The sequence below is a fragment of the Triturus cristatus genome, chromosome 10 (assembly GCF_964204655.1).
Source record: "Triturus cristatus chromosome 10, aTriCri1.1, whole genome shotgun sequence".
NCBI classification, from domain to species: domain Eukaryota; kingdom Metazoa; phylum Chordata; class Amphibia; order Caudata; family Salamandridae; genus Triturus; species Triturus cristatus.
This window is the reverse complement of record NC_140593.1, coordinates 1160833395-1160977573: the sequence shown is the minus strand read 5'-3', so window position 1 is coordinate 1160977573 and position 144179 is coordinate 1160833395. Positions and strand designations below refer to the sequence as shown.

At 43.8% G+C, this 144179-nt stretch overlaps 1 pseudogene; it reads right to left on the bottom strand.

The window, feature by feature from the left end:
* Window positions 1-61002: 61002 nt before the first annotated feature.
* Window positions 61003-108782, bottom strand: LOC146796830 (metalloproteinase inhibitor 1-like; annotated as a pseudogene).
* Window positions 108783-144179: the final 35397 nt, after the last annotated feature.

The window sequence follows — 144179 nt, the reverse complement described above, 5'->3', positions numbered from 1 at the left end:
AAAAGAAGCACACACTACTAAACTACCACCACAAAATTGCCACAAGCCACATGGGCACTCACAGTCACAACAGGCCATGGAAAACAATAAACTGAAGCAGGCCTATAATATATGACCTGACAAAGGGGGCCTGCTAAACAACACAGCTTTAATACAAAAATGAAAATCAACAAGACTACGAAAGGATTGGAAAGAAGTTACACATCAAGCACACACATCCAACAAAGGTATTTCACACACACACAGCCACATTTAGCATTTCAATCCTATGCCATCCATGCCCTACATGATGTTGAAATTCTACAGACACCATAAAGCATGGACCCATGGGTACCCTACTGGCTGAAATTGCAGAGAAAAACAACTAGGCCCCTATTGAAAGTACAGGCCACCCGCAACAACAATAATTTTTAAAAACAATGAAAATCTCAGAATAATGTAGGTACAAACAAGCCCCAAAGAAACAAACACACCAATTCTCCAACTTAATTGTAGTAAATTAAATCTCAAATCAAAAAGTCCTCAAATAAATCCAATCCAATGGTATGATGCAGCAGACAGACACAAAAAGTGATCCTTCCAGCTCCAAATCCAAATGAAAGTGAACAGCACATGCACAAAGCACTGGGAGGAGCCTGCTGGACAGGAACAGGAAGTTGTAGACTCAGGGGCACTTCCTTCCTCTTGAGAAAAAGAGTTAAAAAAATTAAAGGACTCCCCTTACACAAAAGACTACAGCAAAATCACAATCTGAGGAGTTTTTCTGAGGAAAATGATCATTTTGGAGAAGGTTTTATGAAGCTCGAGTGATATTCTTCCCCAGATTGTAGTTTTTGCATGTTCAGGATCGCGATCTTACCAAGATAGCTGCCGGAAGTCAGCTCGCGAGCCCGAATGACGTATTCGCGTTTGCACACTCTCGAGGGCTTGGACAGCCATATTACGAATCTCGTGGCGCTCGCGAACGGACAGAAAAGCAAGTTGGCGATCGCAGGATCACAGTAAGACGTTACCGCGCACGCGAGAATGAATATTGAGCGTGCGAGGAAGAAAAACTATGTGCTAGATTGCGTAGCAATCTGCAACTTCGCGCTCTACGCGAATCGCGAAGTTACCTAAACTTCGCAAGCTCCGCGAACGGAGCGTAGTTCAACGCCCAGGCTTAATTACAACCTGCCTTTCCACTGAGTTTTTCATGGCCCGGACACTGCCATAAAACAGTTGGTGGAAAGGAAGATTTTGGGGGGCAATTCATGTCTGCAGGGATAGTGTGCCCTGGAGATATGTTATGCACACATAGGTGTCACCATGCCATCAGCACGTTTCCGCGCACTGTTTCTCCTGCAGACCGTGCTGCAGGAAAACAGTGCGCCCAAACGCCCAGAGGCATTGCAGCATGGTTGGCATTGGCTGCATCTCTTTCATAGAGCCACAGCTTGCTGCCACCATGACTGTGCGGATGCAAAACCACCAGCCCTGCATTTTACTTTCAATGCGGTGGACGGGCCGCCGCCAGCTTGGTGGCATTTTTCCGACTGCCACAGCTGCGGGCTGGCGGTCGGACCGCCAACGTCATAATCACGGTTTAAGTCTGACATTTACCCACAAAATAGGGCATACCCTGCAGTAAAATATGAATGTCTCAGTATTTACTGGGCCTTCACTCAGATTTGTTTCCTTATTTCAGCAGGCCAGGTTTTAACTGCCAAAGATATTCAGGGGCTGTAAACTTTGCTGCACCAAGTAATTACTGGGAATTAACAGGTGTGGTAAAACTTGCATAACTAGTTATTGTGATCTCTGTTGAAACAGTGTCTGCATGGGATCCTAAATAATTCATGGCATTTACAATGCAGGCCTATGTGTCTAGAGACTCTGCTCTAGGCTTCCAATAGGTTGTACAAAAATTGTCTCTTAGAAGTTATGAGGAGGTGTCCACTGAGTTTCTGAACTGTCAAGGCAACTCTGCAAGTTATTTTATTGATCTATATTAGGCACACTAATATGGGTTTTCCCAATGAGAAATTTCTCTTGTTGCTTCATCCTTAAATTTGGTAGAACATATATCTGTTAATTGTTCCCTGATACCTTGAATAAAACATTAATATTAATACAGTTAGTTGCTGAGATTTGTTCCAGCCAATGGTGATAACCACAAATGCCTCCAGACCCCCTACATCCCTAAATTGGCTTGTAAACCATCCCTTTTCTGCCTGCCCTGAAGTCTTGAAACCTTCTCCTGCCATACAAACTACCCTGACCCCCTCTTGAGTCCTTAAAACTACCTCCACCCTGAAAAACTACCCCCACACCACCAGGACAAAGCCCCAGCCCCTCTAATGTCCCTGTGTCCTCTCCCGATTCCCAAAATTCCTTCCTCTTCCTGTCTTCCCTTTCCTTTGCCTGCGCTCAGCAACTAGACGGCGCATTTCCTTAACCATGCATATGCGTTGCTAAGGCATATGTGTGCTTAAGACATATGTGTGGTTAAGGTAAGCGTGGTATGGCTTGCTGGGAAAAGGCACGTGTGGCTCTGCCCGCATTGTTAAGGCCGTTTCCCATTCAATAAAGCTTAGCATAAGTTGCAGGCACACACTTGTGTGTACATATGCATGCAAACATGCACACCATCACACACATAGGTTCTAATCTAATGAGGAATAGGACCAAGGGAGAACAGAAGAATGATCATTTAAAGAGAGAGGAAAAGGCGCCTCAGTATGTAGGTCCTCAGGATGAAGTGAGAGTTACTGGAAGCCCAGTCAGACCTCAATTAAAAAATATTCAATGATTTATTCCACAAGAAGTTGATGAAAACTATGTAAATGATTAGAGTGAGTAGTGTAGTGTCCTGCCTTGAATAAGACTACACACACCACCAGCAAATTGGTTGTGGGTGCCCTACTAGTGAGATGCTTGTCCTAGGGAGACACTAAGATTAATTAGAGGGTGAAACATCAACACAAGGTTTGGACTATTTATAAAGAGGAATATTGATATTTGTTGACAAACCTTTATTGTTAAAATTGAGGCCAGGGGCCTCCTTAAGGAGTTGTTTTTATTTTGTACTTAGACACATTTCGCACCTTGTTCATGCACTGCACCGCCTGGACTAGTATCAATATGAAACAATATATGTCACACCTATGTGATAATTCATGATGAAATAAGTGAATACATAGAACTGATTGCAGAAACAAGGCTTTTATTTCCTGTCATTGAGTATAATTATCAAAAAACTAGGAATGGTTATATATTGCCATTAATACATACATGAAGGGTTTCATAGAAAAGAATCCCAATGGACCAATGTTTTAGAGAAATGCACTGACACTACAAAAGCAGCTCAGAAATGAATGCTGTTGTAAGAAGAGGCTTTGCTGCTATTAACTGTTTACCTTTCCTGTCTACACTGCTTTCATCTTGATGTGATTGCAATACCAATTTGTTGAAGGGATTTTTACCACTTGGCTGGTTGAGCCAATCTCAATAATGCTCCCATGTCCATCCCACTGCCAGCCCGCCATCAATACAAAAGCTGCTCAGCGTGGTGGAGCGTGGATGCTACTGTAAGAAGAGACTTTGGTAATATTAACTGTAAACTTTTCTTTGAGCACTGCTGTTATGTCAATGTGATGACACTTGCCTGCGAGGGATCCTCTACAGCTGAGATCATTGAACCAATCCCAGTGATGCTCACCTGTCAATCAACCCAGCCTCTCACACTCAGTAAAAAATTCATCTGGGTGACATGGGTGTCAGTAACACGTCAGCTCACTATGCACGCTGATGATGGGTCAAGATGATTATGGACAAGGCCCAAGAACGTTGCAGTTAAAGGTTCTTGCAGTTTTTGCAGCTTTCGGGTTATAGTGGGTAGATTGTTTGAGTTTTTTGAGTGGTTAAGTGCAGTAGAAATATGACAGTAAAGAAATCTAACTTTAGGCCACAAGGTAAAAAAGGCTAATTCTCCTCTCCTCAAAGTTTTATCAGCAATGTCAAAAAGGTTAATCCAGCCATCTGCATTTACTGAAGTGGCAGTACCTGCAATTAACCCAACTCCCCTTAGCCAAAGAACTGTACCAATATTATTTGCCATACTAAGACTATATATCTGTTTAGGCTGACATACGCATTAGGTAAAACGGAAACATTGACAGATTTTGAAGTGATCTCTTTTGAGGGTTTTGATAAGTTAAATCAAGAGCCGACAATCATCACTCAAGGTGCTATTAGACACTTGTTTCAGAAACTATTCTAGTTGTTTCTTTGCATGCTATGCATATTCCAATTTTTGATCACTATTCTTTGATAAAATGGATATCAGTGTGTTGGGTATATAAATTAGAGTACAAAGGTATAATAGTCCAATGGACCCCTTTAAGTAGAGTGGCTAAGATATAATCAATTTGCATTCAGAGGCACGGTTATTAAAATTTACCCTTTTGTATAAAAGGCTATCCTTCCTCTCACAAATGGCTATTAGAAGTCAATAACAATGTTACATATATATATTTCTTAGACATAATTAGATAGTACCCCAACTACTTCTTCAAACATCAGAAAGTTTATTTAGGGCTACATTTTTGTGGCTTCCCATTTTTACCCATGTCACAAATCTCACACACCTGGCAAACATTAACCCCACAATCACATAAATACAACCTATGTGTCCGGATTTGTTCTCTTCCTCTTGGACTGCCCCATTAACAGGATGCCACACAACAGCCACAGAAGGAAGAGTAATGTCATTGTAGTGGAGACAGATCTTATAGTTACCATTTTAGCTGAACTTTATAGTTTAGTAGATCTGACAGTTACCATTTTAGTTGATCAGTGCAAAGAGTGACTTACGCTGCCTCTATACACGCTTGGTCGGTGGGTTGTAAAAGATGACCATGTGGCAGGAGTTAACAGGCTATGTCAGTGCATTAGTGGTGGAGGCAAACACAAGGTGCGCCCTAAAGAAAAAGTAGTAGGATGAGAGGAGGCAAGTAAACAAGATATTCTCCAGGATAAATGTGGCAAATGCTCTTTCTGCTGCTGGATGTAGATCTATGTCTCAATCTGATCTCAACAAAGAGCATGTCCTCATCACCATGCACCCCTAGCTGCTACATGGCCTATCTGTTCGAGGGAATCCAAAAATGGAAGAATTCTAAATACTTCTCTCTGAGCTAGCTGCTCTAGCACCCATCACACCACTCTGTCATCCCCTACCCATCACATATAAGTAGACATGAAGTACGTATTCTTTGTATAGTCTCTAACTGCCCCCATTTCAGACAGTAACTTATTAAAGTTGTTCATTAAAGTTGTTCCTTATGCACTCTACCTATCTATCACATAGGGCCAGAACTACGTAGGTTTTTTGATGTTGCAAATGGCCCTATTTCGGAATTGGGGCATTTGCGACCACCAAAAAGCCTTTTCACATGCACCAAACCCTATTTTACATGTACCAACAACCTATTACCAAATCGCAAAATGGGTTAGCGATTTGATAGTCGGAAGGGGTGTGTTCAGGGTGTCCCTTCCTAATAGCGACTCACAGTGGCATGTATGTGTTAATGTTTTGTGACCGAAATCGGGTCACCAAACTTTTGCATTCTACCACCTGCTTCAAGTAGGTGGTAACCCATTCATAAACTGCAAGGGGTCCCCAAGGGACCCCCTCCCGTCCGTGAATATATGCAAAAACTTTTTTTAAGAGCAGGCAGTGGTCCTATGGACCACTACCTACTCTTAAAAAAGAAAAGAACATTTTTAATTTTTCATTTTTATTTCTGAAACGCATTCTGTTTTTGGCTGCATTTAAAAGAAAACATTGCTTTATTTAAAAGCAAACACAGACATGGTGGTCTGGTGTCCTCTGCAGGGAATAATGTTTTAGCGATTTCCAATGGATAGCAAACTGCGACCTACCTCATGAATATTAATGAGGTAGGTTAATTTGTCCCCCACTAAGAATCACAAACAGAGTAAAGCACTCTGTTGTGCACAGTTGTTTGCAGTTTCCTAATAGCGAATCGTAAAAATTCACTATTAGATAATCGCAAATGTATATATATGTACATTTGGCCCACAGTCCCCATATACAGTGTTTTGTTACGAACCACTGAGGTTAATGATAAGAATATTGTTTGAAAAATATTCAATAGCAAAAATATCATATCAACAATATTAAGCCAAAACTATAAAGGAATAAAATATAAAGGGTAGGAATACCATTTTTTAAAGTATATTTTATTGTTTTTCTTAAAAAATATTGCTGTATATGCTATTATTTACTTTAATTCAATTGGTATAAATTGTGTTTATTAATGATGAGAATGAGATATCTTTTTTCAATTATTAAGTAAGAATCATGAAAAAAGTAAAAAATTAAAAGCATAAACAGAAACATCCAAATATCACAAAGAGAGATAAAAGTTATTACACAAACCGTTATAGCTATTTAAAACCCAAACAAAATGTGTATTGACACAGTATGGTTCAAATTCGTACAACCGTTATTTACATTATAGCACAAAGTACACAATCATTCAGTGCAAGGGTCAGGTACAGAAGTTATAATGGCAGGATCAGCAAGCATCTGAAGATAAGGAAAAGTAGGCATATATTGATAAAAGCAAAACCAAAGGAAATGATGGACGGAGTGTTGAACATTGCAAGCACTCACCCCCAGTCAACTGAACTGGGTTTAATCCATCACCGTTCTTTAGCCCACTCTGCCACCCCAGTTCAGACATGGCCATATGCAAATCAGTCTGATCCTGTGCCTCATGGGAACAGTCCAGCCTGAACAGCCGAGCCATGTCTTCCCTGGACCGGAAACAAGCTTCCTAGGACCGGTTATTGGCATTCCAGCCATCTGGGTATGCTCAGACGTGAGTCCCTTGCTCACATTGCCACTGGATTCAAGCAAGCCTGGCTGAAGACGGCTGAAATGCCAGAAACCGGTCCTAGGAAGCTTGTTTCCGGTCCAGGGAAGACATGGCTTGGCAGTTTGGGCTGGACTGTTCCCATGAGGCACAGGGTCAGACTGATTTGCATATGGCCATGTCTGAACTGGGGTGGCCGAGTGGGCTAAAGAACGGTGGTGGATTAAACCCAGATCAGTTGACTGGGGGTGAGTGCTTGCAATGTTCAACACTCCGTCCATCATTGCCTTTGGTTTTGCTTTGTTCGCCATAAGTTGGCAGGGTATGCTCAGACGTGAGTCCTTTGCTCACTTTGCCACTGGATTCAAGCAAGCCTGGCTGAAGACGGCTGAAATGCCAGAAACCAGTCCTAGGAAGCTTGTTTCCGGTCCAGGGAAGACATGGCTTGGCAGTTCAGGCTGGACTGTTCCCATGAGGCACAGCGTCAGACTGATTTCCATATGGCCATGTCTGAACTGGGGTGGCAGAGTGGGCTAAAGAACGGTGGTGGATTAAACCCAGATCAGTTGACTGGGGGTGAGTGCTTGCAATGTTCAACACTCCATCCATCATTTCCTTTGGTTTTGCATATATTGATAAAAACCTTTTGACGTTAAAATGGACAACAGATATCTTCTTCAAGATAAATTCATACCTTTTACAAAATAAGATTAAATTTACCAAAGTCAGTAATGAAATATCGTCACTGCGGCAGAAAAAGATGGACTTGGGATCATTTTGCCCAGGAGGAAAACATAATATGTGTCGCATTGCACCCAGTCTAATTTTAGAGAGTAGTGATCTCTCCAAAGGATTTCTGACTAGAGCAAGGTAAGACTCAAGCCCATCACTAGTTTGGAAGATCTTACTAGATTTCATGGTCAACTTTTCCAAAGGTGCTGTTTCTCTTCTCTCAACGGGCTGTTTTATAAACAGCTCTGTGATCTTCCTACCATCACTTTTAGTAATGATCTTGGGGATGGGGGGGGGTAATACAATTCAGGACATCTCAACGTACTAGCTGAAATTTTAATATAAGACAGTCACTGGATTTTGTGCCTGTAGTCACAATTCAGACAGTCCTGAATCACATGATAACTGCAATCCTTAGTACACGCATGCATCAACAAAAAATTACAATCTTGATTGTTGTACAAAAAAGAGTAATTCATTATTTTCTGTTCTTTGTCTTTAGTTCTCTACACCCAGCCAACAAGTGTTTTGTTGATATGGGTGTACCCCGCGACTTCTTCAGGGCTGTCTGGCTCGCCAGTTTACTCAATTCCTCTCACCTCTCGACCAGATCTACTTCTGGCCCAGCTGGTCATGTATTGATCTATTTTCCTTCAAGTGTGTATATAGCTCCAGTGTTGTTATCCCCTAATATAAGGATTATGATCCCAATGACTTCCATCCAGTCTAGAATAAATCGCTATGAGGTTCCAGTTTTCCCTGTCATTTCCTGTAAGCGAGTACGCTTCAGTGTTGGATTTCTCCTGCGACCGTGTCCTCTTCTGTAAACTGGAAGCTTCCGGTTTACAGAAGTAAACATGTGTTGACTGGGCATAGAGAATTAAAGACAAAGAACTGTAAATAACGAATTACTCTTTTTTGTACAATTATTCAGATTGTAATGTTTTGTTGATGCATGCCTGTGCAAAGGATTGCAGATATCTTGGGAAAGGTTTGGAGGACTTAGGGTGATTCCCCTCCCTTTGAGCACGGCTAGTAAGTGGGTCCTATGTCACAGAAGCAATATGTAAATATTTGAGTGCCAGGATTATCCTAGTATAAATTCAACCTAGTAGGACATTAAGTCCCGAATCACATCCCTGTTAAACGTTGTATGTTCCCCACTGCATACTGATACCCAGAGAAGCAGTGGGGTCTAATTGTATATGATCTTCAACATAACCCAGACCCAGTTCATCATGGAGAAAAGAACTTGGGCTAGCTGGGCCCACCCTAAGTTTGCTACATAACTGATTCTGCTTCTGCTTCTGCTTTAATCTTAGATTTTTAGAATAGCCCCATATAGCAGCACCACATGTAAGAACTGACAAACATTTCATTCTGTAGATTTGGGGCAATGTACTATAGGTTTCCTTCCTATTGATAGCAAACACTTAAAAAAAAGGGCAACACACACTTTATTAAATTGCTGGTTTCCAACAGCCAGACGGGGAGACCAATCAATATGTTGGTCGGAGGTAACCCTCAAGTATGGAAAGGCACTGCACCTTGAGATAATCTTCCCTTTGGTAGTAAGGGGCCTCATTTTAGAGGACTACCTCCCACAAACCATGTGCTGGGTTTTAGCAATATTAGTTTCTAAGTCAATATCATCCTTAAATTTAACTAACAGGTCCACCAAATCCCTAAGACCGTTCAAAGTACGAGATAACAAAACTGCATCCTCGGCATATAGCAGGTAGAGAACAAATACAGTGATTACCTTAAGCATATCTTTCCTATTTAACAATGGAAAATTATTGAAGCAGTTGATATAAAAAATAAAATAAAAGAGGTGCCAATATGCCCCCCTGCCTGACTCATCTGGGAAGATTTTAAGCATTCTGTGCATTCCACCTTCTGTCCATATCCAATGGCAGCAGTAACATCTGTGTATAGAACTCATATAAAATCTAGCATGGTTTATGCATTACAAAATCAGCCAGTAGAATCCAAATCTTTCACCGGTTCACCCAGTTGAAGGCACTAGCTCAGTCGATAAACGCTAAATAAACAGTACCTTGCTTGGCAACAACATATTTAAAAAATCATCTGATTTAGGTTTACACTTTGCTCCAGACTTTGCTCCAATGTGCCCCTGCCTTCTTTAACCCCTTGTGTGCCCTTGACGGAACCACGCCGTCATGAGCCATGGGCGCCGTGTGCTCATGACGGCGTGATTCCGTCATGGAGCGGCCGTTGGCAGCCGCTCCTCCCACGCAGCTCTAATTCCCCGCCTGTGCGGGCGAATTAGAGAGTGGGCGGAGTCGTGACGGAACCACGCCGTCATGAGCACAGCTCGCCCGTGACTCATGACGGCGTGGTTCCGTCATAAGCACCGCGCCACCGTGCTGCCCCCAAACCACCCCCCCAGCGCTGCGGCGGAATTCGCGCCGCAGCGAAGGGGTTAATCCCATACTGGACAGGGCAAGGATAAGATAATTTTTTATTGCATAGTTAATTTAAATAATTGCAATCAGGCCGTGTTAAAATTAGTACAAGGTGCATAATTTCCAATGTTATAAAAGAATATGTGAGGGTTTGTCATCCTGTTATTCTGGAGATTAAACTGTTTAGACCCCATTTAGGCAACTGTAATAAAATGGGAATTTAAGAGAATTGGCACAACATTATGGATTATAGTTCTATATGATTATCGGAATCCAGGACGGTTTTTACTGAACACAGGTATTTCATGAAGCGTGCCGCCAGCTGCGCTGATTCGCCTTTCATGCACTCTATCAGTGCAACTTGACATGTTAGTATATTTAAGAGTTTAAGATACGCCAGATGGGGTGAAGCCAGTATATTCTCAAAGTGTGTAGTTTCTCACAGATGCACAATATGTGACTTAGAGATTCCTCTTCACCCCCACATGCTCTTCACTGAGTGGCTGCAGTCAGGACTAAGGATATTGTTGAACATGGCCTCCTCATCTATTCAGTTCAGAATAATTCTGCCCACCACTTTAACAATTGACTTTAACAAAGAGATAGGCCAATAACAGCTTGGGTCCTACCTAGTTAGTTTTTTTGAAAATGGGTACGATTGTAACAACTTTCCATGCCTTGGGAATGCCTTAAATAGCTGCTGTATTAAGGATGTTCACAATTAGTGGGCCCCAAAAAGGAATGTTCAACTTATATAGATTTTGTTGGAAGGGCTGACTCAGATTGCAGAGCTTATCCAGCTCAAACCAAATATCCAATGGGAACGTGGGTGATACTTCAACACTGTCAGTTGCCCACTATAGTCAGTTGAATAGATTTTACTAAAATAGGTCATCCACTGTTCTGAGGATATATGGGTACCTAAGTTCTCAGTAGTACCTGTGGACAATTGTTTCTCCTTAACTACCTCCCAGAACCTTTTAGTGTCTACCGTTTTACAGATGTGCATCAGACGGTCCAAGGCCCTTCTTTCAAAGTGTGTTTCCTCTCCTTAATGGCTAGCCTATTTTGGGCTCTAGAAATGGAAATATCCTCTTGAATCCTTGTCTGGACATTAAGAGCCTCTCTCAATCGCAAGTTAGCTGCTCTACAGTTATTGTCAAACCACTGGATTTTGTCCGGTCTTCTGGTGCCTGAAAGATGGTACATGATCTGCTTACCTGAATTATTTAAGGAGTGAAATGCTTCTAAGACCCCGCCTGGGGGGAATCTACTATGAGTAGAGAAGCCATAAGCATACTCTGGGCTGCCTCAATATGGGAATGTTACAGGTAGGAAATCAAGACACTGCACCATTTAATTCTGAGCCCTTTATCCTTGGTGCTCAGTCAAGTTTAGCCCAATTCATTTATATTCAAATCATGTATGTGCATTAACATATCAAAATAAAATGGATTATAGTCACTATAGCAGGTATCCATGACTCCACCTGCTTTCACTACTTTCCCCAAGAGCCTCAACATAGATAAATATTCAATTACTGACCCTTTTACCATCCCACAAAAGATGGCTTTTGGTCAAACTGTTGCTCCTCCATAGACCCCAAATTAGGAAGATCAGTCTACCCCAGACCTTTAATCAATTTCTGACTCCTCTCATCAGTCTCAAGAAAACAGAGGGGGCATCATCTCTCCCAAAAGTATCAGTATCATCAAGTATCTGACTTATCTTGGCACTAAAATCCCCATCCAACCCAAGTTAAAATGTTGCAGTATAGAGAAGGTTCTAGCCTCTAATACAGATATCACCTTGAACAGTGACTCAATTTGGCAATGTTGTTGTACAAAGACGTATAAAGAATAATTTTTAAAAAAACTAAAATTGCAAAATACACAACCCCAGGAACCTGGATCCCCCCAAGCCTCAAAGAGACAGCAGCAACTTTAAGCATGTTTTAGATACAAATCAAGGTAGCTAGCTCTCCGTGGGCTCTCTGCCCTCTAACAGCTTTGGCTTGTACACAAAAACACTCATAGCCATCTAAAAAAATACAACTCGAGCAGATTAGATTTAATTCCTGCAATATTCCAACTAACAAATCTTAGAACAGAATCCTGTTTTGAGCTCTCTTTGATTACAATTTGGAACACAGGCGAAGATTGTTCCCCAATTACATAGTTGGAGGAATGTGAGAAAGGTCCGGGAGTCAATTTTATTTTCCCGACTCATCAAAGGGAGGAGCCTATTAAAGGTAGGGGGAAAAGGGCTTTTCAAGAGTTCTTAAAAATTGGGTTGGCCTGTCCCTGAAGGTGAACTGCAAGCACTGCCTTTGCCCTCTTCCAGTGAGTGCTGCATGTTATAATTTTGGAGCAATTGCCTAGCCAGTGCAGGCTATCACTTATGATATTAAATTTAGCAAACAGTATTATTATAATTATTTTAATATTATTTATAACAATGTGTACATTTTTAATTTGATTAGTAATTCATAAGTTGCATTTGTAGAGGAATAAAATGGGGCATGTTTTAAATGCTACATTTTTGCAATGATAAATTATTGTTTATGTTAATTAAATAGTTACTTTAAATTAACTATAGGAATTACATTAATGACTAATTATTATTTTAATGATTTAAGTGTACTTTGTGATTTTTAATGTATAATTTTAATTTGTAATTCTTGTAATACATTTTTTTAAATTCATTATTGTAGGGGCTTAGAGCGGGAAGATATTTTAATTATAAATGAAGGCTTTTCATTTCAAATTAATTTTAAATGTATATTTAATATAATAGACATATAATTATGTTAATTATCTAGGTTTATTTTGTGATTTTTAATGTGTATTATTGTTTTGATTAGTAATTCAGAATTTAGTACTGTATTTGTAATGTCCAATAGTTGTTGTATATTATAACAAATTGTTAATTCATTGATACGTGCATTTTATAATAAATGCGTTAAAATGAATGTTCTATTTATTATTTGTTTTCAATTTATTTGTTTTATTTATGTACTATTTTGATATTTTGTTGTCGTTTTTTTTGAGTAGTGGGTAGGAAAGTGTATTTACTTTGTTTTATATTTGTTCAAAACATTTTGTATTGCTTTTTTAATTGAATTTATGTGTATTTAGTAATAATGCATTTTTTTCTTTTGAATAGGTTTTAATTATTTTATTTTTGTTAGGTATTTAAATGTTTTTGAATAATGATTAGGATTAGAATGTTGTACCTAATCCTTCCTAATCCAAAACGTTCCTTACGTTTAAATACAGTGGAGTGGGAATAGTAACTCCTCCAAGGAATAAATGATGATTAGATTGGATCTCAAATAGGAAAACTAGCTCCTCCAATGTCAAACAATTTCCTTGGGGCTGCTATGACTGGAGTGGAAATAATAGAGCTAACCCCTCTAGTGTGCAACACTGTCCCTACTGTTACTTAATTTGGAATAGGAATAGTAAACCTCACCTCTCCACGTCTAGCACTTTCGCTGATATTCTCCAAAGTCCAACAATTTTCCTGATTTTGATAATGGAGGAGTGGCAAAGTACATCTAATATCTCCAGAGTTCAACAATTTCCCCACTATTGCTTGATTTGGAGTAGGATTAGTAATCTAACATTTACAAATACATACAGAACCTCACACACCAACGGAATCACTTACATACCCATTCACATGTCCACACAACCACTAACATACCCATTCACTCACTCATCCTTACAGCCACTCACACAGACATTCACTCTCTAACACAGCCACTCCCACCCATTATCATACCTATACACCCACTCAAACAGCTGCTCACTCACCCCTACAGCCACTCACACTCCCTTACCCATATAGCTACTCACACAGCTACTAACTCACCATACAGGCAGTCACACACCCTCTCATACACCTATGCAGCGACTCACACAGCCACTCACTCACACTTACAACTACTCACATGCCCACTAACACATTTCTACAGCCACTCACATGCCCATACAACCACTCAAACATCCACTCATACACTGATGAATAGAGTCACACACCTACTCAGTATGACAAATTGCTACAACAGAAGAAGATTAATTTTTCTTATGCTGTAGCTTAGTATATATATTTAAATCTCAGAAATCTTTTCGAATCACTTACACTCTTTGGATGATGTCATCAGTGATGTGACTGACCATGTAATGAATGATGTAATATGTGAGGTCAGGAGCAGTGCATTGGTGGGGCGTAAGTTATAGTCAGGTCAAATAACTACAACTCCTGAATTTCACTAGTTTTGTACAAGGTAAATGTGAGCCTAACTATAAAGTTGTTATAGTTAGAATTTATCATTTAAAAAACCTTTGAAATTCACTGAAAAAACCACAGATTTCAGGGACGTTATAGTTAGTTGGACATTTCACTCATACAAAACCAGAGAAATTCGGCTGTTATAGTTAGTTGAGCTAATTATAACTCATGCCCCCGCAATGCACTGCTGATGACGTCACATATTACATCATTCTTGACATGGTCAGTGACATCACTGATGGCATCACTGATGACATCTCAAATAACAGCACTGATGACATCTTCCAGTGACTGTGTGTTTCTGTAAAGTTTAAATATGTTTTCTATTTATATATGCCAAGGTGAATTGAAGTATGAGTGTGTGTGTATGTCTTTATAGATGATTTAGTAGGTGTGTGGCTGACTGTATAAGTGAGTGATTAAACTTGTCTTACTGAATGCATGGGTTATTGAGTAAACTGTGTAAATGTCTGTGTCATTCTGTCAGTTCTGTATAACTGCTTAGATGAGTAAATTGGAGTGTGAAATATTCTGGGAATGATTGACTAGGTGTGTGAGTAACTCTATGGATGAGTGGTGATGTGTGAGTGTCTGTATAGGTGTATGAGTGCAAATGATAGTGCTGTATTGATAAGTGAGTGCAAGTATGAGTGACTGTATGGGTGAATGAGTGGGCATGTGTATATAGACCTAGGAATCAGTAGGTATGTAGTAACTGGTATTGGTGTGTCTATGGTTTTGAAAATGGTAGAATGGGTGTATCAAAGGTTATATTAAGGTGTGAGGAGGTGCATCAGATTATCACATGGATAATGTCATCAGTGATATAATTTGATATGTCATCAGTGATGTCATCAGTGATGTCACTGACCATGTCACGAATGATATAATATGTGATGTCATGAGCAGTGCATTGCGGGTGCACGAGTTATAGTTAGCTCAACTAATTATAACTGCCAAATTTCTCTGGTTTTGTACGAGTGAAATGTCCAACTAGCTATAATGTCACTGAAAACTGTGTTTTTTTCAGTGAATTTCTAAGGTTTTTTAAATGCTAATTTCTAACTATAACATCCCTGAAACCTATGTTTTTTTCAGTGAATTTCAAAGGTTTTTTAAATGATAAATTCTAACTAACAGAAAGCAGAAAGAGGCAAGTAAGGTGCAGAAAGAGGCAAGAGCAGTGCAGAAAGAACCAACAGAGGTGCAAAAAGAGGAAAGAGGTGTTTAGAAAAAAGTAGGAGGGGTGCACGAAGAGGGAAGAGAGGAACAGAAAGAGGCAGGAGTGGTACAGAAAGAAGGAAAGAAGTACAGAAATAACCAACAGAGGTTAAAAAAGAGGCAAGAGGTATGCAGAAAAAGGAAAGCGAGGTACAGAAAGAGGCAGGAGAGTTGCACGAAGAGGGTATACGAATGCAGAAAGAGGCAATAAGGTTGCAGATAAAAGCAAGACAGGTGTAGAAAGAAGCATGGGAAGTGCAGAATGAAGCAACAGTGGTGTAGAAAGAGGCAAGAGAAGTGCAGAAAGAAGCAACAGAGGTGCAGAAGGGGGCAAGAGAACTGCATAAAGAGACAAGAGAGTTATGGAAACAGGCAAAAGAGGTATAGAACGAGGGAACAGAGGTGCAGACAGAGGCAAGAAAGGTGCAAAACAGGTAAAAGGGGTACAGAAAGAGGCAAGAGGGGTGCAGAAATGTGCAAGAGAGGTGCAGAAAGAAGCAATAGCAGTGTAAAAGAACCAACAGGGGTGCAAAAAGACTAAAGTGAGGTGCAGAAGGAGGCAAGAGAACTGCAGAAAGATACAAGACAGTTACAGAAACAGGCAAACGGGGTGCAGAAAGAGGGAACAGGTGGGCAGACTGAGACAAGAGAAGTGTAGAAAGAGGGAAGAGGGGTGCAGGAAAAGGCAAGAGGGATACACCAATCTGGAACAGAGGTGCAGGAAAAAGCGAGAGCAGTGCAGAAAGAACCACCAGAGGTGCAGAAAATGTCAATAGGGGTACAGAAAGAGGCAAGTGAAGTGCAGAATGAAGAAAAAGAGGTGCAGAAAGAACCAGCAGAGGTGGAAAAAGATGAAAGAGGGGTGCAGAAAGGGGTAGGAGAGGTGCACAAAGTGGCAAGAGGGGTACAGAGAGAGGGAGGAGCAGTGCAGAGAGGAAGAGAACTGCCGAAAGAAGCAACAGAGGTGCTGAAAGAGGCACAAAGGTTGCCGAAAGAGACAAGACAGGTGAAGAAGGATGGAACAGAGGTACAGAAAGAGGCAAGAGTGGTGCTGAAAGAGGGAAGAGAGGTGTAGAAAGAGGAAGTGAGGTGCAGAAAGAGGCAGAAAGAGGCTAGAGAGGTGCACAATGTTAGGCAAGAGAGTTACAGAAAGAGGCAAGTGAAGTGCAGAAGGAGACAAAAGAACTGCAGAAAGAGGCAATAGAGGTGCAGAAAGAGGCAAGTGAGGTGCAGAAAGAAGCAAGATAAGTGCAGAAAGAAGCAACAGAAGTGCAGAAAGAGGGAAGAGGGGTGGAGAGAGAGGTAAGAGGGGTACAGAAAGTAGCAAGACAGGAGCTGAAAGAAACAAAAGAAGTGCAGAAAGAAGGAACAGAGGTGCAGAGAAAGGCAAAAAAGATGCAGAAAGATATAAGAGGGCTACAGAAAAAGGCAAAAGAGGTGCAGAAAGAGGGAAGAAGGATGCAGAAAGAAGCAAATGCAGATAAAGAAGGAAATATGCAGAAAGATGCAACAGAAATGCAGAAAGAGGCAAGAGAGGTGCAGACAGAGGCGCAGAAGGAAGCAAGAGTGGCTTTGTTAGGTTTGAAACTCCCCTTCCCGTTGTGCACTTACACATGCTATGTTAAGTTAGCAATATGTGGCTAAATAGATGCTATTTGTGTTCATGGTATTGTCAGAGCTGTATCTAAAACTTGCGTATGACTGCACAGGAGCAGAATGATGCTAAGTACCAATGCCCCTCTCAGAACTCCCCGCTAGGTATTAGTACTCCATTGCAGGTAAGTTCCACGGGGGGAAAAGGGGTTGGGACGAGAAGAGACAGCTCCAAAACTCTGCCAAGTCTGCTTCGTCTTCTATCGGTCTTCTTCTTCTGGCTAAAACATTTATGCATATCATAAACTATCCTTTCACTATACTTACTGTGTTTTAAAACTATAGATAACTTATCTTACCAGATTGGTGTTTTGGGGCTTGCTACTCTTCGTACTTCTCTTGTGTGTAATTTTACACTAAGTGATGTCTTCACACTGTTCTCTTTCTTTTTCTTTTACAGGCTTCTCTCTGTTCCTGATTCTGCACTGCAGTGGGAAAAAATCAAGGTGAGTATATCTATACTTATGCACAGTATATGTGATTCTATACGTCTCTCTCTCTTTTCACTCACGAGATGAGAACTGGTGAAGCCTTGCATGGAAGTCTCAGGATGATTGATTCTTTTGTCTGCCTAATTCTGCAGAGCACAGGAGAAATGCTTCTCCGTTATTTATTATATTAATGAACTGAGGTACGAAGTTCTTTTCTTTTTACTGTTTTTTAACTGAGCTAAATAGGCACCAACTGTATATAATGCGCCTGCTTGCTCTATTGAGTTTTAGTATTATGTGCTTTTCATTTGCCAAAGGGACGCGTTTAATTTGCCATAGGTACGCGTTTAAAATATTCTCTCCTCAACTCCGGGAACAGGATAAATGAGCTGCAGTTAAATGCCTCATGTTATTCTTCTAACACCTTTTTATTTATGCAAGCCTGTCTCCCTTACTAATCGCGCTATGGCTGAGGTTTCAGTTTTAACGCTGCTCAAAGAAATGCAAGCGTTAGGATTTATTTATTCAGGTTTATTTCCTAGAAGAAGCCCTCAACGGAAGCCTCCGTCTGACGAGTTCAAAGTCTGTGGATTCAGCCCTTAATATCGACTCGACAATGGGCTTTCACTTTGTACCGGCATTCAAGGTTCAGTGTGGGTTAACCTTCGAATGCTCTTCAGAAAATTCTCCTGTCAAGAGCAGCGTTCAAACGAAAGAAACGCTCGCTCTTGACTCACGAAGTCAGATTAAATTGAACGCTGTTAGGTAAATGAATGGCTAATGGAATTACAGTTTCTTTATTTACCTTGGCTCTAATTAAATATTGCAAACAACTTTTAAATTGTCAAATTTAATCGGACATTTATTTCTCTCAGGATTATTTTTTGACTGATAATTTATTCAAGCTGACCTGGTTATTGAAGTGTATGTTGACCGGCGAATTCTAACCCCGAGATATCGCTTCTACCCTGACTATCTTCCACGACGTCTTGAAAGCAGGTGTTCTTCTTGTAAATTCTTCAGTGAAGTGCACTGAGGAATGTTGAAGAACATTCCTCAGGCAGTTGATACTAAAAACACTAGACTGCTAAACAGCGGTATGCTGTTGCAGTATCGGAATATTGGCAGCCATGTTGGAATTTCTGCGATGCCAACAATTGCTCCAGCGGAAAAGGTCATTTGCTCTCAAATGGGTTTGTAACGTGAAAATAGTAGCCACTGTGGAGGTAGAGGGAGGAAACCTCCTGTGATTCCTGACAGGTATGCAACCCACTGAGTTATCCTCACAACATGTAAGCTTAGTTAGCTTGTGTGACTCCATTTTTTATTTCGCAATCACTAGAAGACTGCTTGGGCTGTGCTCGTATTAGGCCTTATTTCTCTTCTCGCTTGCCGCAGCAAAACACTGTACTTCATTATTATTTTCTCTCCTGTTCAAAGCTGTAACCCGACTTGCTAATTAACCGATATTCTTTCTCTGCATTCCAATCTCGACATGTAGCTCTGCTCCCATGTCAGGAGACGTCGAGACACCACAGTGGCCTTAGATTACTGATAGCACACCCATCTGGCAGGAGTTAGCTCATCTCTCTGTACCTCTCTGTACCTGTACCAAGCCGGTAACTTTCCATTAGAGGCGTGGCCGAAGTCTCCAGAAGGGTTTAATATGTATTAGCATACCCTGGGGCGTCAGTTCTCACTGGCAGACATCTTAGGGTGAAGGCCTAACTGGACTCCTCTGCAGAGTATATAAGGAATAAAGTAAGTTTGTATTCTCTACTGTCTGACTCACTCTTCATTTTGGGGAAGGCATAGCAGGTGGTTGTAAAGGACCCGCGTGGCCCTGGAGGGCCCCGTCCTTCAGTTGGTGCCCAAACGGAGACCCCACGAAATGATCTCCTCACCCGTTATTGGGTTGTAGGGGCCAGCGTGGTGTCTGGCAGATCGGGCCCCAAATACAAAAGACCGAGCTTGGTTCTAGCAGCTGCCCCACCCTTCCTATGGGGCGGATTCCCGGTTAGTGGTCACCGGCTGGGGTCCTGAGAAGGCGAAACCTTGGAGCTGACCATTTGGTCTGAAGAGTCGGCAGTGGAGAATAATTTGAGTGCACCAGGTGAGTGACTTGGTTCTTGGGAAAATGGCGCCATTCTTGGTCGGCACAAGCTTTTGGGCTGTGTCCTGATGCAGTCCTTGGTCTGGCTTGTCTGCAGTTTCTGAACTGCCTTGCTTGAATGACACAAGTCGATGGGCTGTGTCTTGGTACGGTTTAATTCCATCTTGGTTTGTACTTGGTGGGTTTGCGGACCCTTGTAAAGGACACAGAGTGTTTGCGAGCAGTCTTACGGACCAATCAGTAATTCGGCTTGCATTTTGAAAAAGGTCTGGGGCTGAAGCCTGTCCTCTTGAACTTGGTACAGTCTTCAGACTGTTGTCTTTGAATGTGATGCAGCCCCTGGGCTGATGTGTGTTTTGTTTGCGTGTCTGGATTCTGTGTGATCTGTGGAAATGCTTGGTTGAGTGAGTAGCGACTATGCTCTCGGGACAGTTGGTTTTGATGTTTTGAGCGACTCTATTTTTCTTATTTGCATTTGCTGGTGTTGCTGTCCTTTAGGGACAGTGTGTGTGTCTTATATAATGATGCCTTGTTTAAGTAAGTTTGGATATTTCGGATGTCGATGTTGTTCTATCGATGCTCGGTTGGAAGAGAGCGAGCCCGCACCTCCGGAGGGTACCCCAAATTTTGACATATATGTCAAGTATGGTATTGGCCCTATTATGTTTATCACATTGTGGAATAAATATACGAGGGACAATGCTGCGCTGCAATGGCCACTTACTGGCTCGTTTGATGAACACATTTTTTTCCTGCAGGACAAATTGTTTGCTAAAAGGAGTAGGCAGTCCATGTTTGACTCTTTGAGAGTGTGGCAGAAAGAAGCAAAACAGCGAGCAGAGAAAGAAGTTCAAAGGAAGCAGACACAAACTATTACGCAAAAGGCAGTAGCCTATGAAAGAGAAAAGACGGAGAAAGGCATAGAGTGCGCTGATAGGAAATTACGACTTCAGACTGTAAAGTGTTATGTTACTAGGGAGGAGGATGAGCTAGTTGAGAAACTCTTGGATTCTCGCCCTCCACCGCCCTATGCTCCACGGCGGATATACCCTATGGTCCTCACATCCCAGGCCTCGATCCTTGGGGTTGTTCCCTCTGATGCAGCTGTATCCAGTATTACTGCCTTATTCCCAGCCCCACTTGCCTCGCTTCTATTCCCGCCAGCCACAGGAGCAGACACTGCTACTTCCCCTGTTCTGTCTCTTCACTCTCCTGCCCTGTCTCTTGGCTCTGTCTCATCCACTATGCCCCCTTTCATCCCTACAATTCTGTCTCCCTACATGATGGTATCTGTCTCTGCATCCGTCCCTTCCCCTGTGAGTGTAACACCCCAAACACCATTGAATACTGAAACGCCTGCATGTGGAATTCCCGGTGCCAACTTGGCAGCAGAGCGAGATCGCATGGAAAAAATATTAGTGCGCTCTGCTGTCAGTACTGAGGAGAAACAGATGGTGGCAAATCAGGTAGCCCAATGAGCCCAACACCTGATCTATAGTGCGGAGGATGTGTAGAGTGTTATGAAAGATTATGAGCCCTTCATACAGCAGCATGCCCTTAAGCACATGTCCGCCATGCTGATAGAATTGTGGGAACAGTTTTTCCAGGGTACCGCACCACAGATTATCTATGACATACGAGATGGAGTATATGTTACGGACATGGCTCCGAATTAGGCTTTTAGCAATGTGACTACACTAGTGGGTAGCGTACCCTGGGGCGTCAGTCCCCTCGGCAGACATCTTAGGGTGAAGGCCTGACTGGGCTCCTCTGCAGATTATATACTGAATAAAGTAAGTTTGTATTCTCTACTGTCTGACCAACTATTCATTTTGGGGAAGGCATAGCAGGTGGTTGTAAATGACCCGCATGGCCCTAGAGGGCACCATCCTTCAGTTTGCACACCATTAGTACCAATTTAACACTCCCATTTAGCAATAAGTAACAGGGGACCATTCTAGGTGTGCAAACGGCCTTCCACCACGCTGTAACACTTATCGCTGCATTTTGTATAACGTTTGAGCCGTTTGAGCTAGAAACAAGGCCTTTTTTGTTCAAATCTGCAGATTAGGGAGCAGATGATGAATTATGTGGCTAATGTGGCTAATGTATATTTGTGCGAAAGTCGGTGTAGCCAAACAGTTGCATAATTCCAGTGGCCCTGCTCATACCTCTGACTAGGTCCAGAAGTGCTCCTCAGTGATTCCTTCTTTTTTTTGTCTCATTGAGTTCATAGTTGAGCTTCTATGGAAACGAGGAAGACCAAACCTGACATTACCACTCCACAACACAGACTACCATACCACATGATTACTCTCCATAACACATAATCCCACTCTACATAAATCCTATTAAAATAAATCCCACATACTTTCTATCCACATAATTTCACTGCACAACTTACCACATAATTACACTACACACAACGTAAAGCCACTCCACTCTGAAAAACATTAAAAAACTTTTACATTTACATTGACAATAGCTCTAACTCTCGCAAATGTGAAACCTATAACATTGCAAACACTTCTTTAACCAGTAGTCGTGTTTGCAGAGTGGTAGAGAAAGAGTGCTGGGCCTCTGACCAGCACTCAGGAATAAGGCTGTGCAGCACTTACAGGAGGTATCAGGAGGGCTTCTTGGCCCCCAAAATCCCTCAGGAGTAAATTGGCACTTCCCCACCAACAACAGCATCTTGAATTCTCCCGCGCAGCGGACGCAAGCACTGCCCCGGGTTGGGAAATCCTTCGCCGCCATCAACCCTTAGGCCACGCCCACTGATGTGAGGCCACGCACCTTTCTCCTGGCCTATAAATATGCGTATCTTCCAGACGCACAGCGGGCGCGCCGGCAACGCGCCAAAGGCGCGCCTAAGGCAAGCCCGTCTGCGACCGGACGGGGCCAGGGGCACAGCTCCATGCCTATTATATTTCCTATCTCCCTGAAACACTGTGCGCTCACCAAGGCCCTTGGGACTTGAATCAAGCAGTGAAGGATCATATTACAGAGGTCGGGATCCTTAGCGCCCATCCCCCACCCTCTTTACCATCCAACCTACCTTCAGCAACTCGACTCTCGATCTGCACCAGTTCCACCTCTGCTCAAGTGAGTGACTTACCGATTATCTCTGCCCTCCTATTCAACACTCGGTCGGCAGTAAAACACCACCTCGACCTGTTCATCCTCCTAGACACTCAGAAACCTAACCTACTGTTCCTCACGGAAACCTGGTTTCACCAGGACTCCCTGCCCAACTTGCTTGCGGCTCTGCCCTCCTCCTACTATGCCCTTCGGGCAGATCGACCCCCTGGCAAAACAGGGGGGGAGTGGCTCTGATTATTCACTCTGAGCTGCACTTCCATCTACTACCTCACACCCCTATCCCAGAAGTGGACAACTTAGTTGCACGTTCGAACTCCTTCCAGATCCCCATCACATGTGTTCTGATGTATCGGCCCCCCAAAAATATGCAGCACTTCCTTCCAGCCTTCCAGTATCTGCTAGCCACATTAGCCGTGAACAACTCGGCAGTCCAGGTACTGGGGGACTTCAATTTTTGGCCATCAGACCTAGCAGAAGATGCCCCCTCCAGAGATTTCACAGAATCACTTCAAAACCTGAATTTTATATCCCATATTCACACTCCCACTCATGCTCAGGGCCACATATTAGACCAAGTTTGGTCCCTTAACATCCCTATCCTTGAGCCTACTGTTACCCCTTGCTTGTGGTCAGACCACCACTTGATCTCCTGTTCCCTGGACTCAAGTTTGACCTAAAAAAAAACCCCGTCCCAAAAACACCTGGGCTCGTAACTGGAGCAAAGTTGACATCCCATTGCTGTGTTCTTCTCTATTATCCTCCAGTTCAGCCATAGAGGAACAATCCCCCCCCTTCAGGCAGCAATACTAACTAACTGGCTGTCCAACGCCTGCGATCAGGTGGCACCCCTAAGACGCATTAGGGTAAGACGCGCCCATGACGTCAACAAATGGTTCACCCCAGAACTTAAGGAGAAAAAACTGTCCGCCCGCCGTGCAGAACGTGCGTGGAGACGCACTTACTGCACAGCCTCGAAGTCACTATACTCCTCCTTCCAGGCCGAGTACAAGAAAGCCATCCTTAATTCCAAAACCTGCTACTTTTCTAACAAGATCCTCCGGGCAGAGAACCAACCCAGAGAAATCTTTGCTACAGTCTTTGAATTAGCGTCTTCGGACAGGACTTCATCTAAGCCGGTACCTTCCCAGCATTTATGTGACTCACTGAACAACTTCTTTATCAATAAAATTGCAGACATTAAGGCCAATATACCTCCACCCTCCCAAGCTTTCCTAAACCCCGACCCACAACCCAATGCCCGCCACCTCGATTTCATAGTTCCACTGTCTAAAGAAACCTTCCTCTCCTTGCTTCCGTGCGTCAAGTCGGGATCCCCCGCTGACATCTGCCCGGCTCACATCTTGCGCGAAATCTTCCTTACCTGTCAATCTCCCCCCCTCACCTTTCTTAATGGGACCATCAGATCAGGCACTGTCGCTCCATGTCAAAAATCAGCCACCAACATCCCTATCTTGAAAAAACCAGGCGCAGACCCCACAGCGCTAGTAAACTATCGGCCCATTTCTCTTCTTCCCTATCTGGCTAAAGTCCTTGAACGCCACGTAACCAAAGTCCTTAGCTCTTTTATAGAGGACACTGGCTATCTCTCACCATGCCAAGCAGGGTTCCGCCCTCTCCATTCCACCGAAAAAGTGGTGCTCTTTGTCATCGACAGAGCGGGGCAAGATGTTAATCTCCCTCAGGCATTGGTTCTCCTCGATCTGTCGGCCGCCTTCGACATGGTCGATCACACCATTCTTCTTTCCCGTGTTGAGGCGGCAGGCATTGGAGGTTCTGCCCTGGCCTGGATCAGCTCGTTCCTGAGCGACCGCTCACAGGCAGTTCATCTGGCAAATTTTTCCTCCCAGGTTCGTAAAGTACTATGTGGCGTCCCTCAGGGCTCCTCTCTCTCCCCCCTTCTTTTTAATTTGTACGTTTGCCTGCTCATTTGTGCTCTGCAGAGGATGGAGGTCACTGTGTTTAACTACGCTGATGACCTCCAACTCATCTTTCACCTTTCTAACTCCTCCGATTCTATCTCCAATTTCCAGTCGGTGATGGTCTTTATCAGGGATTGGATGTGCTTTAACCACCTCAAGCTCAACCCTGATAAGACCGAGCTTCTTCTCACTGGCGGCAAACTCAACCCTTGGTCCCCCTTATTCTGGCCCTCCTCCTTTGGTCCCCCTCCTTCTCCCTCTCCCGCTGTTAAGACACTGGGAATCACCCTCATCCAACAACTGACTCTACACTCTCAGATCAGCACAGTGGTCTCTTCCTGTTTTTTTACTTTGCGCACCATTCGCAAGATCTCACGGGTTTTCTCCTTTTCAGCCCTCAAATTGATCTTGATGGCTATGGTCCTCTCTCGGGTGGATTATGGGAATGCCCTATACAACGGCGCCCCCGCTTATGCCATCCAGAGGCTCCAATTGGTGCAAAACCAAGCTGCCCGCTTGGCCTATGGTCTACCCAAGTCTTACCGTACCACTCCCCTTCTCAGATCCCTCCATTGGCTCCCAATTAGAGAAAGGGCCCTCTTTAAGATGGGTTGCATCACGTTCCAGGCCCTTGCGGGAACAGCCCCATCTTTCATTATGTCAAAAATTGTCCCTTACATCCCCACTAGACAACTTCGTTCCTCCTCTTTGTCCCTACTGGTGGTGCCCAGATTTAAGAAGAGCAGAATGGGAGGCTTAATGTTCTCCATTCTGGCTCCACAATTTTGGAATTCTCTTCCTTTCCAAATGAGATCATCCCGCTCGTACCTGGAGTTCCGGGGCACCCTGAAAACCAATCTGTTTGCACAGGCTTTTAAAATTTAAGCCACATCACCTTCTCACTCAGGTATCATTTCCTCTACAGCGCGATGAAGCCGCCTGGTGTCCGAGCGCTCAATAAATACTTTTAAATTAAAAAAAAATTCAAAATTCAAATTCAAATTGGACTTCTTCCCCCATCCCGTACTCTGCCAGGAGGCGCATTTGCAGAGTGGTGGAGAAAGGCGGGCAGGGCCGCCGAAGACGTCTTAACAATCCCACTGTGTGGGACTTACTGGAGGTAACAAGAGGGGTAGTTGGCCCTCAAGGACATCCTTGGGGGCCAACTACTCCTCCTATTACCTCCAGTAAGTCCCTCACAGCAGGATTGCTAGGTTGTCATAGCAGGCCACGCCCACTTTCCCCACCACTCTGCAAACGCACTTCCTGGCGCACTCTTGGTTGGGGATTGAAGTCCCCTTCACTGCTGGGGGTCCTTAGGGGCCAACTAGCTTACCAGATACCTCCAGTATGTCCCAGATAGTCGGATTGCTGAAAGCTGGACACAGGCCATGCCCCCTTTCTCCACCAATCTTCAAATGCCCCTCCTGGCGTGTCCTAAATTGGGGGATTAAGTCCCCTTGAATAGTGAGGGTCCCTGGGAGCCAACGAGTCCACCTGTTACCTGCAGTAAGCCCCTTACAGCTAGATTGCTGAGTGTGCTCAAAGGCCACGCCCCCTTTTTCTGCAAACGCGACTCATGTTGCACTGCTGCTCAGGTGAAGTTCACTTGTGTCCTGAGGTCCTCAGGAGAAAAGAGGACCTCATCGCCCCACCAGCAGTGCACCAAGAGGCGCGTTTCCAGAGTGGTGTAAAAAGGGGTGTGGCGTCAGACCCCCTCACAGCAATACAGCTGTGTGGTACTTACTGAAGGTACCTGCTAGGCTAGTTGGCCCCCAGGGACCCTCAGTATTGAAGGGTAATTAACTCCCCATCTTACAACGCGCTAGGGGGCGCGTTTGCACAGTGGTGCAGGAAGGGGGCAGGGCCTCCGTGAGATGCCAGCTTTTTTTGAATGGTTTTTTAGAAGGGGGGCTGTGTGGTCCCCCTTCTATTAGCATTTTTGTGGCCCTGGGGAACCCGTACCCCGCCAGTAGATAACATATATATATATATATATATATATATATATATATATATATATATTACCTACTGGCGGTCGCCAGTAGGTAGTTATAGTTAGGACCACGTTTCCATAGGAAAACCGCAACATTCTATTTTGAATAACTTTGGCGCCGGTCAACGAATCCTCGCGAATTTTTCAAAATAGGTGGGGCGCTACACTCCGCTCCTACCCTGAAAGTCACGGGGGGATTCGTCAAGCGGGGGCTGAGATAAAAGGGCGGTCCCAAAACGTGTTTTTCCCATGCATTTTTCCATAGGACATTTAGACACAGCTACAGCCCGAACGGCTGAACAGAATTACTTGAAATTTGGCAGAGAGGTAGTCCTCAGGTCAAGGAAGTGCCTTTTGTAGGTTTGGTGTAAATCTGTTCAGTAGATTCTGAGAAAATAGCCTTTAAATCAATATATATATCTGAGCCAGCTTACGGTGCGCTTACGGTGCGCTTACCGTACGCGTACGGTGACGTGCGCGAGAGCGATTCTGATTGGCTCTTAGATCTTAGTAAACATTCGAATCGGTCGAAACCAGGAAGCGGCGGCCACCATTTTCTCTCTCGCTCTGAGAGTTGGGCAGCAAAAATGAAGCCCAAAAATGTCTAAAGGGGCAGTTTCTTCAGATCCTAACCACCCATCAATGATATAGGGGTCCCCCAAAAGCCCCCAAGCCCCAAAAATAATTTTTTTTTTTTTTGGAAAATCGGCGATTACGCTTACCGTACGCGTACGGTAAACAATTCTTTTAAAAAAAATTATCCACACTCTCCCCCCCCCCCGTGTGCAAATAGTCCCCGAAGGGCACCATTTGTGCATGGCTTATCACAATTATGAAATTAATAAGAATACATTTCTCAAAGATGCGCATAATATGTCCCCCATGTGCGTACAGTGCGCAAAGCGCATCGTGCGTACATGGCCCATCCCGCATAACGTGGGCACGCGGTGCGCGCAGCGCACCGCGTGACCACCGTGCGTGCACGGCACTAACTGCGTAAAGTGGGCGCGCGGTGCGCGAAGTGCACCGCGTGCTCACCGTGCGCGCATGCAACGAACTGCGTTAACTGGGCGCGCACGCCACGAATGGCGTAAAGTAACTTAGCATTTAAAAAAACGTACAAATTCACTGAAAAAACCATAGGTTTCACACACGTTATAGTTAGGAATTAGCATTTAAAAAACCTTGCAAATTCACTGAAAAAACCATAGGTTTCACACATGTTATAGTTAGCTGTACATTTCACTCGTAAAAAACCAATGAAATTCCCCCGTTATAGTTAGTGCAGGCAACTATAACTCACGCGACCGCAATCTTCTGCTGATGACATATGTGTCTTTATGAAAAAAAAATATTTGTTATATATGTATAGCTAAAATTTAATGGAAGAAGACATGGGCAAATAAGTGTCTAAATACAGTATTAGCATCAGCAGAGAATTGCGGTCGCGTGAGTTATAGTTGCCTGCACTAACTATAACGGGGGAATTTCATTGGTTTTTTACGAGTGAAATGTACAGCTAACTATAACATGTGTGAAACCTATGGTTTTTTCAGTGAATATATATATATATATATATATATATATATATATATATATATATTCACTAAAAAAACCATAGGTTTCACACATGTTATGGTTAGCTGGCCATTTCACTCGTTCAAAACCATTGAAATTCCACCGTTATAGTTAGTTGAGCTAACTATAACTCGCGCGCCCGCAATCCACTGCTGATGACGTCACATATTACATCACTCATGACATGGTCAGTGACATCACTGATGACATCACTGATGACATCTCAAATGACATCACTGATGACATCACTGATGACGTCATTCATTGACTATGTGTTTCTGAACTGTTTTCATTTGTTTAATATTTAAAGGAAAAGGCCTGTTGAAGAATAAGTGGGTGTAAAAGTGAGTGAATGGATGATTTTCTAGGTGTGTAACTGACTCTATAAGTGAGTCATTAAAAGTATCTTACTGCAGACTAGTGACACCGTGCGCGCACGCAACGAACTGCGTTAACTGGGCGCGCACGCCACGAATGGCGTAAAGTAACTTAGCATTTAAAAAAACGTACAAATTCACTGAAAAAACCATAGGTTTCACACACGTTATAGTTAGGAATTAGCATTTAAAAAACCTTGCAAATTCACTGAAAAAACCATAGGTTTCACACATGTTATAGTTAGCTGTACATTTCACTCGTAAAAAACCAATGAAATTCCCCCGTTATAGTTAGTGCAGGCAACTATAACTCACGCGACCGCAATCTTCTGCTGATGACATATGTGTCTTTATGAAAAAAAAATATTTGTAATATATGTATAGCTAAAATTTAATGGAAGAAGACATGGGCAAATAAGTGTCTAAATACAGTATTAGCATCAGCAGAGAATTGCGGTCGCGTGAGTTATAGTTGCCTGCACTAACTATAACGGGGGAATTTCATTGGTTTTTTACGAGTGAAATGTACAGCTAACTATAACATGTGTGAAACCTATGGTTTTTTCAGTGAATATATATATATATATATATATATATATATATATTCACTAAAAAAACCATAGGTTTCACACATGTTATGGTTAGCTGGCCATTTCACTCGTACAAAACCATTGAAATTCCACCGTTATAGTTAGTTGAGCTAACTATAACTCGCGCGCCCGCAATCCACTGCTGATGACGTCACATATTACATCACTCATGACATGGTCAGTGACATCACTGATGACATCACTGGTGACATCTCAAATGACATCACTGATGACATCACTGATGACGTCATTCATTGACTATGTGTTTCTGAACTGTTTTCATGTGTTTAATATTTAAAGGAAAAGGCCTGTTGAAGAATAAGTGGGTGTAAAAGTGAGTGAATGGATGATTTTCTAGGTGTGTAACTGACTCTATAAGTGAGTCATTAAAAGTATCTTACTGCAGACTAGTGACTAAACTGTGTGAATGTCTGTATCTGTCTGTCTGTTGGTGTATAAGTGGCTGCATGGTTTTGTGAATAGCTATATGAGTGTCTATATAAGTTATTGATTGGTTGTCTGAGTATCTGTATGGGTGCCTGAGTGTATGAGTGGGTGAGGTGTGTGTGACTTTGTGCATAGATGTATGAGTGGGTGATTCTATGGGTACATGGTTTTAAGAGTGCAACTGTGATCGACTGTATGGTTGGGTGCGTGTATGTAAGGGTGTGTTAGTGATTGAATGTATATCTCAGTTGTACATGTGACAGTAACTACATATATAAACACAGTGAATATGTGTATAAGAGTATATAACTATCTATATCTGAGAGTGTGTGATTGTGGGACTGGCTGTATGGATGAGTCTGTGCTTGTACTAGAAATTGAATAAGAGTGTCAAAATGTTTTTGTATTTTTATGAGTAAGTGAACTTGAGTGTGTTTAACTGTATAGGTGAGTTAATTGGACTGTGTTTATTTATTAGCACAACTGACTAGGTGTGTAAGTACCTCAATGGATGATTAGTAGTGTGTGAGTGTCTACATAGGTGTATAAATGCATATGATAGTCTTGTACGGAGTGACTGTAAGTATAAGTGACTGTACAGGTGAGTGAGTGGAGGTGCATGTAGATCTAAGAGTCAATGAGTAAGTATGTATTTATTGGTATTAGAGTATCTATGGTTTTCAAAATAGCCGTCTGAAATTTTGAGTTGGTGTTTCTAAATTTCTATTAGGGTGGGAGAAGGTGTACTAATTCATCACATATATGACATCATCAGTGATGTCATCAGTGATGTCACTGACCATGTCATGAGTGATGTAATATGTGACGTCATCAGCAGTGGATTGCGGGCGCGCGAGTTATAGTTAGCTGAACTAACTATAACGGTGGAATTTCAATGGTTTTGTTCAAGTGAAATGGCCAGCTAACTATAACATGTGTGAAACCTATGGTTTTTTTAGTGAATTTGCAAGGTTTTTTAAATGCTAATTCCTAACTATAACGTGTGTGAAACCTATGGTTTTTTCAGTGAATTTCAAAGGTTTTTTAAATGCTAATTTATGAATGTATTATTATATTTTTTATATATTTATTTTACAAAAAGTTACCTATGTATATATTTATAGATTATCTGTATCCTTTAATTTGGTGTGGCTCTTTTTTTTAAAATTTGAATTTGGATAAAGTTGAACAGCATAGTTAATATCTTCTATTAACTTATTTACAGTTTAATTCAATCTTTTTTTTTTTCCAAAAATTTTAGGGTGAGCGCTCTGAGCGCGCACCCAGTACGCATGCGTACGTTTTTCATGTACGCATGCGTACGTTATCTACGTACGCATACGTACGTTTTAGTGCGCGCTCGCAGCGCGTACCCAGTATACATGCGTACTTTTTTCATGTACGCATGCGTACGTTATCTACGTACGCATACGTACGTTTTAGTGCGTGCTCGCAGTGCGCAGCGTGGTGTGCGCATGCATACGTTCTCCACATACGCATGCGTGCGTCGTACGTGCTCCGCGCGCTAAACTCGCGCATGCGCGCGGAGTACGCGCGCTAAATCTGCGCATACGCGCGGATTACGCACGCTGACGTTCGCGCATGCGCGTGTGTTGCGTATGCGCGCTACATACACGCGTAAAACTTATGCGCATGCGCGCATACATGTTCGCGCATGCGTAATTGCACCGTGCACGCTCTGAGCTTGGTCCGTGCATGCACCTCGAGTTATGTGATTAATAAAACAACACTTTTAATTGGTTTTCAGTACTTTCAGTTTCAGATTCTTCCAACACCACACCCAATCCCCTCATGGCAAGTCATGTGATCAAGAAACATCACTTTTCATTGGTTTAAAGTACTTTCAGTTCCAAATTCTTCCAACACCACACCCACTCCCCTCATTATTAGTTTTGATTCCCTGGGAGAAGGAGCTAATCTGTTTTTGTGAGACAATGGCAGAGCAGAAGCCATCTTCTGAGAGTGAACAGGACACTCTTGAGAGACAGAGCCAGAGGAAGCAGAAAGACTCCTTGATATGGCAGTTTTTTTCTTTTCCTGAGGGGCAAAAGAAGGTGAATGCACCGATAGTCACCTGCACAGTTTGTCACCGGACCTTATCTCGTGGGAATCTTTTAGTATTCACACAATGTTAAGGCACGTTGAAAAAGTGCATCCAGCGACTTTCCGTCGAGCTTCTGGAGCAAACCCTCCACCTGCTCAGCCGACCACATCTTCAGCAGCTCAGCCGAGCACATCTTCGGCAGCTCAGCCGAGCACTTCTTCTGCGATTGTGCCTTCACCTTCTTACACACCTCTGGATATACGTCCTTGTTTTGCGAGGATGTCTACACGGTGCATGGATTGCGGTACTCTTATTTCTATGGGTGAGGCCAGTATTGATCTCATTCAGAGAAGATTTGAGCAGCACTCTTGCACTAGGTCATAGTTGTTTTTTCTTTTTTTTCGTTTTTCTCTTCCTCTGTCCCTACATTAACTCAAGGGCTCTTTTTAGAGCAACCTAAAATCTAAACACAAAAACTTGTTTTTTAAATCTATTTTTTATTTATTTATTTAGGGTGCGCGCACGCTGCGCGCACCTTATGATGTTTTTTAAAAAAACAAACTTTTTTTTCAACTTTAGTGAACCTTCAGGGACTCCCTGACAAAGACTAGGTGATCAGAAAGTCTCTACCCTGCCCCTGTTCCATGTTCTTGACCATTTTTTAAAATGGAAACACATTTCTATTGCTTGAAAATTTCAACCCTTTCCAAATGATTCCTACTTCTAACATGACTTCTTCCTGTTAGCATAGCGACAGATCATGGAATACTGGTGTGAGCAGAGAGGTCAGAACTTCAGCACACAATGGGGCAGATTTACAAGCCTCTTGCACCACCTTTGCATCACTTTTTACATGGAAAATCAGACACAAAAGTGGCTTAAGGGGCTTGTAAATCTGATTTATAATTCTTTTTTTTAAAATGGCATGAGGATTAGAAAAGAGGCTAAGGAAAAATGAGAAATGGAGAGTGAGGAGATGGAGGAATTTAGGAAACTGCACTGAGAGAAAGGTGAGTCAGGATGTCAATGAACAAAACAGAGTGAGGGAGATTAAAGGAAAGAATGTGAAAAGGTGAAGGTGTGTGAGATACAGGCAGGAGGAAGTGAAATAGGAGAATAGGAGTGACTATGAGTAAAGGATAGTGACAGTTAGGGAAGGTGAGGGAAGAAGAATGACGGAGAAGGTTAAAAAATTAACATAGATGGAAAATGAGTGATGGAGAGAGGAGGAGTGGTAAAAACAGAGGGGCAGATTTATAACAAACTAACGCAGCACGGTGCAGCAAGTAATTTTGCTGCGCCGTGCTGCGTTAGTTTCGAAGCACAGAGATGCGACATATTTACAAGAATATGTCGCATCTCTATACTTCTCCTACGCTGGCACACAAACTGCAGTCATGCGCCGGCTCCCTTGCACCATGCTGCAAGGATGCCTGCGTGGTGGGGAGATTGTACACCTTCCTGCACAAAAACAATCACAAGAGGCTTTTTCCTCTTTCAATGCGTGCTGTAGAATGCAGCATGCACTGAAAGAGGAAAAAACAAGGAGAAATGAAAACATTTCTCCTCGTTGTGCCTCGCTCTGCCACCTCTAGGGTGGCATAGCATTCACACACAACTTCAGAGTTATGATTTCTCGTAAATCAGGAGATTGGTGTAGTTCTATAAGTGTTGTGTGGGAACCCAAACAACAACACCCATAGTTTTCCCCTTCAACACACAGTGCTGCGTTTTAATTGGCTGTATTTACGAGGAGAGGAAAAGTCGCACAGAGTGGCTTAACCTCTCCTTGTAAATATGGAGGAGCACCCTGCGCCACTAGAACGTCAAGAAAAGTGACGTAGTAGTGGCGCAGGGGGCTTAAAAATCTGTCCCAGAGATGTTAAGGAAATTAAGAGTAAGACAGACAAAGGGAGAGTGACAGATACAGACACAGAGAGCAAACAACTGAGAAGGAGTAAGGCAGTTAAAAAGACTAAGACATATGGATACAGAGAAAGAAACATGGATGAAAAATTTGTGATGGAGGAGTTACGAAAAAGTAGTAAAGCAGGAAGAGAGAGAGGGAAGAGAAATAGGAAAAGCAGAGTGAGGAGAGGTGAAGAAAAGGAAGCATGAAACGGAAGGAGTGAGAAATACAGATATTTTAAACTTACCTGACTATCAAAATAACTTATTTAGAAATAAATGTGTTTTTTTTTAATTGCAAGGAAACTGAATTACATTTTTTTAATTTTCTTTCTAGTTCTGAAAAAAAGAAAAAAAGTATTAATATTCAACAATACATTTTATTAAACAGTACATGTTTTTTCATATTTAACAAAGCAATTTTTTGCCCTTTTTTTGCTGTTTTCAGAATGTTTTGATTTTCACTGAAAATAGTGAACACAATTGTATTCATCATTTAACAGCGGACAAAAAAAAAACAATCTGAAAGATTGTTTAAAAAAAACCCAAATATATCCTCACTAAAACATACCTTGATAGAAATGTCACATATATATTAACAATACCTTTTAAGAACAATAACAATTTTCAAGAAATTACGTCTGTAAACCTTGTTGCAAAAGAACATATGCCAAAATAATATCTGTCAAAGAAGTCCACAATTGTTTCTATTACCTTTCCTTGAGGCCAAATAGTAATTTTAAAATCCTTTTTTAGTTAAATCTTCAATTTTAATCCTTTAAAATTTAAATAATGCTTTCTTCAGATGCAGATTTTAGTATTTAAAATTTGGGTTTCAGAAAAATTAAGTAACAATTGGGTAAATCATAAGGCAAACGTTGCTTGAAAATCAATTGAGAATCATTACACAGTGTCCATCCTTTTTCACATTCAAGATAAACTGTGCAATGACCAGAAGTTATAGAAGAACCGTCATGAAAAACTTATTGCAAGTGCTACAAAAGTTTTTCCAGATATAGATAATTGATTAGCAACAAACTTCTTTAGTAAAGTTTCCAATTTTGTTCCATCAGCTCTACAACGTTGTACCATTAAAATTACATACTGTCCATATTTCTTTAAAAATAACGTTGACAACATTTCTGATTTACATTCAGAACATTCCATGTTGTGATTACCCTCTCTAACTAATTTACTAAAAGACACTGATTTACTTTCTGGTAATGGTAAATATATGAACTTTTCAGAATCAACATTACTACTGCATGTGTTCATACAGTTTTCACAACAATGTTCCCATTTATAAGAGACACCAAATAAATGTTCTACTTCTACCCCTTCATCTTCCAGTACCATCAGCATATACATTAAGAATTCCTGTGCATCTTGCTGGACATTGTCTTTAAGCTGTGTACATCCGGAACATACATCTAAAAGATTTATAGCATCAGAAGCACTTTCTATTTTAGTTTTATCATTACTCAGCTTCTCATAAAGGAGACTCAGCAGAGAACAGAATCTTTTTCCATGATTTAGTATTATCTGCTCTTGCAACATTTCAAGATAAAATACAACATTCAGCACTACATTTGTGTAGCAGTTGACACCAGAGCTATTTTCAAAATGACAACCAACAACCTCTTCAACACTGTCCTTTTTCTTTTTGCTTGCAATCACATCACTCTCCTTTTGTTTTCTCTTCTGTACATCCTCATTACAGATATTCTCAATTCTCCTTTTCCGAGAAACAACACATTTTTCAATCACAGGATACTGACCTAAATGAGGAGCATAGGTTCTTCTTAATCTATTATACTCCTTTACACAATTTGCATCAGCACTAACTTTTGAGTCATCAAAGTCTATCATGAATAAACCAGATAATGTTTTCACTTGTGACAAAGCAACATATGCCATACCTTCTTTGAACACAGTAGAACCAATGTTTACAAAAGCACTATCTACAGTTAATCCTTGAGATTTGTGAATAGTTACAGCATATGCTAGAGAAACGGAAACTGCTTCCTACGTACATATAAGTCTTTTACAAGCAAAAAACGGACTGAACAACGACTAATCTCTTTAACCTCTTCAATCTGATCAAATTTTATTTTTAAAAATTCAATTCCATCTTTTTTCTGGTACTTCACAAAACCCACAACTTTACCCATAGCTCCATTCACTAAACCTTTTTCTACATCCAAATTTCTCCTTAAAAATACTCGACAGTTCATGCAAACATATAGATTTTTTTCTAATCCAGCTGTTTTTGAAATGTTCTTTTCTAGAGAATCCAATTTATTTTTCAGTTTGCCTGTTAATGTAATAGTAATTCCTTCATGCTGAATTTTGTCCACTGCTTCCATTTTCTTAATCTCTTCCTTTTCCAATTTCAAAAGTTCCTCATTGAATATCGAGCATTCACGTAGTGTTGGCATTAAGCAGATTACAGTATTTTTTTCTGCAATGTTCTTGTATATTTTCTCTGCAACTATTTCTTCCTTTGGAAATAAATTATGTAGCAACCGACTCTGTAATGCTTTTCTGCCAACTTCTGTGAGTAGTCCAATTCTGATAACTTTCAGAATACTTGCATAATCTTCATCGTTCGCTTGCCTCATATTGGTAGTGAGTTCTTTGTACTCAAAGAATGACCAAATATTCGCATTACCAATACTTCCTAATGACTTCTTCGTGTCTTCATGTGTCACAGTATTAAACACTGGTTGTCCTTTAACTGGAGTGAGCTGCAGAAGATCCCCAAAAACTATAACATGTTTTCCACCAAATAACACATCATAGTCTCTCTTTAGAATTTGCTGCATTCTTAAATGCACAAAGGCAAGCATTAAGTTTGATACCTTGCTTACCTCATCAATAATGAGAACTTGCATCTTCTTCAACACTCTTGAAACTTCGAAGCATGCTTCTCCTGTTAGCTTGTGATATTCTAATTTGTTCTCATGCTCCACTGGTAACATTAGCAACCGATGTAAGGTAATTCCTTTTTGTTATATGCTGCTAACCCAGTTGGAGCAGTAACAACACAAGACAAAGTTGAATCTGTTTTTTTCTGTAGGTAGCTTCTGATGACTTTAATTAAGAAACTTTTTGAAGTTCCAGCTTGTCCACTCACATACATCCTGATTGGTTCAAATGATGTGCATGAGCACTCTTTATTTTCATGTAGTTATCCATGATCATTTTATTTTCTGACTTCTTCATAAATTTGTTGTTGTTCTTCATTCAGTTGTTGTTCCAAATTTGGTAAGTCTATTAAATCTTCCTGAGCTTGATTCATAGCCGTTTCCACTTCAGTCATGGCTTTTGCAGATTCATTTTCTACGATTGGTTGTCCTAGGGGATCTTGACTGAGCGTTCCAGAACTTTGGCTGTCTTGAGAACTGTCTCTAGCTACTTCAGCTGCAATTGTAGCTTCCTGTTCAATTTCTTCATTTAACATTTGTACATAATTTGTGAAAGTACTGCATTCATTGGTATCTTTACATGCATTAAAGGAATCTTCATAGCTGTGAAATTCTCCAAGTAGTTCGTAATCTGAACGCCATGGTTTAAACAGCTGTAAAAGTGCCAAGTAGTAAAATTCCTTTTTGTCAGTAGTGTCGCAACTCAGCTTCCTGTGATTAATCAAACTTCCTTTTGTTTGCTTCACCAAACATCCTTCCTCACCAATGACTTTATATTTTCCATTGTTGATGTCTTCTGTGTCTTTTCGTGTAAAAATGTAGTTCTGCAGCACTTTATAGAGACACATGTTCTCAAGATGACGACTTCTTTTTGGGTAATATGTGTCCAACATGTTTGATTTCAAAATATCTGTACTTTCCGGGTCGTTCTCTGCCAAATATTCAATTTCTCCAACAGATTTCAGTACCGGATTTCGCATTCCTGCAAGGCCTAAACTTACCCAAATTATTCTTCTCGATTTCGAGTACAGACTTGCAGATGATAACCTATCTGAGCATTCGTAGGATCCAATTTCTCGATGCGATAACATCTTTAACCCCTTCTGTGCCACGTCCTTTCCCCCTCCTGTGCCGGGCGTTTCCCACGCGGGTGGGGTTCATGACGAGATAGTCTCGTCATGGGCACAGCGCGACTGTGCTCCATGACGAGACTATCTCGTCATGGGCACAGAAGAGGTTAAACTAAAACTGTATAGCTTCTTACTGACAGGCTTCTCGTGAGAAATCTCTTCCCACATTTCCTTCAATTCCGTTTTCTCAGATTTAGTGATGTACGATGTGACATACCGAGCAACAGCAATAGAATTGTCAGCCACATACTGAATATCCATGTTAGCATTCCACATGGATAAAATGACTGGGTTGTAGTCATTTATATATTTTGACTCTTCTTTTCTTCTTAGGTTGTACGTATTTGTGGGAGATTTTCTTGTAATAGTATGTCGCACAGCTGACATAAAACTATTGACTCTTCCTTTTGAAAGAACAGGTCTTGGAAATCCAAATCGACATTTTGTGTAGAATTTATCTTTGCTCTTGTACTTTCGCCGACAGTATTTTCCACACCGATGATTTTGGAAATGTAAAACTTGCTCTTTTAACTTTTTCTCTTCTGTGCTTTTAGGTATAGCACATGTTGCATATTCTTCAATGAAACTTAAAACTGCATCATCAGAATCTGTTCCAAATTTTGGGGCATCCTTGATCCACAACAGCATATGAATTGCTTGGTACTCTTTTCTCCAAAAGAAATCCACAACTTCTCCAAGAGGTGGATTTTTTTTATTGCAGATGAAGGACATCATAGCCTCAAATCTATGATTGAAATATCTGCAAACATTAACCGGATCCAATGAGCAAAAATTCTCCTGCTGTCTTGTATTGGATGTTTTTAATGTTGGAATTTGCCTATCTCAGAAAATCCAGTAAATCATCCCAAGCGTACTCAGCACAGCTTAGGGTAAGGAACCATGTTGGAGTTCCTAAATTCCGTAACATACATTTCAATTCTCCATGGCGTCGGTACCAATATTCATTTGTCCCACGCTGACAAGCCATCAGATTGATCAATTGTGATTCCAAATGATCATCTCGCTGTTGCACTTTGTTCATAAAATCCTTTGCAGACACATTATGTTGATGTACTCCACTTTTTAAAATGTGATTTACTGCATAAGATAGTGCAGACAAGTCACTTTCAAATGAAAGATGGAACAAATAAGGAATACTTTGACGAAATCTTGAATCTTCTGCATATAATCTTGTAGTCCGATACTCAGAAGCAGGAATCTGTACTGGGCGTTCATCGTATCGTCCACCTTTTCCTGTAGGAAACAGCTGGGGAAAACATCGAGCTTCCAAGCTCTCCTCCCATACACTCACGGGAGTTCCTTTTGCTTTTTTCATCTGAAACAGATCAATAGTGTTTGCCATAACTTCTTTTGAATGAAGAGGATGCGGAAATGTTCATACATTTCTTCTTCTTTTGACTTGTCCACTTTTTCAATTTGCCCAGTTGGTATTTCTGTGTCTCCTAGTAAAACTTCTTCATCTTCATCCATATAAATTGATTCATACCATTTATTATTCCTTTTCAAATATACATTTGCTCTTTGTACTTTTCGTACATCAACCAGCTCCTGCCAAATTTTCTTATTCTTGGTAGGTACACCATTAACCAGAATAACTAATGGTTCAGTTTCCAAAGTATCTGCATCAATAGTTTCCATATTTTTTTTCAAATCCAATGGCAAATACACAACTCTTCCTTTTAAACCTCTTAATAAATCTGAAGGAGGTAATTTACCTGTTTTGGGCTCCATACGCACTTTTGTCTGAAACGGATGGACACATTGAATGAGTATAGACTCATACGTATTTAAATCAGAAAGTTCTGGAGGAATATCAACAAATTCTAAATTATCATGTACAGCTCTAGCCGGCAATCTATTTTCTTCTAACTTGTTATAACAGTATTTACAAATACGCTGATCTTCACCCAATTCAAAACAATTTTCCAAAAATATATATATTGCAAAATCTTTCCACTTATAATTATCTTCATTTTCACTTTTTTTATACAGATCAACATTCCTTGTTTAAATTTTATAAAGGCTTCTCCGGCAAATATTGTAAGTAATATTTGGTGTTTCATTAGAGATGATAGTAAATTTTGTCATTTCATCTTCAAAATTTTTACTAACAGTGGGTTCTACATTCTCTTCCACATTTTCCTCAATAACTGTGTCATTTTCTGCACTTTCTTGTTCTGGACCAAAATAACAAAACTGAATCTCATCAGTAACCTTCACTACATCTGATACAGATCCACGGAAAAGAGCATTATTCAACTCATTTAACTTTAGTGCAGGACTTTTAGCAAAATACAATGTTCTCACAAACTTTCTCATTTCAGTATGATGTACTGCCAGCATCCTAAAATGGTGAAAAACACTTTGACAAACTTTCCTAGATAGACAAGCCAGAGAATGTCCTTGCAAGCCTGTATTCTCTCTCACTCTGCATGGATCTAGTCTTTGAAGCACCTTAATCTTCTGTTTAACACTCTTTTTACTATATTCTCTTAGAAAGTCACGTAATTTATCAATAGATTCCTGACGCACAGTACAAATACTACTACAATTCCAAGTGTACACTGGGGCTTTAGGACGTCTCGCCATAACCTCAGCAGCCATCACTTCTTCCTCATTTCTAGGGAAAACATTTTCTCCTTTTCCATTACACAACCATCTTTAACTTCATATGCTCTACCATTGTTGTCAACTGCATGCAACAAACTATTACTTTGAAGATAACTCTCTTCATTAAAAAATGGTTCAGTACTTGAACTATGCTTCCATTCTCCTAAGAACACTTTACAAAAGTTATTTTTTTTCACTACTCTTTTCCTTTTGCTTTGTGACTTCATTGCATTGACTAATTTATCTAATCTACGCATCCTGTTCAAAATTAAAATGAATAGTTTTCTTTTTATTTCCAAAGCCTTAGTAACAATGGTTTCAATAAATTTCTTTTTCTTTTAAAATTTGGTTTTCTTCTTATATTTTTTCACATCCTTAGCAAATTTAACATCACTCTTCTCTGAAACATTTTTCGACGAATGTTTTTAAAATCTATTTTTCGTGTTAAGTCACTCTTTCTTACTTCTGATTGTACATTAGATTTTTGTTTTTGCTGTCGACTCTGTTGTTGCTTTGTACTTGAAACACTGTTTGAAGTGCATATATTGTTAACATATTTTGTTTTTTTGAAGATATTTTTTTAAAAATCCTTAGTTTGCTTACCAGAAGACTTTTTCTTTTTTCCAACACGAGCGTCTCCTTCTATTTTTTTTTTTACCAGTTGTGTTCAAATATAGTTGTTGTTGCTTTTCTTTTCTCTTTCTTGACTTTAAAGGCATCTTTAAATTTTGTCACTGTTACTCAGCAATACCTGCAAGAAACTAAAAAAAATACCTTTATGTAATTTTAATTCATTACAATTTTTTTTTGAGCTTTTCAAATTCTACCATATGAGCTGACCCTTTCCTACGAGTGCAAGTCTTACAAAACAAAAGAAACATTAATTAAATCCCTGACAACAATTCCTGTGTGCACACAGACTCATGGTGTGATTCTAGGCAGAAATCGATTTTTTCTTTGACAATTTCAATGCACATTTACTACTGTGGTGGAGCAAGTGATAATTACTGTGACAGCCTGACACTTTTTCCTTATCATTTAGACAGGCAGAAAAGAGCATATGTCCTAACAGCTTCTTGAGACCATGAGCATGTGGAACCTGGGTGAGTGATTAGACTAGAGCAAAGGAAATTAGCCTTGGTGATGTTGAATGTGTTTGCCTTACACACTGCTATCTGAAACACCACACAGAGCTGAGTAGTACGCATGGGAGTGTAGGAGAAGCTGCTGCGTGTGTGCAAAAAGTATGTAACTGGAGACTGTGTATTGTCAGGTGCAAGAGAGATCTTCATGGAGACTTGCACAACTGCATGAAGACTGCAGAGATGTGTGTAAGAGTACATGTGTGGTAAGGGTTAATTGGAGTTTTGAACATGTAAGAACTACCCCACCCATCGCAAGATTGGAAGGAAAATCTACCCTGTTGATTTCAAATGTGTTAGCATTTGCCTCTCATTTGTGAGATAGTGATTTCTGCTGAGTGCTAACCATCACAGTTGAAGAAAACAAGCTGCCCCTTTCCTGCAAGTGCAAGTTTTACAGAACAACAGCAACACAAATTAAATCTCTGACAACAATTCCTGTGTGCACACAGACTCATGGTGTGATTCTAGGCAGAAAGTGATATTTTCTTTGGCAATTTCAGTGCACATTTACTACTGTGGTGCAGCAAGTGATAATTACTGAGACAGCCTGACACATTTTCCTTAGATTTTAGAGAAGCAGAAAAGAGCACATATCCTTACAGCTTCTTGAGACTATGAGCATGTGTTACAGGGTGAGTGATTAGACTAGAGCAAAGGAAATGAACCTTGGTGACGTTCAATATGTTTGCGTTATACACTGCTATCTGAAACACCACACAGAGCTGAGTAGTATGCATGGGAGTGTAGGAGAAGCTGCTGTGTGTGTGCAAAAAGTGTGCTTCTGGAGACTGTGTATTGTCAGGTGCAAGAGAGATCTGCATGGAGACTTGCAGAACTGCATAAAGACTGCAGAGATGTGTGTAAGAGTACATGTGTGGTAAGGGTTAATTGGAGTTTTGAACATGTAAGAACTACCTCACCCATTGCAAGATTGGAAGGAAAATCTACCCTGTTTATTTTAAATGTGTTAGCATTTGCCTCTCATTTCTTAGATAGTGATTTCTGCTGAGTGCTAACCATCACAGTTGAAGAAAACAAGCTGCCCCTTTCCTGCAAGTGCAAGTTTTACAGAACAACAGCAACACAAATTAAATCTCTGACAACAATTCCTGTGTGCACACAGACTCATGGTGTGATTCTAGGCAGAAAGCGATATTTTCTTTAGCAATTTCAGTGCACATTTACTACTGTGGTGCAGCAAGTGATAATTACTGTGACAGCCTGACACATTTTCCTTAGATTTTAGAGAAGCAGAAAAGAGCACATATCCTTACAGCTTCTTGAGACTATGAGCATGTGTTACAGGGTGAGTGATTAGACTAGAGCAAAGGAAATGAGCCTTGGTGACGTTCAATATGTTTGCGTTATACACTGCTATCTGAAACACCACACAGAGCTGAGTAGTACGCATGGGAGTGTAGGAGAAGCTGCTGTGTGTGTGCAAAAAGTGTGCTTCTGGAGACTGTGTATTGTCAGGTGCAAGAGAGATCTGAATGGAGACTTGCACAACTGCATGAAGACTGCAGAGATGTGTGTAAGAGTACATGTGTGGTAAGGGTTAATTGGAGTTTTGAACATGTAAGAACTACCTCACCCATTGCAAGTTTGGAAGGAAAATCTACCCTGTTGATTTCAAATGTGTTAGCATTTGCCTCACATTTGTGAGATAGTGATTACTGCTGAGTGCTAACCATCACAGTTGAAGAAAACAAGCTGCCCCTTTCCTGCAAGTGCAAGTTTTAAAGAACAACAGCAACACAAATTAAATCTCTGACAACAAATCCTGTGTGCACACAGACTCATGGTGTGATTCTAGGCAGAAAGCGATATTTTCTTTGGCAATTTCAATGCACATTTACTACTGTGGTGGAGCAAGTGTTAATTATTGTGACAGCCTGACACATTTTCCTTATCATTTAGAGAGGCAGAAAAGATCACATGTCCTAACAGCTACTTGAGACCATGAGCATGTGTTACAGGGTGAGTGATTAGACTAGAGCAAAGGAAATGAGCCTTGGTGACGTTCAATATGTTTGCGTTACACACTGCTATCTGAAACACAACACAGAGCTGAGTAGTACACATGGGAGTGTAGGAGAAGCTGCTGCGTGTGTGCAAAGAGTGTGTTTCTGGAGACTGTGTATTGTCTGGTGCAAGAGAGATCTGCTTGGAGACTTCCACAACTGCATGAAGACTGCAGAGATGTGTGTAAGAGTACATGTGTGGTAAGGGTTAATTGTAGTTTTGAACATGTAAGAACTACCTCACCCATTGCAAGTTTGGAAGGAAAATCTACCCTGGTGATTTCAAATGTGTTAGCATTTGCCTCTCATTTGTGAGATAGTGATTTCTGCTGAGTGCTAACCATCACAGTTGAAGAAAACAAGCTGCCCCTTTCCTGCAAGTGCAAGTTTTACAGAACAACAGCAACACAAATTAAATCTCTGACAACAATTCCTGTGTGCACACAGACTCATGGTGTGATTCTAGGCAGAAAGCGATATTTTCTTTGGCAATTTCAATGCACATTTACTACTGTGGTGGAGCAAGTGATAATTACTGTGACAGCCTGACACATTTTCCTTATCATTTAGAGAGGCAGAAAATTGCACATGTCCTAACAGATTCTTGAGACTATGAGCATGTGTTACAGGGTGAGTGATTAGACTAGAGCAAAGGAAATCAGCCTTAGTGACGTTCAATATGTTTGCGTTACACACTGCTATCTGAAACACAACACAGAGCTGAGTAGTACACATGGGAGTGTAGGAGAAGCTGCTGCGTGTGTGCAAAGAGTGTGTTTCTGGAGACTGTGTATTGTCTGGTGCAAGAGAGATCTGCATGGAGACTTCCACAACTGCATGAAGACTGCAGAGATGTGTGTAACAGTGCATGTGTGGTAAGGGTTATTTGGAGTTTTGAACATGTAACAACTACCTCATCAATTGCAAGATTGGAATGAAAATCTACCCTGTTGATTTCAAACGTGTTAGCATTTGCCTCTCATTTGTGAAATACTGATTTGTGCTGAGTGCTATCCATCACAGTTGAAGAAAACAGGCTGCCCCTTTCCTGGGAGTGCAAGTCTTACAGAACAACAACTTCACAAATAAAATCTCAGACAACAATTCCTGTGAACACACAGACTCATGGTGTGATTTTAGGCACAAAACAGTGTTCCTGGTTAATACCAGTACACCTTAAAGTATGGGGAAGACATACTCCAGAATATCTTACAAGTTCAAGGCAGATACATATGTTCCACAACATAAAATGTAATACACAACTTTTAAAGTAGAATGAAAATCTACCATGATAATTTCAAATGTGTTTGCATTTGCCTCTCATTTCTGAGATAGTGATTTCTACTGAATGCTAACCATCACAGTTAAAAAGAAGCTGTCCTTTTCCTACAACTGCAAGTCTTACAGATCAACAGCAACACAAATTAAAACTCTGACAACAATTTCTGTGTGTACACAGACTCATGGTTTGATTCTAGGCACAAAACTGTATTCCTGGGTGATACCAGTACACCTTAACTTATGGTGAAGACATACTCCATAATATCTTACAAGTTCAAGACAGTTAAATATCTCCCAAAACATAAATTGTAAAACACAACTTTAAAAGAAGAATCACAATCCTATTATTTATATCAAAATTCACCACATAATCCCCTCTCAAACTCTTAACTCACCTTTAAAATTAGTTAGTTGAGAACGAAATGTGGCAGTCACACAGCAGTTTATCAGCGCCAGAATCTCTGAGCTGTACACCTCTCTCCTCTCACCAGAACCAGTAAATGGCACAGCTTCCCTCTCTCTTTTCACACATATACATGTTAACTTCAAATCACATTCCTTCCCACATTTTTTCAAATGGAAACACACATTTTTATTGGTTGAAAAAATCAAGCCTTTCCAAATGATCCCTACCCCCAACATGACTTCTACCTCCTAGCATAGCAACAGGTCATGGAACACTGGTGTGAGCAGAGAGGTCAGAAGTTCAGCACACAATGTTTCAAATCCAAAGAGCAAGAGTGCTTGACTTTTCAAACCTAACAGCAAATCCAAACTAATGTTCTGTGGGAACACATTTTTCTGAACCAATACAAAACATGCTTGTAAAAATGTAAACATGCAGCCTAGTTTTAACTGTAAAATGGTTTGAATCAGCCAATGAGTTCTTTTTATTTAAAAAAAAGTTTGTAAGCCTCCATTTTACAACTATCTTTCATTTCATGTTGCCATTCTACTGAAAGACACCTTGTGAGTGCATCCAGATCTCCTTGGAAGATGTTCAAAGTGTGGATTATAGGTCACAGCTATGTCTTCTGGAGTGTAAAGTATGCAGAAAAAAGAGGTATCTTCAAAGACCTTGCTTTGCCAAATGTAGACATTAAATGGATTGGTCAGAGAGGGTTAAAGTGGCACCAATTAATGCCCTTGGTGAAATCCTTTCTACATCTCCCACAGCCTAACCTTATTATTGTGCACTGTGGTGGAAATGACCTAGGCACTTTAACTGGGGTAGGTCTGGAAATGCTTATTAAGGACACCTTTGTGCAATTTATGTCACTTTTTCCACAAACTGCCTTTGTATATTCTAATATATGCCAAAGGCAAAAGTGGAACTGGTCCAACCAACATTGTCCACAGATTGACAAAGCAAGGAGGCACGTCAATAAGTCTGTTTCTGCTTTCCTCAGAGACTATGGTATGGGTTCTATATACCACAACAACTTGCGTTACAACTTACAACATGCAAGACATTTATAGAGGAGATGGTGTACACTTCAATGATGAAGGGAACAGAGTCTTCCTCTTGAACTTTAGACTCTCCATCGGTACTTACTTGTAGGTACCGAAAAACACTCAATAAACACAAGGGCTCTTTTTAGAGCCACCTAATATCTAAACACTTAAATTTGATTTTTTATTCTATTTTTTTTAAGGTTTTTTGTTCGGGTGCGCGCAGAGTGCGCGCACCCCGCGATATTTAAAAATAAATAAAAATCTTTTTTTTGGCCCTTCGAGGTCCTACTGTGACCCCCTGACAATGGCTAGGGGGTGAAGAACTCCCTACTCTGCCCCCTATTCACGTTCTCCACCTTTCCTTTTCAGTGTGACAGACAAAATGGCGGCCGACACTTCCTGATTTCGACCGATTCGAATGTTTACCGACATCTATCCACCAATCAGAATTACGCTTGTGCACGGCACAGTGCGCGCACGCTGCGCGCGCATAGATATTAATATGCTTTTAAATGCTGTTTTCTCAGAAAATACTGAACAGATTTACACCAGACCTGCAAAAGTCACTTCCTTGACCTTATGGCTATCTCTCTGCCAAATTTCATGTAATTCTGTTCAGCCGTTCGGGCTGTAGCTGTGACTAAAGATCCTATGGAAAAATGCATGGGGAAAACGTGTTTTTTTGGACCCCCCTTTTTCTCGGCCCCCACTTGATGAATCACACCGAGACTTTCAGGGTACGAGCGGAGGGGACCGCCCCACCTATTTTGAAAATTTCGCGAGGATTTGTCAATCGGCGCCAAAGTTATTCAAAATAGAATTTTGAGATTTCCTATGGAAACTCGGTCCTAACTATAACTATCCACTGGCGACCGCCAGCAGATAATATATATATATATATATATCACCTCACAAGTTCGCCTGCAATGAGGGAGCCCACACAGGTGAGTGAATCTTGCCACCAATTTATTCGTGGAAAACAAAATTTGAACAGCTTGGTGCTTCGCCAAAGTAAACAGTCCTGCCCGACGCGTTTCATGTCAGGGACATTTCTTCAGGGGCTCAGGGCTTCAGCTCAGTTCCATCAAACGGCAGGTCTTGGCAGCACAATTTAAATCGGTTGATTCCCGCCCAGGTGGGCGTGGCCACCCGAGTGGCCTGATGGTAAATGTAGTGCCGTGTCTTCCTTCAGTGAGTCGCCGTGTGGTCTTTAATGATGCTCAAATAATCCCAAGTGGGTTGCTAAACACTGTTGTTGCCCAAATCGTTATCTTACTTCCACAAATGGCATCACCTCGTCCCTCTTGCCGCTACGCCGGATTGCGCAACAGCGGGACTGCACAAGGGTGCAGCGGAGCTCACCTTGCGGCTCAGGCTTAGCCGCAAACATCACCTCACAAGTTCGCCTGCAATGAGGGAGCCCACACAGGTGAGTGAATCTTGCCACCAATTTATTCGTGGAAAACAAAATTTGAACAGCTTGGTGCTTCGCCAAAGTAAACAGTCCTGCCCGACGCGTTTCATGTCAGGGACATTTCTTCAGGGGCTCAGGGCTTCAGCTCAGTTCCATCAAACGGCAGGTCTTGGCAGCACAATTTAAATCGGTTGATTCCCGCCCAGGTGGGCGTGGCCACCCGAGTGGCCTGATGGTAAATGTAGTGCCGTGTCTTCCTTCAGTGAGTCGCCGTGTGGTCTTTAATGATGCTCAAATATTCCCAAGTGGGTTGCTAAACACTGTTGTTGCCCAAATCGTTATCTTACTTCCACAAATGGCATCACCTCGTCCCTCTTGCCGCTACGCCGGATTGCGCAACAGCGGGACTGCACAAGGGTGCCGCGGAGCTCACCTCGCGGCTCAGGCTTAGCCGCAAACATCACCTCACAAGTTCGCCTGCAATGAGGGAGCCAATACAGGTGAGTGAATCTTGCCACCAATTTATTTGTGGAAAACAAAATTTGAACAGCTTGGTGCTTCGCCAAAGTAAACAGTCCTGCCCGACGCGTTTCATGTCAGGGACATTTCTTCAGGGGCTCAGGGCTTCAGCTCAGTTCCATCAAACGGCAGGTCTTGGCAGCACAATTTAAATCGGTTGATTCCCGCCCAGGTGGGCGTGGCCACCCGAGTGGCCTGATGGTAAATGTAGGGCCGTGTCTTCCTTCAGTGAGTCGCTGTGTGGTCTTTAATGATGCTCAAATAATCCCAAGTGGGTTGCTAAACACTGTTGTTGCCCAAATCGTTATCTTACTTCCACAAATGGCATCACCTCGTCCCTCTTGCTGCTACGCCGGATTGCGCAACAGCGGGACTGCACAAGGGTGCAGCGGAGCTCACCTCGCGGCTCAGGCTTAGCCGCAAACATCACCTCACAAGTTCGCCTGCAATGAGGGAGCCCACACAGGTGAGTGAATCTTCCCACCAATTTATTCGTGGAAAACAAAATTTGAACAGCTTGGTGCTTCGCCAAAGTAAACAGTCCTGCCCGACGCGTTTCATGTCAGGGACATTTCTTCAGGGGCTCAGGGCTTCAGCTCAGTTCCATCAAACGGCAGGTCTTGGCAGCACAATTTAAATCGGTTGATTCCCGCCCAGGTGGGCGTGGCCACCCGAGTGGCCTGATGGTAAATGTAGTGCCGTGTCTTCCTTCAGTGAGTCGCCGTGTGGTCTTTAATGATGCTCAAATAATCCCACGTCGGGCAGGACTGTTTACTTTGGCGAAGCACCAAGCTGTTCAAATTTTGTTTTCCACGAATAAATTGGTGGCAAGATTCACTCACCTGTGTGGGCTCCCTCATTGCAGGCGAACTTGTGAGGTGATATATATATATATATATATATATATATATATATATATATATATATATATATATGTATGTATGTATATATATACATATATATATATATATATATATATATATATATATATATATATATTTAATCGAGTGGAAGTTGCCACTTGATAGTTTTAGTTAGTTCTGCTTTTTCATTCACAAAGCGCTTTTTGGTTTGCTAATAACTTTTGCCAAATCTATACAAAACTTTCAAAAAGAAAGTTCATCCTACTTAGCAACTTCATGGAGAGTTTTAGGATGATCCAAAGTCAAAGTCAAAGTCAAAGTCAAAATTTGCTTTATTCGGTTAAAAATTTTAAGACCATCAAAGCACAGGACAATATTTCATAATGCAAGTAGTTACATTTACAAAAATCAAAAAAGACCACTAACACAATACAGATTAAAACACAATTTACAACAATTCATGAATTATAAATAGTACGATACAATTGGCACATATACACAATAAAAAGTATGTCATCCAAATAGTTCTGCAATTTTACGAAACCATAAAAACCGTTACTGTGTCATCAATTCACATTATTCAAATATTAAAAACAATACTAATATAATATGGGGAGGCTTACTGAGAAGATTGCGCCCTATTTCTACACCGAATGGCCCCAGTAATGTAACTGGCTACCCCAAAGCATACCAAAGGAGACCCAAGCATTTGCAGATAGACCAGTGCGGGCCTGACTTGATCAAAGTTACAGTTCTTGAAAATAGGCAAAATAAAATTCTTGCGCTGCAGGGAGTAAAATTTACAAAAAAATACCAAATGCAACGTATTTTGTTCCGAGGTATTATCACAAGGACAAGGCCCCAGGGTACCCTCTTTAAAAAAAAAACTTGGGGTAAGCCAATAGCCAGGGAAGCATGCCATGCTTAAACCTTATTAACAAAAACAGATGGAATGGTTTGTTAATGTAGGTCAGGTATGGCTGGATCTCTCTACCAATACATAGCGTGACAAATCTCCTGACTGTCGGCTTTCCCAGTTCACCTCCTTCCCTCAGTAACATCGCTCTACTCATAAACTGAGTCTTGAAGGCCTTTATTTTCACTTTACTCAACGCACACGGTTTATCAAACAATTCAAGGCAGCCAATTGACTCCAGATTAGTTTTAATATATCGAAACCATGGGATAGACATAGCTTTGTCAAGGGACAAACAGTCTTGAATAATAATTTGATTTAGGTTCGGAGATTGCTGTGCCCAAACTCTCAACCAACCTAATAATGGAGCCACAGAAATTTGATCAATAAGATATCCCGCCCCCAAATCTTCGTGTATATTAAAAATAGGAGCAGATGGGGGGAGTGACAGCATTTTCCGAAAGAAGGCCTTTTCTACCGTTTGAATTTCGGTCGAGGCCTTATAGCCCCATACCTCGCTACCATATAGGGCCATAGGTACACACTAGGCTCTATAAATCTTCATAAGAGCGGGTAGGGGTTTACACCCCAAACGTTTTGCGAAGCCCAACAGCGCTCCTGTTGCCCTTGCAAGAATGTTCTTTTTCTGGGCGCGTTGCATGACCCTAGATCTCCTGTCATCAAAGAAAATCCCCAAATATGGGAAGGTCTGCACTTTTGTGAGCTCCTGCCCATTACAGTAGAATTTAGCCTTTTTCGCCCTCCCACAACCAATTGACATAGAATGTGATTTTTTTAAATGTATTAATAGGTCTAAAGAGACCATAAAATCATTAAATCCATTTAAAAGGGCTTGTAGGCCTCTCGCGGTTCTTGCCAACAGAACCGTGTCGTCGGCATATAGTAGTGCGGGAATCAACTTTGAGCCGGCTCTGGGAACATCCTTATTGGACGATATTAGAGCCACACCCAGGTTATTAATGTAAAGCGAGAAGAGCAGGGGGGCAAGAATGCACCCCTGTCTAACCCCTCGCTTTACCTGCCATGATTCTGACAGACTCCCGTCTTCACTGTAGCGGACGACTGCGGTAGTGTCCTCGTGAATAACCGCCAGAAAGGATATCAGCACGGGGTCAAGCCCCAGGGCAACTAAGGAGGCAAATAATTTTTGATGGTTTACAAGATCGAAAGCAGTGGACAAATCCATAAATGCTAGATGTAGGTCCCCCTGCTTAGCGACCGTGTATTTCCCAATGATAAGATGTAGATTGAGGCATTGACCCACTGTGCCCTTTCCTTGTCTAAACCCGTACTGTAGGTCAGAAATTATAGATTTCTCTTCCATCCAATTTGTTAATCGGGCGAGAACTACTTTACCCATTATCTTCATGGCAGAATCCAAGAGAGAAATAGTCCGGTAACATGCCGGATCTTCTCTTGACCCTTTTTTAAATAATGGGACTATAACTGCTTTGCTCCATGACTTGGGAACACCGACCTTGGATGCTGCATTAAAAACCGAGGTTAAAATCTTTGCCCAGTACCTTGGATCTGCCCTATACAAGTCCGCGGGGACTCCATCCGGGCCTGGTGCTTTTCCTTTAGCCATTGACACAATGGCCACGAGGACTTCATCATCCTTAAAATGAATTTTTGAGGCCTGTTTGATATCCTCATAGTTTTCTGAATTAGGTTCTTGAATCTCAGAGTAAAGACCACCGAAGTGGTCTACCCATCTGTCTGGCGGGATATGACAGTCTTTATTTGTATTCTCCAACTCATCAAAAAGTGGACTATTAATCACCTTCCAGAACTGAGTGCTATTTTTCAACACACTAGCCTCTGACAATTTATCCCATGCCATATTTCTTAACTGGGTTTTCCTTTCCTTTATTGCTTTTTTATAGGACCTTCTTGCCTCTACAATCTTACTTAAGTCTTTTCCTCTTTCTTTCAGAGCCGACAAGAGTGCAGAATGAGCAGTAGAACAAGCGTGATCAAACCAATTTTTTAGTTTCTTAGGCCTTGGTGTCCCGTGGCAGATTAGGTTTCCCACTACCTGTTTTGTTATCCTCTCGAAAGCACCAAGGATTTCCACTGGTTGCGACTCTATCGACAAGCATAGACTTAAGTCCTCATTATTACTGTCATACAAATTCTCAAGGAAATCAGCCGGGGTGATAACGTCTCATCTCAAACGTCTTCCCTGGTTTTTAGAAACTAAGTTTAAATTAGAAATCATAGGCAATGAGTTATCCCTCCTCAAAGCCTTAACTTTAATTTCCATAGTGAGAGGGTTGTGATCACTTAAGGCATTTTGAGTAACAACAAAAGCACCTATTAAATCCTTAAAAAGACAAGATATAATCAATCGTACTACAATGGCCTTGTCCAGTGAACGTATGGACAGGAAATAAAGAATCTTGTACAGGGGTAAATAAGTGGAGGGCAGATACCATACTCTCTAGGTACAGTGTTCAAAATGGGTAACCTCTTGTGGGCAAAGATCATAGTTAATATTTCCAAAACAATTAAGATGACATACATGAATATTAAAATCGCCAAAGAGTAAAAGAGAATAAGGTGTAACATTGTTTGCATCATACTCGTCCAAGAATGTAAATAGTGCTTTTAGGTGCTCCAGTTCGTCAGACCTAGTAAATGAGTTATAAAAATTCACCACTAATAATGACGGCAGATTAGCACCTTCAAGTTTAACCGCCAAAATATATGGAAAATTAGTCACTAACAGCTCCGTGCTATATAGTAACTTAAGACTAAATAATAACAAAAGCCCCCCCCCCGTGATCTCCCCATGGAGGAAGGCACCGCATTTTTATTAAAAGACTGGTACCCATCCAAATGATAGGAGTCTTTGGCCTCCCACGTTTCTTGAAGGGCAATTATATGGTGGGTGGAGAGAAAAGCCTTCCAATTTATATCGCCTCTTTTAGATCGCAAACCAGCAATATTCCATGATAGAGTCATAATATTGTTCGTTATTGGGGTTTCCCCCCCAGACCCCATCTCTTGTGTTACGGTATTCTCCAAGTTAGGTGAAAGGAGTTGACAATCAACCTCCACTCCAATTGCAGGAACCGTAACAAACAAATTATCAGGAACAATAGGAGGAACTATTTCTCTCCCGGCCACTTGCACCTCCTCAATGGTTATCTCGGTAGTTCCTTTACCATAAGGTATCTTTAGGGGTAAGGTTTTATCTCCAAAACCATTAAGGTTGATACTGTCGTTCACAGCCAACCCCATGGAAAATACAAGCCCAGAATCATTAGAAGAAAGTACACTAAAATCATTATTATGGGTATGAACTCTGTCAATCTTAAGTCAATCATTGGCGTCTAAAGTACTAAGGGCCTCATATCTATTACTTAGCACCAATGTACTACTTGCAGGGACAAACTGAGAAATGTACCCTCTATTTCCAGTGAACCCCGAATTATGAGGTGGGTAAAAAAAAAACAACGGGAGAACATTTACATAATCCTGATGTATTCTAATCGACCCTGCCTGCCTTAGGATGTGATCTACTATATCGGGAGAGCTAAAACTCACTACAACGCAATTGCCATTCAGTGACTTATTACTCTTCCCCACCCATGGGACCCTTCTAACCATTTTAAAACTTTCAAAAAGGTGTCTCCCTAATACTGTCTTACCAGCCAAATAGTGGAGGGCTTTATTTTTTAACAAAGACAAATGCTCTTCCTTACCATCACAAATTTTCGGAACATTCGCCAAAATTACAGTATAAGGACAGGCCTCCGGCGGCAGATGCAAAGGACGCTCCCTTGGTGGATACTCAACAAGAGGACTTCGTCTCCCTATCGGGCCCCTAGGCCCCGATCTCTCACCACCATTAGGTCCTAAAGCAGATGGAGGAAGATTTATAGGACCTTCAGCAGGGGTCGTCAAAGACTCAACCAACTCAGAGATTCTGGATGCTACTACGCTTAGAGGGTGTATCTCAGGTGGGTTTTGCCTTAATATCGAAGCAGTCTGGCCCGCTATATGCCGTTCAATGAGGACAAGTCTGTCATCAATCTTATTGAGTCTATCCATGACTGGCAATATGATTGCTCTCAATCGCTCATCCATAAGCTGTAACAATTCGGCCGTGTTAACCCCGTGAACCCTTTTTCCCCCTGGTCAGAACACTCATTACGCCTGTGACACTTGTCAACCGTGGCCTGTGCGTCCACGGTGCTTTCCTGTCTGTTCAACCCATGTACAGAGTCTTTGTTCCTGGGTTGTTTAGCTTGTTGCCGACTTCCTTTGGGGGCGTTGTTAGCTTTTCTTTTCCCCTTCACTATATTAGTAATGGCAACAGGGGGAACCTTTAGCAGCCTGGTACGTGTAACTGGGGATGAAAGAGGGGGACTAGGAATATTCATAGAGGCGGGGGAAATGGCAGGGCTGGACTCCCCCACAGACACAATGGGGAAATGACATACAGCCTGTAAGGCACCTAGACCTAAAGTAGTGTCACCAGGTTGTATCACAGTGTTAATCTGGGTTAGTGGCTCCAAAGATAACCTTCTTTCCACCATTTCTATTTCCCTCGAAACGACAGATTCAGCTTTTTTTAGGAAAGCATCTAGTGTCCCCGTACCCCCCATTACAGAGTATTTCCTATTACTTTTAGCCATGACATATAATAGGCAGGAGCAATGGTCAGGACTCAATAGAAGACAGAAGCCTACAACGATACAAACGCACCTCCGCTTATAATGGATCCTGAATGAACTTTGAAACAACGTCCAGCCTCAAGGGCTCCAGAGGGATGCAGTCCTCACTGAGCGATCAACCGTCGAAGCTCCAAGTCTCAGGGGCTTCCTTGGGGCGTAAAGGGAAGTGGCCCCGCCCTGCCTCAGCCTGCCCCGGACAGCCACAGACGGCCCGCCCTTTGCCCGGGCTTAGCCCGGCGGTGCCCGCACGTGTGCCCGCGACACAGGGGCTCTCCTCAATTTCAAGCGCCGCCTGGCGCGAAAATCCCGATGTCGGCTTTGCACTGCAGAGACTCCTGGGACCTATGGTCCGCCCCTCTTGTCAGCCGCGTTAGTGGAGCAGCGGCGGCGAGGGGAGACCAGCAAAAGGAGCTGCAACAGAGGACAAAGTCAGCGGTGAGTGGCAGGACTTTTGGCCAAACAGCAAAGGTCAGTTTCCCCCAACAGTGACAAGAGCACCCGCTCTGCCGGGGCTCTCCTCTATTTCAAGCGCCGCCTGGCGCGAAAATCCCGATGTCGGCTTTGCGCCCCAGAGACTCCTGGGACCTGTGGTCCGCCCCTCTCGTCAGCCGCGTTGGTGGAGCAGTGGCGGCGAGGGGAGACCAGCAAAAGGAGCTGCAACAGAGGACAAAGTCAGCAGTGAGTGGCAGGACTTTTGGCCAAACAGCAAAGGTCAGCTTCCCCCAACAGTGACAAGAGCACCCGCTCTGCCGGGGCTCTCCTCTATTTCAAGCGCCGCCTGGCGCGAAAGTCCCGATGTCGGCTTTGCGCCGCAGAGACTCCTGGGACCTGTGGTCCGCCCCTCTCGTCAGCCGCGTTGGTGGAGCAGCGGCGGCGAGGGGAGACCAGCAAAAGGAGCTGCAACAGAGGACAAAGTGAGCGGTGTGTGGCAGGACTTTTGGCCAAACAGCAAAGGTCAGTTTCCCCCAACAGTGACAAGAGCACCCGCTCTGCCGGGGCTCTCCTCTATTTCAAGCGCCGCATGGCGCGTAAATCCCGATGTCGGCTTTGCGCCGCAGAGACTCCTGGGACCTGTGGTCCGCCCCTCTTGTGAGGAAAATAAAAATTATGAGGCCTATGTGTCCCCATGTGCCCCCCCCAACGCTTATGTGCACATGCATGTAACCTATGCATTTCCTCTCCATGGCCTGTCTATCATGATGCTTATACTATAACGTGGCCTGCCATCATTCAGTCTCCCATGAGAGAAACGACAAATCTGTATTGAGGCCTACACGTTTTTTTTCTCATGTTTTCCTGCACCACATAAAAGCCCGTGTTTGTGGCTCAGCCAGACCCGAACAGAGGTTTCAGGCCTCAGAAACTCAGAAATCTGCAGCTGCGTATCCTTGGCCTTGCACACTTGGGCCACAGCCAAAGGGGCCCTGTCCGAGACAGTATTGAGCACGGTTATCTGCTTACTCCTACCGAGCCGCATTCCTGCCTGGTGAAGGAGGAATGAACGTGACCCATCTGCCAGGAGGGAGCCCAGCCTTACTGTCTCTCTTTGTGAGATTGGAAAGCCCACGTCAGTAAAAAGCCCATAGCCCCCATGTAAGGCCTCTGCAGTAAATGAAGTAAATGAAGAAATAGATGCCACATCGGCTCTTGGTGATGGGCAACCTATGTCACAAATCAGTCCCTGCTCCAGACATCAGATATCAGATAAAACAAGATGTGCTGGTCGTCCTGACACTGAAGGCCTCACTCACTGAAGGCCTCACTTCCAGACTTCCCGGTTGCATAGCAACCCTTCCCCGCGCCAGTTACATGTCATGCTCGAGTTGAACACAAGTAAGGCAAAGTTCCAGTACAATTCCAGCAGATCACGCAACCCCCTCCAGGTATCCACCCACCTATGACAAATTACCCCTTATCATCAAGTGGACGCCCACACGGACGCCCACCTTCAAACCTACTTACACGCCCACATGCTCTTATCTCATTCTCTTTTGCTCTTTCTTGCTTACGTACATTATGGAGATGTATATATACTGTACTCTGTGAATAATGTTTTGAGAATACTTTGAGACCCTTCCTGATCCCTTGTGCTGATGGTAATATTATCCCTATGACTCGAGTTATTGGAATAAAGCCCTTTTTTAACCTGATACCACAGACTCAGCCTCTTGCTTTATGCATGAACCTATTGATATTCTGAAATTCAGAGAGCTTTGGTGGAGCAGCGTCGGCGAGAGGAGACCAGCAAAAGGAGCTGCAACAGAGGGCAAAGTCAGCGGTGAGTGGTAGGACTTTTGACCAAACAGCAAAGGTCAGTTTCCCCCAACAGTGACAAGAGTGGATGATCCATCTAGTGGGGCCAAGAAAAAAGGTGGGTCCAAAAACACTTAGGACATGATTTAGATCTTGGCGGATCAGGTCCCTCTGTCGCTTTTTCAATGCCTTCCAACCCGCAGACTTGGCAGTCTACCCGTCACATTTAGGGGCTCATTACAATGTCGTGTGGAAACGCCTCTGCCAAACTCATCCGGAGCATCCCATGCTGCAGCCAAATCACCGCCACCTGAGAGACCTTCACTGGCTACCTATCAACAAGAGAATTACCTTCAAGTTCCTCATGTACACCTACAAAGCCCTCCACAATGCCGGACCTCCATACCTCAACCACCACCTCTCCTTCTACACTCCCACCAGACATCTCCCCTGCACCCAACTGGCAACCATCCCACAGATTGGCAACACAGTGGTTGAAGGAAGATCCTTCTTCGACCGTGCTGCGAAGACCTGGAACTCTCTGCCTCTGCAATTCAGGCAATCACCATCGCTGCCTCAATTCAGGAAGGCCCTCAAGACCTTGCTCTTCAACTGAACAGCAGATCCACTGCCCCCATTGGCCCCACTCAGCACCTTGAGACCCTCACAGGTGAGTAGTTGCACTATTATAAGAATCCTGATTGATTGCTTGATTAGCTCCAGGACTTTACCACTGCTAACAACTGCTACAGTACTTGTGCTCTTTTCTTTAAACACAGTACAATTGACTTACACCTGATTGGAATATTTAATGTACTTATAATTCCCTTGTAGAGTGCTATACCAAATACCCAGTTCCTTTCAAATAAATGCCACCAGTGGACCTGCAGCATTCATTGTGCCACCCAGTTAAGTAGCTCCTTAACACATTTCCCTGGTTTGCTTTTGCAGTCTTAATGAAGTTTTCAACTGACAGTTCGACTTGGCATTATAACCCCCTTGCCAAGCCTTAAACGCCCAATTTATCACATATACTTCACCCCTACAGTAGACCCTGGATAACGCTTAGTGCAGGGTGCAAAGTAATTGAAAGGTTTTACATGTACTTTTAAGAATTATCTTGTCCTGATCCGGAAAACTCCTATTGTTTTTCAGCACTTTGAGGCCTACCTGCCCCATAAAATAACAGTTGGTTGCATTATTACATTTAATTAGTGATAACTTTTGATTGGGAACAACTAAACATTCCATGTTTGGTGTCTGAGAAATTATAATTAAAAATCTTCTTTAATGGTAAAGTTGGACAATAAATTATCATTTTGAAAATGCCAATTTTAGAAAGTTGCCATTCCATACCCTTACTATTTGGTGCCACTTACTAGATCACATGACCAGGGGCAGTTGGCAGTTTGACTTTGTTTACTCCTCCCAGACAGCTGCCCAGTAGAGGGATTATCTTTGCCTGGAGGGGCCATCAATTGTAAATATGAGACTGCGGAACTGGGCACAGCCTCACTTGCAACTGAATAGGGTGTGCTCTACCTTCACACAAATGATTTTTTTTATCACTGCATTGTGTGTGCAGCTAGCTTAAAGCCAGAGCTTTGGAGGCAGGAAACTACTAGAACTTCAAAGGGACATCTCTTGCAATTTCTCTTACTTCAAAGAAGGATCAAGATATAAAAATAGGGCGCTGAGACCCACTCTTCAGTTCACTTTCTGGACACGTAGAAGGACTCTCAGAGGACTGCCTGCCTGCTGATGGGGCCTGCTGTAGACTGCGTTGCTGCACCTGGAAGGACTGTTGTGCAGCCTGGAGCCTGTCTTGAACTCTAGGTGATTTGTCCTGCTGTTTGAGTCCTGTTTCACCACTTGAACCCAAGACTACCAGAGCGAATTCCAAGGGCTTGTTGGTTGGCCTCCTGATCAGAGCCTCAGGGAAAGAAAAGGTTTTAACCATCTCAGCCTGCACCTGGACCGAGCCCAGCCTGAGTGAGTTCTAACCCTCCCCCTCCAAGTCATACCCAGTCATTGGCCAGATAGCCAAAATCCAAAAATGTGGAATTTAAAATGTTTTGGCCAAAAACTGCTTTGAGAATTGAGAGGAGACCAGAACCAGCCTGCTCATCTATCCGCCCAAGACACATCGCCAGTCGACCTGACTTTGCAGCAAGTTCCACTACATTCTCCTCCCTAGCAGCAAATCCTGTTAAGCTGAACTTCGCCAAAGGGTGTCCTGGCCTCATGGAACTGTTGCCAGCTACAGCTTCCAACCTGTTCCCGCTGGAGATTTTGACATCCAAAAAAGTGACTAAGTCCAAACGAAGAATTCTTCACAGTGACATGGCTCAGCGACACCCCAAGGATGATGCTCCCTTCTCAGACAGTGCCTGCACCTTGCCCAGCTGAACTTTACAGTCTCAGAATTTTTTTTATCAAATTTCTTCTAAGTCTAAAGGTAACCATCAATTTGGCCCAAACCACTTCTTATATCGAACTGGCACTGCATTGTGGTTGCTCATATTGACCCACTCTCATGCAACAGGATGTCTGTAGTTGGGGCTTTGATCTTTTAGGTTCTAGTTTTTACCTTAAACCTGAAAAACTCATATTACTGGTTCCGTTGATTCGATTTTTGTCATTTTCTTTTTTAAATTGACAGGAATTGTGACTTGCTTAAGCAGGGTTCACACCTCATTTAACCACCAACCCAATTTCTCACATGACTGTATTGGTATGTTTTGTTGAGTAGATTTGTTGAGGGTGTTGTCCGGAGGGTATCGTGCCGCAGGTTTAAAATGAACTGAACTGAACTGTCTTTTAAATGAATTTAGGTATGATGGAACCTTCATTTCTTTTAATGGGGTTCTGTGTATGGCCGCACAAGCCTAAATATTGGCATATGCTGTTACAGTGGAGTGCTTGAGGCTGAGCAGGGAACGAGAAAACAGTGCACCTTCATATTTCTTGTCTTTCAGTTGTTGTAGAGCTGTTATATTATCACAGATGAACACATTGTAAAAGGACAATTCAGTTTGTCAAAAATGTACCAATACAATGTACTATGTGAAAGACTTTATAGAGATATGGCAGGCTGCTTTTGATCTGGCAGGGGGGCAAAGGTTATAACCTCTGCCACCCTGAAAGATTCAGCGAATAGCCATCAAGTTTCATGCAGCCGTTTAGTAAAATAAAAATATATAAATACATAAATAAAGCTGTAATGACCCTGATACCCTGATACCATGAATGTTTTCTCCCAGGATGTAAAGACAATTTTTCTTTTTTCTTGTTGGGACCACTATGTTTTTTTGACAGTCCTGAACAGAATAAAAATACCTCAAAACGCCTGTTCAAAATAGGCAGCATGTTCATATGGGCATTGGTGTAAGGTTTTCGCTAACGGACCCAACGAGAGATGCACTGATGGAAACATGACAGTCCACCAGAGTCTATGTAGAGTGGGCGGACCATCAGTTTGGCAGACAGGGTGGTCCACTACTTTTGTGTCGGTCTATCCTGTTTGCCAAACTCCCAATGAGACTCATAATTACTTGATTAATTATAATAAGTGACTCTTGTGTTGGTTCCAAAAGAATTATTTTATTATTTTATTTTACTGGAAGATTTATAAAGTTTTGACCAGGCATTGAAGTGCTTTTTGAAACAAGATCCATAGCTGGAAAGCTGGACTACAGAGACATGCAGGTAACTTTGCAATGTGAACTGTGGACAGAACCTGTGTACAAGTAATGAAAGGATCAGAAATGTAGCAAACAATCTGCAAAGTACAAAGGTATATCACAGAGGGCTTCCAGAACAGTAGTTCACCTACTTTCTATTGACTACTTTACTCAGATGTAAGAGATGCACTTTGTTTCCTTACTATTAGTCATTTAGAAGAGGGATGGTGTAGAAGGGATTCAACCATCGGTGGGTTGTTAAACATCAAGATGACTTCTCTGGTCAGCTCGTCCTACTCAAGAGTCTTCCAAACGCAATCGGTGCTGGTCTTAGGGACGCAGACCTGGTTCTTTGTCTGGTTCTCAGCATCATCGCCTTCATGCTGCCCAAGTATGCATGTATTTTGCCCCGATGAACAAGGTTGAGAAAAGCATGTCACGACCTGTTGAAGACAGGTCACCCAACAAGCACAAAAGTAGCCACCAGCAGTGATCATGTTTTATAATGTACTTCATAGCAAAATTGATGAGGAAACGTCAAGCAAAGTTGGCTTTAATTAGATTATTAAAAAACGTTTTTTTCTCGTTAGGATGTGTAACAAATGTGCCCTTACTCAACAAAATGAGGTGATAAAAAGAGCTGGAGCTGGTCCAAGTGCCCACAAACCATGGAATCAAGACATGACTTCTGAGATCATTTACCTAAAGATCCACCCGAAAAAAGAGCTAATTAAGTTCAATAGCTAAGACATGTGCAATGGAGTTCTGGCTCTGAAATCATGTGATTCATTTTCAAAGTGTTAGGAGATCATTTAGACCTGTGAAAAAGTGGTAAGCCCCTTTATGCCCATTTTTTCATGTGTTCCCATTTGGAGATGCAAAAACAACAATTGATGGACAGAATGCAGAACAATGTCATACATTCACCCCAGTACAGAGATCTGGGCCTAAATCCATCGATTTTTTGCTCACCAAGCCATTCCAGTTTGAACCCAGCCATATGCAAATCAGTCTTGACCCTGTGCCCCATGGGAACAGTCCAGCCCGAACTGCCAAGCCAGGTCCTCCGTGGACTGGAAACAAGCATCCTAGGACCGGTTTCGGGCTTTCAGCCCTCATCAGCCAAGATAGCTTGATTCCAGTGGCATGGAGAGCAAGGGACTCACGTCTGAGCATACCCTTCCCACTCGGGGTGACAAATGCAAAAACAACAATTGATGGACAGAATGCAGAACAATGTCATACATTCACCCCAATACAGAGATCTGGGCCTAAATCCATCGTTTTTTTGCTCACCATGCCATTCCAGTTTGAACCCAGCCATATGCAAATCAGTCTTGACCCTGTGCCCCATGGGAACAGTCCAGCCCGAACTGCCAAGCCAGGTCCTCCCTGGACTGGAAACAAGCATCCTAGGACCGGTTTCGGGCTTTCAGCACTCATCAGCCAGGATAGCTTGATTCCAGTGGCATGGAGAGCAAGGGACTTACGTCTGAGCATACCCTTCCCACTCGGGGTGACAAATGCAAAAACAACAATTGATGGACAGAATGCAGAACAATGTCATACATTCACCCCAGTACAGAGATCTGGGCCTAAATCCATCGTTTTTTTGCTCACCATGCCATTCCAGTTTGAACCCAGCCATATGCAAATCAGTCTTGACCCTGTGCCCCATGGGAACAGTTCAGCCCGAACTGCCAAGCCAGGTCCTCCCTGGACTGGAAACAAGCATCCTAGGACCGGTTTCGGGCTTTCAGCCTCATCAGCCAGGATAGCTTGATTCCAGTGGCATGGAGAGCAAGGGACTCACGTCTGAGCATACCCTTCCCACTCTGGGTCACAAATGCAAAAACAACAATTGATGGACAGAATGCAGAGCAATGTCATACATTCACCCCAGTACAGAGATCTGGGCCTAAATCCATCGTTTTTTTGCTCACCATGCCATTCCAGTTTGAACCCAGCCATATGCAAATCAGTCTTGACCCTGTGCCCCATGGGAACATTCCAGCCCGAACTGCCAAGCCAGGTCCTCCCTGGACTGGAAACAAGCATCCTAGGACCGGTTTCGGGCTTTCAGCCCTCATCAGCCAGGATAGCTTGATTCCAGTGGCATGGAGAGCAAGGGACTCACGTCTGAGCATACCCTTCCCACTCGGGGTGACAAATGCAAAAACAACAATTGATGGACAGAATGCAGAACAATGTCATACATTCACCCCAGTACAGAGATCTGGGCCTAAATCCATCGTTTTTTTGCTCACCATGCCATTCCAGTTTGAACCCAGCCATATGCAAATCAGTCTTGACCCTGTGCCCCATGGGAACAGTCCAGCCCGAACTGCCAAGCCAGGTTCTCCCTGGACTGGAAACAAGCATCCTAGGACCGGTTTCGGGCTTTCAGCCCTCATCAGCCATGATAGCTTGATTCCAGTGGCATGGAGAGCAAGGGACTCACGTCTGAGCATACCCTTCCCACTTGGGGTGACAAATGCAAAAACAACAATTGATGGACAGAATGCAGAACAATGTCATACATTCACCCCAGTACAGAGATCTGGGCCTAAATCCATCGTTTTTTTGCTCACCATGCCATTCCAGTTTGAACCCAGCCATATGCAAATCAGTCTTGACCCTGTAGCCAGAAACCAGTCCTAGGATGCTTGATTCCGGTCCAGGGAAGACATGGCTTGGCAGTTCGGGCTGGACTGTTCCCATGAGGCACAGGGTCAAGACTGATTTGCATATGGCCATGTCTAAACTGGGGTGGTGTAGTGGGCAAAAGAACGATGGATTTAACCCAGATCTCTTGACTGGGGGAGAATGTATGCATTGTCAGCATTCCGTCCATCATTTGTTTGTTGTAACGCTTTTCGCCCTAAGTGGGATGGGTATTCCCAGACGTGGGACCCGTGCTCACTACGCCACTGGAGTCGGGCTGTCCTGGCTGGTGACGGCTGATAGCCAGAAACTGGCCTGAGGATGCTTGATTCCGGTCCAGGGAAGACATGGCTTGGCAGTTCGGGCTGGACTGTTCCCATGAGGCACAGGGTCAAGACTGATTTGCATATGGCCATGTCTAAACTGGGGTGGTGTAGTGGGCAAAAGAACGATGGATTTAACCCAGATCTCTTGACTGGGGGAGAATGTATGCATTGTCAGCATTCCGTCCATCATTTGTTTGTTGTAACGCTTTTCGCCCTAAGTGGGATGGGTATTCCCAGACGTGGGACCCGTGCTCACTACGCCACTGGAGTCGGGCTGTCCTGGCTGGTGACGGCTGATAGCCAGAAACCGGTCCTAGGATGCTTGATTCCGGTCCAGGGAAGACATGGCTTGGCAGTTCGGGCTGGACTGTTCCCATGAGGCACAGGGTCAAGACTGATTTGCATATGGCCATGTCTAAACTGGGGTGGTGTAGTGGGCAAAAGAACGATGGATTTAACCCAGATCTCTTGACTGGGGGAGAATGTCTGCATTGTCAGCATTCCGTCCATCATTTGTTTGTTGTAACGCTTTTCGCCCTAAGTGGGATGGGTATTCCCAGACGTGGGACCCGTGCTCACTACGCCACTGGAGTCGGGCTGTCCTGGCTGGTGACGGCTGATAGCCAGAAACCGGTCCTAGGATGCTTGATTCCGGTCCAGGGAAGACATGGCTTGGCAGTTCGGGCTGGACTGTTCCCATGAGGCACAGGGTCAAGACTGATTTGCATATGGCCATGTCTAAACTGGGGTGGTGTAGTGGGCAAAAGAACGATGGATTTAACCCAGATCTCTTGACTGGGGGAGAATGTCTGCATTGTCAGCATTCCGTCCATCATTTGTTTGTTGTAACCCATTTGGAGATGAGCATAAATTCCATTCTCTTTTGTGTCTGCCTGGGCAGTCACACACTAGATTTTTATTGTGGTTACTGCTGGTGGAAAAAACAGTTTAGTAGTGTTTATATATTCAGTGGATGCAGAAGTCGTGTGCGCATAGGAATCTTCATTTTTTACTCCCAGATGTAAATGTGCTGCAAATAGCAGGTGCATCCCATCACAAGTATTATTTCCACCATGGAGATTTTTGCAGCCGTAATTTACTCCCAAGTGTACATATTGGACAAAGAGTCACTCTGTTGTGATTATGGCGCAGAGGGCCATATGAAGTGATGAGTCCTGAACTTTCTTTGGGGATTAAGATATTACAGGAAAATTATTCATACCGACATCTAAGCTTTGCTTTACTCCACTAAAGCTGCATGAGGTATTACTGTGAGATTGTCCAAGTATTACAGTATCCTCCAGATACTAGAGATATGGCCCTCCCCAGTTTTGAAGCCAATAATCATTGCTTATTGTCCATGGATTAATTTCATTTATGCACAGTTCTGGATCAATATTTCTTTTTGTTGTTACTTTATTTTATTTCTATCACCTTGGGCCACCCACATGAGTTTTAAGAGCGCTGTGTGTTCACTTTACACATCAAGCACTTTTCCTTTACCAAATATTTGATGCTGATATTGATTGAATATAAGATTAAAATGTATATTAATGTTTTTGGATTTTTTCTACCCATATCCTTTTGTAGTTTATTTATTTATGCAGTACCTTTGCCTGAAGAATTGTCAGAATGACTAAGCTGTTTTCTTCTAATGACTAGGCCTATGCAGAGGGACCCCAAAACTCTGCCACGCTAAGTGGGATTCTGCAAGCGGCGGAGTGCATTTGGTCATGCTCTTTGCATTGATTCTTAGTGCCAGGTATTTGTCCCACGCTGTAAAATAAGTGTAAATAGCAGCATGCACAGTGCAAGATGGCGCTGCTTTTTTGCTGCCACTCGAGTAGATTTTCTACTCGAGTGGCAGCTTTCTCAACGTGAGCAGAAGGTTTCTTCGGGATGAGAAACCTGACCGCACGCGTTGAGAATTTTTGCCTGGAGGCCCTTTTGGGTTTCTAGGTGACTCCTGTTTCTAAAGCGTAGACAAATTCACCTCACTATAGAATTGATCCAGATACAGATTCTAGCAATGATTCGAATTTTAAAAGATCCTATTGGAAATTGTTCTGGTCAAGTGCAGAGAACAACATTGTTGATATTCGTATAATTGAGGTAAATAGATTTGCATTGTATTCAGAATATTCTCTTGAGTGTCCTATGTCTTGTCCTCTTTGTCCATTCTCTTTCCCTGATTCTCTGTTAATCCACGCATTCTGTTTCCCTTCATAATCCTTTTGCTACTCCTTTTTTGTCCCTTCTCTGATAAGACTCCATTGTTTTATGCTACTTATTTGGTGGCCTTGAGAGGACCCGTGACCCAGGGCACACTTACGTTACAGTTACATCCTTCGAGGTAGGCTCCCTCTACACCTTGGATTTGCTTGGAAGACAGCTCACTGCAGTGGACACTGTAACTGCAGCTACTCATTTTGAGGGCGTCATTGTCATTGGAAGCTGGTCAGAGAGAATGGAGAAAAGAAAAAAGCTACCATTAGCATTTATTAAAGTAATCACTCTCACTAACAGTGTGTTGAGGTTCAGTGTGAGACGGGACGGCACTTTCGAGTGGTGACGAATATGGATGAGTTTGGTATCTACGAACCGCAAATGACGAGTATAGTGGGTGTATGCAGTTTCGCTATGCAACCACGTATGGTTCGTCTTATTTTTGGGTTTGTTCATCCGAACCCTCGGGTTCCATTTTAGATACAGCATCCATTTTGTTTCTTGCCCTCAGGTAGCCAGCAAACGGACTTTGTCCGCCTCATGACCCAGGGACTCCCAAGCTTACACGAGGGACACGTGTTCCTTTGAGGTGACTTTTACGATGAGGGAAATGACACGACTAAGGCAGATGGCCCCGCTCGAGGCTCATCTTGCAGCGCCGGTCTATTGTTTCAGCCATGCATACATTAGACACGAGGTCTTTGACCCCTCTATCAAGTTTCCTTTATTGCTCCTAACACTCTTTTCAAACCTGTTGTGCGTCCTTGTTCTTTCCTTGCATCTGTTTTTCGTCCTTCCTTTTAATGTGTTTACGGTTAGGATGAAAATGTGTTTATTGCAGAGGAGATATGTTTTTACAGTTGGGAACCGGCAAGACTGTTGTAATTGTGTTCCAGCCTCCTGAAACATGAACGCGACCCTTTTGAAGTTTATTGTGGGAACTGAGTTGTAACCTTTGTTCACCATACTGTGCTATGGCAAAAACTTGTACAAAAGGACCGATCCACTTCTACAAATTTGAAGCAGTCTCCGAGAACCTACACGTTGTGTACTTCTTGTGACTTCTGTATCCCTGCGGTAAATAAACGCTGATCTCTGACGTCGCTGGAAGTGTCCCGTGTCTCTGTGTTTAGTACGCCAGAACAGGTAACCCACGAAGGTTTCAGGTGTTGTTCCCTGGCACCGCTGGGTCTTAAGAATAACCCAGTCCTTCAGTTGGCGCCCAACGTTGGGCGACATCAACGGTACCGGTCCAAAGCCCGACGATCGTGAGGAGCTTCGTGTGAAATCTCCGAGGGAAGGTGCACCCCGCTTCATCGATCCAGTTGTCGAAATAAGTGGCCCGACGTCTTTTCCCGCGAAGATCCCCGCCTCCTGACGGCTGCGACGGACCGATGCCCTGACTGTCGACCTGTTTTGGCGCCTGGCGTAGTCCTTTGTACGGCGAGACGACCAACGGGCCTTCCTGGTGACGCCATTGTTCTCTCAGTTAAGTATTTGTGGGTCGCACCCAGTATTGCTTTGTTGTTTGCATGGTTCCATAGCATTCGTGGTTCTTAGTTGTTGGGTTTTATTTGACGATTGCAATTGCCAAAAACCGAGGGTCTTGCATTTTTGCGAGGACATCGTAATCCGATAGCCCTTGAAGTTTGTATACTCGGCTAGTGTGCACGATGCCTGGCCGTAGTACTTTGTTTGGGTTTTTCAAATGTTGCAGCATGGATTCCCGGCTGGAGGATCCATGTCCGATACCTCCGGTTGGAACTCCAATTTACGAGCTCTATAGTCGCCATGGCGTGGGTCCTATCGTATATAATGAATATTGGGTCCGCTACACTAAAAATGATGGCGCCCTTAGTTGGCCATCTCATGGTAGTTTTGAAACCGCCGTTTTAGATAATTTGGAAGCTAAATTGTTTAAAAGGAAAGCTAGGCCGGCCATGTTTGATTCCTTCCGGTTATGGCGGAAAGAGGCCAAGCAGAAAGAAATCAAACAGAGTAAGAAAAATAAAAGAGAAGGTGTTATTACGGTGATGCGAAATGCAGAACAGTATCAGTTAGACAAAGATGAGAAGGAGCAGGAAGTTAGTACTCGGCTTCGTCATATGGCGGTGGATAAATGTTATCCGGTGCTACCTTCTGATATCGATAAGACGGGAGAAGAAGCGATGGAGGATTCGCTCTTGTCTTATCTGTTGAAATCACCACCTCCCTATGCTCCCGATGTTATGGGTCCCGTGCATCCACCCCTTCCTCCACCTGCTGTTTTGGCGGCTGCTGGGCAGCCCGCCGTTCCTCCCGCTCTCCCAAATCCCCTTGTGCCACAGATCGTACATCCTCTTGTCCCGGTTCCTCTCCCTACTGCGCCTTTCCAAGTCCTTCCTCAGCTTGTTGTTCCCGCTACTCCTGCTGCCGCGTCTACTACTACTGTTTCCACCCCTACTGTTGCTGCGCCTGCATCTTCTTCCTCTTCCCCTTCTGTTCGTAGTCGTCTCCTGACTGCTGTTGCGACTCTTTATTCTCCACTTTTTGGGCCAATACTCGGCTCGACTCTTTCAGATGTTGCTCAAAGGCGCAGCCAGCTTCCTGATGGTAGGGAACGTGAATCGTTGGTGAAAATGGCACGTAAATGGGTTCGTAATCCTGTTAAGTACACCTCACGTATGGTGTTTGAAACGTTTTCTCAGTTTAATGTGCCTACGCAACGATTCGTGTTTGAGGAATTGTGTAAATCGTTGAAGGAGGAGTGGGATGATGATGTGGCTGATAATGTACCGTCTGAGGTTTCTGAGCTCCAGCATCGGTTCGCCACGGGTGTAATTGTAGGTGACAAAGTTCGAGAAGCTCTAGAACGCTTGTTATCTTTTCGATGTACAGTGCAACCTCGTGCGTTGTTTAAGGAAGAGACTGCAGAATGGATGGCACAACCTGGTCAATATCCTATGCGGGAAGTTCCCCCAGTGTGGATGCCAGGTGATCCTAATGCTAACCCTGCTGTCCCAGGCCGTTTCCAGAGAGTGTGGATACACCTCCCTTGGAAACGATCGGAAGTTTTACAAGTGAAGCAATCCTTGCCTGATCCCCGTAAAAATCCTGCAGGCTATTATAAGGAGCTGTCCCAATTGGTGGATGCTACCGTTATGAACCTTGCAGATATCGACATGTTGTTTGGCAATGTGGTGCCTCAGCCGATTTGGGCGAAAATTCGTCATGAGAATCACGTAGCCGAGTTAGGCGGTGACTGGGCTGCCCTTACGGCGGCAGACGCCCAGCAGGTTGGTGGGGCTAAGCCTGAACAGCTTATTGTGGCTTTGCCTCAGAGGATAATTACTCTCATGAAAACGCTTATGCCAGCAATGCGCGTCAATTGGGACAAATTATCAGCGTGCAAGCAAAAGAGGGATGAAAGCGTTTCTGATTTCTTTACGAGATTTGAGGAAGCGTTTGTTGATCATAGTGGTCAGGACATGGGTTCCGAGGGTGGTCAGCGGCTGTTCGACGATAAGTTTGTATCGAACCTGTTGCCCGACCTTAGCAACAAGTTGAAGAATTCTGAGAGTTCGTGGGCTGTTTCTACCACTGCTCAAATACTGGCTACGGCCCAATATTACGAAAATAGAGAAAAGGAGGAAAGTGAGCGTGCAGATAAGAAAACAAAGGATCTTAAAACCAAGGTCTTGTTGCAGCAAGCCTATCCTCCGCGTTCGAATTTCAGTGATACACAGCAGCCAAATCGATCTCAATCACAGTTCTCCAGATCACAGACGCGAAATGTCTCTCCCGCACCTCGCTTTGTGTTGGGATATAATCAATGCGCATATTGTCGTGGGGAGGGCCATCTGAAGTTCGATTGTCCGGTTCTCCGTGATAGGAACAATGGTGTGTCGGCTTGAGGAGGCCGTAGTGGCCCTCAACAGGCTTCCCGTGGTAGAGGTCGTGGGGTTACCCAGAATCAGGCTGAACGCTTTGCCACGTCTTCGGACTCGCAAAATTGTTTCGATCGGCGCGAACCATCGTCCGGTCGGTCTGCACAGTATCATGTGGATGACTGTTACGTCGAGTGTGATGTTGATACGGACGGTATCTACTAGGACAGCTATAGACAAAGGAAGGGAGAAGTATCAGTTCCGGTTGATCAGAGAGGGCCTTATGTTGCAGTAGCCACTTTGGGCGTTGTCGAGCCTTTTCTGTTGGACACTGGTGCAGCAAAAAGTTCCATCATGCATTCGAAACTCCCTGGCGCGCCTTTGTCTGGCTTAACGAATGTTTCCGTTGGATTTTCTGGCGCCCCCGTTAGCAATCCAGTTTCTAGCCCCTTGCCCCTTACAATTGGGTCTCATGAGCTAGAGGCTCCTTTGATTTTGACTACTGGTTGTGGTGAGAATCTTTTGGGTTTGGATTTGTTGAAAAGGTTACATGCGACTTTGTACTGTTCTCCTACGGGCGTGGAGCTTACATTGGGTAAGAGCGTGATTTCCCCTATGTATTTATCGATCGATAAGCTCCCTCCGGAATTGAGTTCTCTTCCGGTGTCCTTGTGGGCGACAGGTCCCAATGATGTGGGCCTGCTGGATATACCACCTTATGTTGTTCAATTGAAAGTTGGTGCGCGCTTGCCGCGCATACCCCAGTACCGTATTTCTCTCGATGGTGAACGGGCATTGTTAGCGATCATTTACGATCTGATCGGGAAAGATGTTATTGAGGAGACTCGGGGTAATGTGTGCAATAGTCCCGTGTTGCCTATTCTGAAACAAACGGATCCCTCCAAGCCTCCCGTGTACCGTCTCGTTATCGACTTACGGGAAGTGAATAAAATTGTTGTTCCACAGTTTCCTGTGGTGCCAGACATTACAGCCTTACTGACTTTGATTCCAGCCACTGCATCATGGTTCTCGGTAATCGATCTGAAGAATGCGTTCTTTAGCATTCCGATTGCTGAGGAAAGCAGAGACTTGTTCGGTTTCTCATTAGGTGGTCGCAGCTTCAGGTTCAAACGCGCACCTCAGGGCTACTGTGAAAGTCCATCGATCTACAGTCAAGCCCTTAAGAGTCAACTTGATGCGTTTGTGTTACCGGCTGGTGCGGCCTTGATTCAGTACGTCGATGATCTGTTGGTAGCTGCTGACACTGAGCAGCTTTGTAGAGCTGCTACAGTGTCACTGTTACAGCATCTTTGTGACTTACATCATAAAGTGTCACCTTCCAAACTGCAATATTGTTGTCAAGAAGTAACCTATCTAGGTCACTTATTGTCAAAGGCGGGAAGAAGGTTGACCCCTGAACGAATTGCAGCAATTGCTCGAATGACTGTGCCAACAACTCAGAGAGATGTGCGTGCCTTTCTAGGTATCACGTCATACTGCAGACAGTGGATCCCGAACTTCTCACTGTTAGCGAAGCCATTGGTAGCTCTCACGTGCAAGGACGTTTCGACTCCTTTGCCATGGACGGAGGAATGTCAGAAAAGTTTTTCTGAACTACGTGATGCACTGTGTTCGGCTCCTGTGTTAGGTACTCCTGATTACAGCAAGCCTTTCACATTATACGTGCACGAGAGGGAAGGTTGTGCGTTGAGTGTTTTAACGCAACAATTTGGTGGTAAGCAGCGTCCGTGTGCATATTTTTCCTCGACCTTAGACCCGGTAGCTAGAGCGTTGCCGAGTTGCTTGAGGGCGACAGCGGCAGCGGCGGCGTCTATTCGGCAGTCCGCAGGCCTGGTCATGGATAATATGCTCATAGTGATGGTTCCGCATGCAGTTGATACGCTCTTGAATCGGACAAAGACTCAACATCTGACGAGTGCAAGGTTGTCTGGGTATGAGCTGACCCTTTTGGCAAGTCATATACAGATCAAGCGTTGTAATGTACTGAATCCGGCGACATTGTTGCCGATTAATATGGAATCAGATGATGTGCTGTCACATGATTGTTATTTACGGACTGAGGAAGAAACAAAAGGTCATGTGGACCTGAAAAACACTCCCTTGGCAGATCCCGATGGTACCTTGTATGTGGATGGCTCGTGTTTTAAATTGCCGAATGGCGATGTGACGACTGCGTACGCTGTAGTGACGTTGAGCACGGTTGTGGAAACTGCGAGATTGAACCAGAATTCAGCACAAGCGGCAGAGTTGATTGCATTGACAAGAGCGTGTGTTCTGTCAAAGGGAAAGCGAGTGAATGTGTTTACCGACAGTCAGTACGCATTTGGTGTTGCGCATAATTTTGGAAGACTGTGGAGAGAAAGAGGATTTATGACATCGCATGGTACGAAGATCCAACACGGGCAGCTCGTGAATGATCTTTTGGATGCACTTACATTGCCTAAACAAGTAGCGATTGTTAAATGTAGTGCACATCGGAAAGTGACGGATGACGTTGGTCGTGGTAATGCGTTTGCGGATGAGATCGCTAAGGAAACGGCTAAGAATCTTGCGACTCGAATGTATGTCGCGAGTTCAGTGAGGTGGCCGACGGAGACTGGTATGTGTGAAAATACCGTTGAGAGTGTGAAGGCAATTCAGAACGAAGCTACTAAAGCCGAAAAGACCAAGTGGAAAGAGAGTACAGGAAGATTGGATACGCATGGATGTTGGGTTGACCTGACGGAATGTCAGAGGTGGATGTTACCAGATGCGTATGTATTAGCTGTTGTGACAATGGCTCATGGGTTGTCACATATTAGTGCGAAAGGAATATGTAAGTTCTTGTCCCCTGTATGGAGGAATGAGGGTATTGCTAAGTGTGCCGAAAGAGTGGTTAAGAATTGTATGGTGTGTTTGATGCACAATCCCGGAAGGGGCACCCCCACTCCACCTGGTCATTTTGCTCCTCCTGCCTGTCCCTTTGAGGTTATCCAGCTGGACTTTATCCATATGGAGAGATGCAATAACCTGAAGTATGTTTTGGTTGTGGTTTGTGCGTTCTCCAGATGGATTGAGGCCTATCCCCTTAAGGATAATACTGCCCTGTCCACAGCAAAAATCCTGCTGAAGGAGTATTTTCCTAGGTATGGAATGCCACGGATTGTGTGGTCGGATAATGGAAGCGAGTTCGTGGGAAGTGTAATGCAGAGTGTGTGTAAGGGCCTGGGAATACGCCAAAAATTCCATAGTGCTAATCATCCTCAGGCAGCGGGTTTGGTTGAAGGGTACAATGGTACCCTGAAACTAAAACTCGCAAAGATTCAAGCTACGACTGGTCTATCATGGCCTGATGCCTTGCCTCTGGCACTCCTATCGACCAGAGCGACCGTACACTCACGAGTAGGGCTTAGCCCATATGAGATTGTGTTCGGCCGCCCTGCGAATATTTGGGGAGTCCCGAGGCCGAGGGCTTTTGATAGTCTTGAGCATCCAATGTTGATTGATTACCTGCATGATTTGACCACTAAACTACGGTTAATCCATCAACAGGTCTTTGAAGCTCTACCGGCGCAGACAGAGGGTCCTGGACACCAGCTCCGGCCAGGGGACTGGATTGTTACCCGAAATTTTGGTCGGAAACGTAACTTGGAGCCGAGATTCGTCGGACCCTTTCAAGTTTTGTTGACAACGAGGACAGCGGTTCGACTGGAGGGCCGGAAGAATTGGGTCCATGCCAGCCACACAAAAAAGGTGCCGATCCCCTTACCAACGGACGGTTGGGTGAGGACTGGGATTTCGGCCACAGAAACTGAGACTCCTTTGCACTTTGTGCCGTTTAGCGACGCTCAGCTTGTGGGGGAGGATTTGCCACTGCCAAACCCGCATGTGGAGTCATCAGTAGTAGAGAACACAAGGTCTGACTCGTTGTCCACTTCATCGAACACTGTTGCGCCAGCTGAACAATTGTTTGTAGAGCAAACTCGACCTGGAAGAAGTCGATACTTTCTTCGTTCAAGGACTAATAAAAATTAGTAGTATATTTTTGTTTTTTTGATATTTCGAATATTATGGACAATTATATCCTTTCTTCTTGAATTTTTATGTGTTTTTCCACTGCTAAGAAATTTGTAATAAAACTGAACGTTTCGAGGAAACCTCTCCATCCGGGTCACCGTAGGGCCGTGCGGGTACTCCTTTCTGTTTAGCAGGTTTCTGACGTTAGGTCGGTTACTTTTGTCGATTCCTGGGAACTCCTGGGGATTGATAATCGCTACTCAGAACGAAGTGCGTCAAGTACGTCACGGACGGTTTGTAGAGGATGGCATTCTCTAAGCTGTTGGAAGTAGAAAGGATGTCGACGCAGAGATTAGAGCTATGGAGGGTTGTACGAACAAAATGTTTTCTGTTTCAGGTGTTTCTACTGTTCTTGACTGTATCTATGTTATTGGTGGGTGGAGTGTATTTTGGAGTACCGCTGTTATTACCTTCTGTTTCCCCTACCTTCTCTCCTAAACCAAGTTCCCTCACCACTGTCTCCCCACATTCTTTTCATCCGTTGCCTCAACATGAGCAGGTTAGACGTGCGGAATTCATGAATAATTCCTTTGTTCAACTCCTACACCAGCATCAGTTGGTGGTGAACACTACCAATTGTTGGGTGTGTGGGTTAATGCCACATACCACGGATAGGGGTATCCCGTATTTGGTCCTTCCTTACAGCTCTCAGGGTTCAGCTCGAGCATTCCAAACTATGTTCCGTAGTGCACTAGATTCCTACCCCAGTCGAGAGCCACGGTCTGTCAATTTTGGTCCTGGGCCGTATCATAAGCCTTTGGCGATAGCAATAGCGGATCTGGATAGAGATGTTTTTGATGCATCACTTATTCCAGGCGAAGAAGTGCAGGCCTATAAGGATCTGAGCGAGGCTGAGTATAGTACGTCAGTGGGTGATAGACAGCTTAAGAGCTCGTCCCCAATATGGATTGTACCTCACCTTGGTAATTTCTGCTTGAAGGGTCTGGGTCGAAATCCGAGAGCACAACTTGGGAACAGTGCTTGCACTGATACGTATGTTCTACCGATGCTCTCCTCCCCTGTTTTTCTGACTGCTAAGGGCACTTATTTTGTATGTTATGAACGCGCGTATACATGGTTACCCCGCGATTTTTCAGGTACCTGTTATATTGCGAATCTTTTACCACCGACTTTCACGGTTGCTTCAGACTACCACAAAACTAGAGTCGTGAGAGGCGTTATTAGCAAAGAGGATACTGCTGGTCAAGAAGCAGGAGACTTCTTTAAGGGTTTCTTGCCGTTTTGGGGTCCTATGGTTAATAGTAGGAACCTAAGACAGTTGACCCGTGTAGTTGAGTCGACTGCTAATATTACTGCAAATGCCCTTGGTAACTTAACAGCTGAACTACAGGCGGATAGACTCATGACGTTGCAGAACCGTATGGTTCTAGACGTTGTTCTTGCAGATAGAGGTGGTGTGTGTAAAGTTATCCATTCGAGTTGTTGCATTTTTATTCCTGACAATGCTCCAACTGTTTACCAAGCCATCTCGAAGTTGCACAAGATTTCCGAGTCCATACACGTGGACGAAGGTAATTGGACGCTCCTAGGATGGTTTTGGGGCCTGATGTCAACATGGGGTTGGAAGATTCTAATGATCGTAGGGGTTGTTGTGACGTTTCTGTTCACGTGTTGTCTTTGTGTACAGTGTGGTCCGGCCTTATGTGGCCTATGTGCTACAACGTGTATGAGGCAGCCATCCGTTACCAAGGAGACGTTGATGAATAGAATGATGTTCCAGCAGCAGCTGAACGATCTGATGAATATTGACATAGACTCCGATCTTGACTAGTGCTTGCCTACATGAGGGCAAAAGGAGCGTCTGAGGTTCCGTGTGAGACGGGACGGCACTTTCGAGTGGTGACGAATATGGATGAGTTTGGTATCTACGAACCGCAAATGACGAGTATAGTGGGTGTATGCAGTTTCGCTATGCAACCACGTATGGTTCGTCTTATTTTTGGGTTTGTTCATCCGAACCCTCGGGTTCCATTTTAGATACAGCATCCATTTTGTTTCTTGCCCTCAGGTAGCCAGCAAACGGACTTTGTCCGCCTCATGACCCAGGGACTCCCAAGCTTACACGAGGGACACGTGTTCCTTTGAGGTGACTTTTACGATGAGGGAAATGACACGACTAAGGCAGATGGCCCCGCTCGAGGCTCATCTTGCAGCGCCGGTCTATTGTTTCAGCCATGCATACATTAGACACGAGGTCTTTGACCCCTCTATCAAGTTTCCTTTATTGCTCCTAACACTCTTTTCAAACCTGTTGTGCGTCCTTGTTCTTTCCTTGCATCTGTTTTTCGTCCTTCCTTTTAATGTGTTTACAGTTAGGATGAAAATGTGTTTATTGCAGAGGAGATATGTTTTTACAGTTGGGAACCGGCAAGACTGTTGTAATTGTGTTCCGGCCTCCTGAAACATGAACGCGACCCTTTTGAAGTTTATTGTGGGAACTGAGTTGTAACCTTTGTTCACCATACTTTGCTATGGCAAAAACTTGTATAAAAGGACCGATCCACTTCTACAAATTTGAAGCAGTCTCCGAGAACCTACACGTTGTGTACTTCTTGTGACTTCTGTATCCCTGCAGTAAATAAACGCTGATCTCTGACGTCGCTGGAAGTGTCCCGTGTCTCTGTGTTTAGTACGCCAGAACAGGTAACCCACGAAGGTTTCAGGTGTTGTTCCCTGGCACCGCTGGGTCTTAAGAATAACCCAGTCCTTCAGTGTCACCAGGTGAACTGAGATTTTCTTGATGCATTTAATTGCCGGTGGAATTGAATGAAGACTGTTTCAATGGAAATTCTCTGATACATTGCTCCCACTGGTTAGCGCCAGGCTTCTCCACTCGCTGAACCCGGATCCATGGTGTAGCTACTAATATCCTGCAGTAATTTGGATGCACTTGCTTTCTAACAATAGTTATGAATAGCAATCCGGTCTCTTTGACACATTAGTAATTCCTTTTCCCTCTTGTGAGGACCAATACAACCAGGGAAAATGATTTGAATGAAATCTCCCTGTGGGCTCTACTGCTTAAGGTGTGAAGGAACCTCCACTCCAGAAGCATACAGACAGACACTGAACACTCCAACGACAGGACTGAGCAGTCATCTTGAAAAACCGCATCTATGCCAGCAGAACAATATAACTACTTCAGTTCAGTCACCCTGATTTTCTTCCTGTAACTTCAGAAATGCTATTGGGCCCCAACTCTAGCCTTGGGGATTATATAGCCACGAGTCCAACGTATGTTTTATTTTATATCTAGTCATGTACCAGCTACACCCCGCCCCACCCCCAGCCTGAGCTATGAAGTACCAGGACACTCTCCCTATAGATTTTCCATTTCCTCAAAACTTTCAGCAGTTAAGATAGGGGAATTATGAACAAGACCATTGTCATTCTGCAGATCTGATGATTTCTCTAACCAAACCCTGAGCTCAGGTGAAGTTCATGCCATATGGCAGAATTTTCATAAGAGATCATAATGCATTTGCATCCCTTGTTGGCTCTTTCTGCCAGCTTGCATTTAAAATTACTGGCAACACCATGCCTAACATCAGAAGGAGGAAACTACTGGTGATTGTTGAGTACAACATCAGAGAGTGAAATGATTCTGTGGCCCTTTCCTAATTCAGTGAATGGGTTTTCAGAAGACTCAGATAAGACAGCCTGTGCAGGTGGCCTGAACCAACTCATGGTTCAGAGGAGGAGATCTCATCTGTATTTCAGTGGGGTGCAGAGCTGAGGAAGAAACTCTCAGTGTTGGATTATGTGTGCATGCAACAGTGAAATTATTGGTGCCACAATATGTGGACTCGGAAAATGAAGTGCCACCCTCTGCCAAAACACTGGAACTGACATGCCTGGGAAGGATTTTGGGATTAGCTAGGTCTCACTACTTAACACTCTGTCCGGGGCTCACTGAAAGGAGCTTATTGGCTCCAGGACTGGTGGCACCAGTCTTCTGCTGATGTGCGTGGCTCTACTAAATGCGGTTTAGGTATTGCAAGATATGTTTGAATGTCAGTAGAAAACTTTCCTCCAGTAGCTGGTATGTATGTATAGATTGTCCTGAGGCAGAGGATGATATCCTCTGAGGAAGAATTTCAGTATCTCAATTATAAATGGAATTTTAGATTTTTGGGGAAATTAAAGCCGAGTCGGGAGACTCTCTTAATACTGTGAGGGGTTCACAGGATTCTAAAAGACCAGTCCTGGACATTGGAGGGTTATTCGTCAAGAAGGCAGTGCTGCCAAATTTGGGAAAAAAATATAGACGTGTTACTCCTGGAACACTGAGTCAACCTACCAAACCTCCCGGAAAGAAATGCCTCTTCAGTAGCTTCAATTTAAATTTTTCCTTCGATTATGGTTTTTGGTGGGAAACGTGTTTCTGGGCCACTTGCCAAATAGCCGTTTTTTGCAGCGCCTTTTCACGACAGCTTGCCAGCTTCTCTCTGACCCTGTTAACTAGAGGGTCAATCACAGTGAGTATTTTTTTCAAAATATTCTTCATTTCGAATTTGATAGCGTTGAGGGACTTTTTTTCTATGCTTTTCTTTGTAGCACTTTTATGCAATTTTTTATTTATTATATCCAATTCTCTTTATTTTGTGACATTTTTCTTATCCGTTGTTGGTGTTTTTATCTAAAGTGGCTTAGGTCTCTGAAGATCTCTATTGATGGTATCAGCATTAGGCAAATTTCCGTACATGTACCAGTTATTAGGGATGCATTTTCTCGGAGAAGCCATTTTCTTCCAAGGTACCAAGGATGATTCTGGTGCGTCTCAGAGGAACAAGCTTGCATCTGTGGGTCAAAGTGTTTGATCCCTTCAGAATCCTAGTCACACCACAAGTCAAACGTTCAGAATATAGCCTCTAGCTGAGCACTGTATTGTTCTTTGTGGCCCAGAAGTACATGGTTAGAGCAGTCTACAGAATAAGTAAGGACAAGAAATGCACAAGCACATTTCTTTGCAATATGAGGGGTTTCTTACACATTTGAGGTGGAGGAACACATTGCAAACCATGCAAATGATGCTGTTACATGAATATTGTAACCTTTGTTGTGAATATAGGGATTTGTGAATTTTGGACCACGAATGCGAAATTTAAAAGCAGAGATTTCAGCTTGTGCATATTTGCAAGCATTAGAGCACTTGCCATTTAATGCAGGCGGGGACTGAAAAGTGGGCGGTTTCCTGTGTTCAATTCTGTGATTTTTCTGCAACACATCTTTTCAAGTTTTGACATATAGCTGTATATAGGATGTTTACAATGCTAACATCTTAGTATAGCTGTGGATGGTGATGAGATAGATTTATTTAGCTGCATCAGCAAAGCAGTTATATGTTATCCTTTGTAACATAAAGAGAGAATTATCTAAATTATTGATGTATATGAGACAACTCTTGGACCACATGCCCTCAAGACTAGACAACTGTATTGAAGCAAGACCCCTTGTGTCTCCAAATCATACACGGGTGTTCATTCAGTCTACTAATAACACTTTAGTAAGCTCTGTGTCACACATACGTTATCAGTGGTGCTAGCAAACCTTTATGCATTTTGGGTGAACATGAGAGGTGTGTGGTGAGTGGTGCACAGGGGTGTAAGAGATGGGTGCAGAGGTTTCAGAGTGGCTTTGGGGGAACAGACTAACAGAGTAGTTGTTCAAAGTCCAAATGTTCCCTCTTAAAAACTGCTGACTGCTACATTCTTCAGCACCACACCAGAGATGTCTGACCTGCGATCAAGTACTCAACGTTGAACTCATTGGTATCGGATAGTATTCGCAGGTGCTCCCACTCCATGAATCGATAAACGTCTGTGGCTTCCATGCCTGATCGCCTTTCAGTACCTAGCATGAGAAGTGAATAATAAGGTTGAGGTCATCTGCACATTAACTGAATAGATAAACACATTTGCAGGCAATAACGTTATAAATGTCTTTTGTCCAGTTACCTTTATTTGATTATTGAGACATATGTGCTGTTCCTGTGGTTTGAGGGCAAAAGTACTAGAACAAACAGCAACACGTTCTAATTCCCTTGGACGCCTGAACATGTTGCAATATAATTTCAAAAGCCCTTGCCCTGGCTACAGAGGCTTTATATTCACCCACTTACCAATACTCACACCTCCAAAGTGCCCCCTCCATGAATCTCCAGTCCACATGATCCAATTATTTTTTGCATCCAAAGCCTGATGTTCACTTCTCCCAATTGTTCATGTCATTCTCCACTGGAAGTAGGCTTCATATGGCATTACCAGTAATTGACCACCTCTTATAAGCCCTTGAACCTGGTACACTGCTAATTAAAGGAAGTTTGTCTTGTGTTTACAAGTTTATTGTTTGCAGACACAATGTTCTGCTAAATGCAGTGTACACACTCAGCAGCTGGGTAATGCTCTGGGGCCGTTTCCATCCTCTGATTGGTTTTGCAAGGCATTGAGGCGTGTTACTTGTGAGTCAGAAGTATAGCAAAGCGTGCCTCATTATGCATAAAAGCATAATAAAGTACAACACCAACTTCAAGATGGTTGTCCTGTTCCTTTGCAAGCTGGTGCTGATTGCAGGATGCTTTTTAGGCATTTGCATGATAAGTGTGCATTTCCATGAGCTATATTTAACAACAATTAGACATTGGACTGGATATGTGTGATGCTGTTGGCAGCATCTACACGAACGCACATACAGGCCCCCACTGATGATCATAACTCACTCCTATTAATGTAATCCACCTCATACAAACTGGAGTCAATGCATGGAAAGGTTTGCTTAAGCACACAAGTCTAATCTCAATAATTATGGGCGGACCACTATCCTTGGGTTCCGATGAAGAGTCCTGCCCGGCGTGTAAAGCATTTCAACATGTCAGGGGTGGTGAGCATATATATATATTCATATAGTAGCATGTACAATTACAAAACTTGTATGTTGCATATATTCATGGTCCTCGATATTTAATACTCAAATGTTGAAGTATGAGATGTTCAATTGACTTTTTGCTACTGCTTATTTACCTGCTCTAAAAAAGTCACCTTTTAAGTCACTTGCCTGGGTTCCGGAAATCGGCTGATTTCCTTTGTACCCTGCCACAGCATAAACTCACTCACTATTCTGTTTTTATAATTGTTTACTATTGTTTCTTATTATCTTATTCTTGCACTGACTTACATATAAACCCAATTTTTCATTGCACTAATTGTGGCACTTTTTAACTCTTTTTTGAATGGGACCACTGTTCCTTATAAATATGTACCTACCCTTGCTCCCGTCTGACTCCTAGGGTTTCCTTGTTTCTTACCTCGTATATTCATGGTTCCAGCCATCTGATCATTGGAGCAGGTTTTAATTTTTTGCAGGCAACCAATCTGGACTCTAAAAAATTAAGAAGTAAAATCCCCAAAAACTGTAGGCCTATCTCTCACCTACAATTACCGGCAGAAGTATTGGAGAAAGCAATGGATAAAGAGGTTATTTCTTTTCTAAACTCTAATAACCATCTTGATCCCACACAACATGGTTTTTGGCCAAGACATAGCAGAGAAAAGATCACATTCATAGTTGATAAAGAAGAGAGTGCGACCGTAGTCCTGTTAGACTTATCGTCCATATTCTATACGGTGGACCGTCTAGCACTCATGAACCGTTTTGTGAAAACAGTAGGGGTAGGCGGAATTTGCAAAATTCACGTTTGCAAACTATCGCGAAAATGTTAAAAATCTCTGCAAACACGTGGAAATATCGCGAAGATGCAGAAGTTTTTTTCCCGCCCGTTCGCGGTATTTTCTGCGTGATCGCAGCTCGCCAACTTACCCATGCGGTTGCTCACGGGCACGAGATCTCATTCATCTCATAATCTCGCGGTGCATGATCGCGAGAAGAAAGCCGTGATCACGCGATGAATGACGTGATGGCGTGACAAATTACGTTAATTCGGGCGCGAACTGTCGCGAGACAGCGCAAATGGCTACCAACAATCCAACATCTCGTGGAGAAGGCGACCGGATCGGGAAAACTTGTCGCCGAACACAGGGATTCAGTAAGGCGATCGCGCGCACGCAAGCATGTATTTTTTTACAGCGCGAGCAAGAAAAAAATTTCCGGTAAGATGCGGATTGCGGAAATTTTGACATTTTCGCGCTCTCCGCGGAACGCGAAAATGTAAAATGATCGCAATTTCCGCGAGCGGAACGGAATTTTAGCCCAGGCCTACAAAACAGGCATAAAAAGAACAGGTGTCAACTTGATCAAATATTTTCTTACCAATAGAGAACAATTAGTGATGCTGGAAGAATTTACCTCAACTTATTTTAAACTTCTCTGTGGGGTCCCGCAAGGGTGTTCTTTAAGTCCAACACTTTTTAATGTGAACGCCCTCTTATTCACCTGATCAGAGCATATGGTTTTTTGGTTAGTTCATATGCTGATGATACACAGTTAGTGGTAGCAGTCTCATCTAATCCAGAAGGAATAGCCCTGCAGTTCAGCACATGCATGAACAGTACTGCGCAGTGGATGCAACTGAACTCTCTTAAGCTTAACTCTGATAAAACGGAGGTGCTAGTGTTTGGTAAAAATACCTCCTGGAACTCCACCTGGTGGCCATCGAATCATGATTCGCTATCAATTCCAGTACAGAAGGCAAGAAATCTGGGTGTCATTTTTGACAACAGATTACCCTTCATAGAACATTCAAATCAGAACACCTCTTCCTACTTCTTTATTTTAAAAACCTTAATAACGATGTTACCATTTCTTTGACCATTAGAGCATAGGAAAGCAGTAATCATAGCCTTGGTAATCTCAAAAATTGATTATAGCAATGCACTATTTGTAGGCTGCCAAATGCGGCTTCTCAATAAACTTCAGACTCTTCAAAACACGGTAGCGAGAGTCCTGTTGAATTTACCAAAATTCTCTTCAGTTTCCGATTCCATTTGGGACCTTCACTGGCTTCCATTTGGGGGCGTGTATTCAGTTCAGGCTCTGTTGGGTTCACTAGGGACTACGTCAAGACGGTCCATTTTTCTTGTTGGAAATTTTTAACTGGTACTCACCCCGTACTTTACGGTCTAGTACTGCCAACAAAGTACTCAGAATAAGGAGGTAGGTTTGTGTCATTTTATTTTATTAGTTCCAATGCATTCACAGAAACCTCCTTGGCAGCGGTTCCTGTGAATGCTAGAAATGTCCGTCAGCCCGATGGGCATTTTTAAGTTTGGCAATCAGGACCCCCACCAGGGCGACAAATATTCTACTCTGTTGCCATGGCAGAGGACAGCCCAACTGCCAACATTTAAATTGGGCCTTTACATTCTATGCATTCCCCAGTCAAATACAGGGCTTCTTTCTTCTAACTCTAAGATGTTTAATCAGATATATTCTTCAAATTCATCCAAGTGGGAGATTAGTGAAGATGTTCAGTTGGAAGTTAACAGTGGTGTTTGGGTTTGTGATCAGTCAGGGGGCTGCTACTGGTCCCCGACTCAAACAACAGGGAACTGAGATTTTCTTGATGCATTTAATTGCCGGTGGAATTGAATGAAGACTGTTTCAATGGAAATTCTCTGATACATTGCTCCCACTGGTTAGCGCCAGGCTTCTCCACTCGCTGAACCCGGATCCATGGTGTAGCTACTAATATCCTGCAGTAATTTGGATGCACTTGCTTTCTAACAATAGTTATGAATAGCAATCCGGTCTCTTTGACACATTAGTAATTCCTTTTCCCTCTTGTGAGGACCAATACAACCAGGGAAAATGATTTGAATGAAATCTCCCTGTGGGCTCTACTGCTTAAGGTGTGAAGGAACCTCCACTCCAGAAGCATACAGACAGACACTGAACACTCCAACGACAGGACTGAGCAGTCATCTTGAAAAACCGCATCTATGCCAGCAGAACAATATAACTACTTCAGTTCAGTCACCCTGATTTTCTTCCTGTAACTTCAGAAATGCTATTGGGCCCCAACTCTAGCCTTGGGGATTATATAGCCACGAGTCCAACGTATGTTTTATTTTATATCTAGTCATGTACCAGCTACACCCCGCCCCACCCCCAGCCTGAGCTATGAAGTACCAGGACACTCTCCCTATAGATTTTCCATTTCCTCAAAACTTTCAGCAGTTAAGATAGGGGAATTATGAACAAGACCATTGTCATTCTGCAGATCTGATGATTTCTCTAACCAAACCCTGAGCTCAGGTGAAGTTCATGCCATATGGCAGTATTTTCATAAGAGATCATAATGCATTTGCATCCCTTGTTGGCTCTTTCTGCCAGCTTGCATTTAAAATTACTGGCAACACCATGCCTAACATCAGAAGGAGGAAACTACTGGTGATTGTTGAGTACAACATCAGAGAGTGAAATGATTCTGTGGCCCTTTCCTAATTCAGTGAATGGGTTTTCAGAAGACTCAGATAAGACAGCCTGTGCAGGTGGCCTGAACCAACTCATGGTTCAGAGGAGGAGATCTCATCTGTATTTCAGTGGGGTGCAGAGCTGAGGAAGAAACTCTCAGTGTTGGATTATGTGTGCATGCAACAGTGAAATTATTGGTGCCACAATATGTGGACTCGGAAAATGAAGTGCCACCCTCTGCCAAAACACTGGAACTGACATGCCTGGGAAGGATTTTGGGATTAGCTAGGTCTCACTACTTAACACTCTGTCCGGGGCTCACTGAAAGGAGCTTATTGGCTCCAGGACTGGTGGCACCAGTCTTCTGCTGATGTGCATGGCTCTACTAAATGGGGTTTAGGTATTGCAAGATATGTTTGAATGTCAGTAGGAAACTTTCCTCCAGTAGCTGGTATGTATGTATAGATTGTCCTGAGGCAGAGGATGATATCCTCTGAGGAAGAATTTCAGTATCTCAATTATAAATGGAATTTTAGATTTTTGGGGAAATTAAAGCCGAGTCGGGAGACTCTCTTAATACTGTGAGGGGTTCACAGGATTCTAAAAGACCAGTCCTGGACATTGGAGGGTTATTCGTCAAGAAGGCAGTGCTGCCAAATTTGGGATAAAACTATAGACGTGTTACTCCTGGAACACTGAGTCAACCTACCAAACCTCCCGGAAAGAAATGCCTCTTCAGTAGCTTCAATTTAAATTTTTCCTTCGATTATGGTTTTTGGTGGGAAACGTGTTTCTGGGCCACTTGCCAAATAGCCGTTTTTTGCAGCGCCTTTTCACGACAGCTTGCCAGCTTCTCTCTGACCCTGTTAACTAGAGGGTCAATCACAGTGAGTATTTTTTTCAAAATATTCTTCATTTCGAATTTGATAGCGTTGAGGGACTTTTTTTCTATGCTTTTCTTTGTAGCACTTTTATGCAATTTTTTATTTATTATATCCAATTCTCTTTATTTTGTGACATTTTTCTTATCCGTTGTTGGTGTTTTTATCTAAAGTGGCTTATGTCTCTGAAGATCTCTATTGATGGTATCAGCATTAGGCAAATTTCCGTACATGTACCAGTTATTAGGGATGCATTTTCTCTGGAGAAGCCATTTTCTTCCAAGGTACCAAGGATGATTCTGGTGCTTCTCAGAGGAACAAGCTTGCATCTGTGGGTCAAAGTGTTTGATCCCTTCAGAATCCTAGTCACACCACAAGTCAAACGTTCAGAATATAGCCTCTAGCTGAGCACTGTATTGTTCTTTGTGGCCCAGAAGTACATGGTTAGAGCAGTCTACAGAATAAGTAAGGACAAGAAATGCACAAGCACATTTCTTTGCAATATGAGGGGTTTCTTACACATTTGAGGTGGAGGAACACATTGCAAACCATGCAAATGATGCTGTTACATGAATATTGTAACCTTTGTTGTGAATATAGGGATTTGTGAAATTTGGACCACGAATGCGAAATTTAAAAGCAGAGATTTCAGCTTGTGCATATTTGCAAGCATTAGAGCACTTGCCATTTAATGCAGGCGGGGACTGAAAAGTGGGCGGTTTCCTGTGTTCAATTCTGTGATTTTTCTGCAACACATCTTTTCAAGTTTTGACATATAGCTGTATATAGGATGTTTACAATGCTAACATCTTAGTATAGCTGTGGATGGTGATGAGATAGATTTATTTAGCTACATCAGCAAAGCAGTTATATGTTATCCTTTGTAACATAAAGAGAGAATTATCTAAATTATTGATGTATATGAGACAACTCTTGGACCACATGCCCTCAAGACTAGACAACTGTATTGAAGCAAGACCCCTTGTGTCTCCAAATCATACACGGGTGTTCATTCAGTCTACTAATAACACTTTAGTAAGCTCTGTGTCACACATACGTTATCAGTGGTGCTAGCAAACCTTTATGCATTTTGGGTGAACATGAGAGGTGTGTGGTGAGTGGTGCACAGGGGTGTAAGAGATGGGTGCAGAGGTTTCAGAGTGGCTTTGGGGGAACAGACTAACAGAGTAGTTGTTCAAAGTCCAAATGTTCCCTCTTAAAAACTGCTGACTGCTACATTCTTCAGCACCACACCAGAGATGTCTGACCTGCGATCAAGTACTCAACGTTGAACTCATTGGGATCGGATAGTATTCGCAGGTGCTCCCACTCCATGAATCGATAAACGTCTGTGGCTTCCATGCCTGATCGCCTTTCAGTACCTAGCATGAGAAGTGAATAATAAGGTTGAGGTCATCTGCACATTAACTGAATAGATAAACACATTTGCAGGCAATAACGTTATAAATGTCTTTTGTCCAGTTACCTTTATTTGATTATTGAGACATATGTGCTGTTCCTGTGGTTTGAGGGCAAAAGTACTAGAACAAACAGCAACACGTTCTAATTCCCTTGGACGCCTGAACATGTTGCAATATAATTTCAAAAGCCCTTGCCCTGGCTACAGAGGCTTTATATTCACCCACTTACCAATACTCACACCTCCAAAGTGCCCCCTCCATGAATCTCCAGTCCACATGATCCAATTATTTTTTGCATCCAAAGCCTGATGTTCACTTCTCCCAATTGTTCATGTCATTCTCCACTGGAAGTAGGCTTCATATGGCATTACCAGTAATTGACCACCTCTTATAAGCCCTTGAACCTGGTACACTGCTAATTAAAGGAAGTTTGTCTTGTGTTTACAAGTTTATTGTTTGCAGACACAATGTTCTGCTAAATGCAGTGTACACACTCAGCAGCTGGGTAATGCTCTGGGGCCGTTTCCATCCTCTGATTGGTTTTGCAAGGCATTGAGGCGTGTTACTTGTGAGTCAGAAGTATAGCAAAGCGTGCCTCATTATGCATAAAAGCATAATAAAGTGCAACACCAACTTCAAGATGGTTGTCCTGTTCCTTTGCAAGCTGGTATTGATTGCAGGATGCTTTTTAGGCATTTGCATGATAAGTGTGCATTTCCATGAGCTATATTTAACAACAATTAGACATTGGACTGGATATGTGTGATGCTGTTGGCAGCATCTACACGAACGCACATACAGGCCCCCACTGATGATCATAACTCACTCCTATTAATGTAATCCACCTCATACAAACTGGAGTCAATGCATGGAAAGGTTTGCTTAAGCACACAAGTCTAATCTCAATAATTATGGGCGGACCACTATCCTTGGGTTCCGATGAAGAGTCCTGCCCGGCGTGTAAAGCATTTCAACATGTCAGGGGTGGTGAGCATATATATATATTCATATAGTAGCATGTACAATTACAAAACTTGTATGTTGCATATATTCATGGTCCTCGATATTTAATACTCAAATGTTGAAGTATGAGATGTTCAATTGACTTTTTGCTACTGCTTATTTACCTGCTCTAAAAAAGTCACCTTTTAAGTCACTTGCCTGGGTTCCGGAAATCGGCTGATTTCCTTTGTACCCTGCCACAGCATAAACTCACTCACTGTTCTGTTTTTTTAATTGTTTACTATTGTTTCTTATTATCTTATTCTTGCACTGACTTACATATAAACCCAATTTTTCATTGCACTAATTGTGGCACTTTTTAACTCTTTTTTGAATGGGACCACTGTTCCTTATAAATATGTACCTACCCTTGCTCCCGTCTGACTCCTAGGGTTTCCTTGTTTCTTACCTCGTATATTCATGGTTCCAGCCATCTGATCATTGGAGCAGGTTTTAATTTTTTGCAGGCAACCAATCTGGACTCTAAAAAATTAAGAAGTAAAATCCCCAAAAACTGTAGGCCTATCTCTCACCTACAATTACCGGCAGAAGTATTGGAGAAAGCAATGGATAAAGAGGTTATTTCTTTTCTAAACTCTAATAACCATCTTGATCCCACACAACATGGTTTTTGGCCAAGACATAGCAGAGAAAAGATCACATTCATAGTTGATAAAGAAGAGAGTGCGACCGTAGTCCTGTTAGACTTATCGTCCATATTCTATACGGTGGACCGTCTAGCACTCATGAACCGTTTTGTGAAAACAGTAGGGGTAGGCGGAATTTGCAAAATTCACGTTTGCAAACTATCGCGAAAATGTTAAAAATCTCTGCAAACACGTGGAAATATCGCGAAGATGCAGAAGTTTTTTTCCCGCCCGTTCGCGGTATTTTCTGCGTGATCGCAGCTCGCCAACTTACCCATGCGGTTGCTCACGGGCACGAGATCTCATTCATCTCATAATCTCGCGGTGCATGATCGCGAGAAGAAAGCCGTGATCACGCGATGAATGACGTGATGGCGTGACAAATTACGTTAATTCGGGCGCGAACTGTCGCGAGACAGCGCAAATGGCTACCAACAATCCAACATCTCGTGGAGAAGGCGACCGGATCGGGAAAACTTGTCGCCGAACACAGGGATTCAGTAAGGCGATCGCGCGCACGCAAGCATGTATTTTTTTACAGCGCGAGCAAGAAAAAAATTTCCGGTAAGATGCGGATTGCGGAAATTTTGACATTTTCGCGCTCTCCGCGGAACGCGAAAATGTAAAATGATCGCAATTTCCGCGAGCGGAACGGAATTTTAGCCCAGGCCTACAAAACAGGCATAAAAAGAACAGGTGTCAACTTCATCAAATATTTTCTTACCAATAGAGAACAATTAGTGATGCTGGAAGAATTTACCTCAACTTATTTTAAACTTCTCTGTGGGGTCCCGCAAGGGTGTTCTTTAAGTCCAACACTTTTTAATGTGAACGCCCTCTTATTCACCTGATCAGAGCATATGGTTTTTTGGTTAGTTCATATGCTGATGATACACAGTTAGTGGTAGCAGTCTCATCTAATCCAGAAGGAATAGCCCTGCAGTTCAGCACATGCATGAACAGTACTGCGCAGTGGATGCAACTGAACTCTCTTAAGCTTAACTCTGATAAAACGGAGGTGCTAGTGTTTGGTAAAAATACCTCCTGGAACTCCACCTGGTGGCCATCGAATCATGATTCGCTATCAATTCCAGTACAGAAGGCAAGAAATCTGGGTGTCATTTTTGACAACAGATTACCCTTCATAGAACATTCAAATCAGAACACCTCTTCCTACTTCTTTATTTTAAAAACCTTAATAACGATGTTACCATTTCTTTGACCATTAGAGCATAGGAAAGCAGTAATCATAGCCTTGGTAATCTCAAAAATTGATTATAGCAATGCACTATTTGTAGGCTGCCAAATGCGGCTTCTCAATAAACTTCAGACTCTTCAAAACACGGTAGCGAGAGTCCTGTTGAATTTACCAAAATTCTCTTCAGTTTCCGATTCCATTTGGGACCTTCACTGGCTTCCATTTGGGGGCGTGTATTCAGTTCAGGCTCTGTTGGGTTCACTAGGGACTACGTCAAGACGGTCCATTTTTCTTGTTGGAAATTTTTAACTGGTACTCACCCCGTACTTTACGGTCTAGTACTGCCAACAAAGTACTCAGAATAAGGAGGTAGGTTTGTGTCATTTTATTTTATTAGTTCCAATGCATTCACAGAAACCTCCTTGGCAGCGGTTCCTGTGAATGCTAGAAATGTCCGTCAGCCCGATGGGCATTTTTAAGTTTGGCAATCAGGACCCCCACCAGGGCGACAAATATTCTACTCTGTTGCCATGGCAGAGGACAGCCCAACTGCCAACATTTAAATTGGGCCTTTACATTCTATGCATTCCCCAGTCAAATACAGGGCTTCTTTCTTCTAACTCCAAGATGTTTAATCAGATATATTCTTCAAATTCATCCAAGTGGGAGATTAGTGAAGATGTTCAGTTGGAAGTTAACAGTGGTGTTTGGGTTTGTGATCAGCCAGGGGGCTGCTACTGGTCCCCGACTCAAACAACAGGGAACTGAGATTTTCTTGATGCATTTAATTGCCGGTGGAATTGAATGAAGACTGTTTCAATGGAAATTCTCTGATACATTGCTCCCACTGGTTAGCGCCAGGCTTCTCCACTCGCTGAACCCGGATCCATGGTGTAGCTACTAATATCCTGCAGTAATTTGGATGCACTTGCTTTCTAACAATAGTTATGAATAGCAATCCGGTCTCTTTGACACATTAGTAATTCCTTTTCCCTCTTGTGAGGACCAATACAACCAGGGAAAATGATTTGAATGAAATCTCCCTGTGGGCTCTACTGCTTAAGGTGTGAAGGAACCTCCACTCCAGAAGCATACAGACAGACACTGAACACTCCAACGACAGGACTGAGCAGTCATCTTGAAAAACCGCATCTATGCCAGCAGAACAATATAACTACTTCAGTTCAGTCACCCTGATTTTCTTCCTGTAACTTCAGAAATGCTATTGGGCCCCAACTCTAGCCTTGGGGATTATATAGCCACGAGTCCAACGTATGTTTTATTTTATATCTAGTCATGTACCAGCTACACCCCGCCCCACCCCCAGCCTGAGCTATGAAGTACCAGGACACTCTCCCTATAGATTTTCCATTTCCTCAAAACTTTCAGCAGTTAAGATAGGGGAATTATGAACAAGACCATTGTCATTCTGCAGATCTGATGATTTCTCTAACCAAACCCTGAGCTCAGGTGAAGTTCATGCCATATGGCAGTATTTTCATAAGAGATCATAATGCATTTGCATCCCTTGTTGGCTCTTTCTGCCAGCTTGCATTTAAAATTACTGGCAACACCATGCCTAACATCAGAAGGAGGAAACTACTGGTGATTGTTGAGTACAACATCAGAGAGTGAAATGATTCTGTGGCCCTTTCCTAATTCAGTGAATGGGTTTTCAGAAGACTCAGATAAGACAGCCTGTGCAGGTGGCCTGAACCAACTCATGGTTCAGAGGAGGAGATCTCATCTGTATTTCAGTGGGGTGCAGAGCTGAGGAAGAAACTCTCAGTGTTGGATTATGTGTGCATGCAACAGTGAAATTATTGGTGCCACAATATGTGGACTCGGAAAATGAAGTGCCACCCTCTGCCAAAACACTGGAACTGACATGCCTGGGAAGGATTTTGGGATTAGCTAGGTCTCACTACTTAACACTCTGTCCGGGGCTCACTGAAAGGAGCTTATTGGCTCCAGGACTGGTGGCACCAGTCTTCTGCTGATGTGCGTGGCTCTACTAAATGCGGTTTAGGTATTGCAAGATATGTTTGAATGTCAGTAGAAAACTTTCCTCCAGTAGCTGGTATGTATGTATAGATTGTCCTGAGGCAGAGGATGATATCCTCTGAGGAAGAATTTCAGTATCTCAATTATAAATGGAATTTTAGATTTTTGGGGAAATTAAAGCCGAGTCGGGAGACTCTCTTAATACTGTGAGGGGTTCACAGGATTCTAAAAGACCAGTCCTGGACATTGGAGGGTTATTCGTCAAGAAGGCAGTGCTGCCAAATTTGGGAAAAAAATATAGACGTGTTACTCCTGGAACACTGAGTCAACCTACCAAACCTCCCGGAAAGAAATGCCTCTTCAGTAGCTTCAATTTAAATTTTTCCTTCGATGATGGTTTTTGGTGGGAAACGTGTTTCTGGGCCACTTGCCAAATAGCCGTTTTTTGCAGCGCCTTTTCACGACAGCTTGCCAGCTTCTCTCTGACCCTGTTAACTAGAGGGTCAATCACAGTGAGTATTTTTTTCAAAATATTCTTCATTTCGAATTTGATAGCGTTGAGGGACTTTTTTTCTATGCTTTTCTTTGTAGCACTTTTATGCAATTTTTTATTTATTATATCCAATTCTCTTTATTTTGTGACATTTTTCTTATCCGTTGTTGGTGTTTTTATCTAAAGTGGCTTATGTCTCTGAAGATCTCTATTGATGGTATCAGCATTAGGCAAATTTCCGTACATGTACCAGTTATTAGGGATGCATTTTCTCTGGAGAAGCCATTTTCTTCCAAGGTACCAAGGATGATTCTGGTGCTTCTCAGAGGAACAAGCTTGCATCTGTGGGTCAAAGTGTTTGATCCCTTCAGAATCCTAGTCACACCACAAGTCAAACGTTCAGAATATAGCCTCTAGCTGAGCACTGTATTGTTCTTTGTGGCCCAGAAGTACATGGTTAGAGCAGTCTACAGAATAAGTAAGGACAAGAAATGCACAAGCACATTTCTTTGCAATATGAGGGGTTTCTTACACATTTGAGGTGGAGGAACACATTGCAAACCATGCAAATGATGCTGTTACATGAATATTGTAACCTTTGTTGTGAATATAGGGATTTGTGAAATTTGGACCACGAATGCGAAATTTAAAAGCAGAGATTTCAGCTTGTGCATATTTGCAAGCATTAGAGCACTTGCCATTTAATGCAGGCGGGGACTGAAAAGTGGGCGGTTTCCTGTGTTCAATTCTGTGATTTTTCTGCAACACATCTTTTCAAGTTTTGACATATAGCTGTATATAGGATGTTTACAATGCTAACATCTTAGTATAGCTGTGGATGGTGATGAGATAGATTTATTTAGCTACATCAGCAAAGCAGTTATATGTTATCCTTTGTAACATAAAGAGAGAATTATCTAAATTATTGATGTATATGAGACAACTCTTGGACCACATGCCCTCAAGACTAGACAACTGTATTGAAGCAAGACCCCTTGTGTCTCCAAATCATACACGGGTGTTCATTCAGTCTACTAATAACACTTTAGTAAGCTCTGTGTCACACATACGTTATCAGTGGTGCTAGCAAACCTTTATGCATTTTGGGTGAACATGAGAGGTGTGTGGTGAGTGGTGCACAGGGGTGTAAGAGATGGGTGCAGAGGTTTCAGAGTGGCTTTGGGGGAACAGACTAACAGAGTAGTTGTTCAAAGTCCAAATGTTCCCTCTTAAAAACTGCTGACTGCTACATTCTTCAGCACCACACCAGAGATGTCTGACCTGCGATCAAGTACTCAACGTTGAACTCATTGGGATCGGATAGTATTCGCAGGTGCTCCCACTCCATGAATCGATAAACGTCTGTGGCTTCCATGCCTGATCGCCTTTCAGTACCTAGCATGAGAAGTGAATAATAAGGTTGAGGTCATCTGCACATTAACTGAATAGATAAACACATTTGCAGGCAATAACGTTATAAATGTCTTTTGTCCAGTTACCTTTATTTGATTATTGAGACATATGTGCTGTTCCTGTGGTTTGAGGGCAAAAGTACTAGAACAAACAGCAACACGTTCTAATTCCCTTGGACGCCTGAACATGTTGCAATATAATTTCAAAAGCCCTTGCCCTGGCTACAGAGGCTTTATATTCACCCACTTACCAATACTCACACCTCCAAAGTGCCCCCTCCATGAATCTCCAGTCCACATGATCCAATTATTTTTTGCATCCAAAGCCTGATGTTCACTTCTCCCAATTGTTCATGTCATTCTCCACTGGAAGTAGGCTTCATATGGCATTACCAGTAATTGACCACCTCTTATAAGCCCTTGAACCTGGTACACTGCTAATTAAAGGAAGTTTGTCTTGTGTTTACAAGTTTATTGTTTGCAGACACAATGTTCTGCTAAATGCAGTGTACACACTCAGCAGCTGGGTAATGCTCTGGGGCCGTTTCCATCCTCTGATTGGTTTTGCAAGGCATTGAGGCGTGTTACTTGTGAGTCAGAAGTATAGCAAAGCGTGCCTCATTATGCATAAAAGCATAATAAAGTGCAACACCAACTTCAAGATGGTTGTCCTGTTCCTTTGCAAGCTGGTACTGATTGCAGGATGCTTTTTAGGCATTTGCATGATAAGTGTGCATTTCCATGAGCTATATTTAACAACAATTAGACATTGGACTGGATATGTGTGATGCTGTTGGCAGCATCTACACGAACGCACATACAGGCCCCCACTGATGATCATAACTCACTCCTATTAATGTAATCCACCTCATACAAACTGGAGTCAATGCATGGAAAGGTTTGCTTAAGCACACAAGTCTAATCTCAATAATTATGGGCGGACCACTATCCTTGGGTTCCGATGAAGAGTCCTGCCCGGCGTGTAAAGCATTTCAACATGTCAGGGGTGGTGAGCATATATATATATTCATATAGTAGCATGTACAATTACAAAACTTGTATGTTGCATATATTCATGGTCCTCGATATTTAATACTCAAATGTTGAAGTATGAGATGTTCAATTGACTTTTTGCTACTGCTTATTTACCTGCTCTAAAAAAGTCACCTTTTAAGTCACTTGCCTGGGTTCCGGAAATCGGCTGATTTCCTTTGTACCCTGCCACAGCATAAACTCACTCACTGTTCTGTTTTTTTAATTGTTTACTATTGTTTCTTATTATCTTATTCTTGCACTGACTTACATATAAACCCAATTTTTGATTGCACTAATTGTGGCACTTTTTAACTCTTTTTTGAATGGGACCACTGTTCCTTATAAATATGTACCTACCCTTGCTCCCGTCTGACTCCTAGGGTTTCCTTGTTTCTTACCTCGTATATTCATGGTTCCAGCCATCTGATCATTGGAGCAGGTTTTAATTTTTTGCAGGCAACCAATCTGGACTCTAAAAAATTAAGAAGTAAAATCCCCAAAAACTGTAGGCCTATCTCTCACCTACAATTACCGGCAGAAGTATTGGAGAAAGCAATGGATAAAGAGGTTATTTCTTTTCTAAACTCTAATAACCATCTTGATCCCACACAACATGGTTTTTGGCCAAGACATAGCAGAGAAAAGATCACATTCATAGTTGATAAAGAAGAGAGTGCGACCGTAGTCCTGTTAGACTTATCGTCCATATTCTATACGGTGGACCGTCTAGCACTCATGAACCGTTTTGTGAAAACAATAGGGGTAGGCGGAATTCGCAAAATTCACGTTTGCAAACTATCGCGAAAATGTTAAAAATCTCCGCAAACACGTGGAAATATCGCGAAGATGCAGAAGTTTTTTTCCCGCCCGTTCGCGGTATTTTCTGCGTGATCGCAGCTCGCCAACTTACCCATGCGGTTGCTCACGGGCACGAGATCTCATTCATCTCATAATCTCGCGGTGCATGATCGCGAGAAGAAAGCCGTGATCACGCGATGAATGACGTGATGGCGTGACAAATTACGTTAATTCGGGCGCGAACTGTCGCGAGACAGCGCAAATGGCTACCAACAATCCAACATCTCGTGGAGAAGGCGACCGGATCGGGAAAACTTGTCGCCGAACACAGGGATTCAGTAAGGCGATCGCGCGCACGCAAGCATGTATTTTTTTACAGCGCGAGCAAGAAAAAAATTTCCGGTAAGATGCGGATTGCGGAAATTTTGACATTTTCGCGCTATCCGCGGAACGCGAAAATGTAAAATGATCGCAATTTCCGCGAGCGGAACGGAATTTTAGCCCAGGCCTACAAAACAGGCATAAAAAGAGCAGGTGTCAACTTGATCAAATATTTTCTTACCAATAGAGAACAATTAGCGATGCTGGAAGAATTTACCTCAACTTATTTTAAACTTCTCTGTGGGGTCCCGCAAGGGTGTTCTTTAAGTCCAACACTTTTTAATGTGAACGCCCTCTTATTCACCTGATCAGAGCATATGGTTTTTTGGTTAGTTCATATGCTGATGATACACAGTTAGTGGTAGCAGTCTCATCTAATCCAGAAGGAATAGCCCTGCAGTTCAGCACATGCATGAACAGTACTGCGCAGTGGATGCAACTGAACTCTCTTAAGCTTAACTCTGATAAAACGGAGGTGCTAGTGTTTGGTAAAAATACCTCCTGGAACTCCACCTGGTGGCCATCGAATCATGATTCGCTATCAATTCCAGTACAGAAGGCAAGAAATCTGGGTGTCATTTTTGACAACAGATTACCCTTCATAGAACATTCAAATCAGAACACCTCTTCCTACTTCTTTATTTTAAAAACCTTAATAACGATGTTACCATTTCTTTGACCATTAGAGCATAGGAAAGCAGTAATCATAGCCTGGGTAATCTCAAAAATTGATTATAGCAATGCACTATTTGTAGGCTGCCAAATGCGGCTTCTCAATAAACTTCAGACTCTTCAAAACACGGTAGCGAGAGTCCTGTTGAATTTACCAAAATTCTCTTCAGTTTCCGATTCCATTTGGGACCTTCACTGGCTTCCATTTGGGGGCGTGTATTCAGTTCAGGCTCTGTTGGGTTCACTAGGGACTACGTCAAGACGGTCCATTTTTCTTGTTGGAAATTTTTAACTGGTACTCACCCCGTACTTTACGGTCTAGTACTGCCAACAAAGTACTCAGAATAAGGAGGTAGTTTTGTGTCATTTTATTTTATTAGTTCCAATGCATTCACAGAAACCTCCTTGGCAGCGGTTCCTGTGAATGCTAGAAATGTCCGTCAGCCCGATGGGCATTTTTAAGTTTGGCAATCAGGACCCCCACCAGGGCGACAAATATTCTACTCTGTTGCCATGGCAGAGGACAACCCAACTGCCAACATTTAAATTGGGCCTTTACATTCTATGCATTCCCCAGTCAAATACAGGGCTTCTTTCTTCTAACTCTAAGATGTTTAATCAGATATATTCTTCAAATTCATCCAAGTGGGAGATTAGTGAAGATGTTCAGTTGGAAGTTAACAGTGGTGTTTGGGTTTGTGATCAGCCAGGTGGCTGCTACTGGTCCCCGACTCAAACAACAGGGAAATGGTCTGAGATACAAATGCTGCTTGTCTTTTGATATCCCTCTCCTAATGAAAGCCATACTGTCCAAATAATTGCCCTTCACTCAAGCCGTGAATTATGAGAAACAGAAAAAAACATATTACCTTTGTGATTTGAACTTTATAGCCCTTCACCACATCCATCGGGCTGGATCCGGTCTTCTGGGAGGGTTCCAAGAATTTTAAAAAAGAGACAATCTGCACCCAATTACCATCCCTTAATCTATGAAGTAAGGAAGTATTACCATCCCAAGGAAGATTTCTATTACTACCTAGGGAAAACAAGATTCCAATTTCATTTAGCTTTCTGGGTTTGTTCTGTACTGGGTTTGGCAAGAAGTACTAGAACCTGGCCTGATTGTATGGAAGTGCAAGAGGGGTTCTCTTAAAGGGGCAAGAGTCCTCTTTGTCCAGTCCTGCATCCTAAATAAGGCTACCCATTTCCGTTTTTACTGATTATTACAGATATATACAGACCGAACACATACTGTTTCATGTCTGTATTAATTTTTAAAAGCGGAAAAATACAGATAATTTGGCTTCTTTTGAGTGACTCTCTATGCTGAGATTAATTACTTTTGGGCCAATAGCTGTACATATTGGCAGCATGGCAGTTACAAAGCTCAATGACATTTGCTTAAAATACTGTATATCTCAAAATGTATTGGTGCTGTTATGCCAATTTATTAATGTGGGTTCATTCTTTTATTATTTGTTGCTGTGTGATGTGCTAAAACCAGACAGACATCAATATGAGTGCACTTTTATCTGTTAAAAAAAAGTGGAAACAAACAATTTATCTCATCATCTGTTCAGAAAACACAAAATAAATATGGATTACTACCAATAAGATGGCCAAAAAATAAATATGGATAAATACAGATGAAATTGTTAAAAAAAGAAATGCCATAAACCGGGCGCCCTGATCTTAAATAATCACCACAATAAGCATTCTAGAATGATATCTTGTTTGATGATGTTCTCCTGGGGTTTGAGATGTAATGTGACAGCGTTCATTGGACGGCCAGCTTTCATATTCTCTCCCCTTGATCATGTGACATTTTAAAACACATGAAGATGACTGCATCCACTATGCATGCTTCTGAAAAATAGTTTCGGTAGGAGATGTGTTTTCAAATAGATTAAGATAAGCATAGATTTTTGCCAGGTTTTACGGTGATGTTAAATAATGGATATATAAGGCCTTCTTTAGAGTTTGGTGGACAGGGTCCTTTATTCAGGCAATCCATCATGTTCCTAGTATCAAAGCACTTGCTGATTCCACCAGCAGAAACCTTGGATTGATGGCCTCATGAATGGACTATTTAGGATGGACGTTCTCAAGGGTGTTGAGTTTATTAGTGTTTTTATTTGCACCCCTTTGGAAGTTTGTTTTTGCTACTGAGGGACTGAATAGCAGGGCAGAGGATGACTGGTGAATGGGTAACAAAATGCAGCCTTTTGCTGTGAAGACATCGATGATGTGGTTTTTTCATTCAATTTGTATTGGGTTTCAACAATATATTTGAGTTTGTTACACATAAACATAGGCCAAAGGCCACCAAGACCTCCTTGTGTTCCCCTTAATCTTGCATTACTGGATGGGGGGATACATGTGGCCTCCTTTATGATGAGATATCACTGTAAGCCACAAATCCGCCCTGTGTGTAGAGTATAGCATCTGCTTCATCGTTCCCCCTGGTACTAACAACAAGTCACATAAGTCAAGGGGGACGTATTTCTGTTTTAGCTTCCACCTTTCATAAGTATCCATTCCAGATATCAATACTTTGCCCACTCATCTCCCCTGCATTGAGGGCGGAGAGCAGCTCTGTACTTATCCATTTTTTCACATTATGTAACCACATCAAGTAACCAGTCCAAGACGCAAGGCACCGCCAGTGCCTACTAGGACTTGGCTATACAACCGTTTGCCAGGACAACAGCCAGGTCCACAGAGTTCCACTGATTTTTAGACTTTTTTTGTGTGACTCACTGGGCTCAGTAGGAGGAGAAAAGGGTGTTTTGGGGTCAATGTCTGTGATGTCTGTCAGGGTGTATGTTACTTCCCAGTATAGACAACATTACACAGTACCAGACCAGCAGTAATTTGTCGCGCCCTAATACATTTGACCTATGCGCTTTGGGGTCCAATATGCATAAATTCAGTAATTAAATTGCATGAATTTTAGTCCTGCATTTCTGGAGACTGTTTTGACAATTCCTAAACTTTTCCCCCATTTAGCTTCTATGTTCTGTAGTAGGAATCTACCTGGGCCTAAATCATATTGGTTTTTCAATTCCTCAAAAGGAATCCACAGGACCTCATCAAACAGGCCTCCCCAGCTGTGCATCCCCGCCTCCCACCATGATCTTGTGTTGTGATGGTGTGTGAGTCGAATGCTGCCAGGGAGTGTCCACAGCAGAATCTCTGGTTCATATGGAGTCTTCCTGCCCTGTGGCTGGATATATGTGTCCCAGTTCCATTTCGCTACTACCGTGCGTCCATTGCTGGGAATGTCAGCCCTACCCCATATCACGAGCCATCACAGAACATCAGAGGCATCTAATCATGTCAGGATGTCATCCCGTTCCGAATTTCAGGAATCAGCCATCCAGCTCATCGGCAACTGAAACAGGGATGCAGTATAATACAGCTCATTGTTAGTGGCAGGAAGAATCTTGATCGTGCTACTCTGCTTCTTCCAGAGCCACATAATAATTATGTCTGCAGAGAGAGCACAGTTCCTTGAAAAAGGGTTGGCGAATCGCAATCGGGAGAGCTGCGAAAACATATAACTGATGAGGAAGAATGAGCATCTTGGAGATATCAACTCTACCACATGGTGATAGAGGCAGGGAACACCAGAAGGGAGTTGTACATCACACTGTCGCCACTGCCCTGACCAGATTACCATCAAGTAGGTCGCACTCCTTGTGGTAATTCCCAGATATTTAAATGTGTCAAATAACTATTGCATCTCTACCATTGGTATCAAGTGTATTTGAATTTCCATCAGAGTTGTGAGAATAAGCACAATTTACCCCAGTTCATACGAAGGCCGATAGTTCTCGAAACTGAGGCCATTAAGAGTGGTAAATTGTGGTGTTGACTTTGGAGGCACACCAGAGCTTTGTCGATGTAGAGTGAGATTATATACCATTGATTCTCAATTTACAGACCCCAGTCAGGATTCTAGCCCCATACATGGCATGCTAGGGGCTCCATTCCGGAGCAAAAACAAGTGGTGAGAGCCAGCAACCCTGGTTATTCCTCTTTTGATAGGGATATTGTCAGACACCACTTATCCTCCTGTGCCGATCCATGCCAACCGCTGCCTATAGAGGAGGCGCATCCTATCACTTGCCTACCCCTTGTCTGCAGAGTACCTTCATCAGGAAAGGCCAGCTTAACGTATTTGAGGTGGCGAAGTGAGCTAAAGAATGATGATGGATTCAACCCAGATCTGTGACCGGGGGTGAGCGTCCGAAAAGTTTCATCACTCCGTCCATCGTCTCCTTGTGTTTGCAGTTTTAAACGACCATGTCAATATGGCAAGTTAATCCCCTTGCCAGTCCTTAAACCTTCCCTTTTAATACATATAAGTCACCCCTGTGGTAGACACTGGACAGTGCAGTGTATTTAAAAAGTAGGACACACTTTTGAGTTTTACATGCCCTGGCAGTGAAAAACCCCTACATTTGTTTTAAACTACTGCCAGGACTATCTCTCCCAATTAGCATTACCTTATTACATTTTAGAAGTGTAATTTTCGATTGGAAAGAGATTGGACCCCAAAGTTTGGTGTCTCTAGAATCACAATTTAAAATCGCAACTTATTGTGAAGTCGGATTGTAAATTGTAATTCTGAAAATGCCACTTTTAGAAAGTTGGCATTTTCTTACTTTAGCCATTTGGTGCCTGCTGACTGTTTCTGAATACACTTCTGGCTTGGGTAACACTTGGGCTTTGTGCATTCCCTCTAGACAGCCACACACAACAGGAGCTCAGGTGTGACTTTATGAGCCATTAATTGGCTGCTGGTGGGGCAGAACTGAACACTGCCTCACTTACATCTGAATAGGCTTTGTCTTGTCCACACACAATGGCCTGCACATCTCCCTTGAGTGAGTCTGGAGCCAGAGCAGTAAGGGCAGAGATTCTGTGCACTTCAAAGGCATCTCTTTGAAGTGTTCCTCACTTTGAAGGCACAACTGGTTAGAAGTACTGGAACTCTGACCCTATCAACTACGACACTACTGGACCTGCCAAAAGGAAAGACTGTTGTGCTGCTACAAGACCTGCCACTCTGCTGAACTCCTGCCCTGGAAGAACTACTTTTCTGATGAGCTGCCCTGCTGCCTGCTACCATCTGCAGTGCTGAGGAAGAGCTGGACTAACTTACTTGAACCTAAGAATTATCAGGGCATTCTGGCTTGCCTCCTGTTTTATGAGTCAACGATATCAAAGTAATTACCCCTGCTCCTGTGCCTGGCCATTGGAAGTGGATCCAAGTGCTTGCCCCAGTGGAACCCACAAATCCTCTGCTACATGAGCAGAATCAATGCATTGCCGCTGTTTCAGGAACAGAACCGGCGCATCACACTTGGAACCAGTGTATCACCATCGAAACTGACACTTCAGACCAACCACATCGCTGATGCTGCATAGAGAAATCCCGATGCATCGGCTTTAAAACCAATGCATCTCGGACCAGGCACTTTGTCTTTGGAACAGGTGCATCGCCATTGTTGCGTTGAGAAAATTCTGTATCTCCTTGACTGTAGGATTGATACTAATTAATCGGTCAGTTGTACCCCACATCTTGCGATTGCGACCAGGATCAAGGTAGTTTTGTTCAGCAGGCCTTGCTTGGCTCCTGTACCTGGCTGACGCTCCATCGCGGTCAGCCTGAACTCTTGATTTTGCCCCACTGCTTCTAAGTACTATTTTTTACTTTTAATCTTCAGAAATTCATAACTTGACTTCTACTTATTGGATTTTTGTTGTTTTGGTCGTTTTATTTATAACATCATAATATATTTGTCTAAAATGGTGTGAAGTCTTTTTGTGGGGTTACACACTATGAAACAGAGCAGTGTTGGATCTAGAACGACCACACTAGTGCTTGTGTACACAGCATATAGCACTTAAAAATTCATATCTCAACTTCTACTGATTGGATTTTTGTTGTTTTGGTCTTATTTTATTTATAAAATCATACTCTATTTTCTAAATTTGTGGGGTTACACACTATGAAACAGAGCAGTGTTTGCCCTATATTGATGAACTAGTGCTTGTGTACACATTATTCAGCTGTAGTGCTCCACATCTTGCAGTCCCACTGCTCGGCAACCACAATATATACAACAACAAACTTGATTGAGGAGGGAGCACTCAATGTATTTCATATCAATTTTAGTTTCAGCAATTCAGAGCAATAAAAAAGTTCATAACGCAATTATCTTTGTTTGATCTATATAAGAGGAGGGATCCAAAATGTGATTTTCAAAAAATAGTGTCTTTATCTGCATTTCATCAACATTTTGCACTTCCAGCCAGCCCAGCCTGAATGTTTTTTCCTGTAAAGGACTTCACCAGGGTTTGCATAAATATATGTAGCATTCAGAAAATGGGTTAGGCTAATCCTCGTGTGGCTCGGAACGGTTTCTCCGTAGTGGAATCTGCAGAATAATGCCAAAAGACGCCATTTCATGCACTTTGACATAATTCTACAGATTCCACTACAGGAAAACTGACTGTTCTGATACCAATCCTCTAAAAGTCCTGATCGAAACCAAGTCAATGTTTCGGCTGACCGCGATGGATACGTTGGGTGGTTACGGCGGGTCAGAATTTTACCTTCGCACTTAGAGTCACTTTTTTGTTTCCCTTTTCCCTCAACGTTGAGCGAGCCTTCTCGGCAATTCAGTTCCAAATTGACGATGGCAATCTGCATCAGTGTGATGCCTCAGTGACTTCAGGAGGGCTTTGTCAACGAAGGAGAAGAGCTCTGGAGATTTCAGCGGGGCAAACCTGGATTTCAGGCTGAGTCACGGTTCAACATCGCTAGCTTGCCTCTTGTCATTAGGGTTGGTCAATTTATGGAGCTGTTTGACAAACATTGTACATATGTTTCCAAACTTCTGGATCTTGTTCTAGAAAGCCTCCTGTGGGTCTTTGAGGGTCCACAACACCAGCCAATGGTCCAGTAGCTCTGAGTTGCCACTTGGAGGTTTGGGACTACAATACGCACAATTCACCTGGCCAAATCCTTTAAAGTACAGGCGAAGCTGATAAGCTGTGCTTGTCTTGGTGGGGTTGATGCAGGTAAATTTTAAGCTCTTTCATACCTGTTGCTTTCAGCAAGTCCACTCTTTAAACTTCTGAAGCAAGGTATAGTCCCCTTTTGTTAAGCCCAGAGTGTGAAGAGGTGCAGTCCTTCAGAATGCAGTTCTCTCTTGATGCAGACCAACGGTTCAGCAGGCCAGTCCTTCTTCTACTGATGTTTCCAGACAGGGATCAGAGTTGCTGGGCAGCTCTCCAATATTTATACCAGTTTCTGGGCAGGCAAGGGGGGGCACCCCTGACGAATGGGGTGCAGGGAGCCACCCTATTTGATGACAACTTCTTTCGAAGTGTGGCGTATTGTTGTCCCAGACAACACCTCTCAACAAAAATCTAAATGGAGAAAATCTCTCTTGGAGGTTCAGATCTGGCTAACAAAACCCAAAGGTGTGGTTAACGTTTCCTTACCCTCCCATTCCCGACCCTATCCTAATTCAATTACAGAGGCTCCCATTTGGCTTGGGGTGCAGGAAGTATGGCTAGTTCTGGTTCCTGTACTCACTGTCTTTCTCCTTTTGAACACCAATTTGGCTACCCAGCCCCCTTCCTGTCCTGGCATCTGCTGCAGCAGATCTTCTCCCACCACATGGTCTCGGTCTCAGCCCAGGCCACTTCACACCTAATAAAGGAAGATTGCCTCAGCCTGCCAAAGGCTGGCAAATCAGAAGAGGCTGCTACAGGGATGATTTGAGGTAACTTTAGTAAAGCAGTTCTGAAACTACTGCAATAATTATAATAAATCTAATCTTGGCAAGTTATTGGATTTATTCTGACTATTTTTTGAATACTTTCACTTATTGCTCTAGCCCACTCCTGTCAAAACCTTTCCATGTTAGCCCATGGAGCTAGCACACTAGAATAGGGAAAAAGAAATTGGCAGCTTTTCCATCACTGGGGCATATAAAACATCTTTTATCATCTGCTTATTATAACAATGCACCCTACCCTTGGGGCACTGAGGGCAGACATTACGAATGACATGTGTCAGAATAAGGTAGTTTAAGACTTTTGAAGTGTTTTTAATTCCAAAGTAAAATTCGGACATAGTTTTATTTTTAAAGTAGCCTGCAATGCTCTTCAATGAATAAGGCTGTCAGCAAATATGAGCTGCTGATTCTGGGTCTTGCACAAATGAAGAAACACAAAGCCCAAGTTCCTAACAAGACCCAAGAACGGAGGTGGGGGTGGAGCCGGTGACCACTCAGGCTCCTTTCCTAAAACTCGATCACATAATTATTTCCTTAATTTGCCATTTCATTGCTTGGCCTTAAATGCCTAGCAGCTCAGCTCTGTTTAGTTGAGCCATGCACTTAGTGTATTCCGGCCCAGAGGTCAGGGACTGGAGAGGTGCAAACTAAAATACCACGATCCTCCCTACTTCAGGGTATCACACACTGAGAAGGATTCTCACAAAACCTGTGACTGTTATGATTGCAAGCACAACTTTCCTATACAGAAAACATGCACTCTGTACAAGGCTACTATTATCATGGATTCTAACATTGATTGTCAGGTATCCAGCAAGATTTTTTAGAGATCTTCCCATCATTCCTTGAATAACATTTCTTACATAATCTGGGTAACCCTTTCCCTTCTACCAGTGGTCTTTGAAATATGACCACCTAAGATTGTCATTACTGTGGAATGTTAGCCTTAAAGAACTTTGGACAATGTCCTCTACAGAATTTGATGATATTTCACTAAAGGCAGTGCTAAGTTTGTAAAACAATAAGTTAGTAGGCCAGCGCAGCTTGCACTATCCATTGCGCCTGCATGTGCAGCCAATGCAAGTACCAACATAGCTACTAGCCTCTACACTGTGCATGTGTAAATATTCCGACTATTCCAGGCTCACAAAGCAATAGCAATGGCTATAGCAGCAGGTATTAGTCATTGTTAATGCACATTGAAGTAATAACAACTGTTGCTGTGCTCTTCTCTAAATTAGACAAACAGTGCCACCATGTGCCAATGTTGACAATAAAGTGCCGGTGCGAAGCACCAGAAACCACCGGCTCAACTTAAGCACTGAAAAAGTCTCATTCATAATAGAAATGAAAGAGCTCTGTTGAGGACTTTTAGGACCAAGAGTCCAGTAAAATGAGAACTCCTAATTAGGGGCCTGATTCACAAAGGTGAACTTACACTTTTGTGCAAGTTTACAATTTTTGGGTTGTTCACAAACTAGAAGTCCAATTTTACTAATAGTAATTTTACCACTGCGGAGACTCTGAACTTGTGGCAGAGGCTCCACACATAAAAAGATAGGACTGTTATGTATTTTTATGTGCAGAGTTCCCTGCCCCAACTGCGGAGTCTCCTCAGTTGTAAAATTACTATTCCCTGGAGAACCGCACTTCCGTTTGTTAAAAATACCAAAGAAACATTGGCAAAGTCTGTATATCTAGAGTTGGTTGCCAGCCTCTTTTTGTTTTTGTCAATGCTATTTTTGTTTTGTTAAAAACATATTGTCATAGAGGGAGCATTCTGGCTTTCGCCAACATGAAAGCAATCACTGGCAAAGCCACTAGGTTTCACCTTTGGGATCTGTGGCTTTGCCAATCTTTTTTTATCTATGCTGTATAGCATCACTGATGATGTGCAGCATACCTAAAAATATGTGTGATCATATGGCTGCTGTGAAGTGTTATTTTATAGGCACATGTGCTTTTATTTCTCTCTTTATTTACAAAACCATATGACTTTATTTTTCTTTTTATTCACCAATTCACAGTTAAAACTTTAAAAACGTGCCCTATGCCAAGCAGAACGTGACTGGAGAAAAAAGTACTCTTCAGACAAAAAAGATCTATTTCCAACTCATCCTAAACAATACAAAAATGCCCTCTTACAAACCAAGGCCGCTTATTTCTCCAACAAGATATTACGTTCTACTAATGAATCTAAGGAATGTTGCTGAACTATCCAAGCCAGATAGAGTCACAGGAAAACGCGCCCCACTCAAGCATTATGTGCCTCACTCAATACTTATTTTATTGAAAAAATCATCACCATCAAGTTTAGCATACTTGCTAATGCCCCTCCTAAAGCTCAACCATCTACGCTCAGGAACCGTCACTCGCTGGAGCAGTTTCAACTATGCCGACGAACTCCAACTGATCTTTGATATTGATCAGTCGGCCGCCTCGGTTTCCAACTTCCAATCTACCATGAGACATATAAGCAACTGGATGAACAACAACCACCTGAAATTTAACCCAGATAAAACTGTGCTGATCCTAGTCGGCAGGCCATCAAACATCTGGAATTCTAACTTCTGGCCTATCGAACTGGGAACCCCCCTCCCTTCCAGTTCAACCAAAAGCCCAGGCATCACTATCAACAGTGACCTGTCTATGAAAGCCCAGATTGGGATGGTGGTTTCTTCCTGTTTCTTTCAGCTTTGAAAGTAGAAGTAGATTCCTTAACACTGAAGCCTTGACCCAAGTAGTATTGGCCTTAGTCATTTCTCATATTGACTATACCAACTCATTCTTCGTTGGTGTTGCAGCATATCAATTAAAAAGACAACAACTAGTACAAAACCAGGTGGCCAGACTAACATACCTCCAGCCTAAATGGCACCATGTCACCCCATTAATGAAAGGAATACACTGGCTTCCGGTAGCTGAACGAAGTGCATTTAAGCTGGGTTGCATCACCTGCATGGCAACTGGCCAGTGTTTGTATCTTCTTCTGTACAGCGTTACGTCCCTTCTAGGGACCTTAGGCCTTCCCATCTGAATCTCCTAGTCATTCCATCCTTTAAACACAAGAAATTGGGGGGACTAAGATTTGCGGTCTTGGCCTCACAATTTTGGAACTCTCTCCCTTTGGACATCAGATCGTTAACATCCTACTTCCAATTCAGGAAACTTCGAAAGACCTGGCTGTTTTGTCAGGCATATGATTAAATCACTCAGCCTTAGTGTTCCTTGGATTCCAGCGCCATGAAACCATGTAGTGTATGTGCGCTTTAGAAGTACCTTTAAATTAACATAACAGTGGACTGGTAAATAAAAAAGAAATTTTGTAAAAGTGTCTTTTCAAGAGGAGCTATTAGGGGAACAATACGTGGTAAAGTAACATGAGGGAAGATACATGGGGAAGCAAGGCAGAGAGCTGGGCTCATAGAAGCACAAGTAGGGTGGACAGAGAAGCAACCAGGGCAAAGTGGTCTGCTGGGGAAGGTGGGGGAGAAACATATGGGCAGTGTTTAACTTGAGCTGAAGGTTGCAGGTGGAGCCAACTGGCACTTATATTTTTCCTTCCAAGCCTTTGATCCAGAGCAAGAAAGAAAATACAGAAAAGGATGAAAGAAGGAGGTAGAGAAAGATAGAAAATAGGACAATGGGAGAATGGAGGAATAAAAAAGAACCCTCAAGAATGTGATGAAGAGTATGCATTGTCTTTACAATTGTCACCCTCATGCCTCAGATTAAAGAGGCATGAGGGGTAATCAATACATTCTTTGTATCTGGCACCTCAACTTTTGATCATGCCGGCAGCAGGCTTCTGAGAAAAACTTTAAGCCCTACCATTTATGAGTCCACAACTTAAGCATTGTATACAGGCAAGAGAAAGCAACACAAGTGTGGGTGGGGAAAGAGAAGCAAATGATACAGATGAAAAAGACATGCACACCCACGAAGTGCTTAAGATAAAAGGAAAAAAAATGTTTGCTAAAAGTCAGTAGTGGAATATATAAATCATTCTTGTAAATCTGGTTCACCGAGTGATCCATGTCCTCCATGGGTTTTGATTGCTAGTTTGAAGATGATCAATCTGCTTCTGAATCAATTATTCAATAGTTCTAGCCAATGAGTCACTATGCCAACTTGCTGGAAGCAGGCCAAACTAATTCCTTAACTAAACATTCTCTTGGCAGATAGATCAGTGCTTGCAAATTTCAGGCAGATTTTCCTTTTACCTGCGGTGTCAAAGATATTGGAGAAGCTCATTAATGGGCAGCTTGGACCAGGAGCAGCTGTTACACTACTCATGGCCAAGACTAAGACGGAATCGGCACTAGTGGAGTTAACAGATTCCATCAAGTTGGCACTTGATCATGGGAAACAGGCTGAAACGAATACATTGGAGTCAAAGGTTCTATTCTCACTGATAGAAGTCTATCTCTCTGGATAGCTCTGTAAGCTCCCGACCCTAAAGTAACCAATTTTGAATACCCACATAGATCTCTCTAAGCCCAACTCTTGATACCATTTATATGGCTCCTTTGGCCTCCTTAGGTGAGTCCTTTGGGGTCCGGATAGTGTTGTATGCTGATGACACACAGATTTCACTTTCTATGGAAAGAAAACTCTCCTGAAGGTCCCAGGATATGTGACATTTGTACCGCAGTAACTGTTCTGTAGAACTGGTGGAAAACATCTGCAAGCCTCCACAGGGCTAGAGATCTCCAGGAACAGAAGACTTGCCACAAGCAAGATACACTTTCTGGGGTCCATGGATTTCCTGGAGGTAAACGGTTGTACCTCTGCTGGAACTGTTCTGTGGAGACAAGAAATAGGAGCACAACATTGTAAACCTTGAACAGCTGAGGTTGGGTACAGGTAGCAAGGTGGCACCCTTCACTGCACTGTCACAGGAACATTCTTGGGAATATTATGAATGTGCTAATGTTCTCGTATGATGTGGGCTTGCACTGCAAGGACAACTAATGTGGCCAGATTGACTGGAGTCTTTGATGTCCTCGACAGAGGTCATTTTTGTTTAAAGCTGTTTATAATGTCTTCAGGCTGCACAGACTAAAGTAAAACTTCATAGACAGCATGCAGTTCTGAGAGGTGGGGCATGGAAACTGGGGCTGAAAACTGCTGAGAGGTTGGAGGCCCGGATTTATGAATCTATGGCCAGTGGTTTGCAGCAGGGGCCATTTAGTCCATTGCAAATATTCAGTAGAAGTCTCAAAGTCAACAGGTCCCAATTTTCTAAGGCGACCTGCGGGTAGGAGAAGAGCCAGGTAGTGAGTGCCTATTGCACTCTCATTTCCGGCTTGGCCAACCATGAGTAATTAGGCATTGCATGCACCCAGTGTCCAGAAATGCATCAGTTCTGGTGAGGAGGGCTGCTGACATTGGCAGGTGTACCCCAATATCCAATGCAAACCTAGGAACAGAACTGACATGTAAAGGTCTTTAGGGTCCCATATATGTCAAAGATTGAAATTACTATTACTTTAGGAGATGTTGGAATGTGAATACATAGTACATTATTCATATATAGAATATAAATGGACCAATTAGATTACAATGCAGGCAGGGGGCCCTTCTGTTTCCTGCCAGCATGACGTCGTCCGCAATCACAGCCCTTTGGTAGGTGAGATCTGCTATGGGAGTGCGAGGGTGGATTAGGACTACATGTAATGTTTAATAGTGATGGATGCCCTGCAATCTGCACCTGCCACCCTCCCCTGGAATGATAAAGAGGCCGGGGGTCTCGTACAGCTACAGAATCTTCCACACAGAATAGTGAAATAATAACACACTTTCCCTTGTCCTAAATGTAGAAGAAACTCATCATGACGTTACGTAATATTATTCCACACAGAATTGCATATGGGTAGGAGCCACTTGTTACAAAGATAAAACATCCAAGATATACTTTTTTACTGATAGCAGAGTGGCACACAAAAGTTTCCTTTGAAAATGTGATGTATTTGTGTCAGACCTAATGTTATGATGTAAGAGGCTTCCTAACAGACCATGCCCATGTGTTACGAGGAGGAGAAATCTTAGTCAAACAGATGTATTAATACCAGGATGACATACACATCAGAGTCCTATACACACCCACTGTTTACATATGAGGATGCCAAGGGTGAAGACAAAACCCAGCTGCAATACAGGTTTCAGACTCGTCATCAGGTGGCCCAGCTTTCACTCTGCAGGAACTAATGTTGCATCAGAGCTGGCGCCTGCCTCATTCTGCTTTGTCAGACTACCTCCCCTTAGCATGGTTTCATCTTCCGAGGGCGTTCATTGGTTCTTGTGTGCCCAACAATGGCAGCAAACATGCGTCTTCCACAATTTTGCCTACAGCAGGACACCACTTCCATTCTGCCAAGCCCTGAGTATATATCCACAGACATAACTTAATGCATCCACTTCAGCACCTTCTTTCTTATAGGCAGGGCCACTCGAATTATGCGGCAGAGAAGGACCAAATTATGTTGCAGGGTTAAAGAAATTATACGAGAAAAAAAAGCTAATTATATTGGTGGCAGTTTTATTTCATTAGTTTGTCAATTTTACACCTGGTAATAGTGTCTAGAAAAAGAGGACACCATATTAATAACCATTTAACACCCAAGTACAGCAATAAGTAACCTAAAGATGGCCAGCCAAACGCTCAGGTGCGCAGCAACCCGACTCTCCATATTTTTTGTAACCTTTGATGCGTCTGAGCTAGAAACAAAAGGGCAGATTTACAACCCCTTGCGCCACTTTTGCGTCTCTTTTCCCATGTTAAAAGTGACGTCAAAGTGGCGCAAGGGGCTTGTACATCTGCTAGACAGCCGTCGTCGGATTTCACGCCCGTTCACCAACCTTTTTTACTTTTTCCAGTTTTTCAGAAATAAACTCCAAAACCCGGAGTTCGTTCCGAAAAAAACAAAAAAAAATAACGATTCCCACACCTGATTTACCATCACCTTTGTGACGTCCCGCTAGTGAGAGAACTGGTGAGACTTAAAGGACGCACCCATGTGCAGCAGGGGGGTCCTAAATACGTTAGCCGTCCCGCGGGTCTGGTGATGGGGTCTCGCGTACTACATGGCGCAATTAGGGCACAGGCAGGTGGGGCCAGTTGGAGTCCCCCTGCACCAACCACCACTGCTAACAACCAAGCCACAGTCTCCTGTGTTCTTTATATCTAGACCAGCCGGCCACACCTTACCTGCAGTGCAGCAGCCGACTGCCGCTTCCCTGTCATCACAGCGCCAGTCACCGCAGCTTTCAATAACTACAACATTAAATATAAAATGTTCTTGCCGGTTTAGTCACATGTGGTGTGGTAAATAATTTAATTACCGGGACTTAATTTGATACAGAAACATAATAAAAATAGCTCAGTAAATAAGAGGCAGAATCCGTGGTATTAGAGGTTCGGAATGGGCTTTATTCCAATGGATGATTCGAATCGGTGACTCCAAGTTCCATCACCACGGAGGTTCAGGAAGTGAAGTACATACTTTATTGATAATTAATCACTTTTATACAATAGGCATTACAGTGAAGCAAATGCAAGAGGCGTAACAATTCATAATGTAGATAAAACATGCATGCGTAGCAAAAAGTAGGCGTAACTGGGTGTGACTAAAGAACGTCATCAGGTGTGATGTCATAATAGGGTGGTTCCATGAAAGAATTTCGCAATGTCAGCAGAAATACTTGGCAGAAATGCGCGCGCAGCAGCATGACGTGTGATTGACGTGCAACTAGGGGGTGAAGGGGACTTGACATTTAGCTCTACATGTGGCGACAGAAGTCTGGAGGGTCAAGTCAACCTAATCCCAAATCATATCTAACATCCTATGTTTAAAGAACTATGTTATCCAAAAGAGAGGTCTCTTAGAGTAGAATCTTATTCTATACTGACTATACTGACTGTTAGTGCGTGTACAAGCGTCTAAGTGTCTACACTAGATGCGAGGGCAGAAGTCTTCCATAATAATAGGGCTATGAATTACTTGCATAAAGACAGAGAAGCCGGGCCTTTGCTCGGTAACTGGAAGAATGTTTACTTAAACTACTAGACAGGAATGCATTGGGCAGGGAGCGGAGCAGATAATTTCGAAGGTGAAATACAGTTTTTGGCAGGCAACAGGCTGATGTCAGGCTTCGTGAGCCGCGCAGGGAATGAGACAAAGTTCATGGTCACAGATGCAGGCTCAGACTGGAGCTTTCAGAGGCAGAAGGCAAGAAAAGCTTGATGACAGAATCAGGGCCTACTTGCCTGGACTGTAAAATGGCATAAGTGAACCATATAAAGCCGGTGGCCTTTCATACTTAGGAATGGGATATCCGGCCTATTCATGGCGGATCTGAAAGAGGACATGTTGACGGTGGACGCACATGTGTTTGCGTCTTCATAACTGGAACTGGAGGGAGCATACATGTACTTGTGATTCATACATGAAACCGTTGGGGTCCAAGATAGGGGACATAACTGATCGGAAAAATCCATATTTCCACATTCCCTCCTTGTGCCCTACTTGCCCGTCAAGAGATATCAATCTTCATCAATCCATTGATCTGTTCATATAGCATCATTTGTTCTTCTTTTTTCTTCTGGGATGAATGAAATCTTGGTGCTGGAATACACGATGTGGCACACAGACCACAGATCGCTGGACCACATTGTAGACATAGACAGCAACTGAATAGTATGAGAAGGCCAATACCTAGGAAGGATAGGACCTTCCATCCAAAGGTAGATAATACACTCCAAAACCAACCGGACCAAGTCCAGGTGCCTGGATTCTGGTGTATCTGGCTTACAATCTTATGAAGGCGAGTTATGGCTTTATATACAGATGGCGAATTTTCTGGTATGAAAATGCAACAACTTGATCCGATGACCCTACAAGCTCCGCCCCTATCGGCCAGGATGACGTCAAGGACAAGACGATTTTGAAGCACAACAATCCGCATAGCAGACTGCTCTTCTGTTAAATTGCCTAAGGCGGAAATAGTTTCGTTCACTACTGCTTCAAGGGTTCTAGTTAATCTACGTATCAGCTTACTATTAGTAACGGTACCTATATAGGGAAAGAGACCTTTATTGAAATCTGTGTATTTTTCCCATGCTGTTTCAGTGTAATCGACTATTGGGAGATCTCTCCTTTTTCTATTGTGTACTAAATGAGTATTTCTGTGATAGTCAGGAGGAGCTAGGAAAACAGGTGGCAAAAGGAATCCAATGTAGCAGGTACCATCCCAATCTAGAGGCAAACGTACATATGACGTCTGACCACATATGAAATAGGAATGGCGAGAAGCTCTAAATGTAGACTTGCCTTGATCACTAAATTCTACTACAGTGGTGAATCTACTAAGGCCCATATGTATGGAACCATTCTTTCTTACACATAATTCACCTTTTACTGGAAATATTGACATAGCGGGCAAAATTGGAGTAGCTTCGGATTCGACATTTAGGATCATAAGATTAAGCGTAAAATTACCTAATCCATACACTTCATTTTCTAGATCAGTTCCTGTTCTTTTGGGAAGTCCCTCCTTGTTAGGGTAGCAGACTTTAAGTAAAACTAAGTTCAAATTTCCCCATACCCAGTTGTCTTGATAAACTGCAGAATTCGAATCTAGGGAATTAATTAAACTAAACCATGCTCCACAGGAGCCGTTGTGTGTGAACGGGTATGGAAAGAGAGGTAGAATTCCTTTATAATTCTGATAGGGAGGGAGTCGGCCACATATCCAACAATTTGTAGCATTGCTAACCTGATGGGAATGATGTAACATACTAATAAACGTGTTATTGCGCAGCGCAAATCTATAAGACAACTCATGCGGAGGTAATTCACTAAAAGAATGTTCAGCAGTAACATTATAAACATGTCTAGAAATAGGATAATATATGTGCAACAATATACTTGCAGTAATTATTAAAAGACTTAAGAAAAACAAAATTAATAACGTCACTATACAATGACTACGCAGTGATTTACAGTACGCATGTCGTTTCAACATTTTTCGGGTTTTTTCTCTATTCAGGTCTAAGGGATACATGTCAGAGACAAATTCAACCGCTTCACCTTGGAGAGGACTTAAACAATCAAATTGCTTGACTGGTTAGACCTGAGTTTTAGTTTATATTGTTCGGGATTACTCATTTCAACCAAAGGAAGTTTTGAGTCAATGGGTGAAGACACACGAGGTGTGGTATTTACATCCGATGGTAGTCCATGAAATTTCTTGATATGACTTGAATGTATCCAGCCTTTTCTGCCCTCGATCTTCACGGCTGTCCTTGTGGTGAGCAAGACCAGTTGCGGCGACTTCCACCTAGGATCCAGCTGAGTCTTTCGATCAAAGTTCCTCACTAAGACCAGGTCCCCCGGAACTACGTCATGGGGTTTCACCTCAGTGTTGTCAGGAAAAGCTGCAGCTACCTGTGAACGACAAGATTGTAGTGCAGACATCAAGGAAGCCAAGTAATCTGTCAGCATATTACAGTCAATATCAGTTATTTTGCGTGGTATAGGCGTCCCCCACATATTTGGTGGTCTGCCAAAGATCATCTCATACGGGGATAGCCCTGTTCGAGAGTGTGCTACCATTCTCATGTAAAAGAGTGCAACTGGTAACGCTACTACCCAGTCGACACCTTTCTCTCTGCATATTTTGGACAATCTGATTTTCAGGATCTGATTATGTCTTTCTACGAGACCTGCTGCCTCGGGGTGTCGGACACAGTGGAATTTCCACTGATAGCCTAACAAAAGTGAAACGTGTTTCATTAATTCGGATGAGAACGGCTGGCCGTTATCTGAGTAGACAACACGTGGTAAACCGTATCGTGGGAAGAATTCTCGAACCAACTGTTTGGCAGTAGTCGGGGCAGTGTAATCTGAAACCGGGTATGCCTCTGTCCAACGGGAAAGAGCACAGACAACTACGAGAACATATTTGAATCCTCGACATCGTTCCATCTGGATATAATCCATCTGGAGGACTTCAAAAGGGTGATCAGGAGGCTGAAATCCACCCTGTTCTACGGGAACGCTTTTTCCTGGGTTGAACTGACAACAGATCATACAGGTACGAACTTTTTGTTTAGCTGCTGCTCGTAAATGTTTATTAAACCAAATGTGTTGAATGCTGTCTAGCATAGCTTTTTCTCCTAGATGCGCTGGACTATGTATAGTGTTAATAATGACTTGGACCATTGAATCAGGAAGGAACCACACAGATTTTTCCTTCGTCATCCATCCTTGATCCGTTTGAATCCCTCCTAATTCAGTCCATTTCTTTATTTCGTCTGGTGTAGCATGTGTCTGTATGTCAATTACGTCAAGAGTAGGATCTTTAATCATCATACAATGTGTTGGCGTCGGGACTATTGTCTTTGTCATGTCGGATGTTTGAGTTTGAGCAGTCTGTTTAGCTGTTCTGTCAGCTAGATCATTGCCTTGAGAAATGATATCAGTAACTTTCGTATGAGCTTTACATTTCATAATTGATATTGCAGTGGGTAGATGTATTGCCTCTAATAAGGCATGAATGAGGGGTCCGTGCTGAATGTGGGCACCGTGAGAAGTTAAATAACCTCTCTCTCGCCACAGCACGCCGAAGTCATGTACAACTCCGAATGCATAACGTGAATCAGTGTATATGTTGACTTTTTTATTTGTGGCTTGAATACAGGCTTGTGTCAGAGCGATGAGCTCTGCGGCTTGAGCTGACAAGGTATTTATGCAATTTGTTTCGATGACTTCAGTGTCTGTTGTGACTGCGTAAGCAGCCACTAACTCTCCTGTATTTGTTCTCATACATGAACCATCTACATACAGCGTCAGGTCTGGGTCTGACAATGGGACATCTGTCAAGTCTTGTCTGGGTTTCGTCGTGATTGTAATAACTTCAATACAATCATGAGCTAGTGGGTCTGTTCCGATTACAGGTAAAAGTGTGGCAGGATTCAATGTGTTACAACGTCTGATTTCTATATGTGGCTGAAACAATGTTAATTCATACCCTGTAAGTCGCGCTATAGTCAAGTGTTGTGTTTGCGTTCGATTCACAAGAACTTCTACTGCATGTGGTACTTGAACTGTCAATGGATGTCCTAACACTATGGCATCGCTTTGTCTGATTGCTAAAGCTGTTGCTGCCACTGATTTTAGGCATGCAGGCAAAGCCTGAGCTACGGGATCTAATGTACTAGAAAAATAAGCACATGGTTTGTGTGATCCTGCTTGTTCCTGTGTGAGTACTGACAAGGCAGTACCTTCGCGTTCTGTAACAAAGAGTGTAAACTGTTTATTGTAACATGGTGTTGCTAAAACAGGTGCTTGGCATAAGGCTTTCTTTAGGCTTTCAAAAGCTTGTGTATGTTCCTGAGTCCAAGGGAGAACAGTCGATGTGGCTGCCTCCTGCGTTGTCAACTGAATGAGTGGTTTTGCTAGAAATGCATACTGAGGGATCCACTGCCTACAATATGAAGTGAGGCCTATGAAAGCCCGCACCTCCTTTTGTGTCTTGGGTATTGGCATGTTAGCTATTAACTGAATGCGGTCGGGTGTAAGCTGCCTTCCCTCCTTGGACAGCGAGTGTCCAAGATAAACAACTCGCTGGACACAGAATTGCAGCTTAGAAGGGGACACCTTGTGCCCCTTTTCGGCTAGAAATTGTAAAACTGTCAGTGATGCTTTCTCACATTCACGTTCGCTTCTAGCGGTGATCAGCAGATCATCGACATATTGAAGCAGAGCAGTGTTAACTGGCATGTGGATACTGTCGAGTTCTCGTTTCAGTGCTTGGCTATAGATGCTGGGGCTTTCTGTAAATCCTTGAGGTGCGCGTGTGAATTTAAAGCTACGTCCATTTAAACTAAATCCGAACAAGTATTGGCTTTCCGGATCTATTGGGACGCTGAAAAAGGCATTCTTGAGATCAATTACAGTAAAGAATGTTGCTTCGGAATCAATAGCTGTCAGTAATGACGAGATATCTGGGACCACAGGGAATTGTGGCACAATGCACTTGTTTAATTCGCGCAGATCAATAACCAATCGATATACTGGCGGGGCCTTTGGATCTGTTCGTTTAAGAATCGGAATTATCGGGGAATTACATACATTGGAGTCTGTTTCCACAACCACTCCTTGGGCAATGAGCTCGTCAATGATTTGCAGTAAAGCCACTACAGCATCTGGTGGTAACTTGTATTGTCGCATTCGTGGTAGTACCACTCCTGCCTTTAATGTAACTCGATATGGTGTAATATTCATGCAACCAACATCAGTAGGGCCTTGTGCCCATAAATGTGTAGGTAAAGTCTGCAATCGGGGATCCATGTCCCTAGACACATAGTGACCTTTGAAATCACGTAAAAACAATCTTACTCCTTCCGGAGAACAACATATTATAGCTCCTAGAGCTTTCAGTGTTTTTATACCTAACAAGTTTTCTGGACATGTTTTAGTAAGCAATAAATCTGTAGTTCGGGTCAAAGGTCCTATCGTAAGCGGAAGAGGCTGTGATACTTCATTAACAATAGGTTTTCCTGAAAAACCAAGGGAAATATTCTGTGAGCCTGAGAGGGGTGCCCCTGGAACTTCACTACGTTTTATGGTTGTTCGACTTGCCCCTGTATCAAGTAAAAATTTTCTATCTTGGCCTAATAATTCACTATGTACATAAGGTCCTTCTTGGTCTACAGGGACCTCGATAAGGGGTAAGTCAACTTCCCTCTCTAGGCTGGTTCATGCGTATCGCTGATAATCAGGATAGTCGTACTGTGCGGTCTGGTACAGCTGTCGCGTCGTGGTTTGTGTGGCAGCAACAGGCAGCGCTGGTGCAGCTGGCACAAACTGTATAGACTGTTGTGGAGCTGGCATGGACTGTGCATGCTGCGGGGCTCCTTGTTCATTCTGATCCTGTCTAGGTGGCCGTGGTCTTTCTTTTGTAATACCTGTGGCGATATTACGCTTCAGGACCGGGCAATCGTGTATGTAATGTCCTGGCTGTTTACAATAGTTGCATGTCCCTTTTACAGGTCCTGCTGAATCACCGGAATGTGTCGTACCCTTTTTATGTCCTTCAGCTGGAACTGTCTGGGAGACTAGCATTTTCATTTTCGTGTCTTTCATGCGTCTTTGTTCATGTTCTTGTTCCTCTCTAATTCTATTGTGATGATACTGTAACATTTGTAACATTTGTGATGGGGTGTTACCTTGCCAGGTACTCTCGAATTTTAATACTCTATTCTTCACTTGGGGTAAGGAGTTTTCAACTAATTTTGTCACAAACAGATGTGGGTATGATTCGCTACTTGCTTTTATGCCACTATTTATACCAAAACATTTTTCAAATCGGGCATAGAAATCACTAGTGTCTTCATCTTGCTTTTGTTTACAGGCTGAAATTGTACCCCAGTCTTCCTTTTTCGTAGTTAATAAACGTGGCAGTACCTGTACTAGTAAACCTGGTAGTGCTTTAGTTTTATCCCCAAGCCCTGCTCCTGCAGTTCGGGCCTTTTCTTCTGCTTCTAATGCTGACCAGTCTATCTTTTGGTCTCCCACCTCCCACTCTTTTTCCTTGAGTTTTTCATAAATGCCAGCAGGCATCAATACCTTTAATATTGTCATAATGTCGGGATAGGTATACTCTCCCATGAGTAACATGTCTTTAATTTCTCGGTGGAAACCCGCTGGGTCTTTGTCATGACTGGGTACCACTTTCTTCATTTGTAACAATTCTATTTTCGATATGGGCGTATATACAAATACACGTTTAAACTGATTGTCCTCGCCTTTTATTGGGTGTACTTCTCGTAAGGGATTCTGTCTGTCCATGTAATACGTGGTTTTTTCCTTGATGGGCAATGAGACATGTTCTGGGCATACAAAAGGAATGTACTGCTTTCTTGATTCTAGTATTTCTCTAATTAACTTAGTACCTGAACCTCTCCATCTATTCGTGAGTAGTTCAGTCAATATATCAGGTAAGGGACCAGGATCTGAATGTTGGCTTTTATATAGTATAAGGAGTTGTTGAATCATATAAATCCCAGCTAAACGCTGTTCATCTGGGGTGAGGTTCAAAAATGTGTGTGCTACTGTATCATCACCATACTTTCCGGGACTGTCAACCCAATGAACGGCTGACCTGGCTAATTCTTGTTCATCCATAGAATCGAGTAAATGATAACCCCTTCGTTCTCGGAGTAATTTGTCAGCGGCTTGGAACGAATGCTCGGGGGACCTTATATTTATTATAGGTGTTTGGAAATTCCTGTTATTATCTGGACATATCGGACGTATCGGGTCAGGAAAACATCTAGTACTATTACAAGATCTTCCTCTACCTACATAGGCTATGGTTTCTGACTGTCCTGTGGGCAGTCCTGATCCTTCCTCCTCGCTTTGTTCGAACTGGTCTACCGCTAATCTCTCTTCGTGTAGGCGTTCTATTTCTTTACGGATCTTTCGGCACATGGCTATTATACAATTTTGCTTATCATGTCTCCCTTCTGATATATTCTGGCTCCATCTGGTAAGAGTTTGCATTGCTTCCGGGTCTACCCCCGGTCGGTCTTGATTTCTGATCACACAATTTATGAGGAAACGTAACAGTTCCCCCTGTATCTCCACTTTCTGGTATTCCATAGCTCTGTTAATACATTCAGAATCTCGCCCTGTTTGGACAAAATGGTATATATTATCTAGATGCACAGTCATTCCTGGTAACTTCCCTAAAAACACCGCGGCTCGTCTGATACGTAATGATGCCATGATCATTTCGTCCTCTTTGCCGGGCACAGGGTCATATCTACAATCTATAAGAAGTTCCTTAAGCGTGCGGGCATTTATGAGTTTGGGGGTACGTGGATGTGCTGATTCTTGAAAGGTAAGTTTATTTACTCTGGGTGGCGTAGAAAAAATGTTGGTAGCCCCATCTGGGGTATCGGGCGTGAAAGGATTCGTTGAACGCGATACAGCAACTATAGGTGTGGACACAGCTATAGAAGTAGCTGTAGGAACAGATGTGGAAACAGATGTGCTTGCCGGAACTTGTGTCAGGATTTGTTGCTGTAGAGATACAGGATCTTGGCGTTGAACCTCCCTGGCGGGCGGTCTATGTGAGGCGGGGTTAGCATACTCGGGAGCTGCGTCATCTCTCACTGCGAGAGCAGTGAAACCTGCTCTCGCTTCAATGAAGCAAAGTAGATTGCTTTTCCACATGGGGAGCAGCATGTTAGCTGGGGGCAGGCCCTGGGGGATGGGGTCCCCAGGGCCAAAAAATAAGAAAAAGAAGGGGGGCTACACAGCCCCCCTTTTTAAAAAGATTTTTTTTTATAAAAAGCAGGATGGGGAGGAGGCCACACCTCCTACTTGAAACCCAAAAATCATAAGTTTCATGTGGCCCTGCTGTCGTGCTTTGTATTCATACTGATAATGGGAATCAAGTGAGCTTTTGTCTTCTCTGTTGAAGGTTCCTACCCTTGTTGTGCTAGTCTCAGAACACCTGCTGTATGGCTTGACTAGTGTAATGCCCTATCAGACCCCCCACCTGCCACTGTCACCAAGTGGGTCACACCAATCAGGCACCTAGAGCTTGGAGCCAGAAGTAAGAGCCCCAAAGGTTTTGCCTTCCCATCTCACAAGGTAAGTGAAACACAATAAGAGTAGTGGAATTAGTCAGCAGAAATGAGGCCTCCCCTTTCCTACACTTATTATGTTTCTTCAGAGTGCAAGACTAGAGTCAAGCTCAAACGGGTGAACTACTACAGAAGGTAGCAGTCGTTCAACATTCATTGAAAATTTCCTTCGTAGTTGTTTTTGCTAGATAGTATATCTTTTAATGGAAATCATTAACAGAGACAGTAGTCATGGTCTAGTGTAACTGTATTCACATTTAGAAATTTCTTCAGTGTGGCCGTTATTCACAATGGGGGCATTCTCAGTTTGTTTTACGGTTATTTAGTCTCTGAGAAAAATGGTGTCTTACAGATGTTAATCAATCGATCAATCAGGATTTAAACAGTGTGGCAAATCACCCCTGAGGGTATCAAGGCACAGGAATTGCTAGCCACGTCGCAGTGCTCTGTTTATTCGAACTGCTGTGTCTTGAGTCCTTTTCTGAATTCCCAGATCGATACAGCGTTCCTGAGATGCAGGGGAAGGTCATTCAAGCCTTTGGCCGTGAGGTGAAAAAAGGGGAGTCCTCCTGGGGTTTCTGCGAGGAAAAGGGAGGCATACTGCAGGTGTCTGGGTAGCTGGTGGAAGGTCATTCATTTGTTGATGTACGCTGATCCTTCGTTGTGCAGGGCTTAGAGTACATGAGTCAGCATCTTGAACTGGCATCTCTCCTGGACCGGGAATGAGTCTTGCTGCTGCATTTTGTATGGTCTATTGTCTCTTCAGGAGGCCTGCAGTGATTCCTATGCAAATAGTGTTACCGTAGTCCAGCCTGCAGGTGACGAAGGCTTGACTGACGGCTCTTCTGGAGTTGATTAGGAGCCACCTTAAGATCTTATGCAGCATGCGTACGGTGTGAAAGCATGTGAATGAGACTGTGTTTACCTGTTCCTGCATAGATAACTTCCTGGGTAAGATGATGCCGAGGGTGCAGGCATGGTCTGTAGGGGCAGGGAAAGGGACAATTTCAGCAGGCCACCAAGTACCGTTCCATGGCGAGGCGTTATTCCCAAAGATGAGGTCTTCAGTCTTGTCCGAGTTGAGCTTCAGACAGTTGTCCTTTCAGTCGCCGGCGTTCATTATACATCTGTGGAAGTTGGTTCTGGTGGTGTAGAGGATTAGCTGGGTGCCATCATCAAAGGAAAGTATGTTGTTGAGTCCGTGTGGTCTTACGGTGTTGACCAGGGGGCTCATGTACATGTTGAAGAGGGTGGGGCCGAAGGATGATCCTTCTGGGTCATCGCAGGAAGGTAGTTCTGGTGGGGAAGAGGATGAGCTGGGTGCCATTGGCACAGGAGATAATGTTGTTGAGTCCGTGTGGTCTGACGATGTTGACCAGGGGACCCATGTACATGTTGAAGATGGTGGAGCTGAGGGATGACCCTTGTGGGTCATCGCAGGTGATCTCCTTACTTCCCAAGGTGATTGGTCAGAGAGTGATTCTCTGGGTTCTTCCGGTGAGTTATAAGGCAATCCATTTGAAGGCATCTCCATGGATTTCGTTTTTGTGGAGTCTGTTGATCCAGATGTGGAAGGATACAGCGCCGAAGTGGCTGTCAGATACATGAGGATGAGGACTACTGTTTTGCCAGGTTCTAGGAGGGTTCTGATGTCGCCGGTGACAGCTATAAAGGCTCTCTCTGCACTGTAGTTGGCTCGGGATCCAGATTGAGAGGGGTCCAGGAGGTCATGGTATTCCAGTATTCCAGGTGTTTGGTGAGTTGTTGGTTGATTCCCTTTTCGAGAACCTTCGCTAGATGGGGCGCAGGGAGATGTGCTGGTAGTTCTTCAATTCTGCTGAGTCACCTGATGGTCACTTTAGAAGGGGCCTCACTTCAGCGTGTTTTCATTCCTCAGGGAAGGAAGCCATGCTGATGGAGGATTTCAGGACGTTTTTGAGCTCTTCACCAATTATCTTTCTACCAAGGTTGAAGATATGGTGGGGACATGGGTCCATGAGTGCTCCAGAGTATGCAAAGTTCATGATGGAGAATGTGGCTTGAGTTGTGAAAGGGCCCCAATGGGTGACTAGGTGATCGGGCTTTGTGTTCATGGGTGTTAGTAGGCTGATGCTTTTGGCAGTGGGGATGAAGTTCTCATAAATGGCTGAGTTCTTGAAGTCTGCCAGCATGTCACACAGTTCTTGGGAAGGGTTGATATAATTTCCAATGGCCACTGGACTGGAGAACTCCTTTGTGATAGAGAAGAGCTCCGTGCTGTGGTTTGTGCCGGCTTCTATTCAGTCTGCTACAGCATTCTTCTTTGTTTCTCTCAGGAGGCGGTGGTAATGGTTAGGTGCTGTTTTGAAAGTAGGTATGGTCTTCTGTCTTTTCGCTCGTACATCACTTCTTTTCTAGTTAGCAGCAGCTGCATTTGAACAATTTCAGTTCTGACTACTACTTTGGGTTTGGCTGGCTTGGCGGGGTGATTGGGTCGGCGCATTCCATGATCCACTCACTGGTAGAAGTTCTTGGCAGCCAGTTCAGGGCCAGGTGATGTATCTGGGAGATGGGAGTTGAGATCATTGTTCCACTGGTCTTCTGATACCTTTTGCCAGTTTCTGTGTGTGGAGCTGGGGGCATGGTGCCAGTATTGGTTGATCTCGAGATGGTGAAATGGATGCTGTAATGGTCAGTCCAGATGAGCTGAGAGACGTGGTTGTACTTGACACTGATGCTGGATGTAAAAATTAGGTCAAGCATGTGTCCTGCATTGTGGATGGGGTTGGTGACAAGTTGTTGGAGGCCGATGTTGCTCAGATGTTCGGCGCTAGGGATGAGAGCAAGTGGCAGGTAGTAAAGAATTGCATGCAGTTGGTTTGCAGTACATTTTTCTAGCAATACGGTTATTCTCTTCATATAATGTAAGGAGCAGCTATTCAAAACTGGTTTTATTATAGTTATATGTAAAAGAGATGTTGCTAAAATTGTCTTTGAAACCTATTTAGGGAGGTCTCACTCTCTGTCCAGATCAGGAACACATCATCAATAAACCTAACCCAGTTTAATATATGCTCTGCTAGTTTTAGTGGTCAAAATGTCCATATTAGTGTTTCTTCATACCACCCCATGTATAAATTAGCATATGATATAGAGAGTTTAGAGCTCACTTAGAACCCATTCCTACTCCTGGTTGACTGAAGTGGAAGCCCTATTTAAGCAGTAACCACAACCCTAGTCAAGGTAAGTGACAAACAAAGCCTAAATTAACCTCTGCTCACCCTCTGGGAGCTTGGCACAGAGCAGTGAGGCTTAACTTAAGAGACAATTTGTAAAGTAGTTGTGCAACACTTCAAACAGTAAAACAGTGAAAACACCACACGAAAAGATACCATGTCTGATTGTAAAAACAAGATCCGAATTACAAAAATCCAATTAGTAGAACCAGGGTTATGAATATTTAAAGATGTTTAAAGATTAAACTGTAAAATACTGCTGAAAAGCAAATCGCGCCAACCGGGGACCGGGTCAAAGCCAAAACTTCAGGCCAACCATAATGGAGCGTGGGCCAGCTACAGGGACCAGGCTTGGCACACTGAAAAGAACCTCGGTTCCATCAACGTTGAAGATGAGATGCGGAGTGCAGACAAGGGAATGCATTGACGACGGTACACACAGCGAAGCTGATGTGTCAGTTATGAGCTGGCAACTATGATGATGCGTCCACAGTGGGGTCGATGTTCCGGTGTCAATCCTTGCAATGGCAGAGATGCATCTGCAGTGGTGGAGATGTGCAGGTTCCAAGCCATGCGATGCGTGGTTTCTTCTGGAGCAGCACTTTTAGGCCCACTTCCAAGGGTCCAGGACGGGGAGACACCACTTTGCAGGGCAGACTCACAGATATCAGAGTCCCAATGCGGATGCTGGTGAGTTGGAAGTATTTTATGTCCCTGTCACTTCGGATCAAGAGGCTAGCCAACTAGCCCTTGAAATCACTCTGGGCTCTGGATTCTGGGTCCAAGAGATGCAGGTCCAGTCCTTTTAACTCCTAAGCAACAGGGCAGCAGCAACAAGTCAGCACAGCAAAGCTGGAGTCCAACAGAGTAGAATTCCAATGGAAAGGCAGTCCTTGTAGCAGGGCAGCTGCCCTTCTGCCTGGCAGAATATCCACAGGTCTAGGAGTGTATTGGATTGCTAAAGTTTGAAGTCCAGTTCTTATACCCAGTGCTGCCTTTGAAGTGAGGGGCTTCACAGAGATGTCTAAGAAGTGCACTGATGTCCTGCCTTCCTGTCTTAGCTCCAAACTCACTATAGGGGGTATGCAGCCCTTTCTGTGGGCACAGGACACCCCCAATTCATGTGACTAAGTCTGAGGTTGTGTCCAGCTCCTCCATCCCATCCTTTGGATATCTGTGTCATCACACAGTGGCCCATTCTTGGTTATTATTGCTGCCCATGAGAGTCAAATTGGTCTTGCTTTCAACAACTCAGTGGTTGTTCCAGAGTGCAACTTCAAATCAAATTGACCTCATAGAATATGAATTCCATATCACATGCTCTAGTGCGTAACTAGCAATGTAATATACACTATTTCTTACCACACTTCTGTGTTTTTTAATTTTGATTGTCATGTGCAGAGTAAGTTTTGATGAGCATTCAACAACATGAGCCATACTAACAGTGTTTGACATATATTTCAAATATGCATGAATACACTAATAAACTTCAGTGACTTGGAAATTTAAAAGCAAAAAGCAACATCCTAAAGCCTGTTCCAGCATACAGCGAGTGTCTAATGTTTCCAAGGTGAAATAAGGTGTTTCTACTGTTTTTATCTACTGTACCCTAATTTTCACACACGCACCATGTTTCAACTTCACACATTATATTTTCCAATAAATCCTACATTTAACGCTTTATATTACTTCACACATTCTAATATTTACATATTAAGATGTTGTTAAATTTCTAAACATTATTTAGTGAAAACTTACTGAATTTTGCTATTTGGTTAATTATCAATGAATAACTGGCAATTTTTTTAAGTGTCCATCATTATTGTGAGGTTTAGTGTGATATCATTACATTATAGCCAAGTCCTCCAGCAACTTAAGATGAAAACCATGACATATACCAGTGCAACAGTCAGTGAGAGATTTAATTTCCTGTGATAAATTACAATAGTAACTGTCCTCCGGTTTTAAATTATGATTTTGATAATATGGTCCATTTTTATTAGTTATTCCATCCCCTGCATAGATGAAAGAGTGAACAATAATCATGTATGAAGCCTCTCTTAGGTAGACTAGGTTATGTAATAGTTGTTTATAGCTTTGGTATTGCCAAACTATCAGTTGATCTTCTCTAGTACAACAGGCCATCACATGTAGGTACAGATAACACTTTACATATTTCTTTTTTGTTTGATTCATTTCTATAATAGTTTTTGCCTATGATCCTAACACTTTTAGTTGCTGTGACAGCTTGAGCATCAACTATTGTCAGATTGTCGGGGCGTGGCTTGCCGCGAAATGGCCGCTCGGTGAGCGAGCTCCACCGGCTGGAAAAACAATCCTGAATTTATCCTGCACGCTGGGGTGAGCGTTGACTGCCCAGACTTGCTGAACCTGCACCGGAAGGTGGGGTGCGCCTGTGGCGGTGAGCGGAGCCCGTAATAGGACTCCCTGGCTGAGGTAGCGGACCGCGAACCCGGCGGGCGCCCTGGTGACGGGCCCAACCTGGAGGTGTGCTCGGGACTGGCGGCTACTGGAGGCCGAGGCTGCTGCGGCGGAAGTAGGCCATAAGTGCGACGGGGGGGAAGCGGAGTACGGAGCTCGCCAGTCCGGGACCAGCAGTGGCGCGCTGAGGGAGCGGTGAAGCAGTGGTGCTCCTGGAGCGGGAGGTGTGGAGAGCGGCGGTCTGTCCAACGCCCGAGGTGGGGTCTGCGGGGAGCGGGCCACCGGAACTGGAGTGAGCGCGCTTTCGGGTGTCCGACCCCCGGGGGCCTACCTGCCGTGGATTGGGTGTCTGGTGGGCCCGACGGACTGCTTGCTGCCTTTCCTGCTGCTGCCCTGCTCCTGTTTGTCCTGGTGGAAGGCCTATCGTGCACGGCAGAGACCCTGTGGCGACCGAGTGGAGCGGAGCTGGTGTCACTGGAGCCTCGTGGTCGGCGGTGAGTGTCGGGCCTTCCTAGATACAGAGGCAGCCACATGTAGGGGTGTGAGGCGGATCGGGAGACCTGGTCGTTGCCTGAGGCAGGGCACTGTTGAAGCAGGCTGAACTGAGGACGGGAGGCCCTTGGGAGTGCCGGTTGCGCTGCCCTGCCAGAGGGGCCTGGCGCTGAGCCCTGGCCCTCCTTAATTTGTAGCCCGGGGATAGTCCGACGCACCCCTGCGAGACGCTGGCACCAGTGGACGGATAGCAGAGATCGAGGAGGGCTGGTCGCCACCTGACATCCTGCGCCGGGCGACACCGGGGGTCCTGCATGCGATTGCCGTGGAGGAGATCGGATCTTTGAGAGTGGCGGTGGGTCAGTAGGGTGTGCTGGACGCGTCTCTTCGGTCATGGAAAAACACGATTCGAGGCAGGCGAAGTTAACCTTCGACCACAAACGCGCAGCCAAGCAGACGGAGACAGAGCGGGACCCCCCAGACGATGCGCGGCAGGACTCAACGCCCGCAGATCAGGGTGAAGATCTACGCACATTGATGCTCGAGATGCGCTCCAGCCTCCGAAATATCGACACGAAGTTGGACAATCTCACGAGTCAGCCGGACTCCGTAAAAACGCAGATGTCGTCCCATGAAACGCGGTTGGACACGCTCGAGGCTCAACAATCGGAATTCCATGAGTTCCAAGTGGAGACGAAGGGACAACTCCTACACATGGACAAACTGCTGAGCGTCATCCGCGCAAAGAACGAGGATTTGGAGGCGCGCTCGAGGCGCAATAATTTACGCATTACGGGGGTGCCGGAGACCACCGCCATCACGAAAATGGAAACATACGTCACCGACCTCCTTCACGAACTATTTGACCCCGGCCTGTCGTCTGTGTTTGCGGTGGAGAGGGGACATAGGTCCCTGGGACAAAGGCCCCCAGTCGGGGCACCACCTCGGCCCATAATTGCTCGTCTCTTGAATTATCAAGACCGGGATGTGATACTCAAATTGGCCAGGGAGAAAGGAACCATTACACACAAGGGCAACACGCTTTCCTTCTACCCAGAGTTTACTCCGGCAGTCCAGGCTGCCCGCCGGGAGTTTCTGCCGGCCAAGCGGCTTCTTCTACCGGCGCAGATTCCATATTCGTTGCTGTACCCGGCCAAGTTAAAGATATCCTTCGATGGATCCACCCACATCTTCGTTGAGGCCAAGGAAGCTATGAAGTTTGCGAAACATGTGGGCCGTAAAGCGAATCGGTCTCCAAAGGGTGCTGATGGGGCTGCGCCTGGTACCACTAGCGATATTGAGTAGCTTTTGGCTCCTCATATGGACTCCTTGTTGAGAGGGCATACTGACACTTGAGGGTATCATTTTGTGTCACCCGGGGGTGGGTGAGTGGAGTGCTCTGTACCCTGGTTCTGCACACTGCCATGATCTCAGATTTACTGTATTGATTGTTTGGGCGGCTCACCTCCCCTGCAGTTCTTCCGGCCACCCTGTTCCTTACAGGGGAGTATCCGGTGTAGCCATACCCCACTGGGAATGTTCCCCTATGTATTTACAGCTTTTGGGAAAAGGGATGGGGGAGGGTTCTTCTACGACCCGGTTGGGGGGTTGGAGTGGGTGGGGGGTGGGTGGCGGGAATGTTCGTTTCAAAGTTCACTGCCACGATTGATTTTTTGTTCCAGATATAGTGTCCGGACAGTGCAGATTACTTTCCTATACATGATTATGGGTTATCAAGTTGTCACGTAATGGGAATGACCAGATCTGGAGCGACTTTGAATTGCATTACCTGGAATGTCCGAGGGCTTAACGACCATAGAAATGCCCGGTTGGTGAATGCATATCTGGTGCGGCATGGTGTGGATGTGTGCGTGCTACAAGAGACCCACTTGCATACTGCCCCCGCCCCGCGGCTGCGACACGCCAGATGGGGCCATGTCTACTCTGCAATTTACTCTAATTATGCTCGTGGGGTGGCCATACTGATCCGTCGGGGCTTGGACTGGCGGGAGGGCTCCGTTCTTTGCGACCCTGAGGGGCGCTATGTTCTGGCTCAGGGGGCTCTGTGTGGAGTGCAGGTGGTGCTGGTAGCAGTATACGGACCAAATGTGGATTCCCCTGGGTTCTTCCATAAGCTGTGGGGGCAGGTGAGGAACACGGGCTGCGGCACGATCATTTGGGGTGGAGACTTTAACGCAGTGTTGAATGACAGAGACGACAGACAGGGGGTGGCGCGTGCGCTGAATCCGCAGGCGAGTTCGGCGATAAGAGAGATTGTGCTGGATGGTGCGCTGGTGGATGTGTGGCGTGACCGTCATCCCGAGTTACGGGAAGGCACCTGTATATCAGCACAGGGCAGTGCATGGTCCCGCTTAGACTTTTGGCTGGTGTTGCGTGATGTGGCGCTGTGGACGTCAAAGGCAGAACACATGCCCAGATCGCTCTCGGATCACGCGCCCTGCCTGTTAACACTGGAGCTCCCGGGCGAGGCCCCACAGGCGTTTTCATGGCGGCTCCCACCTCACGCGTTGTTAGACGACGCCTTCAAGGAAGAGATCCGCACGGATATTACCGACTATTTTGAGCGTAATGTGGGATCTGTGAGCACAACGACGACTCTATGGGAAGCCTTCAAGGTGGTCATCAGGGGCCAGTGTATTGCTCGTCAGGCAGGCGTACTGAAGGCTATAAGGAGCACCTTGGCCTCACTGGAGGCGGATATAAAACTGCTCGAAGGCGTGGTGTTTGTGGGGGGGGACCCGGAGGTGGCGGGGCGGCTGAAAACTAAATTATTGGACTATAACGAGGAGGCCATGCGGGAGGTTAAATTTCTCGGTAAATACGCGGAGGCGCGCCGATACGGTGAGGGTGGGAGACCCGGGAAGCTATTAGCTAGTATGACCAGGCGAACGCGACCCGCGTCGTTTATCCATGAGCTACGCACGGCCGAGGGTACACTACTACAAACTAAAGGGGAGATTGGCAGGGCGTTTGCTGACTTCTACTCTGGACTATATACTACTACTCAGACTGCGAGTCCGGCAGGATTTGAGTCCTTTTTGGACTCCATTGCACTGGCGTGGTTTAATAACCAGCATATAGTATATGGATCTCCCAATCGACGCGAGGGATGTGGCACAGGTCATCAGGAGCCTGCCAATGGATAAGGCGCCTGGCCCCTATGGACTCACGACGGCCTTCTATAAGGCATATGTCAACGAGCTGGCGCCTCGGCTGCTGGCGGTGTACGAGGAGGCCTTGGGTACGGGGATCTTGCCGGCTACCATGCGCGAGGCGCTGATCATCACATTGCTGAAACCAGATAAGCCTGCGGACGACCTGAATTCGTACAGGCCTCTGTCTCTGATCAATGTCGACGTAAAGATATTAGCCAAGCTGCTGGCAAACCGGGTGCAACCAATGCTACCGATGATTGCTTTACCAGATCAATCGGGGTTTATACCGGGGCGGGCGACATCCCACAACCTGCGTACGATATTCGCCACCTTACATTACCTTCATCCTGAGGTCAGGGCCGCGGTGGTGTTCTTGGACGCCACAAAGGCGTTTGACACCCTTGAATGGCCCTATCTATTCCGTATACTGGAGAGGATGGGGTTCAGTGCGCTGCTGCTTCGGAAAATTCGCTTGCTTTACACCTTGCCCACCGCCAGGGTGCGAGTAAATGGCCTGGTGTCTGACCCGATCAGCATCTCCTGTGGAACTAGGCAGGGGTGCCCTCTCTCCCCGCTGCTATTTGCCATAGCTATGGAGCCGCTGGCAGCTAGGCTCCATCAACACCACACGGCACGGGGCATAGGTTTCAGCTCTAGGAGCCTTCTGGTTTCGCTCTATGCGGATGATGTAACTCTCTATCTCATAAATCCCGCAGACAACCTTGATCCTGTCCTGCGGGAATTCGTTCGTTTTGAAGGCCTCGCGGGCATATCCATAAACCGGGCCAAGTCGGTGATTTTTCCCCTCACGGACGGCACCGAGATGGTTGCCTCGGAATACCCACTGCGTTGGGAGGCGGAGGAGGTCAAGTATCTGGGAATCTGGATTAGCCGTAATACCCAGGAGCTCTGGAACCTCAATTTCGGTAGGGCAGTGATGTGGCTCAGAGACAAGGTGAAAATGTGGGCTTCTCTGCCGCTGTCATTGACGGGGCGCATTGCTCTGACAAAAATGATTGTGTTACCCAAGTTCCTTCATCTATTCGCAAATATACCCGTACCACTTACGGCGCACTTCTTTGCCACTCTGCGTTCCTCCCTGGTGGAGCTGGTGTGGGCTGGTGGGCAAGCCAGAGTGGCCTGGGAGACGCTGACGCTGCCCCTTAGCCGGGGAGGGTTGGGGGCCCCCGATTTGAAGCTATACGCACTTTGTGCACAGGCACAATTTCTACATTTTTGGGCCCACCCCACGCCTTTCCAGCCCCACGTGGCGGTGGAGCGGGATGCGGTGGCACCCCTTCCGCTGGGTGTCGCGATCTGCGCCAGGGCTCGCCGTCCGGGGGTGGATGTGGACACGGCGGAGCTGCTGCGGTGGGTATTGGGGGAGCTGCGTCGGAGGGCACAGGTTCCGCTGCTCGATGCCCCCTCGCTCCCTCTGCTGCGTAACCCCTTGCTGCCCTGCGCGGAGGAGGGGATAACCGGTTGCCTTGCCGAGAGGTTGCGCCTCCGTACACTTGCTGAACTTTTCCCTGATGGCAGGTTCCTGCCTCCCCCATCGCCGGGGGACGGTGAGACGGTGCCCTTCTCTGAATTATTCTTGTACCACAAGCTCCGCGCGGCGTGTCGGGCGCTTTCGAGAGAGTTCCCCGCTGAACCGCCGGTCTTTCGAGCTCTGGAGGCAGTGGTGGGCTCCCCCTCTCCCCGCAAGCTGGTCACTCATATATATCGCCATATGCAGGATGCGGTGCCCAGTGTGACGCTGAACGCTCTGCTCAAGTGGAATATAGAGCTTCAGCCTGAGGTATCGGAGGAACAGTGGGAGTTCTGTTGCGGGCAGCTCACTGAGCTTTCGCCGAATTACAACTTGCGCCTCATACACTTTAAATTTCTCCATCGCTTCTACAGGACACCCATCGGCCTGAAGACGATGGGACTTCGGGAAACAGATGACTGTTGGCGGTGCGGCTCCGCCGAGGCTTCCTTCTTACATATCGCGTGGTCCTGCCCCAAGCTGGACAGCTATTGGCTTCAAATTTTTCGAGTAATTAACCAGATTGTGGGTCGGGCGGAAGCTCCCTCTCCTCTACTTGGGCTGCTGGGATATGTCCGTGCCACCCCGCCACAGACGCGTAAATTGCATGCTCTGCTCTTGCTATTTGCCAAGAGGCGGGTGGCTATCCATTGGGGGCGGCGAGTGGTGCCCACGGTGAAGGGTTGGCTGGCGGATGTCACATATGGTTGCACACAGCTAACCACATTCTGGGAGTTGATGCCTGTTGCCTCCAGACCCAGGGACATCTGGGAGCCGTTTGTGAGCTGGGCTCGGGAACGTCAGAGCACGGACGTGGAGGTGGATGGCCTGAGTGACTAAATGGATCGGGGGGACATTGCTACGAATAAAAGCGGTGTGGTGCTCCTGGTCGTGTGGGCAGGCGGTACGTGAGGAGTCCGTTGGCTCTGGTGTGCGGCACGGGGTTCCTAGGGGGCTGCCCTGTTTGGATGTTACAACGTAGCGTGGGGGACCTACAGGCCCTTGGACTGTACTGATCGTGATGTGGTCCCCAGCTGGCTATGGGTAACTTGCTGGTCGCACCTTGTTGGCCTTATTCTGTCTGACACTGTACGGAGAGCTGTATGTACCATGATTGAGATGTGCCGTGGCAAGTTTGGTTATGTTCTTCTTTTGCTTTTGTTGTTTTGCCGTTGCACGCCGATTCATTTGCATGATATCAATGGTGTATAACTTTGATCCGCACTGTCGGCGGTAAGCCGCATACATTGGCTGCCTGCCCCCGGGTTGTTGGCTAAACAGCAGTGTACACTACTCTGGCAAAATAAAGGTTTTTGAAAAATCAAAAAAAAAAAAAAAAAAAAAAACTATTGTCAGATTGTCAACCTGTTGTGCAGGTTTGAGCGGAGGTTCGTTAGCCCATTGTGCTCATATATAATTTATTTTGTGTTTTTTTTAATGAAACCTCTGAGAGTCAGAATTTAATCCAATGTAACTTTTGCTGATGCTAGAGTTTATATTTCCAATTTATTTTTTAGATTTTTTGCCTGTCAAATTGCCATGGTTTGCAGTTATTGACCAGTGCTTTAATTTGTGATTGCTTATAAAGAACTCATTGGTCTTCTTGAAATTTAGGGCCTCATTTACAATGAAATTGCTTAGGGCAGCTCTGCAAGTCTTTTTGTAAAGCTCCTATGCCAATTTGCAAGGACTGGAATGCACCACATTTACAAGATATGGTGCATTCCTGTCCTTTCTGCCTGCGCTGGCACACAATTTGGTGCCGAGCGCCAACAAAGGCACCATGATGCAAGGGTGCCTGCCTTGTTTGCAGGATTGATTTTTCTGCAGGAAGGTCCACCTTCCTGCAGAAAAACAATCCATGGAGGTGTTTTACCTCTTTCTATGTGTGCTGCAGAATGCAGCACACATAGAAAGAGCAGCAGACATAGAAAGAGTAAAAAAACTGGAGAATTAAAGATATTCCTGCTTGGTACGCATCTCCTTGGGGAGGTGTGCAATTTTGCCACACTCCCAGGTTTACAGATCCTTGTAAATCTGGGAATATCCCATGGGCTTTGCATTGGATAAACCATCACAACTGCCATGGAACGTCTCCCTGATGCAGTGTAAGGCAACGCAGTGACTTGCAATGTGCTGCCTTACACCATACCAGGCCTTGAAAAGCAATGCAAAGTGGCTTTGCATGGCTTGTAGAAATAGGTCAGCACTCTGCGCAGCCGGAGCGTCATAAAAAGTGATGCACTGGCGCGCAAAGGGCTTGAAAATAAACCCCAAGGTTTTAAGCTACCTGCCTTGCTGAGTTTCTCGGTGATCTTCAAGTTAGTTCTCATTCCTTCCCATGTTTCACTGAGTACTGCTATTCCATTTGCAAAGGCCAGAGCAGAGAGTTGCTATATAATACACATAAGCCTTGCCATTTCCTTGAAGCTCTTATAGTAGAGAGCTCATGGCAGTATTAATGGACACAGTGAGTCACCTTCTTCAACTTTACTATTTCAGGTGGCAATTAATTTTTTTCCCTGGAAGAACGTACTTCAATTTGAGTAACATTTTTTTACGAGATTTCAAACAGATGAGAGGTTATTTGCCTTTCACATCATGTGAAGATGTCTTACAGTGTCAAATTCTTTTGACTTGTCAATTAGCACCATGGAAAGAGTGCTTGTTCTCTCTACTCCTTTATGAGGTTTTGCAGGAGTTTCAGGTTTTCTAGATACACATTCATCTTCAAGAAGCCTGTCTGCCTTTTGTTCATGCTTGCACAGCATGTCATTTTTCTTGTCAAAATTTTCATCAGCAGTTTTGAGGTATGCTATATCTATTTTATTCGCTCTCGAGTTGCTTATGTGGCTGAGTTCTTTTAAGAGAACGTTCGTTTATCCGAATTTACATTTATCTGATCCTTTTGATGCACTCTTGCGCTCTTCTCATTCCAAATTTTGGGCATATTAACAAGGGCTTTATCTCCGCTTTTTTGGCTTTAAAAGCCAAAGAAGCGGAGATAAAAATATCGCACTATCAACAAAATTGCATGTTAGCACCCTTTTTCACTACGCTTCACTTTGCATGAGATGCAAAGTGGGCGTTCCAGAGCAAAATAATAGGAGAAATGTCGCTAAGCGACATTTCTCCTAACATCAAGCTTCACGCTATCCCTGTTAGAGACAAAAAAAGCAGCGCTAACCACGGTTAACGCTGCTTTTTCACGTCTGCTAATTTTCAGACTTATCCATGTAATCCAATGGGAGGTGGATTACATGGCTAAATCCACCATGGGCTATCAACAAGGATATCCCTATCCTTGTAGTGTTATCGCTGCATTACCAGCGATAACCTCCCAAAATGCCGCTATTGGTGGATTTTTTATCGCCTAGGCGGTTAGCGTTGTTAATAACGCGATAACCAGGCAATATTATCCAGCGATAGCGGGCGTTAAAATAATTTTCCCTGTTCCTTGTTAATATGCCCCCAAGTTGATAAGATGCTGGGCAACAGTCTTACATTATTTTGTATGTGCATTGTACACATCACTTAAACCTATTTTGTTAGGACCAACCACTTGTTTTACATTGGGTTCTTCAAGTGCCTGCATTATTTCAAGAACTGGGAATTAGTTACGCATGTTTGCATAATCTCATTCTTCTCAGTATTGGGCAATTGGAGGAATTTTAGATTATTTCTTTGTATAACTCATAAATGTCATCCTCAAAGATTCGGCATGTGATGTGCTCAGCCTGAAAAATTATTATTCTGGCAATTTCCTTATAGTGCTTTTTCACCATTGTTTGTTTTCTTTGAAGCTGCCCTTTGATTTTTCCTATGTTTTTAATCATTTTTGTCAAGCCCTGAATGTTATTTTACTTAGATTTGTTTTGTTGGTCTGGAGGACTTTGATTTCCATCCTGAGCAGTGCTCATAGGCTCATTAGCTCTTTCATTGGGTGTTTCAGTTTCATTATTTTTATGGTGTCTCGGATGAACGGCAATGGCGCTTTCTGTGATATATATCACCATTTCTTCCATCAAGCCAATACCAACTTCATGTCTAAGATTTTCATATTTTTTTTGCCCCTTTTGTTCTGTTTTCCTGATCATGAATATTAGTGATTTTAGGAGTTATTTTTCAGTTTATAAAATGTACACCTTTGTTTTATTATTTTATGTAATATTTCTGTTTCATCATTCAATTTTCTTCAATCATTATTAGACACATGCGGAGTATCAATTTCTTTCTTCTTGTTCTTTTTATCACAGGTCCTGCCTTTGTTCTGCAGCATTTCTGCTGCTCTTGTTATCAAAATATGAAACCATTAGCATGTTAAAATTTATTTTCCTCTCACATACCTTTTCAAGCAGGAAAATTCTTCTTGAGATAATAGTTTTGATCATTTGCTGAAATCAAGGACAGAGAGTCTAAGGTCATTTTCTGATCATGCTACATGGCTGGCATGCTGAGAGACTTCAATTTTCATTGACATTTAACACAGAATCTACATATGAATTGTATATCTCTTCTAGTTTCTCTGCCTTCACATTTGACATAATGACATGCAATGTGCTGTGGCCTCTTTGTCACATTTTGAGCAATAAGTTTGTAAGCAAAATTATGTGTGCTTCTTTGAGATATGCCTTTTGATTCATTGAAAGTTCCCAATATGTGTACCTATAGATTGTAATTGTCTCTCTCATTTGGGTCTTTCCAGTCAGTGCCTTTTTCATGAAGAAAGCCTTTGTCTTGTTAGCTGTGTCAGCAATCTCAAAGATGTTTGTCAATTTGTCAAGTTCTGTATGTGTTTGTCATGTCTATAATTAATGAAGTGACAATTTCGAGACTTTCACTGCGATGTAATGTTTTCTTCATTTTCAAGTGGTAAGGAGAGTGCATGGCAATATGCTGTGATTTATTGTGTTGTTTGTTCTTTTGGAGGTGCATGTAAAGTTCACAAAATCAGTGAGGAGGGTAATATTTTGTGGGAAAAACAGCAACTCGTTTTGCCATCCTAACAGAGTGTTTTTTGATGTAGGAACTAACACATCTGGATCGAGTTAGATAGCTTTGCACTTTAAGGACTGCCATGACTTAGAAGAGGTTAGCGGAGCACTTAGGGGATTCATCACCAAGGTGGTGAGTGAAGTCAGTCATGGGACATCACAAAGAACTATGGGGCCTATTACGATGGCGGGCGGACAAAGTCCGTTCGCCACTGTAACGGAACACGGGACCGACCGCCAGAGGTGCGGCGGTCCCACCAGGCCAATTAGGATGCGTCTTTAACATTGCGGCGGGCGGGGCTGTAAGCAGCAACGGCTGCAATTTTAAAGCCCATGTTGTGCATTGCCATGCACAATGTAACAGGCACCGCACATGGCACCGTGCATGGCAAATAGTGCAGCCACCCCCCTGCGGGCCCCTCAATTGTCCCCCACAGTGCCTTTCCATGGCGGAGAACCCGCCAGGGAAAGGCATTCCACCGCAGGCATCATAATATTGTGTGCATTTTCCGCCCGGCCGGCAATCCGACCAGCGGAAAAGCGGCAGACGGTCTTTCTGTCCGCCGCGGTGCCCCTCGCCATACTAATATGGCAGAGGGTGAAACAGGAACATTTGGCAGGCGGATTGCCACCGCCGGGCCAGCGGTGGCGATCCGCCCGACATCCTAATAAGGCCCCTATGTGTGGCACACTGCAGGCTCCAAGGGATTTCAAGCTGGGAAGTTGCCAGGGATGGCCAAGCATGATGGATGGTTTACCTCTGCACCAGGACTGGGGTATTTTAATGGGAGATCGAGGTCTGACTATATGTGGAGGATGAAGAGAGCCTGCCCCATGTGACATTCTCACAACTAGATGTATTCTTCATTGGTGTGCAGTCTGAGTGATCCAGAACATAGAGTGACAGTAATATTTTGCAATGTTCATCCAACTGTGGGTGCAGGAGAGACAGGATGAAGGCTGTGCCACCCATCTGCCACCTGCGCAGGGAGGTATCCCACCATCCCATCAGTCTACCAGGCTGCAAGACTTTTCAGTCATTTGGCCCAGGAGCCCAACCATGTGGAATAGGGAGCTTTATCACCAGCCTGCTCAGACAGCAGGGTGGGACTGCACAAATCTTTGAACTCCACCCGGCCTTACGGTGCCAGGTGGCCACTTCTTGCAACTATAGAGGGTGGTCCCACCTGATTGGCAGCCATCTGTCACTTGCCAGGGGTAGACACCTGCATGTTGAGAGTAGCCAGACTTAGCTACAGCCTTGATCCATAACAGCTGACTTGGCACCTCCAAGATAGAAGAGAGTGGAGAAGATATTTTGAATGTGTATCTGCCAATAGAAATGGCACCAAATGTACAACAGTGTCAGGCATAGTGAAGTGCGTTTGCTTCCCAGTATATAACAACACAAGAAATTACTTTAAATACAGAATTGCCAGAAGTATTGAAACAAAAACAGGAAGAACATGGAGCTTCATGTGAAAGGGATTTAGAAATTAAGCTTATATGTAGCATTGATACAGCAGCTGAGATAGTTCTTGGTAAAATTCAAAGTGATGCGGCCAGTTGCCAGAAACATGCTGCATCTTCACAGGTTCAAAAGTAGTGGAGTTGCCAAAATATATTTTAAGTTTACATATCTCCATGGGGAGATATACCCCAAGGGCAAAATTGGAAAGACACCAATTATGAACTAGGATAGAAAATGAAAATCATCAAAAGAAAAGGATGCCAGTACTGCAAAGATCCCATGTGTGAAAGTATGACACTCCTCAGTGAATTTAAAAAGGAACCACAATTATTTTGTATCAAAGATGAAAAGCAGGAAAGATATAAGAGGTAAATAAGAGCTCCAGGGAGTTATCAGTACTCTGATGAGTTATTCTTATTTTTCACGGGATCACGGAGATAATAAAACAGAAACAAGCAAAGGTGCCCAAGGTTCCTGAGGGCCTGAAAAGGGACAAACCTGTCAGGAAGAAGGGATAGTAAGAGACTTGGATCATCACAGCAGCTTTTATAAAAGCAAAACTGATGTAAAGAAGTAAGTTACTGCCCAGAAAAAGAGTTCTACTGAAGAAAGGGGAAATGGCAGAAGGTGTGCCCGACAGTGTGGTGGAAACACTTAACAGAAGATTAAACCCCTTCTAATCTTGGAGGAAATTTATGACTATGTACAAATAGAAACAGCTGATGGGTGTCTACATGGACCAGATTTAGTTTGAAAATTTGGGATTCTGATTGAAGGAGATATTGAGTGAGTAATACCATTGATCATCTGGACTCAATTGACAGATTCCTCCTGTTAAATAATACTTGCAGATGATTGGCTCCCACAAGGTATAATCAAAGTTTCATTAAGGAAGGAAATTATAAAAGGAGCATTTTCTTAGTTTTTCCACAGTCACTTAAGGACCAGTATGCCACAAAGTAAGCATTACAGTTGCCTCCAGCAATATATAAAAATAAACCAGCGTGGGATAATGGTGCAATGCCACTTGAGATTCCTTAAGGGATAGATCACAGGTTAAGAAGCAATTTTCATTAAAGCCAGAGACCCAAAACATCTAAAACAAACTGAGAAGAAATTACAATAGCAGGAAATCCTGTCCATCAACAACGAACACCCCTGTTTATCTAATTTTGAAGTCTGATATGTTTTGGAATATTGCAATTTCAAGGTGCATGGAGAAATATATGTGGTACAAAATGCATGTAACACTGGAATACTGATGCAACTAACACACAAAAAATATAAGGCAATATTAGATATAGCCAAGTAATTTTTTTATACCCAACTTTATTGAGAGTTTTGCGGCAAGACACAGCATAACAAAGTGCAAGATTTGGTTGATGTACATACATGGCATAACAGCAAGCTCGGTCGTCAATAATATATAGCATTGCATTGTCATAACGAGAGACCATAGTAGCCACATCGTTTCCCCCATATACGTATCTCAAAGGGAGGTTTGTGCAATGAATGAAATGCCACCTTGTGCCGGCTGCCATCCCACACAAAGTTAGTAATCTTAGCAGTCATGGAGTTGAACCATTTGCCGTGGATGGGATAAGGATAGTTACCCAGCACATACAAATAGCGTGGTAGGCAAAACATTTTTTAAAGCGTTGTGCAACCCATGCTGTTTAATGGCAGAGAAGCCCAGCAGCGGAGATTGCGATCAAGCCACAGGTCCAGTCCCCGTAAATTAAGGGTCCAGGCCATATCCAGGATAAGCGACAGTTGCACCCCTAAATACTTAAAAGAGTTATGCCAAATAGAAATGTTGGCACACCAAATCCGAACCTAGAGTGTCACCCTTGACCTCCACTAATCAAGACTTCGTTAACCCAGAGGCTGGGTGCCTCACCGTACAGCCAGAGAAGTGTCAGACAGCGGGGTCCAGAGTGCTGTGGATCTTTCAAGAACAAAAGCATATAATCCGCGTATAGCGCTACACGGTCTTCAAGGCCAGTCCCCCACTGCCACCCCAAACCTAGGCATCACAACGTATAAGCCGTGCCAGAGGCTCAATTACAAATGCAAAAAGCAGTGGGGACAGTGGGCACATCTGGCGCGTGCCACGCTTGATGGGAAATGCAGGAGAAAAGACTCCATTCACCCATAACTGAGCAGTGTGAGAGTGATAAAGAAGCCTAACCATACAACGGAACCCCTCCCCCAGGACAACCTGATGAAGAACACCATCCATAAAGGCCCACAGCACTATATTGAATGCTTTAGTGAAATCAACTAGCAAGAGGGCCAGAGTGTCATCGATGGCCAGGGACAGCTCCACATGGACCCTCCTAATATAGTGGTGCATGCTACTATCCAACATAAATCTACACTAATTCTGGGGAACGAGGTGAGGTAGGCCCCGGCACAGCCGCGCAGCTAACACTGCATAGATCGTAATGTCAGTGTTAATCAGCTAAATTGGGCAATAGGTGGAACACTGGTTCCTAGAGCAAGACAACTATTGTAGCACAATCTAATTCTGGTGGAAAGGACCCCTGCTGCAAGACAGCTGTATAAAAATTCTGAAGATGTGGACATAGGATCTCACTGAAACATTTGTAATATGCAATGGGATAACCATCGGGCCGGCAGTTTTCCCAGCTTGGAATCCCGTCACCCTAGCACTCACTTCCTCAAGCATCAGGGCTTGGTCCAGCTCTTGGGTCAAGACATTGTGTATAGTCGGTAGTGGTATACTGTCTAGAACTGGGTTTATGACTTCCGCTTGTGGCAGGAGACATCGCGAGTATAACCCCCGATAAAATTCAGCAAAGGTCTGAGCAATTACGGGAAGCTCCTATTGGGTACGACCCAATGAGTCCCGAATCACCGTACCCACTCGATCGGATATGCTGTGGGTTGCCAGCCAATACAATAATTTGCCTGATTTATCACCCGAGGCAGATACCCTCTGCGTAGAGGCCCTCCAACATTGTCTGGCTTCCTCCAAGGAAACCTGTCACAGTTCAGTATGGGCTATTGCTAGGAGGCGATGGGAATGCTCTGTGTCCCAGCAGTGAAGAGCTGCTTCCATGCGTAGTATCTGGGCTTCCAAGTCAGTCAGGCTCGCCATATTTGATATTTTATATTTGATATTTATTCATTTCCATAGCGCCAGAATCACCCCGTAAGGGGTATATCCACGCTTAGGACGCTGTGCTACAGCTAAACCATAGGGACTCAGAAAATACAAGTTTTTAAAAGCTTCCTGAATTGAGGAAGGCTCTGACAGTCGTGAAGCTGGAGGGGGAAGTTTGTTCCAGAAAGTCGGTGCAAGGTGAGTGAATGCTTTGCCACACTTGCGGGCCTTTTAATTCTTGGAGTGCAAAGGAGTAGCTTGGATCCTGATCGGAGAGGCCGAGGGGGAGTGCACTTGGTAAGTTTGTCAGACAGGTAGGAAGGCCCTAGACCATTGAGGGCTTTAAAAACAATGCAGCCCATATTGAATTTTACCCGCTTTCTCACAGGGAGCCAGTGGAGTTTGTTAAGAAGTGGAATAGGGGCCGTTCTAGGAAGGGCGTTTGCTACTAGTCGGGCGGCCGTATTGTGGACAACTTGTAACTTGGTTAAGGAAGCCTCGTTGGCCGAGGCTAACAGTGCATTACAGTGATCCAGACGGGTTAATACTAGGGCTTGCATCAGTGTTCTTTTTGTAGAGGAAGGTAGCAGAGGAAATACTCTTCTGAGTAAGCTAAGTGTGTGGAAGCAAGTACCAGTGGTAGTAGCGGTGTGAGCTTCAAGTGTGAGATTCTGGTCAATCCGGATTCCTAAATTCTTGACCACTTCTTTTGGAGAGGGGCTCTGTGCCCAGCTCCTCTGGCCACCACCTGGGAGTCCAGCTTATGGCTGCTCCTCCAAACAACATGATCTCCGATTTCTCGGGATTCAGTTGGAGGAAGTTGTTCCTCATCCAGGCAGCAACTGTCTTCATGCCCTCAGAAAAGATGAGTTGTGTATCAGGGCTGGATTTATCAAAGGTGAAGAGGAGCTGGGTGTTGTCCGCATAGGAGGTGGGACTGAACCCTAAGTTCCTCATTAGTTTGGCCAAGGGAGTAACATAAATGTTAAAAAGAGTAGGGCTCAAGCAGGAGCCCTGCGCTACACCCTTGGTAACTTTTGTGGTTTTAGATCTAAAGGTCCCCAATGTGACTGTCTGGGTTCTGTCAGTGAGAAAGTCTGTCAGCCATTTTAGTGCAACCCCCTGCACTCCAATGTCCTGAAGTCTCTCCGGTAGGGTATGGTGCGAGATGGTGTCATACGGAGCACCTCGGCCTGACGAACATAGCCCCAAATGCGGGCTCTCAAGGACGGCTTATTAGCCACCGATAGCACCACCGCCGAGGCTACCGAGCCTACATTGAGCTAAAAAAACTAACGTAATTCCTCTTCGATTAAGGCCTTACTCTCAGAACTTTTCAAGTGCCATGCCAGTTCCCCATGATAACAACAGCTGGGCATTATACCATGAGGGAGAATGCGCACATATTGAACTGAGAGAAGATTCGCCGCTGGTAGCCACATCAAGTCTATGCAAGATTCTGCTGCATGCATGGCAGATTGATGGGTTTAAGCCCGCTGTGTAGGATGCCAGGTCCACCAGACATAAGAGGCCAAACAAATCTCCCCACAAGGACAAGCAGACCAACAGGGAATGCCTGGCAGGATATGGGGCAGAGGAGGTGTTCTCAACCGGATCTTGAAGTGCACTGAAATTTCGTCCAATCACCATTACACCCTAAGGGAGAGTCGGGCACAGGATCTCAGTAACTGCATCTGTGTGGTGTGCTGTAATGGCTGGAAGAGATTTGTTCAGCAGTATAGCGACTCCTCTGGAGCCACATGTAAAAACTGAGTGGTGAACCCTGTCATAGTCGGACCGGCACAGAAAGGGGCAGTTCGTACCTAGTAGATGCAAGATAACAATCACTGGTCTGTGTCGCTTGATATATCATGACACTGCAGAATGCTTAATGCTGTCCAAGAGGCAGTTCATGTTCCGGGAGAGCACTGGTATCATAGGGTTGGTCATGACCCAGCTAGACAAACTAGGAAGAGTCCCAACCCAACAGGAGGGGACGTGAGACCCCAAAACCTCTAACTAGGGGGGTGGGAAACCTCTGTGGTCTATCGGTGCCCGTACAGCATGATCCAGTACCTGACAATGAAGTATACCACATACAAATGAATTTGCCCATCGGTACCAAACATAAGCAACAACCAGAGCGAGAAAAGAGCTACACGGGCTAGGGTCCTTATTGGGAGAGGGAGGGAGGCAAGCCCAGCCATCCTCTCCGGCAGTCCTATCCTAACCAGCCCCCAATAACACAACTGTCGTTGTATATGGAGAAGGAGCATCCAAGTCATGGCGTTCTGAGAAGCTGACACGAAGAACCCAAGTCCACCTCTGCAAACCTCTGCAAAGCGAAAGACCAGTTGAGTATTCGAGAGGGTCTTGACCTCCCTCGCTGAAATCGGGTCCACGGTGAGTTCCTCCTAGGCGAAGACCGAGCCCTCCTCATTGGCCCCACACTCGATCTGGAATTTCCAAAATCGGGAGCGTCTCCCTTTGTGCTCCCAGATTGGTGCAGTTAGGGTGGGGGGCACTGCAGCAGCCAGCGATTTGTTGCCCATTCCCAAGTCTGATCCGGTGTGTCAAAGAAGAGAGTGCAAAATTGGAAGAAGATCTTGAGGCGGGAGGGAAACAGAATCATGTAGTGCAGGTCTAATTCATAGAGCTACTGCTTCACTTCGGCAAAGGGACGTTGCCCTCTGCTGCACCGCCTTTGTGTAGTCAGAAAATAAGAGAATCTCAGTAATTTCAGGCATCAGGAGCCAACAGGGAGCACCACCATCACAGGGCTCGGGTAGAACCACCCAGGTCCCGGGGGGGGGGGCCTTCCTGGCTGCACAAGGTCCAGATCAGCTAAGGTTGTTTCCTCACCCCTGGTCCCTCTGAAATGGCGAGGTGCCCCACCTTCTGCTACTGTTGCTGCCTGCTGCAACACAATGCGGGCTGAGTCTTGCCTCCAACTATGCAAGAAGGCAGATTCAGGCTAGGAGGCCAGGTCGAGCAGTCTTTCCTGGCCACCATACAGTCCACTTCACCGTGAGTCCCTCCCCGGGTAC